A 144,179-nucleotide genomic window follows, 5' to 3' on the forward strand; every position below is an offset into this window, starting at 1 on the left:
ATAGCAATGTCCTCTTGAAGGGGTGTGAGGGTAGTGGAGAGGCTGGAGAGAAGAGGTGATGGACTGAATGAATCAGCAGCAAAGAATGAGGGACAGAGGCAGCCTATAAATAGGCAAGAGATTGTCTAGGGTGGCACCTGGAGAGAGGACATTGGCTATCTAGGGTGGTGCCCCACTGTGGGCGCCCAACCTCTTTTTGGGGCTGTCCATTGTGAAACCCTAAATGCAAAACGCAACCCTAAACGCAAAACGTAGAACACAAAACTGCGGGTGAAGGGTTTCTCAACAAGTGCATAGAGTAATATTGGTTTCGTCAGCTTATTGCAAGCTCCTCAATTTGTTGTTTCTTGGATTAAGCAAGGCCAAGAGCATGGATATTGTCAATGAGAACGATCCATTGCTTCTTACATTGTACCGATATATAATACATTACTATCCACTTGCCATGGGAGATTAATTATAGGTGAGCATAGAAGTAATTGCTTTGCTTCTTTCCAATACTCATCTTCTTGCATAGTACAATTGGCCCAAAGTTGATTTTGAGGCAGACTAAGATGTCTAGGATGAAGCAACAACCATTTGCTTTCCCTTACGTTTTACATGCGATGAAGCATTAGGAAATTGTAAGGAAACATGGTTTTTGAATACTTAAATAGTTGCTTTGTAGATAATTGTTTGTATAAGGCTAGAGAAAAGTGACGATCAGTGGCAAAAGAGATTATTTTCTTATATGTTACAATAGTACTCTTGGATTCCATGTGATTTGGGGATATTGTTGTGGCTCTAGTAAAGCACATATATCCTTGTTTGCTACTTTTTCATTAGAGATGAATTGAATCACATTTTGGTTGATCATACTTGGCAATCTCAATTCACATCTCAAATAAGATAAGAGTTGTGTTTCATCAAGCACCACACTTCGTGGATCTTATATAGAGAGCATTGCAATAAGAGACAATAAGGACATCTCCTAAGGAGTAATAGTGTATACTAGAGCAACCATTTCTTATGAGACCCACCCTATAGGTATTCTATGTTGTTTGATTGGTATGATGATGATCTTTATGCTCGTCACTTTATTTTGTAAATTTTTCTCACATAGTAGATCTTTCAAGAGGCTGGTTAGAAGGGCTAAACTAGGTAATTTTGGAAACTTTTCTTGAAGAAAGGAGATCACACCATATTAAATGGAATATTGCATGAGTAAAAGAATCATGCAATAGTTACATCTACTTGAGACTTGCTTTTGAGCAATACTTTGTTTTCCTTGAGGAATGTCTCCACTTTTAGGGAGCAACTTGCACTAGTAGCAGTTGTAGCTGAAGCCATTGGTGCTTAGAAGATATGAGGGTTCTTTGGAGTTCCAGTTTTCAAATACATGTTCACGTCTCTCTCCATGCAAGTATGATCCTCTAGTGGTATCTTCTTGCAACTTTTGGTGACCATATCCAAGGATATTATTAAGGAGATGTGCAATCACTTGATTAACCCTTCTAAATTCAGCTTTTCTTCTTGACTAGGGCGATAGCTGACTTGATTTAACTCAAAGTACAACAAGCATAAAATATACAATTAGTGTTGTTTGTGGCGTTTCTTTAGCTCCTATTGCACTAAATTGAAGTACATTGAGATACAGGTTGATCTTCTTCAATCTTCAATACAAATGGCTATCATGAATGACCAATATCACTAAGAATCAATTACTCCTTGATTAGATTACAATTTGGGCACAAATTGCCCTTCAAGATCTTGCATGTGGATCAAAACAAATTGCAATTGGGTCATGCCTCAGATTAGTTGTAAATTCTCAATACGCAGCATTTTGAGTAAGAGGTCTTCAACTAGTGGGGATAGATCTTGAGGCGGTTAACAAATCCTAATGGCTATTGCAAATTAGGATTTTAGTAGCAATTTTTTCAATTGCTCTTCACTAATGGTTCGAATATGCTTAAAATTATTGAGGTAATGTTATAGGATGAGAGAGAGAGAAAATCAATTAAAAGGAGCATCTTTTGAATAATAGCTTTGATGACAATTTTGATGGGGTCAATAGTTTTGAAAACCCTAGTGTCTTTGAATGGTTGCTTTCACACTCAACCAGCCCTAAACAACCTTCTTATAGCTTGCATAGGCAAGTTTGCCAAGTGTTGGTCTTCCCAAAAGGAAATTTCAATTTATAAAAATTAGTTAATTATCCATTTGGCTAGTGCCCAATCTCATCAACTTCATTTAATGTTTACTGCCATGGAACATTTACTCGTTCCAACATTAATGGGCCTAGGATTTGCATTAACTAATTAATGAATGCCTAGTCCTAATGTCACTATCTAACATTTTAACAGTGCAATTGATGGCCTAGGCTGAAATTGACACTAGGTACCCACAAGTACTTGTCCAATATAACTTTACACAACTTTTGCCAATGTCACCCACTACTCGCTTGGGTTACTTAAGACGTCATTGTGACTTAATTGACTTGCACTTTACATTGTATCTGATATATGCACAACCCAATAACACCAAAGCTAAGCATTAAAAATATACTTCCTCGCGACAATTTCCACCTTAGTTGATGTTGTAAAAGCGACGCTCAAAATGCTTTCCTATTGTATGACCTAATTATGCTAACTTGCTACCACTAATAGTTAGCTTGAATCATCTCTTTCTCTCTTGGGTTTTTATTTACTTAACTTTTATGGTTTGATGCTTCATTGAGAGAGAGAGAGAGAGAGAGAGAGAGAGAGAGAGAGAGAGAGAGAGAGAGAGAGAGAGAGAGAGAGAGAGAGAGAGAGAGAGAGAGAGAGAGAGAGAGAGAGAGAGAGAGAGAGCAAATGGATGTAGCTTAGTTGATTAAGTTGAATGCATGGTGACCAGAAGGTCTTTGGTTCAACTCCTACATTCTGCATGTTCATTTAGTATAGGCATAGAAAAAGGGGAATTTGGACCATATTAGTGACTAAATAAATAAGTGGCTTACCACTAGGGTAGCCACTAGAGAGAGAGAGAGAGAGAGAGAGAGAGAGAGAGAGAGAGAGAGAGAGAGAGAGAGCAAATGGATGTAGCTTAGTTGATTAAGTTGAATGCATGGTGACCTGAAGGTCTTTGGTTCAACTCCTACATTCTGTATGTTCATTTAGTATAGGCATAGAAAAAGGGAGATTTGGACCATATTAGTGACTAAATAAATAAGTGGCTTACCACTAGGGTAGCCACGAGAGAGAGAGAGAGAGAGAGAGAGAGAGAGAGAGAGAGAGAGAGAGAGAGAGAGAGAGAGATGAGTGGTTAAGTTGGTTGTTGAATCGAAGTGGCTTGAAGTTTGAATTGAAAGGCTTGAGGCTTGAGGTGAGTCTTATTAATGCTTCATGTACATATATATAGGATTAGGACGAGGTTTAAGATAAAGGTTTGAATCCCTCTCTTCCCTCTTGAAACAATTCAAGGTAAAGATTGTATCATTTTTGTAAAATTTTTTCCAATATTTTTTTAGCAAAAGAAAGAAAGAAAGAAATAAAGAATCAAAGAAAGAAATATCTATTTACGTCCTTTGGAGACCAAAGTTGGTATAAAGGATAGATCATGCTCAGAAAGCTATGTACTGGCTTTCCATTAGTGTTTCAGACAATATGATTGGGTATATATAGGATGTAGACAGTCTTGCAGAAGCATGATAACTTGGTCAAACTTTTTGGCACAAATCTTGAAGCTAGGAAGTTGCAATTGAAGTTTAAGTTAAATAATGTCAAGCATGGAAATTTGTCCATTAATGACTGTGTCGAAGTTTGAAGATTAAGAGCATTGTTGAAGCTCTTGGATCTATTAAAGTAAAGGTTGATGATGATATAGTGGTTGCATGTTTGGATGGCTTGGGTGAGGAGTACAAGCAGTTTCAAATCTCTATCAACATAAGAGACACCATTTGTGATTTTGCAATTCTAATAACTATGTTGATATTAACAGATAAATTTGGGTTTTATTGCATCTTTGTCACAAAGCAAGAACAATTGAGAACATGTGCTCTAGACCAACACAAGTATAGGTAGAGGTCGTAGTGATAGAGGCCGCAGTTGGTGGAAGTTATGGGCAAATAAAGGGCAATCTCATGACTCACAAGAGTAGTCACATAGACTACATACAAGCGCTAGAGAGAATCTCGAGGCAAGGGAGGTCATAGAGGATGTGAAAGACAAAATGCAAGTTATGGTAACAAAGAATGGTATATTTTCAAATAATCGAGCATAACGTAGTAGTTGACACTTAAATTCATAGAATGTGGGTATAGTGGGCTATGCAATGACTTATTGCACAAAATGAAAGTATTTTCTAGGTAGCTATTTAGGAATAAAGTGACTTGTTTGTTAGAGGACTTAGGAGTCCCTATGGTAGAGAATTTAGTACAAGAAGTTGTTGATATTCAACCAACTTGACCTTAAGGTTATCCTAGTTAGTCTTCCCAACCTGGGGGAAATTTCGAAAGTGTGGGAAAGAGATGATGAGCCTCTATTATAGGTGTATCTACACCATCCGAAAAGAAGAGGCCCTAATGGTTGTGTCTGTGATAGTGTGCAACGGAAAGAGGAAAGTGAACACGCAAAGGAGACAAAGAGAGAATGTTGGAGAGAGAAGGAACATTGTGATTACAATGGTTGAAGGTACAAGGCCGGGGATGGTTGATCACAAAAGATTAATGATGGAAGTGGGAGGGCAAGCGGCCTATACATAGGCAAAACGGTGGAAAAACTCCAAATAGGGTCAAAAGTGCCCAAAAAGAAATGCACTAATGAGCCCTTTATCTAAAGTGTCTAAAACATATAAAATGACAGACAAATACAATGTTAGAGCTTCTAATGTCCTTGTCTTACTCAGATTGAGGCTCACATGTAGGAGATGACTTACAAGACACACGAGTGCTAACTACTAGCAAATATGTCAGCTCATGTGTGAGTCTGAGTTGCAGAGGCTTGGGTGCATTATTTAGATTGTTTAGGCATTTTTTATTGTGTCATTTTATGGTATTGTTGGGCATTTATTGCTGGCCGACCAGCATTAAATGCTGGCCGACTTGACATATTTTATGGCATTATTTGTGCCTATTTATTTTGGGCTCCTCCTCCTCAATTGGTTAGTTTACCACTTGGAGGTCCCATGGAGAGAGGAGCCAGTGCCAGTGCCCATGTAGCCAGTGACTCACTGTTGTATGTGACAGTCTCGTGTTTGATATATGGATTCCATTTCTTGAGCATACATCTAAGTTCTCATGTGTATTGTGTTCTTTCTTTCCCCTTCTCTCGTCTTGTGTTTCAGCAGTTTATTACAGCTTATGTTTATGCTTCCATTGCTGCACCACTTTTGACATGGTATTAGGTTTTAGGATTTGTGCTCTTGCTGTGTTTTCTTGCTGATTTCAAGACTGGTTTCACCCTTGCTAATCAGGTGCCTGTTGCTTCATATAGGCGACCTGTTTTACCTGCGTTTTCTACAACTTTGCCATCGCCTGCTGTCTATAGCCCCTATGCTGCCTGCGTTTTCAGTTTTCAGGTTGTTGCGACAGTTATCCAACGAAAGCCACCCGCTCTCTATCAAAGAACCAGCCCATCATGAACCTAGATGTCAATCCTAGCTCTAGGATTTGTACTTGCCAGACTTCGGTCGATGCATCAGAGACGTCTCTCTCTGGGTCCTGTGCATCTGTATAGAAATATAGATGAGGCATGGCCGCCCCATCTCACCACCCTCTCACACTTTCTCTCTAGCACTGGAGAGTCCTGAGGGATGACCTCATCACCACCACTAGAAAGCAGTTGAGGAAGGGGCCACCAAGCCCTTCCCATGATGCAAAGAAGAGGATCCCTTCTGTGCCTTGGACTTCGCCTTGGTTGGAGGATCTGAGTTGGAATTTGAGGCAGATGATGACTCGTCGGAGAAGTCCGCATCCCGTTTTGTCTTCTGCTCCTTTTTCTTTCTGGAAGCCACTAACTCTTGCAGGTTCTTTCGCAAGTGGCCCTTCTTGCCACAGTGATAACACTGGGCCTTCGACTTCTTCATCTTCAAACCCCTCTCTGAAGTTGTGAGAGCCTCACCTAGACCTCCATAATGTGACGGAAGCCGCCCCTGTAGTCACAAAGTCGCCTCATGCTCAAGTAGCATCGAGGACATATGAAGAAAACTGACATGAGTCGTAGATGTCTGCACCTATAAAGCATTCTCCACTCCATCAAACTCCCGAGGAAGGTTGTAGAGTATCGTACCAACAAGATGTGTCTTTGATAGGGCAGACTACATAGTACGAAGCTGGTCTTGGATTTAGGTAACTCGAAGTAGGAATGATCGGATCGTATCTTTGGTTTCAAACTTCAGTTGGTTGGAGTTGGCCATAGAGAGTAACGGCCCTCATGGTGAAAGGAGCCTCGTACATCAAGTGCAACTTCAACCATATGTCTGAAGTTGTCCTGTAGGAGGTGATGGTCGGTAGGACTTCTTTGGAAATACACTGAAGTCAGACCGAATAAGCACGGGCATCATTCGAATCCCATGTAAGCACTGCTTCCTCATGGTTGTCTTCATCAAAATCAGCTGGAACAGGAAAAGGTTGTTGAGGACGTGTAATAGCTCCGCCAACCATGTACCATAACTGCTTCTGGATAAACCAGGCCTTCATCACCGCACTCCACATGTAATAATCAAGGCCATGGAGCTTGTCATTAGTGGATGTGCATGGAGGAGCCATCTGTAGAGGATTTAGAAAAGAAGTAGAGAAGAGAAGGTATTTGGAGAGGGGATACAGCCAAAACATGAGCACAGACCGCAAAAAACAAGAGCTCACATACAGTATAACCCAAAATCTGACCTAAAGAAGACAAAGGGTGCCGCAAAAAATCAAAAAATCAGTCAAAAATTGCCAAAAACAGCAAAAACGGCCTAAAGGTACAATTGCCCAACTAGGAAGAAGTCAAGAACACCAAAACGCAAGCTGAGTACTGCACAAATGGAGCTCACATGAGGGGACACTTTGACAGTTTGGCCAAAGGAGGGGATCCATGGTCATTTGTATGCTGTGGCGTTGATGACAGGATGGTTACGTGTGCTACATCAGTGGCATTGTTAATAGACATTGAGAGCTACTATGATCTTCTCTATTTTCCGGAGCTGGTATCGACATCAACATTAGGTTCTCTCAGAGGCACCTTGGTGGTGGCTTGATCACCCACAGCTTGGGTATCCATGGTTCTACTTGGTGGTTCTATGTTGTATGGTTTATGATTCATTCTTATTGTACCATTGTATTGCATCAGATCACCCATGATTTGAGAGAGGGTGTTAGCAGATATGTCAGCTCATGTGTGAGTTTGAGCTATATAGGCTTGGGCACATTATTTAGGTTATTTAGGCATTTTTGATTGTGTCATTTTATGGTCATATTGGGCATTTATTGCTGGCCGACCAGCATTAAATGCTGGCCGACCTGACATATTTTATGGCATTATTTGTGCCTATTTATTCTGGGCTCCTCCTCCTCAGTTGGTTAGTTCACCACTTGGAGGTCCCTTGGAGAGAGGAGCCGGTGGCAGTGCCCATGTAGCCAGTGACTCATTGTTGTATGCGATAGTCTCGTGTCTGATATATGGATTCCATTTCCCGAGCATACATCTGAGTTCTCATCTGTATTGTGTTCTTTCTTTCCCTTTCTCTCTTGTCTTGTGTTTCAACAATAAATTACAGCTTATATTTATGCTTCCATTGCTGCACCACTTTTGACACTAACACCTTCTCTTAGAGTCTTGGATGTGGCAGAAGGCCAAAGGAGATGCGGGCTTGAATGTGGTAGGAAGAGTGCCAATGCTGATGAAGTCTGTCGACTAAGAAAGCTAGCCAAGGAGCAAGACCCCTTCTCCATATAAAAATTCGATCAAATGGAAGGCTACCAAAGGGCAAGGAAAACGGAGAGGCCTCAAACAGATCACTCCTGAAAACTATAGTCATGGATGGATAGGCCAAGCCTTGAACCCAACTAGGAGATGATAGTGAGAAACTAATGAAGGTGCCATAAGTTGCGTAGAAATGGTAGGGACCATAGGCCAAGCGGGTGGGGATAGTGGCTCGATGGTGAAGAAAAGATTGTCGCATAAAGGAAAGGCCCAAAGTAGTTGGAAACCTTGAAGAAACTCCTTACGATATCGAGAAGCTCCCTCTAAAACATGAAGGGCTAGGAAATCCATAGCTACATCACCAATATCATCCCCCTTTGAAAGGAATGGGAGGTACGAGGTAACCACCAGGGGAGATGGTGGGGAATGGGAACTTGTGGGATAAATGGTGCACAATTGAGAATGGGTGTGGGAATAGAAAGTTGTCTCGAAGACCCTTGCACAATGGAGGGGTAATTGAGCATAAATGGCTCCCTCTCTTGCCAACCTATCACAAAAATGGCTCCTATATAAGAATCCTCAACAAAAACAGCCAGCTTGGGAAGACAATGTGGGTCTTGAGTTTAGGAAGGCTAGAAACTGAGAGGCGAGGAAAGCCCAAGTCCGGAACATGCAGGATCCTTGGAATGAAGCTTGATGGACAGCCAAATAATAGAAGCAAGGTGCCAACACCACAAATAGGCATCGAAGAGAGGTCACCTATAGTGACCATACGCTCTAATGGATGGAGATCTTGCAACAAATCACCTTAGAGAGTTGCGACTTGATGCACCATTGTCATTGAGCCAAGGCTCCTTAGAAGATGAGACAATCGAAGAAGGCTCTTCCACGTGATAAATGTGTAGAAACATGGACTTAGTGATAATAGCGGGTGATGAAGTAGAGGTAGATGAAGGCTTCAATGTAGATTCACTCTTCATCCCGAGATGAAGGTGAGGGTATTTCCTCTAGCACTTCTGCTTCGGGTGCAAGGTCTTCTCTCAATGTGGATACGTGGGATATCCTCTACGCTTCCTTGTAAAATTTGTATCAGAGTTGGAAGATGACTCAACCTTATTTCTTTTTCCTATCTTTTGCTTGGCTTGTCTTGTATGTGAAGAGAAAGCCACATAAGCATGGCCATGTGCATGGGCTCTGCAAGAATCTGTCTCATTGAGACGCGCATCTTGCTCAACCACCAACGGGACTAGCTCCTCCCAAGGGAGAGTCTCTCGGCTGCGAGAAGTGACAAGATTGGTGTAGAACACATCATATATCAGTTGACGGAAGATGTGAAAGAAGTGTCACATCTAGGTCCTTCAAAAAAATGTCCATACCAAGGGATCCAAGCTCATCCCAAAGCTCCTGGATTCTGTGGATGTGATCCCTCATCGCATGGGAATGTGCTACGGAAAGTGGTTGTAGCTTCAACTGAAGAGATAATCGATGCTCAAATGTCTGGATCTAGAAGAGAGATGCCAATCTCCTCCAAACCTCTACAGTGGTGCAGATATGTCTAACATGCACGAGCGTAGAATCTATACAACTCAAAAGGAGAAAAGAGCGAGCTTCAACATTTAATTGGCCCCATAAAGCTGCCAAATCAGCGATCACACCATCATGAGGATCCATGGTAAGTTGGGGATAGAGTCTATAACAACATCTCAAAGGTCATAGTCCTCAAGGAGACACTTCATGTGCCACGACCATAGAGGGTAGTTTGTCCCATCCAGCTTGTCGGATGCGGGAAGAGAGAGTAGGATTGGCACTTGCTCAAGAGATGCCATCAATGGCAATTAGGGAGTGGAAGCTCCAGAAGAATGATGGTGGTCGCTCTAAATCATCTTGAATCACATGATCACCCAAAGGATACATGTCGGCCATAGATGTCCTTCAATAGAGTACTTGTAAGAAAACAAAGAAGATGTCATTGGGATGTCCTCCACTTGTACGGACCCATCAAATTGTGGGTCAACCAAAGACATGGCCGCAGTAGGGTAGATAGGGTGTATGTGAGGTGAGAGAGATGTTTCGATGCTAATCAAAGAGGGCGTAGATCTGCAAAACACAGATATGACTGCAATAGATGCAGTCAAAACATGTCAAAAACTTGTTGCCCAGGTAGGAAAAGGGTTTGCTTGGTAGAGTGAGTGTCCGGTAGAAAACATAGCAAAAGAAAGTCGGTCCGTTTGAAAAACAGGCCATCCAGCACAGAAAGGTGCCACCCAGCCTGAATAAGGCCGCTCGGGTGTAGTAGATGTTGTTGCCTAGGATTGTGAGAGGCCGCCCAGCGCTGGAAAGTGCCATGCAGTAAAAATGCAGATTGGAGGATGGGTCACTTGCTTGAAACACAGGTCAGAACCTGCATAAAGGGTGCCGCTCAGACTGGTTAAGGCTGCCCATATTCAAAACGCAAGGGTCAGATGTCCTATTTGGTCGCCTAGCTTGATATGGTGTCGCCTAGCTGAGGATGATGGTTTGCCCAACCAAACACAGATCAATGATAGGCAGCCTAGGTTTCTTCATACTATGTAAAGAAATGCTCTAACACAGAAAACACAACACAATTCCACGACAAACTCACAGATTGATAAAGGAACATAGTTAGGGTTAGGGTAATTCAGAGACAATAAACACATTGAATGATAATGAATGAATACTGAATATAATACAATGCTTAGTGCAGAAAATACACTTTGTAGTGAAGAATACTGAACCTCAAACTCTCGTGTCTCAAGGATTGGGGCAGAGGTGATGAATTGGAGAGTGTGTTGAACTTCGATGCAGGATGAATCCCGAAACACAGTAAGCACCCTCTAGATGTGTTTGGCAGTAGCAAACATGATTGTGTGAAGCTGGGCCGGTATAGTACTGTGCGGAAACTGCAAATGCAGCAGCAGGATGATGACGCGGTAGCTGGCAATGACTTCTAACAGCAATACGTAGCACCAGCAGGTGAAGATTAGGTAGGATGGCGGCTGACAAGACAAACTATAGTAATAGGAGGGGCTGCCAGCTGTAGGCGACAGCAGCTGAGGTCAAAACACAGGCTGTTAGGTGATGTGCAGCAGTAAACGCAGCCTCTAGAGCTGGCATACAGCAGATGGCAGCTGGAACAGATGTGGAGAGTAGTCGCCTTGCTGGACAGCAGTGAGAAGACGGTTGGAAACAGTTGAGATCTGCAATAGAAGGTTGGGCAGTAGGTGCATGATGGTAGCCAGCAATGATGGTTAGCTTTGATTTAGATATCTTCCTTGAATGGCGTGTGGACAACAAAGCTCTAGCACATGCAAATTGCATAAATGAGATTAAAAGTTTGGGTCCTCCCAATAGGGCTTGTGCTTATGGGACATAGACACTCTCTAGGAATGCATTTCTTTTTAATAAAAAGGTTTACTTCTTTAATTAAGAATGTTTTGGGTTTGTTTTAAAGAAGGTAATGTATTTTTAGCTCAACAACTTAGTAGGTATAAGATCCTACATCAACTTGACAATGGCTATGGCATTCCTGCTCTTCCAAGCGTGGACTATCTCATATGAGAACCATTGGGGGTCAAGTTTGGGTTCTTGCCCTTGAAAGAGTTTCCACTAGCCTTGAGAATCCAAGACATGCCGCATCAAATTTGACCAAGTGATAAAGTTCGACCCATTGATTGAGACAAGCTTAAAGTGTGTCGCCACCTATGAGATGGGAGGGATGTGCAGAGCTTGATATGCACCCTTGCGTGTAGGTCCCCATTGGTACATGGTTTGAGAGTGGAACTCCCTCCACCATTGCATTGAGACTACTTGGTTGTGGGATAGAAATGTGACCTATGGGATACATGATTAGTTGTGTAAGTACCCTTCAGTGTGTTGCTTTGTGGAACAGATGAGTGTGTCTATGTAGCGGAAGAATTTCGTGAAATGGGTGGATAGGTGGGAGTTGAAATTGTGAATTTTGAGTTTGATTTAGAGATGATAAAGTACAAAGAGCAAATTCATTAGAGTAAGCATGAGATGCAGAGTATTACTTGACGTCTTTCTATAATGACCCCTTCTTGCGTTTACATATTGGTATGGGTTTGGGTCTTTATAATAACTTTCTTTGTTAGGAGGAGGAATAAGAGAAGAACCTGGAAAGTTTGAACCATACATACCTTGTGTTGCGTTTGCTGAAACGGATGGCATTGGATAGCTCATGTTTCCCAACTTAGCTTGTCCTCTTTTTGTAGGGGTTTTGTGAGTTGCACCGACATGGATTTTTGATTCACGTGAACATCCTTCAGGTTGTAGACTTGGTTGGTGGACTCGTATGCTGAAGGTGTTGTGTGAGGTGGATAAAGAACCCCCTAGCTCACTCCAACTTGTTCTTTCCCAATTCTATGTACTAAAACCATCTCATATTCCTCACGAGTGATTCTATACATTTTGGATTGAGAATACCAATCCATCAAATTTGGTGTGGACTCTGGTCATAGGTTGTGAGATAGAATTCTTTGGTGACAACGTGGAAGACATCAGAAGGTGTCCTTGCCATTTGGAAGGCCAAACTTTGTTCTTCACAACAGGAGAGGATCTTTAGCTCTTAGAGCAACTCTGCTTGAATACCATGTGAAGGACTGGTATGGTAAACATAGAAATGCAAAAGTGTATGACAACATAGAGAACACATTTTGTAGAATGCTGAATCCTAATAATGAATGTGTATGGAGTTGATAGAATCAGTGGGCCTCAAACATCCGTGTTATTGGGACCAGGACAGAGCTGGCTAAAGGAGTGGGTGTTGGAGTGTGTCATACTCAAATGGATCTTGGAAACACAGCAACAGTTGGAAATCTGTTTGATGAAGAAGGCTGCAGCAGTGTAGTCCACCCAGAAGACTGAAAATGCAGATCGGGTTGGAGAGATGATGGTGTTAGCTGTCTAGATCAGCTCTGAAGGACCAGGTGGCAGCAGGGCGGCTTGTCTGAGAGCAAAATGCAGGTACAGCAGCAATTATAGACCTCCAATCAGAAAAATGTAGGGTGCTGAAACAGAAAGTAACAGCCTGCTGATAAAGGTGACAGGTGTAGCAAAACTCTGATCCGCTAAGCAGCAGCAGGAAGCAGAAAATGCAACCCTCTCAGGGTGGAAACAGGCCACCAGGCTGATGATGGTATGTATGCAGCTGAGTGGAGTCCTGAACCAGCAGGGTGGCAGGCTGAAGACTGAAAATGCAGCTATAGATGGCTGGAAATCAGGTCGCCCTTCTGTTTAGGTGCTGTGATAAGCAGGGGCAGGATTTGAACAGGCTTCATGAAATAGCGATGTCGTTTGGAAGAGTACTGAAGGTATGGCAGCATTTGAACAGGCTCCACAAAATAGCGATGTCCTTTGGAAGAGTACTGCAGGTATGGCTAGCTGGAATGAGGGAATAAGGACACACAATCACAAGACTCCTATTTATGAAGGATTGGGAGTGCATTTGTCCTATTGTCAAAGATAAAGCCATTTATTTCTCATAATTTAGCATTAATTGCTTTTTGGGACTGTTTTAAGGAGAGTAAATTAGTGGTTAATGTACCATAATTATGATTGTGTGCAAAACTTAATATTAGTGGCTCAACTGTATGAGCCTGAAGGTAGTGAGTGTTCTTTATGAGGCTGTTTTAAAATTTTTAAAAAACAGAGCTTTTAATTCTACTTTTTCAGTACCTGTATCAAACGTATGTTACAGTGCAAAACAGCACATCATTTTCAGTTTTTGTATGGAATGTATGGTAAGGCACGGTTCATTTGGTATGAAACCCTTCTGTACGTGTACAGAATGTAACCCTGGTTTAGATTGGCCGTTCTGCCTTGAGGAGAGAGAAAACATGATAGGTTAAGGACTATTTTGATTGATGCTTGGGAGTTGAGGCTGCTGACATTTAGGTGTCTGTTTTCACCCTTGAAACCCTTGTACTCAGCCTAATGTTTTAGCATACATATCATCTGCTATTTGAACTTTTAATTTTAACTGTGGGTACAGACTCACCGTTCCAGCTTTCATGCTTTTTTGCAATTGACTGTACTCTTGGAATGAGGAGTTGCTGTTTTGTTTACACTATGTTGCTGGTATTGAAGGGTATAAGGTAAATGATAAACTTGTTTTTCTCTAACTTTACCACAGGACAATTCTAGGACTGTCATTTTGTTTTGCGGGCATTCTATTTTAATCACTGTACTTTGGGCACATCTTGAATGGTAAACTTTTGGCTATTCCAGGTAGTTGCAATTGGTGAGTGTGGATTGGACTATGATCGTCTCCAGTTTTGTCCAGGAGATGTTCAGCAAAGGTCTGTATGCATATCGATTTTTAAATGATGAGAGAACTCCTATGCGAAACATTCATGTGTGCATGCATGCGTGTTTTGAACTTTCTACCTTTAAGTTACGTGTTTTATGTATTCTGTAATGTGTTTTATTCGTAAAGTTGATTTTATGTATAATTTTGTATGTAATTTTTAATGAACGTACAATATAATATATTTTATCGGCAAAATATTTGCGAACTGAACATATTGTATGAATTGTACCTGATTACCTTGATTATGACCATTTTGTGTATAGCATTTCTGAACATACTTGTGACATGGCCTGTAAACAGCTACAAACAGATGATAGTTCTCTGCAAAACTTTTATTCTGCTATTTTGCCTCCTGTTATGAATTTGTTTTGAGCAGAGGATCTTGAAATTGAAAGTACGTGAAGACCATACTTGAGACCATTTCTAGCGTTTTGCTGAAGACACGAGACATCACATATTTCCTGCTATTTTGCAGGTATTTTGAAAAACAGTTTTATCTTTCTGAAGCTTTGGGTTTACCCATGTTCCTTCACTTGCGTGCAGCTGCCAAGGACTTCTGTGACATAATTGAGCGTAACAAACATAGGTCAGTTTTGGTGCAAGCTGATTGTTCTCCATATTTGGGCAAGGTCAGTTTCTAGATATTTTTGGTCATATGGCCCCACAGATTTGTTGCAGGTGTTGCACATTCTTTTACAGGAACTGCGGAAGAAAGAGATCGGCTTCTTGCATTCGATAAACTCTACATTGGTAGGCTATATGGAGTGTGTTCAATGTGCTGCAATGTCAGAAATGAGGCATACTATAGATAAGTATTCCATCTGGATTGCGAACGAGTGCAGGTATCAATGGTTGTTCTTTGAAGACCAATGAGAACCTTGAGGTGATGTCTGGGATACCTGTGAGAAAGATGATGATTGAAACTGATTCACCATATTGTGAAATCAAGCCAGCACATGCAGGATACAAAAATGTGTTGACATCATGGCCTTCCAAAAAGAAAGAAAAGCATGAGGATACTAGCACAATCAAGGGCCGTAATGAACCATGCCATTTAAGGTAAATGTGTATCTTAAAAAAACTTTTGATATTGGGGGATTCTCTTGGGAAATAGGGATTCTTTAACAATTACAATGATCGATCAGGAACCAGTGGATAATTCAATTGATGTTGCATCATGAAAATTTCTATTGCTTTCAAGCATTTAACCTCGTGATTTTATTAGAAAATGGCTTTTGTACCAGACGGCACTTGAATATGGATGCTAAGAGTGTTTCCAAGTACCATGTTTTGAAGCTGTTTAGAATAAAGGCCTTTTCTGGATGCCATATATTATCTGTATTCTCTTGTGTTTTCACCAGGCAAGTACTAGAGGTTGTGGCAAGATATCGTGGCATAGAAGATGTGAGCGAGTTTTCAAGGACCTTGTATGAAAATACTTGCAGGTAATTCCAATCATGAGTCTTGGGTTAATAGTGACACTAGTTACATCCAATGTCTGTAGTCTAGACAATTATGTGATGGTTCTATTAACGTGAAGTCACCTTCTTATTCAGGGTCTTCTTTCCTAATGATTTGGATTCTTTAGCTGGCGCTGTTCTATCAGATCAATATTCTGATCCGTCAAAGAACTGAGGCTTAATGTCAAGTTTTTCTCTTAGATGATCCATGGGCTCAGTTCAACTGTCAATATTTTATTCTGAAATAGAAGATTTGAGGTTTCTTTACATCATTAATGTGCTTGTTATTATCCATTTTGAAACCTCCTCTCCTGTTTTTGCAATTCAATCACTTTTTTTTTTTGGTTTGGGGGGGGGGGGTTTGGTTTGCTTTTTCCATTCCATGAATATGGTCTTTTCTACTGCCCAAATAAGCAGGGCTGCATTGTATCCCAAAATATAGACTTTGGAGTCACATTTGTGATACCACCAGCAAAGTTATATACAAGCAAATAACTGCGTGTGATAATGTCAAAATCATGATGTTTCTCTTAAGTATACTAGGGTCCACAGCATATCAGGATTTCAGATGCAGCTTTATCTTGGTTTGCATTGTACGATAAGCTTATTCATTGGTGTTCTCAAAGTTTTTTACAATAGCCCTGTGATACTGATATTGGTCGTATCAGTTGGATCATGTCCAGTGTTTTTCATTGTAGCAGATACATATTGAAATTTGAGGCCCTCTTTGGAGTATCTCAATTTCTCTTAACAAAGTGAACATTACTTCAGTACTCACCAAAGGTTAACTTTGCCTCTCTTTTTTGCTATTCAAAGAATGAATTGTTCGGTATGCATGTGAGTGTATGTGTTATTTTTCCCTCTGTTTTCCTATTCAAGATGCAAAGAGTGATTTGTTTCTTATGCTGAGCATATGTGCAGATGTATATCAGTTACAGTTTTATTTATGTGTATATATTTTTATTTTTGGGGGGAGGGGGCACAAGGAAAAGGGCAGTGGTGCTGATTTTTCTACAACCGAAACCACTTCTACTGGTAGCTAGAAGTTAATTCTTCAATTTGTTACGGAAGTTGAGCATAATCTAGATGTCATTTTTAGAATGTGGTATAGTATATTAATGAAAGTAAGATAGATACATCGTAGAATTGTCACACGTGGACAGAGCTAGTAAGCTTGATAACATCAGCCATGGCAGGGTCTTCTCTCCCTAAGCAGGACATCTTTAATCTCCATGTGATCATCTTGTCAAAATGGTCAGTTGGGTTAATGACCACCCAAGCAGCACCTTTAGACACCTTTCTGTTTCCGGGATCCCAAATGACATCAGAGTTGCCTCTCTAGTAACATTCCAAAAGGGAAGAAATCTCGGGGTCATTTTACCCTAGTGCCTAGAAGCGCTTGTTTCCAAGTAATAACATCGTGAAAACCTCCAGAAACAATCCATTTTTGGAGTTTATGTCAGATGGCCTTAACATTCCTAGAGATGACAAAGAGGACACTGTCAGGATAGGCGCCCATTTTGCATAGCATGTTCAGTTGAGGAAGCTTCTTCATAGCAACTTTCTGCAAGAGCTGCGTCTAGGCAAATAGAGTTGGATTCACACCTTTTTGATTGCCTTCCCCATAGCTTAAGTTGATGAATGGGGGTCCTTTTACTTCCAAAACTCATGCACAGCAAGGAACCATCTTTCATTCTTGTTTGCCACTATGAACTTGACCTTATGAAGTGGCATCTCATTGTATCTATACAAATTTAAGCTAAATTTCATATTAATCTTGGGAGAAGAGGGCCAACAATCCAAGATCAACACAAATTCTAGCTAACCAATCATGCTTTGCACTGCCAAGGTGAAATTTTTTAGCAGTGCCATCCAAAGGCAACCAATCCACCTCTCTTGCATCCCACAGATATTCCTAAACCTTTGTATATTTACAGATTGTGGAGTATAAGCCCCTTACATTCCATGAGAAACAGGTCAACTTGTATATGCAGATAATTTCAACAACTTGAGCCCAAGATCTCTGAGCATCATATGTGAAGGCCAAAGACTTTCTAGTCAATTTCATTAGGGAGACCTTGTTATTGTCTTCATAAATACCCATTTGATACTTTCAAGGCATCGATAGCTTGAGAGGTGATACCTTACTTTCGTTTACTTTTGTCGAGCATTCCCTAGCAAAATGGCCAACCTCTTGACATAGTTAGCACCATCACTGAATGGGGAGAACAAAACTTCACATAGAAGCTCAACTCCACTTGGGTCTTGTAGGTGTAGCATTTCCAATGGCTCAACACATGGGTCCCAAAGGATACAAGCCATGCAATCTCCCTTTGAATTGACTATGAATGGTGGTACATAGGGCAATTTGCCTAAGGAGCTTGCAATCTCTTTACTATAAGCATCAAAGCTTGAGTGGAGACTCGAGAAAGACACTCAAGTTGCATGCGCAAATAAGAGCACCTCTAATGGAGAGAAGTTGGTAGACCAAGATATTGTGTGTACCATGTTACCTTTGAACATGGCCAAACAAGAGAGTACCCAGTTGCCCTACTTGCAAGCCAACAACCATGTGATAGAAATCTCTCCCCATGAAGATGAACTACACCATGGAGCATTATGCTTCGAACAAAGATTCAAACATTGTGGGAACTCTTCCTTCATTGAAAGCCTCCCGAACCATTAAGAGCATGAATAAGCCAAAAGTAGCAAAATGGAAACACTTGGCACATTGGGACCCCATGGGAAGAGCCACTATTGCCTTATGGGCTTTCCTCTACATGAACAACATGGTGCCCTTCTTTGCCTCCTTAAGCGTGTGCATTTAAAGATTGCATGAGAATCGACTTGCACTTTCTTCACTTTTGCGACATGTCTTTCTACCTCCATGCCTATCCCCTCAGGTCTTGGAGTTCTTTTTGACATTGTCCTCTTGCATCCTCTTCCCCTATCCTTTTGGAGAGCTCCCCAAAACTTATATTTGTTTTTTGTTCAATTCTAGACCTGTTTTAGAAGTGAAGTAGAAGACCCGAAAGGAAGACCATGTTCATGTTATTGCATCTAAATTCTATATCTATATATGTATATCTATATTCTATATTCTATACTCAATGCGTTTGTTGCCATCGGGCATGCCTATGCGTTTGTTGCAACCCTCAAGGTTGACATGGAGGCGTACGTGGGCTACAACATCGGCGACTTGTGCCCGGACAACTAGGTGCTTGGGCAGCGCCTCATTGGCCATGGCTGCAACGCATTGCTACAGCAGCGTTGCTTGCGCACACCCCGCCCCTGCACCCGTGCCCGAGTCGCTGTGGGACTTGGTTAAAGTACACGTGTCGCAATTTGCCTGGCTGCAAAATGGGACACGGTGGGGTTTCTACGAGTTCGCGGGTTGCTTCCAGCTCGGCTCGGTGGCTAGGCCGTCGGATAACGCCAGGTGAACAACCACGGATTTTCTGATTAAGGATGTGATTAGCATTACCCTTGGAGAGGTTAAAGTCGGGAGGAGAGGGGGGTTTGCACGTGTGGTCCATGGTGTTTTGGGGAATAGGGAGGAGAAAACCCACAGTACGACAAGAACTACGAGGTTAAATTACACTCCACATCTTCAGCCCAAACGATGCTTCGGTTTTGACATCACTGCACTTAGACTGCACTTAAGCCTTTACATCTACCGAAAGCAAGGGCTGGGCATTTTAGGGAACATGGAAGATGCAACCCTCACTACGACAAATCTTCGTAGTAGTATACTACTCAAACTTGGACGATGGTGTGGGAGATATGGTGATCTTCGTAGTAGTATAGTACTCAAACTTGCTCATATTTTTTAATAACGGGAAAATCTATATTTAGATCTTTTGTTTTAGCATGCTTCAATGCTGTATAAAACATGGAATATTGTAGCCTCATTGCAATATAGGGCACCTCTTTTGTGAAAAAGCAAATATTGAATTTTTCCAATGGAGATGCTCATTTATCAGCTTCATGGATATCATACCATAGCAAATATCCTCTACCTCATTCCCCCTACTCCCATCAAGTGCAAAGAAGTTGGTTGTGTCAAGGAAGGGCAATGGGAATACTTTGGACATTTTGGTAATTTGAGCCTCCCAAGTAGCAATTTGATGATTTGGGAATGAAAGTAAATTATATTTTCATTGTAGGATATAAATCTTATAGGACTCTCACAAGCACTTTGATATCTAAACTTCAATTACCATCTAGATAAAATTTAAGGAGCAAAAAGTAGCACATTATACAAAGCACATCTTGGCTATGCCTAGCATGATGATGGGAATGATCCTTGCAAACTTTATAATTACTATTCGGTTGGAGTATGCATAGACAAAGTTGAAGAAAGCGTAGCAAGTAAGTTAGTGAAGAGATTGGGGATGGAAGAATAGATGGTATTTTCTTTTAATGCTTGTGGATTACAATCTTGATGTGTTTTGTGTATCGCTAAAGTAAAATTTTGGAGCCTCACCCCCCCCCCCCCCCCCCCATCTATTGTGATAAACCTGCACTCGTTACGCACTCAACATGGCACAGAAAGGTAACACGATATGAGCTCAAGGTATACTATTGTATTATTCAATCCAAAAGCGGGACAACATAGACACATCCCAGGACTACACCCTCGTGACGCCGCACATAAGAGGGTTCACCACTGGGCAAAGGGAATCACACGTAGAGTGGAAACAAGGCAGGGCTTTGAGTCACTACTACTCCCTGTATAGGTGCAATCGGTAGCAACGGCATGGTATAGCTACAAAGCCCTTACACTCACCCCCGCTTACTGGATTGCTGACCTCAGCAATCTAAGGGTAGCGTTTGTTATTTGACTCATCCGGGGTCTTAACACAGCTTTTCCTAGCAAGCTGGTCAGTGTCTGCCGGTCTAAAGGAACTGCGGGGTCTTAACACAATCTATACTATCAGACTGGCCAGTGTCTGCCGCACTAAGACATTGGGGCTTTTTCTTTTGATGGAGTTATTTGTGATGATTGCTGCCATGTGAGTCCATCCACGACTCGATTACATTTGAGGAGTGGAGGCACATTTGAGGTCTATGATTGAGAACCACATTATTTGTTGGAGTGTTGGGGCGGCTCAAGGGTCGGTAGAAGGAGCAGGGGGGGTTCTCCTCGAGCCAAAGGGCGAAGGCATCCTTTCCGCGTTCACGAGCCTCTGCTTCTGAGATCCAAGTGGCCTCCTTGAGTGGACGCCCGTGCCACTTGGTGAGCTATTCAGGGAAGCCTCTTTGTTCCCGGCGTCGGAGGAATGCTTCTACTTCGAAGGGACCATTGGAATGGAGCATTGATACGCGCCGTCCCCATTGGTTGTCGGGATAGAACCTGCGCAGAAGATGAGCATGAAATGCATTATGAACACAAACACTGTCTGGCAGGTCCAGCTTGTAAGTGACTTCGTTCAGCACTTGAGTAATTCGAAGCACGGGCGACAAGGTAGGACAATGCAAAAGAGACTGCCAGTTTCCTACTTGAGCAAATTATCTACCGTTTTGGTCCGCCAAAGGAAATAGTATCGGGCTGTGAAACTCACTTTTTAAATAAAGTGATTAAAAGTCTGACTGAAGCTTGGAAAATTATGCATAACAAGATGACCCCCTATCATCTGCAAGAAAATGGACGTCGAAAGTACCAATAGGTAGTTTGTGGGTATCCTATCAAAGATAGTCTCCGAAAAGAAGCGGGACTGGGATACAAAATTATATGTGGCAGTTTGGGCGTATAATACGACATTTAAACAAGCCAGTTACCACACCCCATTCAAATTGGTTTATGGGGAGGAGTGTGTCTTGCCCTTAGAAATTGAGTTGCCGACCATTAGATTCGCAATCAATGATTCTCTGGGTGATGAAGATGCCCTATTTGAGCGGTTTACGACTATAGCCCACTTAGACGAGCTCAAATTACAGAGTTTGTTGTACCAAGAGGTAGCTAAACGTCGGATGAAACGGTTGCATGATCTAAAAGTGAAGAAATATACTTTTAAAAAGGGGCAGTTAGTTCTATATTACGATGCATGTAGGGAGCTATTTCCAGGAAAGTTCGAACCTTGATGGGTTGTACGTGTCAATGATGCTGAACAAGAGGTCAAAAGATTAAAGAGGGGGACAAAGGAATTGTAAAACTTGTCGAGGGAAGCCCTAAGCAAGATGGTAGGGAGAAGTGAGTCCTGAATCCTGATATGGAAGGTGGACCATTAAGACATGTTTGGTAGTAAAGTCGATCCCGAGGAGGATAAAGGATTGCCAAGAAAGAAGGTAAAGGCTAAAAAAGAGGCACCAAAGCCAATTGAAAGACCAAAGGAGAGAATGGTTTTGCGCGAGAAGAGAACTTTGGCTAATTACCACGACTTTGATCTAGCAAGTTTCCTTTGCGAAGTCAAACCAGACGTGAATCTCTTGGAATTGATTAAACTTTCTTCAGGAGTATGCAAGGAATTCAAGAAAATCCTACGTACAGGGTATATAGTAGAACCTTTGGGCATAGCTAGAGTGGGGGAAGATTGGTTCGATCATGCTGAAAAGCATTGCCCTAGGGTTCCAGCATATGTGGATGAAATATTAGTGGAGCACACTATCGTGGACACTGGATCCTTCGTCAATATTATAAGTTCAGACTTGATGGAGAGGTTAGGTCTAGAGATCCAAAAAGATGGCTCCACACTTCTTAGGATGGCTGATGATAGTCTAAGACAACCAGAAGGTTGCATTACCAAGGTCCACGTTATAGTTGCGAGCGTGGAATGCTATCTGGACTTTCGGGTGATAAGGTTTGCAGGACGTCTTAGCTATCAAGTTTTGCTAGGTAGGCCATGGATTCTACGGACAGACTGTCAAGTTGATATACCTATTGGTCGAGTGATTCTAGGTCGAGGTGCCCATTGTGTAATAGTGGATGCTGACCTTGAGTCTCCTCAGAGTGAGAGAGCTCCACTATCCTCCACTGAACTAGAAACAGTAGATGATCCATCTGGTAGTGAGACATCATCAAACTATGGATCTAAGGAAGGGTCCACTACATAGGATATTTATCAGATAACCTTAATGAGCCGATAGAGCCTCATGATCGAATAAGAGACGCGGATGTTATTGAATTGGATCTTGGTACGCTAAATGATTCGTGGCCAATTAAATTAGGGTCCATGCTCAGTTTGGAAGAAAGAGAGGATTATGTGTCCTTAATTCGAGAGTTCCGCTATATCTTTGCTTGGAGCTATGATGAACTTTGGGGTATTCCTCCCAGTCTAGCTGTGCATACTATTCCTGTAAAGGAAGGTACCCACCCTGTACGTTAGAAAGTGAGGTGTATGCCTTTTGAATTAAGGGACGGGTTGTACGAGGAACTACAGAAGTTGCAGAAAGTGGGTTTGATCTTCCCTGTTATTCAGCATACTAAATGGTGCTCACGAGTTGTGATCAGGATGAAGAAGAATAATCAAATCCAGCTTTGTGTAGATTTTAGAGAGTTGAATAAGCAGATTGTTAAAGATTACTACCCGTTGCCGTTTATTGACCAAATTTTGGATCAACTAGCGGGTAGGAAATATATTCGTTCATGGACTGCTTTGCAGGGTATAACCAAATGGCGATTGCTGAGCAAGACAAGCTAAAAACGATGTTTATTACAGTCTTTGGTATCTTTGCATACCATGTGATGGCATTTGGGTTGTGTAATGCACTTGGTCCATGGCAAAGAACAGTCGACAAGACCTTTGGAGACATTTCCCTAGAGGAGCTGAAAGTATTCATTGATGATCTGGGGGCAGCCACTGTAAGGGATAGGCAGTTGATCATTTTGCGCAAGTGTTTTGAGCGTTGTAGACAATTTTGCATAGCTCTTAACCCATGGAAGTGCGTCTTCGGAGTCCCTTATGGGCTCTTATTGGGCCATGTGATCAGTTCCGTAGGGATTGCAACTGATCCTGAAAAGATCATGTCCATAGTAGCGGTGATTGAACTTTGGGGTCATGTTTTTGGGAAGTGACATATTCTTAGAGCTCACTAGGACCATGTCTCCTTTGGCGAATAGTACAGCCTTTCTCTTCTTGTTTGCTTGCTCTGTCATTGTTATCTTGCTCCACTCGAGACTTTGCTTAGCTGCTACATTGCGATCTCTCCATTTCTTCAAGAATTATTCTGCATCTTGATCCTCCGCTTTGGCCGCTTCGGATGCTAAGGCCAGTGGTGTGATGACTTCTTTTCCTGTGGCTAACTCAAAGGGAGTGTACCCTGTAGCCGAGTGGATGGAGCGATTATAGTGAAATTCCAAGACATCAAGGTACAAGGCCCAATCTTTCTGATCCACTCTAGCATAGCTGCGGAGGTAATCTTCGATGCCTTGGTTGACTCGTTCTGTCTGTCCATCTGTCTCCGGGTGGAAGGATGATGAGAATCTCAGTTGGGTTTCCAGAGTCTTGAAGATTTCCTTCCATATGTCACTCATGAATCTTCCATCTCTATCTGATACAATGGCCAGTGGTAAGCCATGCAGTTTGAATACATGTGTGAAGAAGAGGCGTGCTACCTCCTTGGCATTCAATGGTGGTTTGGCCGGGATGAAGTGGGCCTGTTTGGAAAAATAGTCCACCACTGCAAAGATGATTGTGTACCCATGGGACTCCGGTAGTTCCACAATGAAGTCCATGCTGATGACATCCCATGGGCGGTTAGGTACTGGTAATGGTTGTAGTAGTCCGGTTGGTCTTGATCTTGGTGCTTTGACCATTTGGCAAGTGGGGCAAGTTTTGATGTAGTCTATCACTTCTTCCTTCATGTTCGGCCAAAAGAACTGCTTCCTAAGGGCCTCCAAGGTTTTGCTTTGCCCTTTGTGGCCTCCAATCTTGCCGTCGTGTATCTCATGTAGGATGAGTTTCTTTAATTCCACATTGTTGGGGATATACAATCTTTTGCCTACAAATAGAATACCCTCTTCTAAAGTGTACATTCCATGGGGGGTCTTCTCTGCTTCCACATCTTTGATTATCTTGTGCATGTCTTGATCTTGTTCTAGGGCCTCTTTGACAAGTTCTATGAAGTTGCTGCTGACAACACTGACAGCTTTCAGGTCAGCTTTCCTGGGCTTGCTTTGCTGATAACTTGGGTTGGGATTGGAAGTATTTGAGGGAGATATTGTCGGTGAAGACTATTGTATGCTTGTCTTGAACATAGTGCTTCCATTTTCTAAGGCAGTGGATGACTGCCAACATTTCCTTCTCATGTGTGCTCCACCTTGTTTCAGCATCAGTAAATTTCTTTGACTCATACGCAATGGGGTGCCCCTCTTGGACCAGTACACCCCCTATGCCATAGTCAGATGCATCTGTAGAGATTTCAAAGGGTTTGGTGAAGTTCGGCACCCTTAGGATGGGAGTTTGGCTCATGCACTTATCTGCTGCAAGGCTTCCTGTTGCGCGTTTCCCCATGTAAACGAGTGGTCTTCTTTGGTGAGGTGGGAGAGGGGGGCAGTGATGAGGCTGTAATCTTTGATGAATCTTCGACAAAATACTGCGAAGCCTAGGAACTCCCGCACTTCTCTTACAGTTTTCAGTACAGGCCATTTTTGGACAGCTTCCACTTTCTTAGGGTCCACTTTGATTCCATCTGCTCCTACAATAAAGCCTAGGAACTCCAATTCTTTCACTGCGAATTCACATTTTTCCGGCTTGGCGTATAACTGGTGTTGCCGCAGTTTCTCAAAAACTTGGCGTAAGTGTTGCTTGTGCTCTTCTAAGGTTTTGCTGTAGACTAGGAGGTGATCTATGTAGATAATGACAAAGATATCTATCTCCGGTCTAAAAATTCCATCCATGAGGCCACAAAATGTGCCTGGCCCATTGCTTAGGCCGAACCCTAATACTAACCACTCAAAACTACCATATCGGGTGCGGAAGGCTGTCTTTGGGATATCTTCTTCGGCTATGCGGATTTGGTGGTATCCTGATCTAAGGTCAATCCGACTGAAGTGCTTGGCCCCATGCAGTCTATCTAAGAGGTCTTCCACTAGGGGCATAGGGTATTTGTTTTTTATGGTGATTTTGTTAAGAGCCCTATAATCTACACAGAGTCTAAGTCCCCCATCCTTCTTCTTTACAAACAACACTGGAGCACCAAAGGGGGATTTGCTAGGGCGGATGAATCCTTGTTCTTCTAGTTCATGTAGTTGCTTCTTCAATTCCATGAGCTCAGTGTGGTTCATGCGATAGGGAGCTCGGGCCGGTGGAGAACACCCTGGAATCAACTCAATCTTGTGATCCACATTTCGTCTGGGTGGTAGACCCTTGGGTAGTTCGGCTGGCATTACATCTTTGAATTCTTCAAGTATTTCTGCCACTTCTGTGTTCCTCTTCTGTTGTTTGGGTTTCTTGCTATCTTCTTCTTCTTCAATTGGTCGGATCATACACAGATAGACCATATCTCCTTGCTTGATTGATTTCTCGACTTGCTTTGCACTGCATGTCATGATACGTGGCCTGATGACGGTCCCTTGGACCGGTGCTTTTTGGATTTGGCCCTTTGGTTGGTTTGCAGCTGGTTTTACTGTTTGGCATGATAGTCCTGGCTTGTTCTCCTTCATTTGCACCTTGATTGGGGTCCTACCAGGTAGCTGCATTCTTTCGCATGGTACTCTGACACCTTCTCCTTGCATATCTAGCATCATTTCATTCATACCCTTACCAAACATTGCAATGACATACTTGTCATAGAATTCTAAGCCTAATATCACTTCAAAATCATCCATGGGGATTACTAAGAAGTTGAGTTTCGCTTTCCACTTGTCGGCTTCCACTTGGACTGCAAAGACTTGTTTTACTTCCTTGGCTTCTCCTTGTGCGAATGTTACTGTTAATCCTTATGGGGCTTTGGATAGTTTCAATCCATGCTTTGCTGCACACTGTGGTGTCATGAAGTTGTGGGTTGCTCATGTGTCCACCATGATAGGTTGGTTTCCTTCGCCCACTCGACCTTTGATGTATAGATAGTGGACTGCCGCTACTCTGGCTGCTATGCATTGGGGTCGGGCACTAAAGTACCCTACCCTTGGGTGGTCCATGCTCTCTTCACTCCCATTTGGAATTTCCTGGATACGCGGTGGTTGTGGTTCTTCTCCTCCATATGCACAAGCTGCATTCACCCTTGATCCACTCGATGAAGCTGTGTCTTCTATTGGGCATCTGTTTTGGTAGTGTGGACCCCCGCATTTGAAGCATCTGATGCCGGTGGATGGGCCTGGGGGTCTCCACCATGATGTGTTTGATCCTGCGGGCCCATATGATGTGCTAGAGGTTGGCCTGTAGTGATTGTTTCCCCATCTCCCTGCAGCTCCTCTTGGTACTAATGCGGTTTGGAATACGGCCGTGGTGTTAGTGGTGTTTTGACTCCTTGTATCTGTGAATGCCCCTCTAGGAGCATTAGGCCTCTGGTTCCAGGAGTTGCTGTTGTTGAAGGTGTTGTTGAACCTGTTTTGATTCCCTTGTGCTGTTCTTCTGCCTTCCATGTCCACCAGTCGTTCGGCCATTCTCATGGCTTCTGCTAAGCTTGTTGGCTCCTGTCTCTCCACATCTCTTCTAGCCCATTCTTGCATTCCAAACAAAAATCCATGTAGCTTAGTGTCGGTATCCATGTTTGGTAGCTGCAGCATGATTTGCCTATATTTGCTGACATACTCTTTCATCTTTCCTTGTGCTTGCTTGAGGTTCCTCCATTCATCTCTCACTTTGAATTTCTCGAGCTTTGGAATAAAGTAGTCCTTCAGTTCTTCCTGGAGTTCTTCCCACGAACAGATTGTGTGGCCCTGCTCTTGTTCTAACAGGTACCAACTGGCAGTGTCCACCTCCAAGTAAATGGCTGCCACTTCTGCCTTCCTGTTTTCGGTGATTCTTGAATATTTTAAGTACCTATCCACCTCTGCGATCCATTTCTTCAAAACCAACCCATCTCTCTCTCCCTTGTACTTGGCGGGTTGGGGCATCTTGAATTTTCCATATTCATCTTCTGAACTACTGCTATCTTCCTCTTCTTTGCGATGGTGCTTCTCCTCCTTCTTCTTGTCTTTCTTTTTGCTTCCTAATTCTACTACTTTCTCCTTCTCCTTCCTTGTATCTTGCGCCCTCCTAGATGACTCCTCTTTACCCGTTCTATCCATCTCCTCTTGCATTCGGTGTCTCCTCTCCTCTTCTTGTTGTTGACTCACCCATTCTCTATAGCCCTGCTCTACTTCTAGTTTTTTCCTCCTTTCTTCCTCTTCCTCTTTCATCTGCATGTTCCTCCATATTGATTCTAGCATGCCTGACATACCATCTAATTGTCTTTCTAGTCCGGCCACCTTCTCCTCTTGGGCCACTCTCCATTCTTGTCCCCTACTCTTCTTCCTCTCCTCCAATGTCGGGAGGGTGATGTTCTCCCTTTCTTCCTCCATGTGGTTGGTGGTGGTGTCGATGCGGGGAAGCCGCGTTTCGCTTGTGGTGGTGTGGGTCATGCCGCGGGGAAGCCGCATCACGTCTTCAGACGGTGGGACGTCGAGGTTGGGGCGTCACGCCGGGGCGACGCGTCGGGGGGGCGATGCGACGTGGGGCGTCGCGACGTGGGACGACATGACGTGGGGCGTCACGCTGTGGTTCGTTACGACTTCGATCTCTTCGGGGCACTGGATCTTTCCTCCTGCTTCCGTGAGCACTCCTTCACTCCGAGCAAGAGTTGCTCTGATACCAAGTGTGATAAACCTGCACTCGTTACGCACTCAACACGGCACAGAAAGGTAACACGATATGAGCTCAAGGTATACTCTTGTATTATTCAATCCAAAAGCGGGACAACATAGACACATCCCAGGACTACACCCTCGTGACGCCGCACATAAGAGGGTTCACCACTGGGCATAGGGAATCACACGTAGAGTGGAAACAAGGCATGGCTTTGAGTCACTACTACTCCCTATATAGGTGCAATCGGTAGCAACGGCATGGTATAGCTACAAAGCCCTTACATCTATAAGGTGACTTTGGCTACAAGACACAATTAGGCAAATTGCTCGTGTGGACATGAAATTTTATTATGAACCCATCTTTGCATGGTACATAAGAGATAATGTGTGCATTGTACCATATCAACATATGTAGTTAATTTCCACATGTATCGTATATCATCTAGCTATTTTTACAAGTAAACCACATTTTCCAATTCTATTGTGTCTAGTGTATGAGCTTCGTAATGAGATGTAAGTAAAGCAAGTCTACATTGTAATGCTACTACTCAATTATTGACCAATTGATATACATCATTACGTATAGAACTTTGCAATTCATTCTCTCCTTCTTTATAAGCAAAGGTAAGCAATTGCATGTGAGTGCTTCCTTTTGTTCTCACAATAATGTGAAGCTTGCGAGGTGCTTTGCAATGATGCCAATTGCAGTGTTGGTGGGTCTTGTTGACAATGGCTAGACCACCTAGTTTCATTTATGGAGGAAAGATGCACATCACAATGACACACATGCGAGCTTCTTTCTCACCATAATGTTGCTCACCACATTTTCCAATTGTATTCTATTGTGTCCAGTGTATGAACTTCATAATGAGATGCAAGTAAAGCAAGTCTACATTGTAATGCTACTACTCAATTATTGACCAATTAGATATACATCATTACATATAGGACACTGCAATTCATTCTCTCCTTCTTTATAAACAAAGGTAAGCAATTGCATGCGAGTGCTTCCTTTTGCTCTCACAATAATGTGAAGCTTGCTAGGTGCTTTGCAATGATGCCAATGGCGGTGTTGGTGGGTCTTGTTGACAATGGACAAGCCACCTAGTTTCATTTATGGAGGAAAGATGCACATCACAATGACACACATGCGAGCTTCTATCTCACCATAATGTTGCTCACTAGTATAAGGATTAATGTTTCAAGCTTTTAAATGTAGTCTCAATTTCATAGTAGAAATGTTTAGGCCAACTTGTTGGCATTAGTGTGTGAGTCCTATTCATTTCTAAGATTAGTTAAGCCTTCTAAACTAGATTACAAAAGATATGTTGGGATCAAACAACTTTGCAATCAAAAGCTAAGGCATTCAAAATATCCTAATCGATGCATTGGAGGGTGTTATTCATGTGAGCAAGGTTATTTGAGCGTGGGAAAAATGGAAAGAAACCCACCCAAACATGGCATATAACTTGATATTTGTAAAGAACTCATGACAAATGTATAATTCAAGTCTATGGATTGTAATGTATTCTTGTTGAAATTTGTATGGTTTTGAAAATACAAAGTTTTAATACCACCTACATGTTGCTACTCTTGTTGTTCTCTAAGCACTGCTTCCCATGTGAAGAGAGGGAATTCCCAATGTACTCATCCATTCATTATGTGTGTATGTTATTGCACAAATCTGTGTGCATCTTTGAACATATGAATCTACATTGTATATGTGTTCCTATCTCACCATACATATGTGTGTATAAATATGTAAATATGGTTGTATAATTGATGTGTCAAGATGCATGTATATGTGTTCACTAATTTGTACCCAAGTGTATCCACATGCACATGAGGGTCCACAAAGATGCGCATGTGTACATGTGCCTTTATTAATGGCACTTAAGCATTTAAGAGTGCATTCATTACTTCACTATACTCTCAAGGAGAGAGAGAGAGAGAGAGAGAGAGAGAGAGAGAGAGAGAGAGAGAGAGAGAGAGAGAGAGAGAGAGAGAGAGAGAGAGAGTTTTGTTACATATGCATACACGTATATCTTCGCAAGCACATCCATCCCTCTTTTTCTCTCTCCTTATTCCTTATTCCCTCTCTCTTCAATGCCACATCATCACTACAAAATCTCTCTCCTCTCTCCATGCCTTTGGCCCCACTTTGCATCCTCACCCCAACACCCTTCCTTGCTAGTAGCACTCACCACCACCCAATCTTAGCATCCGCCTTGTCCTACAACAACCTGCCTTGCCCTCCTCTGCTTTGTTCCCGTCTCACCTCGCTCTACATCCCCTGCCTAACTCTCTTACCCCTAAGCCTGCCCCTCATCTCATCCTTCACCTAACCTCTATCCTATAATAGCCTATGCCCTCTGTTAGTAGCCTTCAATTGTTCCCAATCCTACATCTATTGGGGTGGTTAAAGGCACATGTGTCTATGCTGCTCTGTATCCACCATGACTACACATATGTATACTGCAGGTGGTGGGCACCCATTGCTGTCACTTTATTCTTTATTCTGTTAAGGACTATTGAATAAAAGGGAAGGTTGGTTACAGATTGTGATAGTTGGAGTTTCCACATACAATGTCTCTCTCTCTTGCTTTCTTGCTCTGTTCTCCATAGCTCTTGCTTTGCTCTTACTTTCGCTTGTGTGCTTTTAATCGGACTCTACCTTTTTGGTATCAAAGCTAACCACTCGAGGAGCTTCTTCATCCTTTGCTTTAGCTCGAATTCAAAGCTTTAGCTCAAGGCTTTATAACAACCATTATTTCTTCCTCCTAAGGTATGCATTGAGTCTTCCTTTCTTTTGATTTGTTTTAACTTGCTCTCGGCTTTCGGCTTATTGATGAGCTTGCAAGGGCTTAGTTGAGCCTTGTCAAGTGCTTATTAAGCTAAGGGACAATCATTCTATCTATTTTGAGTGGATATAGAGCATATTATAGAAGTCGTAAATAGTTATGACAACTTGATAGCACTGTTACATTTTGGCTATAACTTTTGTATATAGTATTGAATTTAAGTGTTCTATAGCTAAAAACTCTATATAGAAACAAAGAGTACAATGAGAGCTATAGATTTGGAGACTCATAAAGTTGATTTTGTGTAGTTTTATGTTCTCTTTTTCACGCATAATAGAGTAGTTTTAGTTTGGATAGTAAACAATAAATTTCATAATGCATATTTGATACTTTGGGAATGCTATGTTGGTGGTCGGATGGTATGGTTATTCTTTTTAAATGCTAGTTGGATTGCTTAGAGCTTGAATAGCTCAATTTTGTAGAGATTTATTGCTATCATAATAGTTTATATTGCAAGTATATAACAATGAGCTTTATGCTTTTAATGCCTATTGCTAGCATTGATGTATAAGTCCAAATATGGTTATGACATGCTTTGACACTTGGAGTTGAGCTACATTTGATGTATTTGGATTTTGGTTAGTTGTTTTGAGCTTTTGTACTTACTCACTTACATATATTAAAGCTTCATTTGACACTTATGCTTCTAGATGTATTTGTGATGTGCTTAGGCTTCCTAGATGCTTTGATATATATGTCTAGCATTTGCATTTTGGATTCACTCCAATTAGAGACATTTGCAATAGTTACCTTTGCTTATGAGCTATTTTGATTTTGTATGCTTTGGAAGCTAGCACTTTCCTCTGTAAGAAGTTTATTAGTGATGTATATGCTTATGGGATGTATGTTATATTAACAACAATTTGGGTTTATGACAATCTTTGGTACTGATGGTCTATGCTTAGTTGCTCGTAGTTTTATTTTGTATCTTGGTTGCTACTAATATATCCTTGGGAGTGGGAGCTTGCTTTCTTAGCTATTTGTCAATAGTTGGATTGATATATACTATTGTATTTATTTGAATATTACTGTAATTACCATTTTCAACATTCTTTTGGAGAGTAAACATGGTAGTTTTGTAGTCTATTGCTTGCAATTGGTGGATAACTCTATACTTTTGACATCCCCTCTTGTTTTACCCTTGTTTGACTGAGTTTTAGGGGCTAATTTGCAATCATTTATACTAGCCCTTTCTCTTGGATTTTACATTGGCATATTATCATTATCCCATTTTTAATATTGAAAAGCTTATGGCACAAACTTCACCTATTGAAAGATACAAATATGGTATGTACTAGTTTAAAAGAAGCAAGTCAAGTCTTTGAAAATCAAGGGTGTAAAGTTTGAGGCATTAATTAGGATACTTGGGATGAGCTATGTAAATCTACAATTATATTGTCATCGTCAAAATAAATTTATTTCAATGTTGTGGCACCTGAGGATAATGCTTGGTAATTATGGAAGAAGATATGAAATCTTTATGCTAAGCAAAGCCCTGATTCATAGATGCATTGATTGAAATAACTCATAGACTTTTGCATGAAGGAAGGGACTAGTGTGTTTGCGCATATGAATGGGTCGTAGTCGATTTTCAGCCAATTGACTTCACATGCCATTGAGTTTAAGGATAATCTTTCTCCCTTGTTCTTGATTGTGACACTTCTAGAGTCATGGGATAGTTCTTCTACTGCCATGTATGCTAATATTTCTAAGGATGGCTTAAAACTCTAGGATATTTAGAGTACCTTACTCACAGAGGAGATAAATAGAAAGAATGTGAATACAACCCATACTTCTCATGCATTGACTATTAAGGGTAGACATGATGGTAAGAATGGTAATGACCATCATGATAGAGACTTACAGAGGTCTCAATGACGCAAACAATCATGCAGTAAGTCTTGTGGTTGTAAGGTCTCTCTTACATGTCATTATTGTGGAAAGCAAGGTCATATTAGATCATAGTGCCATAAGATGCGCGATGATAAGTGTAAGAAGAAATGAAAGGGTAAAGTGTAAGAAGTTTGATGATTATAACATTGTTTCTAGTAAGTCCAATATGAAAATTGAGGGGATAAATGCCTTGGAGCTTAAGTCTAATGATAATTACATCTTGGTAGATTCTTCTCTTGATGGTAGTCAATTGATTGATATCTCAATTGCTTTTTCTCTGTATTGGGTACTTGATACGGGGGCTTCTTTTCATGTTACCTTACATAAGGATTGGTTTTGTTCCTATCATAGCCTGATAGATTTTGTGAGATTAGAAAATGACTTGGCATTGATGATGTTAGATTGTAGTTTGCTTTATGTAGCACTTTTATTGTGCATGATGTACATCGTATTTCGGCCTTGACCAAAAGCTTATGGATCGTTGGATTATGTAGGATATAATGTATCTTTTGGTGATTCCTCGTGGAAGATTATCCATGGGAATCTTATCTTTGCTCAAGGTACCAAAGCTGACAGCCTTCTCTATCCCTTGCTTATATCTAGGTTTATTGACCATATTTTGGTGGTGGCTAATATACCACATATATCTTTATGGCATCGTTCCCTTGGGCACATGTCCTTAAAAGGAATGAAAATGCTTTCTCATTTGCAGTATCTTCTATTCCTTGATTATAAATGTTTGATTCATGTGATCATTGTCTTTATGATAGGCAAACATATAATTCTAATAAGAATTTTGACATTATGCACACATATGAGGCTCTAGGAGATGACTTGGCATTGGATATTATTGGTATTGATGATGTTAGACTGTAGTTTGCTTTAGATACCACTTTTGTATTGCATGATATACACCATGTTTCGGCTTTGACCAAAAGCCTACTCTTTGCTGGTGGACAATTGGATGATGTAGGATATCATGTATATTTTGGCGATTCTACATGGATGATTATCCATGGAAATATTATCTTTGCTCGAGGTGCCAAGGTTGGCAACCTCTATCCCTTGCTTATATCTAGGTCTATTGTCCATGTTTTGGCTATGTGACTAATATACTATATAGATCTTTATGGCATTGTTGCCTTGGGCACATGTCCTTAAAAGGAATGAAATGCTTTCTCATTTGCAGTATCTTCCATCCCTTGACTAAAAATGTTTGATTCATGCGATCATTGTCTTTATGGCAGGTAGACGCATAATTTTAATAAGAAGTTTGGCATTATGCACATGGGTGAGTCTCTAGCTCATTCATTTTGGTGTATGTGGTCCCATGCCCTATCAATCACTAGGTGGCATAAAATACTTTGTGACTTTCATTGATGATTATTCGCATAAGGTTTGGGCATATCCCATAAAACAGATATTGGATGTATTGGCTACATTTTAGTGTTTGCTTGCTCTTATTGAGAATTGTTTTGGATATAGGCTAAAATCCCTAAGATCAGATAATGAGGTGAATATGTCTCTAAAGCATTTTAGTTTTTGCGATGAGCGGGGTATTAAGTATCAATTAACCACTGCTTACACCCACCTTAGAACGGTATTGCAAAGTGCACAGTATATGATAATTCAAGAGAGAGTTCATAGTATGCTTAGCCATGCAAGCTTACCGCAACATTTTTGGATTGAGACAGTTACTAGTGCTATACACTTGATAAATAGATCCCCATGCATTGTCCTTGGTTATTAGGGTTGGAAATGAGGTATGGTCTAGAAAAATTTAATATATACTCATTTGCATATCTTTGGTGGTTGAGAGGCTTTTTACTATGTTTCCAAGGACAAATGTAATAAGCTAGATTCTAAATTAGTAAAATGCATCTTTCTTGGATATGGGGATGCAGGGGTGAGATGGGCTATCGCCTATGGGATCCATAGGTTAAGAAGTTCATCTGTAGCCACATGATCTTGTTTTCCATGAGGAGAAGATACATAAGCAACCTGAGCAAGTAGTTGAGGTACGTAGAGTGATAATTTAGGAGGAGCCTCTTATTATCATACAACCAACTAGATAGCTTGCAACTGATGTTCTACTTGCCTATCATCATGATGTTAGATAGATGTATAGGGTCCACAACCTGTTTTGCGATGGTCTACTAGAGATAGATGTCAGTCGGCGATCCATCTGCACCCTCCATGGACTATGTTATGGTGGCAGATGCTAGTGGTGAACCTTTTACCTATGATGAGGCCATGTACAAAGGTGATAGCCCCTCTTGGGAGAGAGCCATGTAGTTAGAGGATGACTCATTGTTGCAGCTAAATCATGCATGGAATTTGGATCCTTTGCCTAGTGGAAGCATACTTTGCCATGCAAGTGGGTATATAAGTTGAAGAGTACCATTGGACACCCCAAGTTGGTATGTAAGACCAAATTGGTTGCAAAGGGTTTTAAATAGGAGCATGGTGTTGATTTTAATGAGGTGTTTTCTCCTATGGTTAAGATAACTACTCTACATTTAGTACTAGCTTTGGTTGCATAGTTAGATCTAGATCTTTATTAGATGGATGTAAGGACAACCTGCTTACATGAGGACTTGTATGATAATATTTATAAGCAGCAGCCTACGGACTTTAAGAAAAAAGGTAGGGAACACCTAGTGTGCAAGTTGAGAAAGAGCCTTTATGGCCTTAAGTCGGTACCTAGGGAATGGTACCACAAACTTGATGCTTTCATGCATTCATAGGGATATACACATAGTGATATGCATTTGTGTCTTTACATGAAAAAGGATTGTGATTGTAGCCTTATTGTCTTGGTACTTTATGTGGATAATATGTTGATTGCTAGAAGAGCTCATGATGCCTTGAAAAGCTCAAGAAGAGCTTTGAGATAAAGGATATGGGACAAGCCTCATATATTCTTGGCATGCACATCATGTGCAATCTCTCTAAGGGGCTCCTTTACTTGTCATAGAAGATTTCATGCATTCATAAGGATATACATGTAGTGATATACATCTGCGTCTTTATATGAAGAAGGCTTGTGACGATAGTCTTATTATCTTGATACTTTATGTGGATGATATGTTGATTGCTAGGAGAGCTCGTGACGATGAACTAGATGCCTTGAAAAATTAACTCAAGAAGAGCTTTGAGATGAAGGACATGGGATATATCTCATATATTCTTGGTATGCACATCATGCACAATCGCTTTAAGGGGCTCATTTACTTATCATACAAGGATTATATATAGAAGGTCCTTAAGCCTATCCATATGCAAGATGTTAAGTCTATTGGTTGTCCTTTACCTTCCCATGTAAAGGTCAGTCAGGCAGTTTGTCTCCCTAGTGAGCAAAAGGCTAAGATGGCCAAGATCCCTTATGTATCCGTAGTGGGCAATTTGATGTATGCATGATAGCTACTCATCTATAGCATTTGCATTGGGAGTTGTGGCATGCTATATGGCTACACCTTGCTAGTAACATAATGATTACGTAAAGGGTATCATGAGGTACTTGAAAGGCACTGCAAATATGAGTATTTGCTATGCTAGTCAAGATATTACAGTTGTGGGCTACACTAACTCTGATTATGTGGAACATGTAGATAGTAAGAAGTTCACCTCTAGGTACATCTTCACTTTTGCTAGAGGTGTTGTTTCTTAGATATCTAGGGTGCAAAAATGCATAGCCTTATTTACTACCCAGGCAAAGTATGTTGCAGCCACTAAGGCTTGCAAAGGAGGTCCTATAATTAGGTCATTTGGTAACATGCATTGGTATTACTATTACTCCTATACTACGTTCGGATTCTACGAGTGCATTTCAATTGGCCAAGTATCTAGTTTTTCGTGTGAAGACAAAGCACATTGAGGTGCACTATCACTTCATTAGGGAGATACGTCTATTGAGCTTGTCAAGATTTTGATTGACGAGAATCCTATAGATCTGCTTACTAAAAGTTTCTTAATAGAATGTTTTTCCTTTCTTAAGAAGATGATGGGCGTAGGATGAGATGACGTCTATTCCTAATTCAGTTTTACTTTATGTACATTTACATTGTCACTTTTTCTTGTCCTCTTCTCACTAGAGATATATTCATTTTTAAGTGGAAAGTTGTTGGGGATAAAGACACTTGTGCCTATGCCACAATGTATTTACTCCACATACAATGACTGCACACTTGTGCACTATAGGTGGAGGGTACTTATCACTGTCACTTTATTCTTTATTCTTTTAGTGACTGTTGAATAAGGGAAGGTAGTCACAGATTGTGACTGTTGGAGTTCTCATATACAATGTTTCTCTCTCTCTCTCTCTCTCTCTCTCTCTCTCCATCCACCACATCTCTTGCTTCTGCTTATGTGCTTCCATTCAGGCTCTATCTTTCAACATCTTGTCGTGCCCTTGCCTTGCAACCCCCATGTGCCTCTTGCCCTTGCTCTCTACTCTACTCTCCACTTTTCCCTCTGCTATCCCACTCTACCCTTGCCTTTAGCTCTCTCTCTCTCTCTCTCTCTCTCTCTCTCTCTCTCTCTCTCTCTCTCTCTCTCTCTCTCTCTCTCTCTCTCTCTCTCTCTCTCTCTCTCTCTTGCCCCTAGCACCTCACATCTTACCCTCTGCTAGCCTTTAATCCTACTACCTTTCCCTCACCTTCAGCATTGCCACCTCACACCACCTTCCTTGAACCACTTGGACCCGAAAAAATATCTCTGCACACTTGAACTAGAGTAAAATGGAGGTTGAGACTAGTAAATAGACAGCGAGTGTGGATGCCAAGCTTGGACACGCTAGAGAAAATGATGAAAGCGCTAATCACCAATACCAAAAAAAATCTAGACAGCCACTATAGGAGAGATTAGGCATATAGATGGCCTAATTGCCCCCCCCCCCCCCCCCCCCCTTTTGAGCACTCCTTTCCAACTATAAAGTAAGCATTGCTTATACAAATTGAGTCCACTAAAAATAAAGTAAAAGCAAGAATGTAGCATGACACATGGAAATATATAATGTGAATATAAAACAAAAAAGAGCAAATGTATGCTCCAAGTACACAAGAACTATTGAGAATGTTTAATGATATTCATAAAATACAAGGGTGTACATAAATATGTATATACAAGCCAAAATTTACCTTGAATCATAAGATAAGAGGATTTGAAGCTTCCAAAGAATGTTTTTTATTGTATTATAAGTACATTGAGTACATCAATTTGATAACCAAGTTTTTGGCTTGCATTACAATATAAAAAACCTACTCTCAAAGATGGTGCGCTTGATGTATGGGTGAACCCGCCTCAGATCCACTGTCATTAGCCTCATAATCCTTCTTGAATGTGCATATAGCAAAGAGCAAAAGATTACGATAAGAAAATGATTGCAATGCCTCATTTAACAAACTACATAACAAATTGTAAACTATTTATAAATGCCTCTTATTGCATTGAAGTTTCTATGGCACAACAATACTATTGCTCATTGATGTTTCCTTTTGTAAAGAGGTGATCCCATGTATCTCGGCTAGTATAAATATCTCTTATTGTATTGAAGTTTCTATGGCACGACAAGTTATACTATTGCACATTAATTGCTCCCTTTGTAAAGAGGTGATCCCATGTATCTCGCCTATTATGTTGTTAGTGATATATTGTCTTTAACTTTGTTGGAAGTCAACCCACAATATCCATCTACTTGATAATAGAGACATGAATTAGAATATATATAAGTGAAAAGTGGAACAAGAGTGGAAGCATAAGCAAAAGCGAGAGAGAAGCAATACCTATGGAGGTTCAAGCAAGATATAGCAAGACAATGTGTGGGAATTCCAACAATTACAATGTGTGACTTGGCTTCCTCCCTTATTCCTATTGTCATAGAAAGAATAAAGAATAAAGTGATAGTGATGGGAGCTATGCATTTCTGCATCCTTGGCATTTCAGCCTTGAGACTATGTATTTTTGTATCCTAGACATCCAAGAAACATTACCTCTAGAAAAAGTGAAGATATAGCCAAAGTTGGACTTCCTACTATGTACATTGCTTGCATAATCAGAGTTTGTGTAGCCCATGACTCTAGTATCCTAGCATCATAACAAATGCACACATCTACAGTGCCCTTAAGATATCTCATGATATCCTTCATGATGTCCCAATGTCACCTGCAAAAGTGTTGCCATATAATGAGCCACAACTCCCTTTGCAAATACTATGTTAGGTCTAGTGGCTATCATGGCATATATGCATCAAGCTGTCTAGGGTGGATGCATATAGGTTCTTGGCCATCTTTTCCCTCTCATCATATGATTGGGGATAATCAACTTGACTAACTTTCACATGAGAAGGTAATGGGTAGCCAATAGGCTTACTATCTTTTATATGGAACGCTTAAGGACTTTATGAATGTACTTCTTCTATGACAAGTAGAGGAGTCCCTTAGAGCTAATGTGAAAATTGTACATACCAAGTATATGAGAGGCATAGTCCATGTCCTTCATCTCAAAGCTCTTCTTGAACCGAGTCTTTAAAGTATCCGGCTCATCATGAAGCACTCCCAACAATTAGTATGTCATCAACATAAAGTATTAAAATGATAAGGCTACCATCACAAGCCTTCTTCGTCTGAAGACATGGATTCATATCACTATGGGAGTAACCTTGGGAATGCATTAAGGTATCAAACTTATGATACCACTCCCTACATGTCTACTTAAGTCAATAAAGACTCTTCCCCAACTTGCACACTAGGTGTTGCCTACTTTTTTTCTCAAAGTCCTTAGATTGTTGCATATAGATATCCTCATGTAGATCCCCATGTAAGAAAGCCATCTTAACATCCATCTAGTACAAGTACAAATCCATCTATCCAACCAAGACCAATATCAAGTGTATAGAGATGGACAAGTCATCATTGATGTCAAGGAAATTGATAGGGATGTGCGGCCTATGAGACAAACACATCAAAGATATAGATGACAGTATGAAACTATGATGACTCATATTGATAGACCTAGGTAGGATGGGGGAGGCGATGAGGAACCATGAGCTCATTCTAATCACAGACACGCCAGAGTCATGAAAGGGGATTGCCTAGAGTATAATGATATATTTGGAAGTCCACATATAGGAGCTAGACAAGACATCGGGGTACCACTTGAGAGTCCACACATAGAAGCTATATGAGACATAAGGGTATCGCTCGAGGATCATGATGAGTGGCAATGTTGATAGAGCTCCAAGATAGAGTCTAGCAAAGGTCAAGATATGCTACTTGGGAGCCCCAATAGCAGGAGAGAGAGGAAGATGGAGAAGAGGAGTCCCCTTTCACACACCTCTCAAATTAGATTGTACACTACTCTGAACTAGGAGGGATCTCTTGGTAGGAGACCTTAATGCCGAGATGTAGAGTAGATGTTAACCCCAATACAAAGAAAGCAAAAAAAGAAAATTAAAGACTTAGGGAAAAGTAGAAAAAGGCAACCCACCAAAGAAATAGGAAGAAAAAAGGCCAAGCACATGAGGAACCTTAAAAGTTCATGGCAAGTGCAGAAGAGGAAAGACACATTTTAAATATAAAAGCACACTCTGAATCTTTGTAAAAGAGATCTAGGCTCCCTCATGTGCAATTTGTAAATGTAGATGGGCATGGGTGAAGGAACAATGTAAATAGAAAGGGAATATGAAAAGATGACCTAGGCTAAAATGGCCGGTCATGTAAAAAAGAGATGGGTGCCCAAAAGGGATTAGGGCTTGTATAAAAGGCAAAAGGTGAATAAAGAAGCTCATTCTTGTGCGTGTGACCAAAACTAGCTCTCTTATTCTCTTCTTCTTTTTATTCTGCTTGCTTGAGCTTGTGCTTGAGAGAGGGAGTGAGTGTGTGAGGGTGAGGGGCCGTGGTGGAGAAGCTTTCCATCTTCTCCTCTCTTCTTCTTCTTCTCTTCTTTCTCTTGTCTCGCACGTGATGGAGCATGGAGCTTGGAGCTTGAGGATTGAGCTTGCTTGAGCTTACACCTTGGATCATGGAGCTATCAGAGTGCTTGAGGGAGGAGGAAACTTAATCAAGCATAGAGGTAAGCTCACTACACTCGTAGGTGTGAGAGTGCATACGGCTATGTAAGAGGTAGCCATTGCACTTGGCTTGAAACACTTGAAACAATAAGCGGTGCAAGGGTCTCGATGGTCAAGGAAAAAACTCCCACATTTTGGTTCCATTTTCTAGGACCAATGGATTCAAGTTTTGAGTGCTCACTCCAAATCGAGCATTGAAGTAGGGTTTGCCCCAAATGATGCTTGAGATAGGTAGGAAGCGAGGGAGTTGAAGAGGTATTCGATCTTCTTTGGAAGTAAGATTTTTTGGTTTTTTGGATTTAGGTAAGTGGATTGGATTAGTGTGAGTGATTTCTTGTGATTTGGATGCATTTAGGAAAGAAAAAAACAAGCAAAGTAGAGAAACACACAATAGGGTTTCTACTGTAATAGCAGGCCCAAAACAGGGAAAAGAGAGCTTCAAGGAATTAGGACAGCAAAGAGAGAGAGGGGGGAAGTAACATGGCAAGAAAGAAAGGGTTTAAGAAGCCAAGAGGACAGAGAAAGAGCTCATTTGTATGCATTTAGTTAAGAGAGAGCTTGAGAGAGAGAGAGAGAGAGAGAGAGAGAGAGAGAGAGAGAGAGAGAGAGAGAGAGAGAGAGAGAGAGAGAGAGAGAGAGAGAGAGAGAGAGAGAGAGAGAGAGCGTATGTGTGTGTGTGTGTGTGTGTGTAGATACATTCATCGATTCACATTCCCACATCCTCGAGCCCTATAGTTATGCTCTAAGTGTAGCCGATGCTTGTTGATCCTAGTCACAAGACCCTAGTTGCAATGTTAGGATAGAAGCTAGGAATATCTAAGTGATTTTTCATCATTTTGGACCCCTAACCATTGCCACATTCAGACATATTCCATAGTTGTCTGAGGCTCACTACCACTCGGATAGTTTGAGTCACAAGGCCACTCGGACAATCACAAAACCATCCGAGTTTGAGACTTAGACTCAGACCCTAGACCTAATTCATTTTGCCTCAAATGGCCATCCACACAAACTCAAATGGTTGAGAGTGCAAGACCACTCAAACTCAAACAAGTTAGACTCGGAGGAGTACTTGATTCAGATGTCTGAGTAGGCTATAACTTGGACATTGCAACTCGGACACTGTCACTCGGCGATCTATACAGAACCTAGATTCTAGCAAATTGAACCCACCCCAGGGCAAGCAGAGGCTAGGTAGACGACACCCTCGTAGGCCTCCAAATGCATAGAATGACTCATAGAGCCACAGACTTACAAATTGCGATCTAACGGCCAAGAGAACGATCACGACCACTGACCCTCAGTCACATGTCATCCTGATGGAGACCCAGACTAATTGACTAAACCTGCTACCCCTTAAACCACACGTCTAGGAAGTTGTAGAGAACAAAACAAACCAACTAGAGTGGCTGTCACACCTACATGAAAGGATCAAGACAAGAGTGTGCTGCACTGTATTGTTTCTATTGAATTTGCACAGTTGTATCAATTAAACATTTGACGTGCACCAGAAAAGCTAAAAGCCTAATTTTGCACAGTGTACTTTGAGGAGCACACCGCTGGCATCTAAGTATTTGTAACATTGAGGATTGTTTTTAATAACAAGGAATTCATGCAAGATGAGATACGCTGAACAAACCCACTAGTAGGAGAAGACCCCCAGGCATCGAATAGCTTCCAAGGACACCAAATCACTAAATACTTGGAGACTCAAATTGTTGAGCCACCAGGGAGCAACAACAACAAGCACAATTAGGGACATAGCTCTACCCGACTTGATCAATCAGATCGACACCCTAGTTGCTCAAGAAATCAGCAACATGTCAGGAGCCAGCACCAACCCTGAAAATGACGAGCTTGACTAAGAGAATTCCAAGCTGATATCCGAAAAATGATGACCCAATGTTGCAACGCGTAGGGTTGAAGGTCACCACAAGGGTTTAGCAAGAGAAGAATGTATGGGGGTTCAAGAGCTTTTACTCCGGATATGGTAGAGATAAGAGAAGGGTTGAAGGTTTCAAGCCAAATTCTTGAAGATAAGAGACAGTAGGGTGAAGGTAGATTTAGGGAGAGGAGTAGACAGAAGAGAAGGGGTTCGAAGAGATTGAAGACGTAGAAGAATGCTCCCAAAAAGAATTAAAAAATATAGAAGAATATTAACAGAGATGAAGCCTGTCAGTTTCTTTCAACATTATGAGAAAATATAACTCTAATAGACAAAAATGTGTACAAAATAATACATTCCTCTATGCTGCTCAGATCGCCAATCTGATGCCTCCATTCGCTCCCAAAGGGGGGTTAAATACCAGGACACATGGCCAAAATTCAGCTAGATCACTCCTTCAACTCCCACTTCGGAGTGCTGTTTTCACTACCTGAAAACAGCGATCGCACATCGCACGATTTCGTTAATCTCTCTTTTTACATAAAATCCTCTCAAATTGGTTGAAAGCTACATGCTTCCTTTTACATGTCATCCTAATCTAAAAGTTGTCTATAGTTTTATGGATTTTTACAAGAGATAATATCTAGAATATCAAAAATTGACTAAAAACTTGTCCAAAAAAATCTAATATTTTGAACCATGGACACTAACACTAATGCTTAAAGTGGCATTGGCTCTCTGAATCTAAAAGGAAGCCACACTCTAGATTTTTTTACGCGGTGTGTGTGTAGCAGCACGACTCTAGTAATACGACTTGCAAACTAAAATGGAGCATCACGGTAGACCAGTTGAAGATATCATAGCCGATCTCGAGGAAGAGCATAAGTTGGCAAGGAGAGCATTGCAAAGCATAGCCACCTATATCACCAAGAGCAACAAAAGCTGAGGTAAGATATAGAAATGTATGAAGTCCAATGCATCTTAGCGCTCGTCAACTGCAATAGGATAATACCAAACGCTGAGAGGGAGAGAGCACTAGAAGCCGATCTTACGTGAGCAAGCTTCCCACCAAGTGATTCTTAGACAACATAACTACAAAACAGAGTGGAGAAACCTTGGCAACTTCATTTACTAATAGGTAGTAAGGCTAATTGTATGGTTGTGGGTATACTAACCGCCTTGGTAATCGGCAATGAATTGTATCATGGAAAAACCTACCTCAATTGGGCATGTGGTCTAGATCTAGGATCCATGCACTCGGCCAGAAGGTGCATGCATTGTATCTAAGGTCATGCATGCCTTCTCATAATCTTTTACACACCTAGCCAACTCTAGCTTCACGTTTGCCAACTCCTGGCTCTGGTCAACACACTATTTCCCTTGTCTTGGGTGCTCCACTTAGATCTTTTACCAATGATTGTAGCCCTTTCTTAAGATTCTAGAGACAGTGTTGTCTCGGGTTGTGGGTCTCGAGCTCCTCTCCTTGAGTAGGTCATCCACTCATATGGCTTCTTCGAAGACCCTATCTAGCACATCCCTTTGCAGGGTTGAGTTGCTCACCAAGGCCTTGTAAAGCTCTTTACTTCGGATCCCACTTATGAACATAGTGGAGAGAGACAGCTCATTCGTTAGGTCACTTTGTGGTGGTTGGGATTCTCTTAAAGAGACTCTGCACATGTGTGACATAGTCTCGGATATCCTCCTTATCCTTTTGACTGATGTTCATCAACCGAATGATGAGGTTGTCAAAGTATCCCTCAGAGAATATCTTGATGAAGAGACTCTTGAGGTCATTGAAGTTATTGTGTTCTAGACTAGTATACCACATCTGTCCTTTGTCTCCTAGGCAAAGTCTGAAATCTTGTGCACATCGAGTGGGAATAGACTGCCACATTATGGAAGGGGAGCTCCATTAGCTCTCCCAGCACCCAATGATTTAAAGCTAGTTGTCCCTAGGATGGACATCAACCCCACAGGGATACCTATACCACTTGGACCCATCATGACCCACCCATCGAGTGACACTACGATACATTACATAGAGGAGTCGAACGAGGATGAAGCATACATGAACCCTTATATCTCATACAATGAAGAGAAAAATCCCATCTTGATGGATTTCAGACTAGTGTCGATGATGGTGTTGATGGATAGGGAAAAAGGTAGAGGTCTAGGAGGACAAAACCAAGGACCCATGCTGGACTTGCACGGCCACCCAGGACACATCTAATCTCGATGCCCCGAAAGGGAGCAAGCCAATCAATACAAGGTTGACCTGAAATGCCCTGAGTGTAGGATCCCACGCTTGTACGCCAAGTGCCCTAGGTGAAAACCTTCCACTTGTTTGACTATTGTGGCGTCCGTACCATTGGGACTATTCGGAGTTGAAACACTTGATGGCAAAGCCATACCAATTTTGCTGAATGTCATGACCCAAGCATAGGAAAGGCATGCCGGTATTTCATTACCAGGATGACCTAGTAACCTCAACGCAGCTTCAATAGGGAAGAAAAGCCGTAGAAGAAGGAAAAAGAGGACTAAGATGAAGATTATGCTTAAGATGGATAGTGCCACCACATTACCAAAGGGGAAGTAAGTCACAGATGCAAAAGCAGAGACAACTGCTCCTAAGATAAAAGAAAAGGGAAGCGCCAAGATTGGAGAATATCCCCATCCAATGCACCAATTAGATGTGGTTGATAAGGTCAAGGAGTGGGTGAGAGAAGCCCAAGCGCACCTAAAGGATGCATAACCCATCATGGAAGACGAGATTAATGGGCTCTCTAGCACGAGCACACTAGGCTTGTCTACTCAGTTAAGATCAAGAGACCCATCAGCACCCCACGTAGCACCACATAGAGAGAGCCTAGATCCCACAAGTGGGCAGACTGCCCAAGATCATCGGCAAAAGAGTGTAGAGCCTAACAAAAATTAGGCGGTTGGCAACTTGCTCATGACATTGATATCAACCCCTGTGACTTTACCTTTGGTAGAACTACTTAGGCAGAATCCAACTTTATGGCAAGTGTTGAAGCAGTGAGTAGAAAGATCAAATGAGCTTGGAGTGGTTGACTAGCCTGGCCATGATGTAGTAAAGCAAATACCAAGCTTAACCTTGAACTCGATGCCTAAGTCTTTGCATGTAAATGCCTTTTGGAAAGGTATTGAGATGCACATAATCTTTCCTCTCAATGCATTAGGAGATGTTGCAAGAAAGGGGATCATAGATGTAGGAGCAAGAGTCAGTGTACTCAGCCATGCAGTCCTACAAGCTTGGGGGTAACCCACCTATGGAGACATCAAGGTTTAATATCACACAGGTCAATGGAATGAAAGTTAGGCCATTTGGGGTATTGAAAGACTAGCCCTTGAAGATAGCAGGAGTCCAGTTCTCACTGAATTTCATACATGAAGGAAGTGGACTATAACATCCTGTTAGGCTAGTCCTAGATGTGAAATGCACAAATGATAGAAGACTGGGGCAATGGTCTAATGTTCTTAGGCAATAGATCAAAAACCATGAGAGTCAAGATGAATACTTGGAAGACCACTTCGGTTGACCTAAATGCCATCTCCGCTATGTTAAAAGGAGACTCATAAGTCAACAATTTCTATGGGCCACTAACAAAGTATATCTCTTACCTCAAGGATGAGCAGGATTGGATGCATGTGCTAGCCACCATTGATTTCCCGTTCTCAAATGAAGAGGAGGATTATAAACACGCTACTAGGATAGCCAGTGAGTCCCACAAAGTCACACCATCTTAGTTGCTGAAGAGTAGGTCCCACCATTAGTACCAGTCTACATGATGGCTAGGAGCTCTAGCAATCAACCAACACCAGCATACCCACCACACGAGCCTCCAATGCTAAATCTACCTATAAATGTGAGAGTAACCACCATCACTGAGATTGAGGAAGAGGATGAGGAAGAAGTGGCACTTGCATACCTATGCATATCAATCATTAGTCACACGACATATGCCTTTGATGCACTCATTGATAAGGGAACTGACTGTAATATCCTTACACACAATCATTGGACCCTCATTGGCCAACCCCAGTTGCAACCTACTAACGCAAAACTTAGCTTGTTTGGGGGGCAGTCCTACACTCACTACTGGGAAAGTGCAAAATGGCAATCCCTATCAAGATAGAAAGCCTTCCTATGAGCTTCTACATTATGCCTATCATTAAGGCCGTTGGTAAGCAATCGCTGCTAAGACGCGCATTCAAGAAACAAGCACACTGCAATGTCAAATATCACCACTCGCAACACATTCGAGAATCACCAAAAGGGCTACATGCAAAGCCATGCTTTCCTTGGTAAATCTTTTAGGCCCCCTAAAAATGTAAGTATTGAGGAGCATGATGAGGAGGTTTAGTGTATCCCCCAATGTAGCTCCAAAAAAAAGGGGGGGGAAGAAAACAAAGAAAAAATCCACACAAAGCAATAGGAAAGGAGCAAAGAGCTTTCTCATGTAACATCAAAGTGCCACAAACACCCCAATGTTGCTATCTAGGTGTAGGCATATAGTGTGCCACAACTCCCACTGCAAATGCTATGTTTGAAGAGTGGCTATGGCTATATCATTGCATACCTCAAACTACCCACTATGGATGCATAAGGAATCTTGGCCATCTAGGTCTTCTGCTCATCTAACTAGGGATAATCTGCTTAATTGACCTTCACATGGGAAGGTAAAGGCCATCCAATAGGCTTAACATATTGCATATGTCAAGGACCTTTTGTATGTAGTCTCTTTGTAATAAATAAAGGAGTCCCTTGGAGCGATTGTACCTAATATGCATACAATAATATGTTAGGCACGTCTCATGTCCTTCATCTCAAAGCTTTTCTTGAGTTGAATTTTCAAGGCATTTAGCTCATCGTGAGCTTTCCCAGTAATCAACATATCATCCACATAAAGTACCAAGATAATAAGGTTGCCAATCATGAGCCTTCTTCGTGTAGAGACATGGATCCCTGTCACTATGTGTATATCCATGTGAATGCATGAAAGTATCAAACTTGTGGTTCCATTCCCTTGGTGCCTACCTACTTAAGACCATAAAGGCTCTTCATCAACTTGCACACTAGGTGTTGCATGCCTTTTTCCTCAAAGCCGTTAGGTTACTATATATAAATCTCATCACATAAAGGTCCCCATGTAAGAAAGTTGTCTTTACATCCATGTAATAAAGGTCCAAATCTAGGCACACAATGAAATCCAATACCAAGCATAGGATTGTCATCTTGACTGTAGGAGAGAAGATCTCATCAAAGTTAACACCATGCTCCTGCTTAAAAACCTTTGCAACCAATTTGGCTGTATATGCTGCTGGCTTGGGGTATCTAGGGGTACTCTTCAACTTGTACCCCTACTTGCATGGCAAAGCATGCTTTCCACAAGGCAAAGAAACCAAATCCTACATATGGTTTTTCTACAATGAGTCATACTCTAATTGTATGGCCCTCTCCCAAGAGTGACTATCACCTCTATGCATGGCCTTCTCATCATAAAGAGGCTCATTAGAATCTATCACACCATAATATAGTCCATGGAGGGCTCAAACTAATCAGGTTAACATCTATTTCCAATAGATCGAGGCTGTGGGGCCTATACATCTAGTTCAACATCATGATCATGGGCCATTGGAACATCAGCTACAAGTTGTCTTATATGTTATATGGTAATAGGAGGTTCCTCCTGAAATATCACTCTACGTATCTCAACTACTTGCTTAGGCTACTTGTGCATCTTCTCCTCTTGGAAAACAATATCATGGCTACAGATAACCATCCTATCTTGTGAATCCCATTGGTGATAGCCCGTTTCACGTGCATTCCTACAACCAAGAAAGATGCATTTCATTGATTTAGAATCCAACTTATTGCATTTGTCCTTGGGAACATGGAAAAAAGCCTCACATATAAAGACACTTAAATTAGCATATGATGGAGATTTTTGAGATCATATCTCCTCTTCAACCTAATAATCAATAGTAGTGTATAGGGATCCATTTATTACGTATACATTAATACTTACTATCTCAGCCCAAAAGTGTTGCGGTAAGCCTACCTGACTAAGCATACTATATGGACTCTCTCTTAAATTATCATATTCATGTGCTCTACACCACCATTCTAGGGTGGGGTGTAAGATGTGGTCAACTTGATGCCGCTTAATATCCCACTAATTACAAAACTACTCAAATGCTTTTGATATATATTCACCCCCATTATTTAACCTTAGGCATTTCAACCTATACCCAAGCTAGTTCTCAACAAAAGCACCAATAATACTGAAAGGTAGCCAATACATCTGATTTTTGCTTTATGGGATATGCACAAACCTTATGCGAATAATCATCCATGAAAGTCACATAGTACTTCATGCCTACCACCTAGTGATTGACATGAAAACACATACATCGGAATGAACAAGAGCCAAAGGCTTGCCCGTGCACATAATACTAGACTTCTTATAAGAACTATATGTCTCCTTGCCATTAAGTCAATGATCACATGAATCAAAACATTTGTAGTCAAGGGACAGAAGATACTACAAATAAGAAAGCATTTTCATTCCTTTTAAGAACATGTGCCCAAGGTGATGATGCCATAAAGATACATATGATATATTGACCATAGCCAAAACATGGTCAATAGACTTAGATACAAGCAAGGGATAGAGGCTGCTAGCCTTGGCACCTTGAGCAAAGACAAGTTTCCCATGGGTAGTCTTCCATACAAAATCACCAAAAGATATATTACATCTTGCATCATCCAAGTACTCAACAAAGAATAGGCTTTTGGTAAAAGCCAAAACACAGTGTACATAATGCAAAACAAAAGTGCTTCCTAAAGCAAAATGCAATCTAATATCACCAATGCCAATAATATCCAATGCCAAGTCATTTCCTAGTCTCACAGAACATGTCATGTTGCAATAGGATTGGAATCAATCCTTATGAGGATACCATAAAAAGGAAGCCCCTTAATCAAATAGCTAATACTAAGAAAAAGGGGACAAGGCATCAACCAATTGACTAGCATCAAGAGAAGAAGCTATCAAGATGTAATCATCATGTGACTCAAGCTACACTACATTTATCTAATAATCAAACTTATCCTACACTTTTCCCTTACCTTTCTCCTTATGCTTATCATCACATGTCTTATAGCACTGTGGCCTAATATGACCTTGCTTTCCATAGTAATGACATGTAAGAGAGACCTTATAACCATGAGACTTATGGTGAGATTGCCTGTGAGACTGAGACTTATGTGAGTCTCTACTACCATGGTGGTCATTATCGCTCTTACCATCATGTTTGCCCCTAACAATCAATGCATGAGAAGTACGGGCTGCATCCACATTCTTTTTATTTATCTCCTTTGTGAGTAAGGTACTCTTAATATCCTAAAGTTTCAAACCATCCTTAGGCATATTAGCACAAATGGCAGTATGGAAGTGTCTCATGACTTTGTAAGGTCACAAATAAGAACAAGGGAGAAAGATTATTCAGATAACTCAATGCTCTGTGAAGTCAATTGGCTCAAAATTGAGTGAAACTCATTCAAATATGCGGATATACTAGTCTCTTCCTTCATACACAAAGGTCCATGACCTGTTTCAACCAATACATGTGTGAAGCAAGACTTTATTTATCATGAAGATTACATAATTTCTCCCATAACTAGCAAGTATTATTGTAAGGTACCACAACATTGAAATAAACCTATTTTGATAGTGACAATCTAATAGTGGATTTACATAGCTCATCCGACTCATCCCAAGTATCTTGATCAATACCTTTGAGCTTTATACTCTTAGTTTTTAAAGGCCTAACCTAATTCTTTTGAATCGATACCTACCATATCTATGTCTTCCAATAGGTGAAGTTTGTGCCATCAAGTTTTTTGATATTAAAAAAGTATTATCATTCAAAGAATAAACCGTAATGATAGTATACCAACGTAAAATCCAAGACAATGGACTACATCATCATCCGGCATTGCATCAATCACTGCTAAAGCACGTGCAATGCTCCTCACCTTCAACACATACTCATTGACATGTATTTTTTCTTTTTTCAAGGCATTCAACTCTTGCTTGAGTTGAATCTTTCGTACCTTTGTATTTACTGAAAACATGCTCTCAAAAATTATCCAAGCTGTGTGTGAAGTTTCTGCATTCCTGAGATGTCCCAGCATAGTATTATCAATGACTGTAGATAGCCAGTACATCACCTTTTTGTCTTTCGCATTCTACTCTTTCCATGCTTTTAACTCATCTGCAGTCAGAGGGATATCCCAGCTCTGGCTCCTTTTCTTCACCTGAGACAAACTCATAAAGGCCCTTTCCAATGAGGAAGTTCGTCACACGGAACTTCCATGAAGGGTAGTTGTTCTTGTCGAGCTTCTCAATAATGGGATTTCCACTGTTCTCTGCCATTATCACAAACAAGGATACAACACAACAAGCTAGTCTTCTGCAATCTTTCACAACACGTGCACAGCAATACACCAAGCAATCTTTTTCACTGATTGCTCAATAGTATATGTAATCTGCAACCTGTTTGCAGAAAAACCTTATGTTTGCTTCCTGCAAACACCTCAAAAATTACAGATTTGCAATCTATAACCTGTGCACCCACTTTCGGTCAATATAGCCGAAATCACAGTGTATCCTGAAACTGATGTTCGCAACCTTGCGGCTTTAAAATAGGGTCTGAAACGGCCTCAGATGCCCAAAATAACTGCGGGTAAGTCCTAAAAAGATTTTTTGCAAAATATATAGTGATCTATTCACACACTAAATCTCACAGCAATGTGAGATTTTTGCTCGACCCTGCTTCCAGTGCCTCCGCAAGCACTATCTAAGAGAGAGAGTGGAAGAATGGAAGAGCTTCTTACCCGTCGCTTGCTTGCTTGAACCTTGCTTCTTCTCCTTCACTTTAGCCTTCGAAATCAACCCTCTCAGTGGTGCGGCTCTGATATCATGTCAAAAATCGTGTGGTGGGGGAACTTGCTTCAGGTGCTATGCCAAACACACTATATACATAAGAGGAAGCTCGCTCAAGAACTCAAGAAGAGAGATGGAAGCCAAATTGTTTTCTTACTGATTTTTTCTTCTTCTTCCACACACTATACAATGTACACAAAGTATAGATAAGATATAACATAAAGGAAAGTGGCCTTCTAAGTCAAACAGTGCATAACCGACTACACTAATCAACTAACGTTATATTTTTGCCAGTTGTAGGTAGGTGTAACAAACTAAATATAATAAGTAATAAGTCAGTGGCCATGTGAGTATCATAATGACCACCAACGTGCTAAGTGTAGACGTGCGGACTCATCTAGCTAGGCGGTCCATCATCAATGTCCGCACGTGTTGAGCTTGCCATCTCAACAATCCCTAGCAGTGGAAGCTTGCTTTCTTGACTATTTGTCCAAAGTTGGGTTGACATATACTCATCTTTATTTCAATATTGTTGTAATGACAATTTTTAACATTGTTTTGGAGAGCACACATTGTACTTTGATAGCCTATTGCTCATAGTTAGTGGATAACTTGATGCTTTGGTATTCCCTCCTATTTTACCTTTGTTTTGACTAAGTTTTAGGAAGGTTAAAGAAGGCGCTCTATGGGCTGAAGCAAGCACCTAGAGCATGGTCTGACAAGATTGGAGAATATCTTGTCAGTATTGGATTTTGTATTTCTGATGATGATCACTCACTTTATGTGAGAAAGGGAGATGCAGGTTTGGTCATCATAGTCATCTATGTGGATGACTTGATTATTACAAGTGACAGTGACAATGGGATTGCTGAAGTTAAGGACTTCTTGAAGAAGAAGTTTGAGATGAAGGATTTGGGTGAGCTGAGATACTTTCTTGGTATTAAGGTGATCAGATGTGATGAGGGTATATGGCTATCCCAAAGGCAGTATGGCTTGGATATGTTATCCAAGTATGGTATGACAGCATGTAAGCCTCTTTCAGTACCATTGGAGCAAAATGTGAAGCTGAGTGTTGATGTTGGAAATGAGATAGAAGACCCTACTATGTTCATGAGGATAGGAGGGAGTTTGATTTACATGACTATCACAAGGCCAGACTTGAGCTATGTTGTTGGCCTTGTCAGTCAGTTTATGCAAATGCCTAGAAAGCCTCATTTGGATGCAATTAGACGTATATTGAGGTATGCGAAGTCCACTTTACATTATGGACTTTTTTATGACGCACATAAGGACGTACAGGTCTTTGGATACACAGATGCTGATTGGGTTGGTAGCATGTCAGACAAAAGATCTACAAGTGGATTCATGTTTTCCCTTGGTAGTGCAACAATTACATGGAGCAGCAAAAAGCAACCTACAGTTGCTTTATCAAGTACAGAGGCTGAGTATAGAGGTGCTGCTATGGCAGTATGTGAGGTGGTATGGCTACAAAAGTTATTATGTGATTTGGACATGCAGGGAGATGGTCCAGTTGTCATTCATTGTGAAAACATGAGCAGCATACATCTAGCTAGGAATCTAGTGTTCCATGCTAAGACAAAACACATTGAGGTGCACTACCACTTTGTGAGAGAGAATGTACTTGCAGGAGAGATTGACTTGGTATATGTTAGCACACAGGATCAGATAGCTGACATTTTCACAAAGTCATTAGGTGCAGAGAAGTTTCAAATGTGCCGAAGCTTACTTGGAGTTGTAGAGATAGAATTGAGCTTCAGGGGGAGCGTTGAGATGACAAGCTCAACACGTGCGGACATTGATGATGGACCGCCTGGCTAGATGAGTCCGCACGTCTACACTTAGCACCTTGGTGGTCATTATGATACTCACATGGCCATTAACTTATCACGTATTATATTTAGTTTGTTACACCTACCTACAGCTGGCAAAAATATAACATCAGTTGATTAGTGTAGTCAGTTATGCACTCTTTGACTTAGAAGGTCACTTTTATTTATGTTATATCTTATCTATACTTTGTGTACATTGTATAGTGTGTGGAAGAAGAAAAAAAAATCAGCAAGAAAATGTTTTGGCCTCCATCTCTCTTCTCGAGTTCTTGAGTGAGCTTCCTCTTGTGTATACAGTGTGTGTTTGGCGCAGCACCTCAAGCAAGTCCCCCCACCACGTGATTTTTGACAGGGATATCCAAGAAGCAACTAGGATATAAAGAATGTAACTAGTAGTGACTAAGCATAGACCACCGATACCAAAGACTGTCACAAACTCAAATTTTTTGTAAGCCTTACATCCATAAGCATATACATCATTGACAAACTATTGACAAATGTAAGTACGAATGTCCAAAGCATACAAAATCAAATCAGTCCACAAGAAGAGGTAACTATGTCCAATAGCATAGAAGAGAGCATATACATGAACAAAGAGTCCCATTGTCTCAAAGAACCAAGCTTTGCCAACAAGTACAAGCATCTTCCACTAGAAGCAAATTCGAAATTCAAAGTGAGCAAGCAAGGCTCAAGAAATATACATCAAAGCATCCATGAAGCCCAAGAGCATCACAAATACATTTGGGAGTGTAAGTATCAAATGAAGATTCAATACCCGTAAAAGATCAAAGCAACTAACCAAATCTCACTGACCAAAGCCCAAGGATATGAAATGTAACTCAAATCCAAGTTCCACATCATGTCGTCATAACCATATCTGGGATCATACATCAATGCTAGATATTAATATAGACATGTAACATACCCGTAATAAAATGTAGGTACAATAGGCATTCAAAGCATGAAGCCTATCCAAAATATTATGACAACAATAACCCTCTATAAAATTTAGCAAATCAAGCTCTAAACAATCCAAATAATATCCCAAAAGCATAACAGTACTATTGGACAACAAAATAGCATGAAGCATCAAACATGCATTATGAAATTTATTGTTTGCTTTCCAAATCAAAACTATTTTGTTTGTGTGAAATAGAGAGCAAAAAATTGTGTAGAATCAAGTCTATGAGTACTTAGCTTTGTAGCTCTTGTCACACTCTTTGTCTTTAGCTATAGAACGCTTGAATCTGATAACGGTACATAAAAGTTATGGCTAAAATACGACAGTGTTGTCATGCTATTATAGCTATCTATGATTTCTATAGCATGCTCTATATCCACTCAAAATGGAAAGAATGGTTGCTCCTCAACTCAATAAACACTCAACAAGGCTTAGCTAAGCCATGGGAAGCTTGTCAACAAGCTAGGAGCAAGCTGGAACAAGCTAGGAAAGGGAAGACTCAATGCATACCTCAAGAGGAAGAAACAATGGCTGCTATGAAACCTTGAGTTGAAGCTTTGAATCTAGGCTAAAGCAAAGGATGAAGAAGCTCCTCAAATGGTTGACTCTGATACTAGCTAAAAGGTAAAGCCCAAGTGGAAGCACACAACAGGAGCAAGAGCAAAGCACGAGCATCACAGATATATGCCTCCTTTAAAAATTCAATTAAGAAATCCTATATAGCCTCCTACGTTTGAAGCTTCCCCCAAGTTACAGAGAGCAAGAGTTTTTGAAATGTAGAGGCTTTATTGAGTGGAATGAAGTCAAAGATTCGTCTACAATAGAAACAAACTAAAGAACCTTAAAGAGTCAAGGGTTTCTTAAAACCCATCTTTTGTCTTCTCTTTGCTTAATTTATACCCATTCTGAAAATGAGCTTAGATTTCTTTCTTTCTTTTTTTTTGGGTAACCATTTGTATGGTTTTTGCCAAAGATGGTGTATTACATGATGTGGTTGTATCTTTAATCTTAAATTTATACCAAATATGTTGGTAAAACCATCGAAAGTCCTCTAATAAACTATTTGCTTTGGCCCTTCCTCATTCATGTCTTGTGTGCTTGAAGTATTTTATTTTTGTCTAATAATGTGATTTTTTCATGTCTTGGATTGCCCAGATAGAGGCTTCCACATTTTTTAATAAAATATGGAGCATGTTTGTATAAAATATGTTGCACAATTAGAAAATAAAGAGAGGTAACTAAAAATCTTATATGATTTGGATAATAAAGAAAAATAACACATTACCATATAGTGAGTGAAGTGTTGATTACCCTAAGCTTTTGTCATTATCTTTTTGAAAAGGTTTAATTAGTCTTTGAAGTTTTTGAGATCATCTTTCTAATTAATTTTTCATATATCGAATCATTGTAATGAATTGATGAAAGTACTCTATTCATCAAGGTAATGGAGAACCTTTCTAATTTTATACACTCTAAAATCTCACTTTCATCAAGTTTAATTGCACAAACCTGGCTACTCCTTGTGTCTCTTCTAAAGACAAATCATAGAATCTGAGCATCAAACATTGTAGGGTAGGCAGATCAAGGAAAATATTATTAAATTTATTGTAAAGAACATATTTCTTCTTGCTTTTGAAGCTAGCATCAATATGAAAAGGCTCACCCAAAATCTCCATCACTTTACCACTAACACTTTGTCTAATAGTCTTTCCCCCACATATGGCCTTGGAACTAAACAATTGTGTAGATGACCTTGCTTTATATTTGATTGCATTAGCTAGAAAATTTGTGTATATACATCTTTACTAATATAAATATTATCCAAAGTCTTCTATACTAGCTCTCAGAATCCGAGGAATGATACTTAATAAAAGAATCCAAGCATTGTTTCTTTTTTTTTTGTGTTTTTTCTTCTCAAGAATATCCATTGGGATTGTTAAAAGCAAAAGGTGATCATAAAATTGAGATGCCTTTGAAGCATCTCTCTTACTTACATTTTGCTGAAGAAGAGACTTAAATAAGATCAACATTGTAACTCAAATACTATTATAAGCAAAGTTATAATTAACATTTCTTAAATAAAAAGATATATCTTACTTCTTGGATTCTTTTATTGTAGCCACCTCCTCATTTGAGATGCTCAATATTCTTTAGAGTTAGTTGTCGATTTTGAAGGCCTAAAATTGTTTGTTTTCGTTGGTATTCTTTGATGTGTTTCTCCATTGAACAATTCTCTTGTTGATAATCATATACTTGTTGCAACAGCTCATCTCTATGTTTTGTTAATAATTGATTCTCCAATCTAAGAACATCATTCTTTGCGATAAAATTAAGTATATAGCCTAAAATCCATTATAACTATCACCAATAAACCACATCAATAAAGAGCCATTATAAAAACAAGGAGTACTCTTTTTTATAAGATCTTTGGGATATAACCTTCTATCCAACCAAAGATCAAGATTTTTCTTTTCTTCAAATCGTGACACATATTTCATGGACTCTGAAATAGTGTTTTGTTTTGTTCTTTTCCTAATTGATTTATACTCACATTTTAGCTCAACACGATAGAGAGCTCTTTTACCAGTGTTACAAGAATCATTCAATGATTAATCTACAGCTAAAGATGTAATAAATAACTTTGAATAGGAATATTGTGTGAATTGTAAAAGAATAAGAATAAGTAATTAATAAGGAGAAGAAGAAGAAAAAGAGAGAATGAGGATGGAAGGAGGTAACCAAATGTTGAAAATTGAATATTCCCTTTCACTTCTATCAAAACAAGATAGAATCTTTATTAAGACAATTATAACCATCTTTATGGTAGCTTACATTTTTAGATTTGATGCAAGCCATGAGAATATTATGATAATGATCTTTTAATGATTTTAGATATGTTAATTTAACAAAATATTAAAAAATAAAAACTCAAAAAATATTTTTATTTTATGAAATATTCTCTCTCTAGGATCTCTTACAAGGCATCTTCGAGACCTCAAATCTCCCCTAATGTTAGAAGCCCCATCCCCTTTGTGCCAAGTATACTCACAATAATCCATGGTATCATTTTCCATCACATTTTGCTAACATTCTTGACTAGCATTACCTCATAAGGTATTATTATTAATACATTGAGATCCATTCATACTAATCCTATGTGAGATTTGCCAAGAATTGTGATATGTGCATTGAAGAATGTGTTACTCACAAAAATGTAGATACCTAGAAAGCTTATGAATGTCTACCTACAAATGCCCACGATGAAGTTTGTAAATGTTTGTTTATGTATTATGTTGCAAATAGATTTTATGGATGTAATGAGAAGCTTAAACACCTAGAATGGTATTTCCATTCTATCAGAAGGCACGCTTTTATTAAATTTTTATACATCTACTTAGCTAAAATACATTTGATGATGGATGCAAATAGTGAACAAAAATTCTCACCAAACTCTAAATGTTTTCTCCCTTTGGAACACGAAAATACACTTTAAAGAAAAGCACATATCAGACCAATTCATGGACAAAGCTCGTCCATTAAAATTTCATTCTATTTGAAAATTGACCTTAATTTCAAGTAGACAATTGTGTAAATCCTTTGGTTTAAAAAAGAATGAGTATTGAATATACGTATTTTACACTCTTAAACCCATCCATTGTGTGGTTATATTTTAGATGCATATTTGGCCATTAGATATGGAATTGTTGATTATTTGTACCAATCCTTGGTTGTATTATTCAAAGAACCTTGTAATGGTAAGCTTGGGGCATGATCACAAAGTCTTATCTTCTCCCTATGCCTTTTCCATGTACTCTCTTTTTGTTTGACATCCATGCATTTTCAATGGCTTGCCTTGTCACCTTTGCACTGTGCCCCTAGTCCCCTTCTAAGCCTTTTTAGTTTTTCAAATATGTTTAACCTAGCATGAGTTCCTTGCCTTGTGCTCAAGTTAAAGAGACACAAAATAAGAAATAAGGGAATTGCTAGGAGGAAGCTTGGGACAGCATCTCTTTTGCTTGCAAATTTTTAGCTATGAATCTTCACAAATAGAGGACGTGTGGAAAAAAAAGAAAGAAAGAAAGAAAGAGAATTATATTAACATCCTTTAAGATGTTTTGAAGGTATATAGGACTAATGGCACGTGCCAAGTTTTTAGTCACAATCCACTTCAAGATATCATTGACACAATTTTTAAAAATCTAATTACTAAATTGACTAAGTGTTACTAAATGCATCATGATCCTAAAGTAACTTAATACATAGCCAATCTAAACTCCTCTACAATGGCTTTGCCACCTTGATAAATTGGTTATTCCCCCCTCTTTCCTAGCCACCTTCATCATGATGATTCCACCTAGTCATGCTTTCAGTTACGCTTGTGTAATGTTTTAGTTCCTTTGAAATGTTCAAAGGGCTTCAAAGTTTCAACTTTATTTTACATGTCTTCAAAATCCAAAGTTGCTTGGTTATTCATTTGCTTCTTGATACACAATGTTGATTGTCTTGATTAGAATTAACTTACGAGAAAAACAAGAAAAGCAACTGGAAGGCAATTAATAACAAGAAAAATGATGAGCTTTTCCTTCCACTTCGAGAGGGAACGCCCATCTTCTCTTCAAGGTAACTTGCTTTTATTACGCTTTGATTCTAACATTGTGTATTTATTGTATACTTTGTATCATCATCTACATTATTAAGACAACTACGATTGTAAAAGGATACTTGGGCAAGTACACAATTCTCTTAGAGGACATTGTCCAATTGACATTGTTGCATTGCATTTTGCATGGGCATGATGATTTGCATTGCCTGTTGCGTAACTCCATTGCATTAGCATTCTATTCATGTAAACATGCATTTATATCCATTTATTCATTTTTTGTCTTTGGAGTGGTTACATCTAAATCCACCATATTTTGCAATATCTCACATGACAATCTCCAAGGGTAGTCTCCCTTGCTTGCTTCCACCTTACTACATTTACCTACCACTATAAATTATGCTACAATTGGAAGTCATTTGAACCAAATTCTATCATGTACCATGGTGAGACAGAGCCTATACTATAGTAAATAAAATGAACTACAATATCCTTTCGTGGCGTGTTTTGTTTTTTTTTTGTTGGGGGGGGGGGGGGGGGGGGGGGGGGGGGGGGGGATGCAACTTGGAAAACCCCACCTCACAAAGTGTCGATCTCCAATTCCCAATCTTGAAATGCCATGTGTAAAGGAATTCAAAAACTATACATTAAATCCAAAGTGAGAACCCCACCTCACAAAGTGTCGATCTCCAATCCCAATCTTGAAATGCCATGTGTAAAGGAATTCAAAAACTATACATTAAATCCAAAGTGAGAATTACAAGACAATGGAGAGGTGCTCACTTCACTATCACTAGTAATTGCACAAAACAAGAAGATTCCAAAAAGTCACAATTCCATTAAAGATTGCCCCAAAAGCCAATGATAATAAATGAGTTTAGATGAGTATTAGATGGCAGAACATAAATAAACTAAATTCCAAAAAGTCACCATTCACTTGAGCATTGCCTCCAAGCTCATAAATGAGCAAAGACAGCTCCAAACAAAAAACAAGGACCTCTATGAGCTAACCATGCAAAACTGGGACATAAAGCTTAATTGTGAAATGAATATTTCCTAGCAATGTTGGAAAGATAGTTGCTAACAAAACTTGTATGAAGGAAAGAGTTTCATATGATATATCTATCCACCAAACATCAAACTAGATCACAAGCAGCAATTTTTTGATCATTTTATACTGATGATCATCAATTGACCACCACTAGCAACATGCGTTCAATATGCTAAGATTAACTTTCACAAATGTTTGATTACAAAAAAAAAGACCTTGCTATACTTTGATGGCGGTGTTGTTACATATAACTGGGGGCCTGTTTAAAATCCTTCGAAGGAATCCGCCAGTTTACTAGTGAAAGCAATCAAACAGTTAAACAAAATGCAGAGTCTAGGTTCTATCACTTTAAAGGTCAGCAACAAAAACTCAAAGATCCATTTTAACTTGGCCAATAAAAATTATTTTGAGTGACAGCCCACCTGAATTCTCTGTTAACTTGGGTAAGCACTTTACTCTTAAATACAAACAAATGCAATACAAGTGATCTCTATATTCCAGGACCAAAGCTCATTTGACAAATATCCGGTCCGTGCTAATATTGCGTCAGGCCAATATCCCTATCAGATCTTACAATATTAGACTGTAACATGCTGATCAACACTGACATGAAAGAGTTCGCTGCCATATTCAAATATTAGACGTCATGACGATAGAAAATATCATTAATTATCTGCCACTTTGTAAATGAATCACTAATATTACAGATTGCAATGTCGATCTACGAACTACTCTATACGTACACAATCTCAAGCCGCAAGGAACACAACATTGTTGTAGTTCAAGTCTACTGTTTAACCGCCCACAAGCTGGAGCCATCCAAAACAGAATCCCAGACAAAAATGGGCAGATTATTTTGTTCCACTAGATATTACCATCCTTAGCAGCTTCCTCAAAAGTCTCACCCTCAACAAGCTCTGGCACATCATCATCATCATCTGCCTGAGCAGTTCCCTGTTGCTGATATTGCTCAGCAATCTTCTTCAAATTGGCAAGATTGTCTGGTCCTGTATGTCATGCCGGCACAACATAACTCCTCTGGCACTCAACTAAACATGGCTAAAAAAGTTCTTAAAATTTTTAACATGGTAAGAAAGTAGCCCAAAATTTACCGAGTTGATTGATAATTCCAGGTAGTAGATCTTGTAGCCCTAGAACAATTAACAAAAAGATGGTCATTTTCTTTTCAATTTCAGAACCATAAACAAAACTGGGAAAAGCAGCTCTGTAGGACACTCACTCTTTGTTTGGGGAGACCCACTCACAACCCATGTGTTAGCAGCAATAGAAGCTTGCACTATCAAACCAAAAAACAGAACTTTCAGTATTGAACATATCAAAGAGCCAAGACATTTCCAAAGGGGAGCTTTTGAACTAAATAAAACAAAAAGACCACCCAAACAGGTTCTCATGGCCCATACAAGAGCCAAATAGTTTATTCAGGCACAAGGTGTGGCAGTTGAAGCTCTTCCTTACCCTTGGGGTTAGTGAAATGAATGACAGAATCATCTTTGAATATGTTCACTTCCTCTATTGCAGGAATTGTGTTTACACCCAATCTCTTCAAGGTATTTTGCAATCTCTTATCGTCTGTTGTTGCAGTTTTATGGACAGCTTTCTTTTTCCTGGAACCAGATACAAGATGCTTAGAAACATGATATGAGAACTGAAATTGAAACTGAAGTCAACCTCACGCCAAAACATTTTGACAGAAGGAACAACAAAACTGCTGACAAATTGATAACATGTGCTTAATTATGACCTCCCATAATGTATGGATACTAGTGCTAGCTACAGACTTACAGTTCACAGCAAGCACTATAACACAGACCATCAAGAATTAGAGTTAAATCAGGAAAGTTGCGGCTGCAACAAAACAACAGACCTGATCCAGACTGTCTGAAACTAGATTCAAATGCAATCACCCCAACAAATGAATCCCCACCATTGTTTGGCCTGTTCAGCTACAAGAAGTTAGGCCTCACATTACTTCTCAAATCACAACTCTCATACAACCCCAGAATGTAACCCTAGTATGACAAGCAGTCTCTAAATGTTCTATGAATAGGGATCATGAGCATGGCCGTTCTCTTTCCCAGATCTCTGCACCTTGGCAGCACCAGCCTGCTGCTGCAAGCTACCCAAGTCCAGAATGTTGTTGTATACTGCCAGTGCAAAGCCCCTGCTGTCCTGGTGACCTTCCACAGCTGTCATGCCTGCTGCCTCAACACTATAAATACTGCCCAGCATTCCCAGCACAAGATCACAATCTACTACAGCCCCAAAACTACTCCAGATAACTACCAAGGTCCAGCATGTCTATTGCCATTGCGCGGCCTCTGCTGTTCTGGTGACCTTCCAACAGCTGCCATGCCTGCTCCCTTGACATCTCCCATGCTGTCTGGAGTTCCCAGCATCAGGCCGCAAGCTGCTACAGCCCTGACACCACTCCAGACAGCTGTATTAAGCTGTCTAGTACAGCCCTGCTGCTAATCAGGTCTACTACACAGAGTTTGCTGCCTGTGACTGTAAAACTACACAGTGCAGTGAACAGTATCTAAGCAAACAATAGAGAATACACAGCTAGTTAGACAACAACAGAGATTTCTTTATTTACAAAAAGTGATATAACAATTGCTCAATCCACCTGTGTGCTTCAACAATGAAGGTTAGATGGAGATCTACAAAGTTTCTAGATGAAGAACTTAAAGCTTGTTAAATGAACTCCGACCATGCGAATGAATGGATCATGCATTTGGGAGGGTCTCCTTACAAGCCCGCCAAGATCAAAGGTCAGCATAACTGACATCAGTTTTTTCATACATCAATTAAGCGTCAAATGCAAACAGATATGAATGTATGATTCAAGTATGGTTCAAACCCTTGGGCTGCATAATACATGGCCCTAATTTTTAAATGCAAACAGATATGAATGTATGATTCAAACCCTTGAGCTGAATAATACATGACCCTAATTTTAAAACATATTTTTACCCATTTACGACCAAACAAATATTGAAATTTGAACACTAAACTAGTAAGCATCTCCAAAACAACTATCAGATTCCATGTGCAAAACAAAAGGACACGTGCAGAGAACAAAAGTGCACGATGTACAATATTGAAGTTAGTACAAAGCAATTAATATCTTGTAATAAAGCAATTTTCATGTTGCTTTAATTAGGAAATTAGCTTGGTTTGGACTGGAGTATAAAAGGCGAGGGTGCCAATGTAAATCATCTTTTTAATCATTTTACACATCTCCACTTCTTGGAGCTTGAAGGTACTTCCTTCCCCACCATTGTAAGGGGTGAGTTCCTTGCAGCAGCCATCATCAATTGATTCTCAAGCTTCCATGGTTTCAACATCTCTTGTAATTCTTGGTTGTAAGACATCTTGAATTAAGAAATGGCAAGCTATGGTTTCCAACATTTCTTGTTAGTCATGTGTTAATTCCCATTGAAGTGGCAACCTTCATTACATTGGTATCAGAGTATGGACTTTGATCCATGTGAAGAGTCATTTTCATGGAGAATTTAGTCACAGGGACAGGTACCAGGTAACTGGAGTACCAAGATTTGGTCACAGTGTTTACATAGTTTAAACAGTGACTAGTGGAAGTGTTCTTCAGTAAGTCAGGACCAAGTTGGTGGAATTTGAAGAAGTCTGGAAGGAAAAATGGCGGACTCAAGGCCATTTTAGCAGGTCGTGGTCCATTTGGAAGTCATTTTGGAGTCTTCTTGGACAAAAGGATAACCTACAGTGACTAAATGAGGTAAAAGAAGAGATACTTTTGAGAAGTAGACTTTCTCTCTCCTCTTCTAAGCTTTTCTCCAAGAATCCATGGCTTCCACTGCTTCAATCTTCTTCCAATGATCTTTACTTTCTCATGAGACACCAAAGCTTGACTCTCTGTGCCATAAGCTTCATGTAGAGTAGCCTTATGCCTTGACTAAGGCAACTCCCAATTCGTAGGACATGAAGGGCTGTTTGCGCTGATCAGATCCTCCCCTCCACGAATATTTCCAGCTAAGGTGCTACTTGCAATGGATTACTCCAAGCTTCTATCAAGATTACTTAATCTCAGGAAGTGATCAGTGACATCTTTCACTTTCTTGATCATTCTTGAGCTTTCCAAACCCTGGCTATGGCAGATTTATGACAGCAGTGAGTTTTTTCTGAAATTTCTTCAAAGTACCACAGGGCTTTTGTTCTATCAAGCATCCTTGAGCTTCTTCAACACTCATTGAACCGACATTAAAGATTCCTTGCAAGATTAGAGCACTTCTCTTGAAATGAGTCAAAACAAGGCAGCCACTTGATTTTTCAGAATTTTTGGACTTTGAAGGATGGTATCATGGGGCTTTTGGTTCGTGATGCATCTTGAAGCTTCTATGCACGGGATTATGTCAAGAATTCATGGTCTTGCTTCAATATTGCAAGAATAGAGCTTCTTCTTGGCATTGCAAGTGTATGGGCAGCATATGCAAGCTTATGTGCTTCAATGGAAGAGTTCTCTATCAAGGATTGAAGTGTTCTACCCTTGTGAATGCTCATCATTGATTCCCTTTCAAATTTCCAGCTGGGCTACAAGGATCATGTCCATCAAGCTTTTGGATATTGGAGCTTTCTTGAAGGAGAAATTGGAGTTTATGAGTTACATATTCATCATGGGGATTGCAATTTGAGGATATTCTTGGCTACATCAAGTGAGAGATCAAGAACATTAAGTATCATATGGTAATTGGAGCTTCCATAATCATCTACTCCAACAATGAAGAGGTATTTCTAAATATCCAATTGCTTAAACCATCCAATTGTTGAAAAGGGAGAATTAAGAGTAATACCATTTAAGAAACTACCATTTGATTGCATTTAGACTCAACTTAGGGCTGAATGATGTTATGCTGGATTCTTTTCATCCTTCTCAATAAAAATCAGAAGCCAATTGTTAATAATCTCTTCCATTATATCATTCGATAGCTCCTACCAACGCGCCGTTTCTCCATCGCCCCTGACATCTCCAATGCACCCCCCCGCTGTCCCGTGGCGTGCGCCACCAACTCCCCACCATCCCCCCCCCCCCGCCTTCTATGCTGCCTGTCCCCCATCTCCCCCCAGCGCAACCCCCCCGTCTCCCCCCAGCACGCAGCGCGACCCCCCTCCGTCTCCCCCCAGCGCAACCCCTCCGTCAGCTCCTGCTCGACACCACGCCTTCTGCCCCTCCCCTCCCCCTTGCACGCCTCACCTCCCCTGCCGCAAACACGCCATTGCCGCCCCCATCTGGAAACCTGCCCCCCCCCCCCCGGCCTAAACCCACGACGTGTCCTCCTGCCTAAGGATCTGGTTCCCCGCCCCCTCCGCACTCCCCCCCACCCACCTTTTCCCGTACTGTGGCCCGCGGCACTATCTGATAGGCCTAACACAATCATTCGCCTCGCTACAAGCTGGACTACAGCAATGTCCAACACCTCCCCCACCGTGTAAACAAGCATTCCCCACCCCCCCCCCCCCGCCATCGGCCCTCTTCCCCTCCAATTGCTCCCTTCCTTTGCAACAACATCCCCCCCCCCCCCCCCCGGACAGCGCAGCAATGTGAGTGGTAGGTCTTTAGCTAGGATGCGCAATGGAAACCTCTAGTCAGACGCCAACGCATTCTACGAGTACCTCCCAGTCAAACACCTTGCGCATCATCCTCTTTGAGGAACAGCTCTTGACCATCCGAGCCATAGAGTTAGAGCTGAAAGAAACAACAATCTTTGGTCAGGTCGTTGGACATTCCCCATCGAGAACCCAGCTGGGGAATTGGCTCCACTCCACGCTGCGCATTGGTACAGCGCAGATCTTGGAGGCAGTGCTCATGGGCCGAGGGATCTTCATGGTTCGACTCACCTCCACGGACACAACCCGTGAGTTGGTGGAGAGCTCGCCCTATGCCTCCACGAAGGGGGTCATCTACATGGTTCCCTGGTATAGCGGCTTCACAGTGGAGTCATTTGCGCTCCACAACAGTTTTCTCATACACCCAGTCACCCTACTTTTTTCCAGACTTGTGGTAGAGTACCGCCAGTTAGTGGAGGACTTTGGACCGCTTTTTGGCACAGTTCTCCCTGCTTCCTTCGCGGATGAAGTGACAGCTGCAAGAGTCCCAAAGATACGAGTGGCCATGAAAGACACAAAAAGCATACCAAAGTTCTTGGAGATTGAGACTGGAGGTCACTCCTTTTGACAGCAGGTCATTGTGACTGGGCAACCAGGGCAGTGCCTGCGCTGCCACGACTTTGGACATCAAGCAACAGATTGTACGCATTTCGGGGCCAAGGCGGCTCCGGCAACGAGCCCACAGGTGGACGCCGACGGCTTCACATGGGTCCAAAGATGATAGAGAGGGAGACGGCAGGAGGGGCCGCAGCTAGCGCCTCAGTCACAGCCTCGACAACAGGGCGCAGGAGGGCAAGCGATGCCCCCTCGGCAAAGCACTCCGCACCCCCCCATGCCCGTCCCACCCGGCAGGACCGCAATCCCCCACAGCCACCACTCGTGCCACAAACTACCCCACATGAGATCCCATAGCCCCCACACCCACCCTTCCCCACCTCCCAACCTCCCCCCACTGACCCTGGCCCACAACCCCCCCTTCCAAGCCACCAGCCCCCCGCCACATACTTCTAACCATCCCACCATCCCTCAACCCTCTTTTCCCCTCCACCATCTCCCCTGCCGAGCACCCCCCCTGATCCGCACCTGTTTCAGGTGATCCCTCCCAGACCCACTCCCGCTCCTCCCACAACAAGTGATGAGCCACACATGCCTACATCCTCCTCGCACCAGCAGTCTTCCCCCTCCCACACAGACACCAGCTCATCTGCCCCTACCACCCATCACACCTTCCCAAGATAGGCACAGCTGTTGCCACAGGAGTTCTTCCGCAATGGCCCATGGTCCTACCTAAGAGTTGTGGAGCGCGGAGAGTTCCCACTACCTCTAGAGGTGGGGATCTTTGTGGTTCGCATGTCAAGGAGGGGCAAGGTCCATCTACTAGCACCACCGGATGGACCAAACTGCTCTTTCTTCTTTCAATCCTCTCACTCAGGGGATTGGACGACGACACAGATAGAGGAGGAGTTGAAGAGTCAGGTGATGGACTGTCACGGAGACGTGAAATTTTGAGATGCTTTAATCTTGCTAGTAACATTTGATTAAGTTATTAATCAAATGTGCAAGGTTGTTTAGCACATGTGATGCACATGGCAGTTATTTCATGGGAACGGGCCAAGGACCCCGAGGATGCAGTGGGTGTTAAAGGCAAAAGTTGTGTTAAGTTATGCCAACTGGGTTTTGGTGGTAAGTTGGTGCCAGGTTGGACCCTAGGACAATTGTTTGGCCATAAAGTGTCAATGGTGACACTAGGGACTAGCATTAATTAATTAATAGTCTAAGGGTCAACAGAGGTTGGGAACCACTCCAAGTTGCAAATGGCCTAACCAATTTCATTACAAATGGGCGTGTTTAATTTTGGGCAGGGTCAAAAGGGCTGAAATTAATTTTCAGAATTAATTAATTATGAAAAATTAATTTAATGGCTGAAAATGCATTAGGAAGGCTGCCACTTGGCAAAACTTTCCCGTGCAACTAGGGAGAAGGCTGTTGGAGGGTGGTGGAAGCTGAATTGCAGCCATTCTGAGCTTGGTGGAGGGAGAGGAGGTGATCATATTTGGCTCTAAGAGGCGACGACCACTAATCGCGCGCCATGACAAGACAAGGGACAGCAGGTTTTCTCTTCTGCCTCAAGAGAGGCGGTGGTAGAAGAGGAAGGCTCACCAACCAAGCTAGAGTTTTACCCCCCTTTTGAAGCTATTGGTGCCATCAGATTTGTCATCAAAGCTACGAATCAAAAGATACATTTCAGCTGATTTTCTCTCTCTCTATAGCATTCTCTCATTTCCTCCAGTCTATGCTCAAGCATTCTCAGTAATTCTTAGTCATTGGTAACAGAGTACAATCAAATTTGGTGGACAACAGAGAGTTTATTGCTATAAACCCTAAATTACAGCAGCAATTAGGGTTTAGCAGCCACCTTGGGACCCGTGCCATCAGTCAAAGGCATTGTATACTGAAATCAGCACTGGAAATTCGTGGAATTGTGCGAATTTCAGATGGCAGCCCATCTATTGTGAATTTGGGGCAGCATTTGACCAATTGGGGTTCCATCAGAGCAAGTCCTGGGTGAAAATCAAGGGGCAATTTGCCTGAATGCTTTGCTGACTATTGGAACAACAAGGGGCTTTTGAATCAGCCAAGGAGATCGTGAAATCTCAGCTTGTAATTTATCCATTAGCAATCGAAATTAAAGAAATACCGAAAGGGGCACCAGTTTTGGGGCCAATAGGGTGTCCACTGTCCAAGTTTATGAAGGTAAAGTGAGCACTTCAGTTTATGTTCATTTGCTGATTGCTGTAATTAAGTGCTTAATCAGGTTAAACCACCCTATCAGAGAAGATATGCTGGTTACACAAACCACATCTCCTAGTGGATGGGAGAAGAAGGACTAGCATTGTTTGCACAGCAGTGGCCTGGTTGCATGATGGACATTAACTGGTGGGCTGGTGCCAAGGTCCCACACTTGAGCATTATCTTTCGAGCCCCTCCACAGTGGAGGGCTCCGAGGGATGTGATCGAGTGGCCCCTAGCACAAGCGGCCCGTTTCTACCAGTGTATGGAGTCACAACTCTCAGCATGGCTGATAGATGCATTGATAGTACCACTTGGAGCATCTATCACCCCTATGGTCCGGCCGAGGGCCACCATGGGGGACTAGAGTTCGCCGTCCAGACCTGCGGCAAAGCGTACCTGCATGCCCCATAGTTTCTCATCCTCATTAGCAGCCTCCACACTAAACAGATGTCTATTCGGTCAATCGCAGGTTTCCCCATGAGCTTACACCTTGCATCCTAGAATGTGAATAGTCTCCACTACAATGGGGCACATGGTTCCAGGAAGTTGATTGTTCGGCAGGAGTTGCAGCCTGCCCTTGCCGGACGGATCAACATTTTACTTATACAGGAGCACACGCTCACTCCCTCCCAAACCTAGCGGGTAGGGAAGGTACTCCCGGGAAACTCGCACACGTACTGGGACCACGCCATAGGTGCCCACAGCAGGAGTTGAGACATATGCACCTCTATTGGCTCAAGTCTCACCACATGTGTACGAGACCACGGGACAATAGTGGCAGGGAGGGTTCTATGGATGAGACTGGATATTGGGGACTCGTGCCTTGGAGTCCTCAACATCTATACCCCTACGGAGGCTAGGGCATGCAACAGGTTCTGGGTGGAGATCACGGATGGACTCCCAGAGGTGGACTCTTGGATCGTTGGAGGAGACTTCAACAACCTAGAGCTTTGGAGGACCAGTAGGGCAGAGGTAAAAACTATCAGAGCATGACCGGGGAGAAGCAGGAGGCATGGGAGGTATTTCTATTGGTAGTAGGTGTACGTGATGCCTAGAGAGACCTTGCCTTCCACAGGAGGAAGAGGTCGCTGGACTTCTCTTGGGGATACAAGCGGCTAGGTGGACTCCTACTGGAGCTATTGGACAGGTTTTAAGTGGGAGAGTGGAGAGACTCTCGTGGAGGCCAAATTGGGCAGTTGGCGGGCACCACGTTGTTTGATCATTGCCCCGTTCTCCTGACACTAGATCCCCCAGCATCTGCCCTAGACACTCGATCTTGTAGGATCCCTGACTCGATCTATAGGAGGGAGGAGGTGACGAGACAGATAGAGCAGCTTTGGACTAGGGAGTGGGACAGGAGGAACCAGATCACAGAGGAGGTTGCAGAGGTCCTAGCCGAGTCGAGCAAAATCTGCCAAGAGATAGCCATATAGGCCAGGCAGCAGAGCTGGGAGGAGAAGAGAGCGCTCCGGCGGAACCTTGCAGCCACGCAAAGATTACTACAAGAGGCACCACGGGATCCCACCCTCCACACACAGGAGGTGCGAGTGTGAGCAGCCATTGCTGGCCTAGAGGACAGGCGCTATGAGTTCTCTTTCCGCACCTCAATAGCTTTTTGGGCGCAGGAGAACACGATGTGCAGGGAGTTTTTCCAGGTGCACCAGCCTCGCACCTCAGGAGAGCAAATACGCAGCCTTCGAGATCAGTATGGGAGGACTTGTTCTAGCCTCGACGAGATGGAGATTACCACTGATTACTACAGACACATTTTCCAGCAAGAGACAGCCTCAGCTAGAGGACAGTGATGTAGGCAATAGGTCTGGGATCACATCCCATCCCTTGTCACAGAGGAGATGGGATGCTCCCTCCTAGTCCCCCTTCACAGAGAAGGAACTAGAGGAGGCTTTCCATACACACACGACGGGTAAAAATGTCCGAGAGAGGATGGCCTCTCTAAGGCCTTCTTTACTACCTACTGGGAAGTGATGAAGAACCCCCTACCGATGGCCTTCCAGGAGATTTTCACTTCAGGACAGATGCCAGGAAGCCTTTCGACAGGCCTTATCAATCTTCTCCCCAAAGGGGGAGACTGATTGGAGCTTTCCCAAAGGGGCGACCGATCACCTTATTGTTAGTGGCCTATAAGGCACTGGCAAAGATGATTGGTAGGCAACTACGCCCCGTGCTGCCAAACATCATCCATGACACACAGATAGGCTTTGTCGAGGATAGGAGTATCCTAGACAATGTATTCACCTTCTTTGAGGCGACAGAGTGGGCTCATCACAATGGGTAGAGACTGGCCGTACTACTCTTGGATTTTGAGAAAGCTTATGACAAGGTGGACTAGGATTTCCTAGAGGGCACCATGGTGAGGTTGGGTTTTCCCCAGGCTTGGATTCGCGGGGTCGCCGCACTTTACAGATCGGCAACCAGCAGGGTTCTCATAGGTGGTAGGTGAGGGGAGGAGTTTTGGCTGGAGAGAACGGTCCAGCACGGCTGCCCCCTGGCCCTATACCTATTCCTACTCTTTGCAGAGGCGATGTCTCACTTCCTCGAGTCCCTGTGAGCGGATTACACGGCCTCCGACTTCCCGTGAGAGAGGAGACTGAGTTGCTAGACTCAGAGCATGCAAATGATACAGTACTCTACATAGAGGACGATGAGTTTATGCTGGAGAGAGCAAGGCTGGCTCTTGAGGCTTTCTGTTCTACAACGCAAGCAAGAATCAACTAGCGAAAGTCAGTTGGTTTCCTCACAAACCCGGACTCTAGCACGAAATGGGACATCCACCTAGGATTTAGATGGGTGAGCAGAGGGCAGACCGTCCGGTACCTAGGGTTCCAGGTGGGACTCGACATCACTCCCGCCCAGCAGTTTCTTCCAGTCCTCAATTCTATTCGGAGGAAGCTAACCTACTGGAGCACGGCTCACCTCTCACTAGCCGGCCGAGCCCTGGTGGTTAACCAAGTTCTCCTAGCGACGGCCTGGTACATCGCCTCGTATTGATGCTTCTCCTCATCCTACATAGTGTAGCTTCGCCACCTAGTGCGGAACTTCCTTTGGTCCGGGTCAGACAACTCCGGGGATTCCCGGGCCAAGGTGGCGTGGGCGACCATTATACGGCATCGGTCAGAGGGAGGGCTTGGGATCATAGACCCAAAGTTTCAGAGTATGGCCTTCTTGGGCAAGCTACTTATCCCCGGTCTCACACTGGGAGGGCAGACCTGAAAGGTCCTATTGCAGAAGGGCCTTCAGGATTGTAGACCGAGGCTTGGCGGTGAGTGGAGGCTGTCCCTGAGATGGATCTTCACATCAGCCCAGATCACCCCCCCCCCCCAAGATCACCTTTCCTACGCAGCTTACTCTGCATGTGGCAAGGCCTCCGTAAGGCCGTAATCTAGAGCCCCCCAAGCTGCCAAAAGGAGATAGACCGTCAGCCGGTGAACTGGAACCCCCAGGTCAAAGATTGGGAAGGGGCACAAATTGGCGAGTGGCCCCATATCCAGTGGGCTGGTTGGGAGGACGGCCCGGCTCCTACCATCAAGACATAGCGGGAGGTGTACGGGATGGCGGACAAGAAGGTGTTGCAGTGAGTATCACGCTGCCAGAGAGGAGTGGAGTTGAGGCGAAGGGAGATAGACACAGCAATATCTCCAGAGTGGCTTGCTCCCTCGATACGAGTGTCGATAGAGCCCGAGGAGGTATGGGCCGCCAAGTTTTCACCAGCAAGCATCCCCCTAAAGATAGCAGGTAGAGTGGGCCGCGCCTCGCAAGGGACTTTCTTCACCGTTCAGGAGAAGGGGCGTCTGGCCCTTGACAGAGGGCAGCAGGATAAGGGGATAGCTGCCCTTTCGTGGAGGAGGATTCGGATGGTGGGCCTTCAGGGGAAGACATGGTGACTGGACCCCTATGTTTTCTAGAAGGAGCTCAGGGAGTGGCGTTGAGAGTGGCTATGGCCAACCACTGCAATCGCCAAGAAGCCACCGAGGTTCCTGGAGTACATTGCCAGGATTGGCAGACACGTACTGATGCAAGAGGATATGGATTGAACACCGTCGCATAGCAGACACTGGGCGGAGCACAGCATCACAAAGCCGTTCCGACGGACCTTCTGGCAACGCCTATGGGATAGCTGGAGACCGAGGAGGGTATTGTATTTCTTATGGCTAGTGGCACATGGAGGCTTGGCGGTGGGAAGTTGGCTTGCCCAAATGCAGGAGAGAGGTTGTAAGCGTTGCACACAGCTACCTCTAGAAACCCCAAAGGACTGCCTTTGGTCGTGTAAGGAGGCACAGCTCGTGTGTAGAGGAGCATGCCGCATCCTTCACCGTACAGCACCCAGCCTTGGATGTATCTCATGGGGAGCTTTCTGCTGGCAGGCAGTCAACCAGGGCCGTCACCTTCTGTATGAGACTGGGATGCAGGACATGATATTCATCATTGAGGCAGGGTCGTGCGCAGTGATCAGTTTGGAGGCTCTACCCATCCGCAAGGTACTGGAGTCCACAGCAAACCGCTCTGAGGTATGGGAGGTCATAGGGAGTCTTACTAGATGGCATATATGGAAGGCGCGGTGTCAGAAGACTTTCGGCAGAGCAGGGTTGTCTCCGTACGGTACAATCTGTACAGTACGGTGCGTACGATTTAGTACGAAAAAATTGACACTTTTTCGCTACTCTACTTGTAAGTTTACAACTTTCTTTTTTTCTCTCTTTTCTTTTTTTTTTCTTTCTTTCTTATTTCTCCCCTCTCTCTCTCTCTCTCTCTCTCTCTCTCTCTCTCTCTCTCTAGTTGCACTAGTACCACGTACGAAAGGTTTGATACTATACCATACTTTAGGTACCGTACCTTACGTATTAGTAGCATAAGGTACCAACTTAATGGATGCATCTTTCCCATTCGAACTGCACTTTAGGACAATCTAAATACTCCTTACATTAATATGATTCTCCCATGAGATTAGGTTATTTGAGATTCAAACAATTTCTCTCAACCTTCTCTCTCTCAAGCCAATACTTCTTTTATTGGTATGATCATACATGTATGATGTATCCACTCCCATCTATATAGTTATAAGTTGTAGGTAGCCGTAGCGCATGTCGCACATTCGGTATTAGGTTTTGAGCCTTGGCATGTTACCCTCAAGTACTCATCTTATATACTCTAATAGCATTGCTATTTAGACTTGAAATATCTATCCTATTATCTTTTGTCCAAAATAATCATGTTCTTTTTTTGTCGTTCTAATATCGTACCGTACCTTATAAAATCTTAAGGTACCATTTAGTACCGTATTTTATCGTACCGTACCGTATCGTACCTTTTGTACCTGACAACTATGCAGCGGAGAGAGACTTTCAGCACAGACGACCTTAGCAAAGCGCTAGACCTCCATCATCCACTCCCTCTGCAACCGTTAGATCAGGTGCAAGGTGAGTCCAAGGCTCATCCGGAGCTCCGTTATCATTTCATGCATACCTTGGGCGGCCAAGACCTGTTTTTTGTGATGCAGGCAGGCAGCCCCAAATGGCAATACACTCCCCCTCCATGGCTTCTTGACCCATCCCCCCCAGACCGCCTTGAGAGACTTGTATACATGATGTATTTGTGTTTTTGCATCAGCTCCAGCTAGTCTGTTGAGCATGAGCACTCCGTTGTAATCAGTTTTTTTGAGTAATATAATCAACCACATTTTATTTTCAATAATAATAATAATAATAATCTCTTCCATTTGTTGGAAACTTTATGCCTAATCCTAACCTTGATCGCTTAATGTGATTGACTGCAATTTCGGCTGAGAGTAAAATCAAGTGGTAAGTGGAATAAAATAGTAAAGCAGTGAGTCACTGTTGTAGGTATTCCTTACCTATCGCCATTTCAATTTCAGCCCTATTCTATTTCCGTTCTTGCATATCATGAAATGGCAAGATTTTAATTCAGCCATACATATCATGCATTGATTAATAGAAAACTAGCTTTGCCATGTATATTCCAACCAAGGAAAAAGGTCGAAGCCGGACGAGATAGCAAGACAATAGAGAGGTGACCCTCCCTTGCTATTTACGACTCCATAGGGGTGCACAACCTAGCTCAGAAGGAACTTTGCACACCTTCCGAAGTTTCAGACCCCATTTAGGTACCCATCCTACCGTTTTATCCCTCACCACAGGTGGTGGACTACAAAAGACCACTTGGGAAAGAGTGGATGAAGACTTGAAGACTTATGGTACCAAACAGAGCAAAACAAGGCAGCTAGTGACATTTTTTATCAGATATACAGGTCTGCAAGTACTTTGAAGTTGATTCCATATGGATGATTGAGCCTCTAGGTCATACTCCAATGCCCAAACGTGGTTCTTGATTATCTATGACCAAAGGATTTGAAACAAGGTCCAAACAGTGAATTTACATGTTATTACAGGTTCCTATCTAATCCTGGACAGTCATAAAGAATCAATTACAGAAATGGAATATTTCACTCTAAAAAATTGGTTCTTATACTCAATGCGTAGAGGACGAAGTTAGCTTTGACCCTAGCTATAAAGCACTTCATTTGGACCAACAGATCAAAAGTTTTGGCCATTTTAGTGACAAGTGGTTACTGTAGACAGCACTAGGACTCGTTGACAGGGCACACTGTTTTGATCTAAAGCAACCATATACTATTAGCAGAGTATTTGTCAGCTCATGTGTGAGTCTGAGCTTGATCTGGGCTAAGCATTTTTATTCGGTATTTTAGGTTTTTTCTAGTGTGGCATTTTATGCCATTGGGGCATTTTTATGCACCAGTCGGCCAGCATTAATGCTGTCCGACCAGCATTATTGCTCCCCACTTTTTCAGCCTATTTATACTCAGTGCTCCTCCTCAGTCATCATCATCATCTTCACCATCTGCAGACTCTGTGGAGAGAGGAGCTAGTGCCAGTGCCAGTGCCCACGCAGCCAGTGACTCACTGTTGTATGCGACTGTCTCGTGTTCAAATATATGGATTCCATTTCCCGTGCATACATCTGAGTTCTCATCTGTATCATGTTCTTTCTTTCTTTTCTTTTTGTCTTGTGTTTCAGCAGTTTATTTCAGCACATGTTTATGCTTCCACCGCTGCTCCACTTCTGACATGGTATCAATTTTCAGGATTTGTGTTTTTGCTGTGTTTTATTGCTGATTTCAAGACTGTTTTCTCCTTTTCTGCTCAGGCGGCTGCTGCTGCATACACGCGACCTGTTTGGCCTGCGTTTTCTGCAGTTTTACCATCGCCTGTTGCCTACGCACCCTCTACTGACTGCGTTTTTCATCTGCAGCTACTGGCGACAGTTTTCTACCTATTTTTCTGCAGTTTACAGCCTGCGTTTTGCTGATTCAGCATCTCTCATGGCTGGGTGACTGTTAATTCAGGCCGTTTTTGCTGTTTTTGGCAGTTTCTGACTGATTTTTTGACTTTCTGCAGCAGATTTTGTCTTCTCTTGATCAGATTTTGGGTTATATTGCATGTGAACTCTCATTTTCTGCCGTCTGTGCTTGTGTTTTGGCTGTGTTTCCTCTCTACATTCCATCTCTTCTCTACTTCTCTTCTTATCCTCTCCATATGGCTCCTCCGTGCACTTCCACTGATGATAAGTTACATGGACCTGATTATCTCACATGGAGTGTTGTCATGAAAGCTTGGTTTGTGCACAAGCGGTTATGATACATCGTCTGTGGAGCTATTCCTCGACCTCTCCGTCCTTTTCTTCTTCCTGCAAACTTTGATGAGGACAACCATGAGGAACTGGTGCTCACATGGGACTCCGACGATGCCCGTGCTTACTAGGCGTTGCTTCGGTGTATTTCTAAAGCGGTCTTACCGGCGGTTACCTCCTGTAGGACATCTGTTGAAGTATGGCAGAAGTTGCAGCAAATGTACGAGGCACCTTCCACCATGCGGGCAGTCACACTTTATGGCCAACTCCAGCAGATGAAGTTTGAGCCGAAAGATACTATTCAGTCTTTTCTTCTTTGTGTTACGCAGGTACAAGACCAGCTTCGGCACATGCAATCTGCTCTTCCCGAGGCGCATCTCGTCGGGACGGTCCTCTACAAGCTTCCCCCGGAGTTTGATGGAGTGGCCAATGCTTTGAGGGCGCAGACATCATCGACTCCTGTCAGTTTTACACATATGACCTCGATGCTTCTTGAGCATGAGACATCCTTGAGATTACAGGGGCGGCTTCCGGCACATTATGGAGGCGAGGCTTATGTAGCTTCAAAGAGGGGTGACGGGAAGAAGAAGTCGAAGGCCCAGTGTTACCACTGTGGCAAGAAGGGACATTTGCGGAAGGACTGCAAGACGTTAGCGGCTTCCAGGAAGAAGGAGCAGAAAACGAAGCAGGATGTTGACTCTACCGATGAGTTCTCTCCTTCATCAAACTCCGACTCCGATCCTCCGACGAAGGAGAAGTCCAAGGTGCGGAAGGGATCCTCTTCTTCGGATCGCGAGAAGGGCTTGGTTGCCCCTTCCTCGGCTGCTTTCTAGTGGTGGTGATGAGGTCATCCCTCACGACTCTCCTGTGCCAGAGCGGGAGTGTGAGCGGGTGTTCAGATGGGGCAGCCGCACCTCATCTATACTTTTCTACAGGTGCACAGGTTCCAGAGAGAGACATCCCTGACACATCGACTTCCGTCTGGCGGAATCAAATCCTGGAGCTGTGATTGACATCCAAGTTCATGATGAGCTGGTTATCTGACAGAGAGCGGGAGGCTTTCGTCTGGAGCTCACATGAGGGGACACTTTGGCGGTCTGGCCAAAGGCGGGGAATTCATGGTCACCTATGTTCAGCGGCATTTTTGACAAGATGGTCTTGTATGCTACTGCGAGACATTGGTAATGGACATAGAGACATTTTATGATCTTCTCTATTTTCAGGTGTTTGGTACGATCAACATCGACATCAGGTTCTCTCCGAGGCACCTTGGTGGTGGCTTGATCACCCACTACTTGAGTATCCATGGTTCTACTTGGTGGTTCTATGTTGTCTAGTTTCTGATCCCTTTTCATTGTACTATTGTATTGTATCAGATCACTCATGATCTGAGAGAGGGTGTTACCAGAGTATTTGTCAGCTCATGTGTGAGTCTGAGCTTGATCTGGGCTGAGCATTTTTATTCGGTATTTTAGGTTTTTTCTGGTGTGGCATTTTATGCCATTGGGGCATTTTTATGCACCAGTCGGCCAGCATTAATGCTGTCCGACCAGCATTATTACTCCCCACTTTTTCAGCCTATTTATACTCAGTGCTCCTCCTCGGTCATCATCATCATCTTCACCATCTGCAGACTCTGTGGAGAGAGGAGCCAGTGCCAGTGCCAGTGCCCATGCAGCCAGTGACTAACTGTTGTATGCGACTGTCTCGTGTTCACATATATGGATTCCATTTCCCGTGCATACATCTGAGTTCTCATCTGTATCGTGTTCTTTCTTTCTTTTCTTTTTGTCTTGTGTTTCAGCAGTTTATTTCAGCACATGTTTATGCTTCCACCGCTTCTCCACTTCTGACATATACCTCTTTCAAACTTGTTATTTCAGTAAATCTGGTATATCTACGTGTTATTAGCTTCGTTTGGAGCTATCAAACACTTAGATTGGAGGAGTATAGCTTTGGATAATTACCATTCTTTGTCAGGCAGTCCTGAATTATCACAGTTTCCATGATGGCAAGGAACAAGAAGAAGGAGTAGGTATTGGAGCACATTAATGAGGGTTTAGAAGAATACCATGCTGAAGCTAATCCTACTATTGGAGCCACAAATCAAGGACAAGAATTTACGGGCAATAGTACAACAAATGAAGAGGCCCATTAGCCAAGGGTTCCCTATGACAATGAGCCTAGAACTGAAGCAAATGTTACCCATGATTCCAATGACTTCCAGCAGTTATCAAAGCAAATTGGTAACATGAATGAATGTTTGATCCAACTCACACATTCAATGGATGATAAATTGGGTAAGATGATTACACACATGGAACAGCAAAATTAGAGGATGGATGCCAAATTTGAAAAGCTAGTAACAATATTCAGCAACTTGGGTAACAAATTGCAAAGCAATTCACCTTTCCATGCTGAAGATGTACCTATTGTTCATGGTAATGTGAGGTTCACAACAGCCCATCAGCATATACCATCCACTTTTGAACATGGAGGACCTTCTCAGGTGAATGAAATAGTTCAACCTCATACCAATTCTTGGAATAGGAACAGGCTCAACTTTACTAGTTCAAGAGATAAAGGACAACAAGATTATTCCCTGCATGATGACAGAAATGAGTTTGTACATGGATGTCATCCCTTTTACAAAGAGTTTGGTTCTCAACATGCCCAAGTTCATCATACAATAGATGATCAAGGGCAGTATGCACATGATAAAGCAAGGAAAGAAGACAGTTTCCAACATACTGAAGATCATGAAGATAAGTTGCCACATGGGATATCCGCTCATAACCAACATTCGTATGGAAACTCATTGTTTGGTCATCAATCTTTTAAAAATAATGAAAATGGGCAGCATTCATCTACCCCTAATCATGGACAGCAAGCAATGAGTGATCATTTTAATAGACAACAATCTTTTGGATATACCAACCATCATGGGCAGCACTATCATTATGACAAGGAATACAAGGACAAGATCAATATATCCAATTTCAAAGGAGATAACCCTTCACCAACCGAACTTGAAGAATGGCTCAATAATTTGAAAATGTGTTTCACTCTCTACCCACGCAATGATCAAGCAAAGATTTGTTATGCAGCCCTACACCTAGGAGTTATGTGCATACGTGGTGGAGATACATGAGTAAGATTGGAGAGAATTTTCAGTCTTGGGAGGACTTCAAATCAGCCATGACTAAAGTGTTCATGTCACCAATGGAGAAGAAAAGGCTTGAAAGGAAATGGTATGATCTTAGGCAAAGGGGTTCCACCGTGAGGGATTATTCCAGCAAATTCTTAAACCTTTCCATGTATGTGGAAGGAATTTCTGATTCAGCCAAATTGAACAAATATATTTTTGGACTTGATCCAAACCTTTCAGCTGAAGTAGGGGCAGCCAACAAGCCTACAAATGTTCATGCAGCCATTCAATATGCTGAGAGGTACAGCCAAAAGTATAAAAGAGATTTGACTTCATTTCAGCCCAAAACAGAAATGAATTATCAATCAAATCAGCCTTTGATAAATCCAAGGGTCAATGTTATAAATGTGGGGAGAAATGGTCTTCTGAGCACAAGCAAAAGTGCAAGGGATTTATGGCAAAGTCTAATATGCTGAATATTGAAGACTCTGATGAAGAGGAGACACAAGAAGGACATCTTTTGCAAGTAGAGGCAGTTCCTACTTATGATGAGATGCATGAGCATGATGATCAAGACACACAGGAGGAATTAGAGCCGGTTAGTAATTTTCCTTATGATCCAAGTGGTCCATTTGATCCTGGTGGATTAGAGATCGATGATCCTTCTATGGTTTCTTGTCAACCCATGTTATGTTCCATATCTCAGGATGCATGGATGGGTTGTAAAGGTGAAAGTACACTTCGGCTTAAGGGTACTATAAATTCAAAGGTTGCACATATTCTCATTGATACGGGCAGCACACATAGTTTTGTCAATGCCAAATCATTATATGAGCTGAAGTTACTACCTCAAGAAATAGAAGCTCCACTGAAGGTACAAGTAGCTAATGGTGCCCACGAGTTGAGCAAAGAGATATGCCAGCAGACTCCTATTGAATTATCACAAACTTACACTGTTATGACGGACTTGATTGTCCTAGATATGGGTCCTATTGACATCATCATTGGCTGCGATTGGCTTAAACAACCTGGAAATTTTTCTTTGGATCTAAATCAAATGTTCATGGAGTTTACTTGGAATGGGCAGCAAGTAAAACTTAATGGCATGGAGAGAAAGCAAGTGGAAATAATCAGCACGAAGAAGATGAAGAAGGAAATTAATGCTATGTCTTGCATTTTCACACTTCTATCAAACACAGATGAAAATCGGCAATCTACTTTACCTAAGGAGCAAGATCCATGTCTATGTAAACTTTTGGAAGAGTCTAAGAACATATTCCAGGCACCTACAACATTGCCTCCTCAACGAGAAGTAGATCATCCTATTGATTTAATGCCTGACACTAAACCCATCAACAAACCTCCTTTCAGGTTATCCAAAGAGAAGAAGTAGAGAAACAGGTTAAAGACTTCCTGGAAATAGGGTTTATTCAGCCTAGTCAGTCACCTTTTGCTTCTCCTGTACTACTTGCCAAGAAGAAAGATGGGTCATTTAGGATATGTATTGACTATAGAGACTTAAACAAGAGCACCATAAAGAACAGGTACCCAATTCCCCACATTGATGATTTGTTGGATGAACTCAAAGATGCAAGAGTTTTCACAAAGATTGACTTAAGGTCAGGATATCATCAAATCAAGATGAAAGCAGGAGATGAGTACAAGACAGCTTTTAAAACAGAAAGAGGTCTCTACCACTTCCTAGTTACGCCATTTGGACTTTCAAATGCACCTGCAACTTTTCAGACTCTTATGAACAAGATTTTGCAGCCATTCTAGTATAGATCAGTCTTGGTATTCTTTGATGACATTCTCATCTATAGCAAGAGTAGAGATGAACATCTGAAGCATGTCAGAGAAGTCCTTACCCTGAGAAGACACAAGCTTTTTGCAAAGGAAAGCAAGTGTGCTTTTATGGCTGATGAAGTAGAACACTTGGGTCATATAGTTGGTGAGAAAGAGATTATGGTTGATCCAAAGAAGGTTCAGTGCATCAAAGATTGGCCCATACCACAGATTTCTACTTCACTACGAGGATTTCTTAGATTATCTTCTTTCTATAGGAGATTCATCAAGAATTATGCCCATGTAGTAGCTCCTCTTACTGATAGATTGAAAAAGGAAGCTTTCTTTTGGGATGCTACAGCCACTAAGAGTTTCAATGAGCTGAAGAGTCTACTCATTTCAGCACCTATTTTAGTGTGCCCAAACTTTTCCAAGGAGTTCACTATATTTGTTGATGCTAGTGGCAAAGGTATTGGGGCTGTTTTATGCCAAGACCATGATGTTATTGCTTATGAAAGCAGGAAGTTGGATGATAAAGAAAGAGAGCTCCACGTCTATGAGCAAGAAATGTTAGCCATTCTTCATGCAATCAAGAAGTGGCACCACTACGTTTATGGCAGCCATTTTAAGGTGAAGAGCGACCATCGTCTGCTCAAATATTTCCTCTCAGCCAAATCTTTTTCCCAAACAAAGACGATGGTTAGCTACACTTCAAGGATATGATTTTGAGATTTCTTATATGGCAGGCAAAGGATAATGTAGTGGCACATGCTTTATCCAAGATGTGGGCATGTTCTATTTCTAGCATCTCTACCATACATAAGGATTGGATCCAAGACATTCAAGAAAAATATATTTTAGATGAGCACACTGCCAATATTATGAAGAAATTACAGCAAGATGATCGATCTGAATTTCCCAATTTCAAATGGCAAAATGGACTTCTTAGGTTAAAAGGGAGAGTATATTTGACCCCTCAATCATCATTTAGATATCGAATCTTACAGGAGATGCATTCTTCTCCTTTGGCAGGACATATTGGATTGCTTAAAACCTTTGACAAGATCCATAAATGCTTCTATTGCAAGGGACTTTGGAAAGATGTCAAGGAATATGTGATGCAGTGCTTACTATGCCAATAGAATAAAGACTCAAATCTATTGCCTAGTGGTCTACTTCAGCCCTTGCCTATTCCATATAGCAAATGGACTGATATCAGCATGGATTTTATTACACGACTTCCTACCACTAAGCAAGGCTGGAATAGCATTTTTGTTGTGGTTGATCGTCTTACAAATCAGCCCACTTCATACCTACGAAAGTCCAATATTTATTTAGCCAAACAGATGGCAGATCAGCTCATGGAATAAATTTTCAGACTTCATGGATTACCTATGAAGATTGTTTCTGATAGAGATTCCAAGTTCATGGGAAATTTTTGGAAAAGTCTTTTTACTTCCATAGGTACCAAACTAACTCCAAGTACTGCCTATCATCCACAAACACATGGCCAAACTGAAAGGGTTAATAAATGGTTAGAAATCTACCTCATACACTTTTGTCATGATACACAGATTGCATGGGATCATGGATTTATCTTGCAGAGTTCTGTTACAATAATACTCATCACATGAGTATTGGTATATCACCATTTAAGGCATTATATGGATATAAAGTCCAAGTACCTTCAGCATTGTTTCATGATGAAGTGAATCCTCTTGCTCGAGAAGAGTTGGAAAAGATGGAAGCCTTAATGAAGCAATGCAAAGAAAATATCAGAAAGGCACAAGAGACAATGAAATCATATGCGGATGATAAAAGAAGGCATGTAAATTTTGAAGAAGAAGAATGGGTATTTTTGAAAGTACCTAAGTCTCGTTTGTAAAGATTACACGGCGCAGTGAACAGAATCTGAGAAAGAGAGAGAGATAGAGAGTACAGAACAGATAAGAGGAGAATTAGAAAATTTCTTTAGCTCCAAACACTAATACAGAGATGGCTCTGTCCACCCGTGCGCTTCCACAGTGAAGAAGCTTAGATGGCAATCTAGACAGAAGATAGGTGAAGAGCTTAAGGCTAGTTGGAACAACTCTGATTGGGTGAAAGATAGATAATCGATGGCTGTGGAGGGGTTTAGCTTTTATAGCCCGTGAGGGCGGTTAGGTCGGCATGACCGACCTACCATATGAGCCTCCACTAGTCGGCCAAGGATTATTCCAGGGAATATTCCCTTTACCGTCGAACCGGGGGCGCTGCTGTTGGCCCCCCTAGGACCCCCCCAACCAGGGGCCGCTTCCAAGGCCCCCGCACCCCAAAATAGGGGCCCCTTTTAACTCCCTTACCCCACAACTCGATGCAATGTGCCTCGAGTTGCTACCAGCTTAACTACTCAGTCCAACCCAAAGATTAGACCCACAATGGTCACCTTTTTACCATCCGGTCACATAGACCTCATCTGATATACAAGTCAGGACTCAATCAATATCCGGGCTCACATTTGGCTTCTCCTCATAATGGGGGCCTTATAACTTTGAGCACCATGGATCATTGGTCGCACCTTATGAGGGTGGGGCATTAAATATATCTAACACCCCCCCTCAATGTCCACCCATAGGTGAACTATCTCCTCAGCCCAATGCCAAGTTTCTGAAGATGAACTTGAAGTAGATCCTTCGTAAGTACCTTGGTGAAGATATCCCCTCCATTCTCCTCTGTTGGTGGACAGTAGACCAGTTCCACTATCCCATCCTCCATCAAATCACGCACATAGTGATACTGGATCTCTATATGTTTGGTGCGCGCATGAAACACTGGATTTTTGGCAATGGCGATGCAACTCTGATTGTCACATCTCAGCACAATTGGTTCTTCATCCTACACTCCCATATGCCATAGGATCCTTCTCAACCATACTGCTTCACATGCAGCAAACAAGCTGCCTTGTACTCTGCTTCGGTAGAAGATAATGCCACTGTTGGTTGCTTCTTACTAATCCAAGAGAAAATTCATGAACCCAAAGAGAAACAATTACCAGAAACTGACTTCCTGGAATCACTGTCTCCTGCCCAATCTGAGTCACAATTCCCCACAAGAGAAGTTCCGGAATTGTCTGTGATACCATAGTCAAGAGTTTCCTTTAAGTATCTGAGCACCCGCATCCCAGCCTTCCAATGACTCTCATAAGGTTTGTTTGAGAACCTGCTCAAAACACCAACAGCAAAACTGATATCTGGTCTAGTATTACACAAGTAGATCAGACTACCGACCATCCTCCTGTACCTCCCAATGTCTGTTAGTGTTGATGTATCCTCAACAGATAACTTTGCATTCACCTCCATAGGTGTAGCTATCTCCTTGCACTCGGTCATACCAAATGCCTTCAAGATCTCCCATGCATACTTCTTCTGAGAGATGAAGATCTTCCCTGACTCTTACCAGACTTCAATTCCCAAACAATAGTGCAGCAAGCCCAAGTCTGTCATTTCAAACTCAGAAGTAAAAGCCTTTCGAGTTTGGTTGATCATATCTTCATAGTCACCTGTAATAAGAAGGTCGTCCACATATAGGACAATCACTACAAACTTTTCACCATCCCTGTAAACATACAAGTTAGCATCTGAGGCACAATCTTTTGAAGTTTAAGCTTAAAAAGAACTTATCTATCCGCTAGTACCATGCTCTGGGGGCTTATTTCAGCCCATACAATGCCTTCTTCAGCTTACACACTTTGTTCTAAGAATGGGGGGCCTCAAATCCTGGTGGCTGAGCCATGTACACCTCCTCCTTGAGGTCACCATTTAAGAACGCTGACTTAACATCCATTTGGTAAACTGGCCACTGCTTATGGGCGGCCACTGCAAGTACTGTGCCAATAGTGGTCATTGCGGCAGTTGGGGCAAATGACTCTTGAAAATCAAACCCTATAACCTATGAAAAACCTTGTGCAACCAGTCTAGCTTTGTACTTTTCTAAAGTACCATCAGCCTTGTACTTTATCTTCCAAATCCACTTGGTGCCAATAACCTTCCGCTTTGCTGGCCAATCCACTAGCTCCCAAGTGTTATTCTTCATTATGCTGTCATACTCGGCTTGCATAGCTAACTTCCATGCTGGATCTGCAAGTGCTTATTCTAAGTCAGTTGGCTCCTTTACTTCTCTCATAATCTCAACCATCAAAGCCATATTGACTATATGAGCAAAAGCCCTCCTTTGCTCCTCTATTCTCTAAGACCTCCTTGGTCCGTCTGCCTTCTCCTCAACAGATGTGAGCATAGGATTATTATGGTCATAGAGCTGCTTCACTCAACGCGGCAATGGCTTTTCTGGTGGGGTGATGTTAGGTTGGTAAACTTTTTCCTCATCATCTAAAGATGATGCTTCCTCCTCCTTAAGGATAGAGACAACTCTTGGGACAGGTTCATAGTGGACTACTTCTTTGCTTGATGATAAAGTGGAAGAACTTGCCTTCTCCTCCTCCACTGTATGTAGCTACTCCTTGAACACCACATCACGGCTCACGATGATCTTTTTTACCTCTTCGTCATATAATTTATAAGCCTTCTACTCATCACTATAATCTAAGAAGATACATTTTCTGCTTTTTGTTTGCAACTTGTTTCTCTTCTCATCTGGAATATGTGCATAACATTTACATCCAAAAATTCTGAAGTGTGAGACAGATGGTTTCTTACAAGTGTAAGCCTCATGATGTGTTTTTCCCTTGAGAGCCTTTGTAGCTCCGATTTAAAATGTAGACTGCAGTATTAACAGCTTCAACCCAAAAATGGTTAGGCAAACCCTTGCCCTTTAGCATGCATCTTGCCATCTCCACAATGGTGCGATTCTTGCGTTCCAAAACACCGTTCTGCTGAGGTGTGTGAGGCGTCGTCAATTGACGCTTAATCCCTTTACTCTTGCAAAAGTCTTCAAACTCCTTTGAGTTGAACTCACCACCACCATCTATTCTAAATTTCTTCACACTTTTCCCTGTTTCATTCTCAACAAGTTTTAGCCATTCTTTAAACTTACCAAAATCTTGAGCCTTATCACGAAGGAAGTACACCCACATCTTCCTACTGTAGTCGTCGACAATCAACATAAAATAAGAAGATCCCCCTAAGGCCCGTGTAGGCATCTTTCCGCACAAGTCAGGATGCACCAACTCTAGAGAAGCCTATGCTCTATTCTTGCTTTCTTGTGGAAATGCCTTTCTCTATTGCTTGCCCATCATACAAGCTTCATAAGGTTCCTTCAATTCGGTCATTGCAGTTAGGTGAGCAACCATACCTTACTTATGCATCTCCTTCAACACTGCAAATCCGATGTGTCCAAACCTTTTATGCCAAAGCTTACTTGTGTCCACTCCAACGGTGGTTGTAAGAGCACTTAGCTCATATAGGTTGTTCCTTCTTTCTCCTTTGCCAACAACTTTGCCGTCATTGTCAAGAATTTGTGCACTTGTCTTCTTGAACCTCACTTCATGATCAAGATCAGTTATGGAAGCAACTGATAACAGATTTCTCCTAATTTCGGGAACATACAACACATTTGAAAGCTTTTTAACATCACCATTCGCAGCAACAAATGAAATAGTACCTATGCCCGCAGCAAAGCATTTTGTATCATTTCCAACCGTCACAGTGATGGATTCTTGTGGAGGCTGCATAGAACTGTATAGACCTTTCTTGTTGGTCATGTGACGGGAGGCCTCACTATCCAACACCCATGAGTCAGTGGTAGATTCTTCTTACGCCGAGGAGCACACCTCCTCAATGGTCGCCATGAATAACTCCAACTCTGCTTCAGCCGTATTGGCTGTCTCTTTCCCTTTACTTTTAAGGGTACCATTCTTTTCATCTACCTTCTTGACACGACAATCTGCGATTGCATGTCATTTCTTCTTGCAGTAGAAGCACTCTCCTTGAAACTTCTTCTTACCGCCCTTCTTTTTTTTATCAACATCATTTTTTGTGGAGAAACCATCTTTGCCTTTTGCATTCGCACAGAATGCAGCATCTCCATTGTTGCTTCCTTCTCGGGCTTTCAACCTCAACTCCTCCTCCAACAATAATGCACAAAACTCCTCAAAACTCAAAGCTTGAGGTCTCACATGAGTATTAAGGACAGTTGCTAGTCCATCAAACTTTTATGGACAAATCCGAAGACACCTCCGAGCTAGCTCCTCGATAGTCTTTTGTATCCCAGCACCAACCATCTAGTTGCGCAGATTCTTAATCCGAGTGATGAATGTTTCAACTCTCTCTTCTTCAGCAAACTTCTCCGCTACTAGTTGATTCTCCAAGTTTTGAATCCTTGTTTGGTTTCGCGTTTCATACTGACTCCTCAGTACGTTCCAAGCCTCTAATGCTTTGGTTAAATACTAAATCAAAGTCAGAACAGTGTCAGAACAGCTTGTAACTAAGGCACACAATGCATCTACATTCCTTCGTTTCCAAGCTCGTAGAAGATCTGCATTCGGAGGAATCATCACACTAGGATTTGATGGGTCGAATATAGGCTATGGTTCTACATAAGTCCCCAGCACAATCTCCAAAAGTTCATAAGAATCAAGGATAGTTGTAATTTTGAACTTCCACAAAGTTTAGTTTGTACCATCTAACTTGCCTTTACTGAAGGTTGGTGGACGAATCCTCAGTGTTTGAATAGTTAGTGCAGTACCACCACCTCCTGCACCGCTTCCTGATGCGCCAGAACCGCTTCCAGAAGACGACATTGTTCCTCTTTGCTGTTGAAGCCTTTGCCTCTTGCGCACTCTTCGATCCCTAGAGCCCCCTGGGCTCTGATACCATGTAAAAATTACACGGCGCAACGAACAGAATCTGAGAAAGAGATAGAGATAGAGAGTACACAACAGATAAGAGGAGAATTAGAAAATTTATTTAGCTCCAAACAACTGATACAAAGATGGCTCTATCCACCCGTGCGCTTCCACAATGAAGCTTAGATGGCGATCTAGACAGAAGATAGGTGAAGAGCTTAAGGCTAGCTGGAACAACTCTGACTGGGTGAAAGATAAATGATCGATGGATGTGAAGGGGTTTAGCTTTTATAGCCCGTGAAGGCGGTTAGGTCAGCATGACCAACCTACCATATGAGCCTCCACTAGTCGGCCAGGGAATATTCCATTTACCGTCGAACCGGGGGTGCTGCCGTTGGCCCCCCTGGGACCCCCCAGCCAAGGGCCGTTTCCACGGTCCCCCGAACCCCAAAATAGGAGCCCCTTTTAACTCTCTTACCACACAACTTGATGCAATGTGCCTCGAGTTGCTACCAACTTAACTACTTAGTCCAACCTAAAGATTAGACCCACAATGGTCACCTTTTTGCCATCCGGTCACATAGATCTCATCTGATATACAAGTCAGGACTCAACCAATATCCCGGCTCACATTTGGCTTCTCCTCATAATGGGGATCTTACAACTTTGAGCACCATGGATCATTGGTCGCACCTTATGAGGGTGGGGCATTGAGCATATCTAACATCGTTATGCTTCTCTCAAGGGTGGACATAATAAGCTTACTCATCGCTATTATGGTCCATATCAAATCATAAAGAAAGTTGGGGATCTTGCCCATCAACTTGATTTACCTCCTACAACACGCATTCATAATGTTTTTCATGTGTCTCAACTTAAGAAATACATTGGGCCTAACATACAAGTTCTTGAAGAACTACCTCCTCTTGATGAAGATAGCTTAATCATTTATGAGCCCGAAAGATTTGTTGTCAAGAGAGAGAAGGTTCTAAGGAACCGTATTGTTATGGAATATCTTGTTAAGTGGAAGGGATTGCCTATGGAAGAATCATCTTGACAACATGCTTCATATTTGGATCAGTTTCCATGGCTTCTTCAAGAAGATAATTAGTTCATTGCACAGTGGACAGCCTGCTGTATTAATTTTCTGTCATGAAAATAATTGACCTATCGACATGAAAATTGGATTTTGATGATATGGATGGATACATTATGAAGTATACTTCATTTCTATCACTCAAAATGCGACAATCCTACATTTCAGTCCAAAGTTATGGGTCATTTACTATCGCTACCCTGTTCAGAACAGCATTCCAGATTTCCACTGTTTTGAGCTTATTTTGGAGATTCTTTTCAATGGAAGATTATCTTCTTCAATAGAGAACTTCAACAAGGATATTCAATATTGGCCTCTCACTTCTTAACACTTACCATTCATTTGTCATTTCACTCTTCAAAGTTTTGAGGACAAAGCTTTTGGGCAAGGATGGATTGTAATAAAGCAATTTTCATGTTGCTTTAATTAGGAAATTAGCTTAGTTTGGATTGGAGTATAAAAGGCAAGAGGGTGTCAATGTAAATCATCTTTTTAATCATTTTACACATCTCCACTTCTTGGAGTTTGAAGGAATTTCCTTCCCCACCATTGTAAGGGGTGAGTTCCTTGCAGCAGCCATCATCAATTGATTCTCAAGCTTCCATGGCTTCAACATCTTTTGTAATTCTTGGTTGTAAGATGCATTAATTGCTTGACCTATGGGACTTGAGGATGAACTGCCACCTATGGTGACCTTGAGTCACTTGGGGAGAGAGGTTGTGCCTGATAGGTCTTTTATGTGCTTGGAGCATGCCCCCTCTACGTTCTAGTTTACATCCCAAAGAGCCAACTTCTCCCTTGAAGCTAACGCTTATGCTATTTTCTTGAGGTATTCCAACATCTTGGGTGTGTTTTTTAACAATGTGTGGCATAAATACAAATTCTTCTTGATGTTCCAAATACCCTCACCAACCAAGTGACTAAGGCTACATTACTACAATAGTAAGCACATGCTCACACATGCCTTGTGATGCAAAAGTTTATAAGTGTGACCTTTTGCTATTGCCAAGTCTAAAGCCCATATATCATACTCCAAGTTTGCAAATGTTTGCAAACATCTGTCCAATATATCCCAAGGGTCTAAAACCAACTATGACCCCGACATACCTTGTTATTAACCTTCCCTAGTAGCCAACCAAGGAATACTCCCTTTACTCTCGAATCAGGGTATTGCCTTTGAACACAAATATAAGCCCCCTAATAACCCATATCAAGCAACTCAATGAAATGTACCTTGACTTGCTACCAACTTAATTGCTCTAACTCATAGGCTAGACCCACATAGGTCGTCTTCTTTAAAACCAACTAGTCATATGGACCTCATTTAACAAAGGAGCCAACACACAACCAATGTCTAAGCTCACACGTGGCTTCTCCTCATAATGGGGCCCTCAAACTAGCACCATGGATCAGTGGTGACACCATACAAGGGTGGAGCATTGAGTATATCCAACTACAATATTTGATTTCCAGCTCCATACTATCACACCTAAAGGTTAGCAGGTTACAATCCAAATTAGCTCCAGATAAGCAGGTTAAGCTGGCTGGACATGTTCATGATCAATTCATGCCATCTGCAGACAGTTTGCAGCATTGTTTATGATTCATTAATGTTGTTCACAATCAATCCTTCTGCTATGGACAATCGGTGGCATCTGCACTCTAGTGCAATTTACAATTGCTCTTGCAGGGCTGAATACAGCTGTTTCGATTCAGGTATAAAGTGGAACATAATCAGATAGATGCATGATACCATGTAAACTGGCAGCTATAATGCATGGCTGGATAAACAGTAATGGGTGTGCTGATTTATGTGCACAGGCTGGAGGTGTTGACTAGGATGCACACAAGGTTGATGCTGAATGCAAACAAAAATCAAGAGAAAAGCTTCGTGAGGTCAAAAAGGTTTTCACAAGGATTACCTAAACCACATAGATTGAGCAACTGACTCTATTGCTTCTTGGATGGGTTCAAGCAGTGGTTACTCCAATTACATAAACAAATTTAAGGGCAGTCACATGTGTAACCTCTTCATTGATTACAAACATCTCAACAATAAACCTTATAACTTTCTTGATCACATTTAACAAAAATCAGAAAGTCCTTACACAATCATGAAGCCCATTCTACAGAGTTAATGTGGATCTCCACCTTGATCTTTGATCCTGCGCTCAGTCTATACAGTCTAAAAGATCTCTGTTAAGGCCTCCAATCTCCCCATTTATCTTTCCAATACCTTGACCATTCCTAAGTCTAGTTCTCTATTTATTTGAGAGCAGCAAGAATTAGGATTTGACCTTAAAAATGTTTATATCGCCCCTGTTAAACTTCATGAGACCGTCTCAGTTGATGACTAGTAACTGTTTTATTACTTTCTCCTAACCCTGCCTGCCATTTGAACTTGGAGATTAATCTTTACAAACATTCCTAGCTGTGGGTTTATTACAATGCCTTCACATACTGATCATAGAGGTGCTGAAGCTTTTCCTCTCGATGCAATAAAAAGAGAAGACTCTTGGAATCTTACTATTGGCCTTGTACTTGTGAAGGCTAAATCAGAGCATAATAGTACGCTGCATTTCTTCTGTTGTAATTGTCAATGCTTCACACACACACACACACAACAAATTTGGTTGGTAAGTGGAGTCTTCCAAGGATCATGTTCCTAAAGCAAGTAGCGAAAGCAAGATGAGCGACTAAAGAGGACATCACGTATAAGCTAGTGGTACTGGGTTCCGCCTTTAAGCCTAATTAAGCACCCGGCTGAAAAAACAAAAACAGAACACCCAAAACAAGTACAAAAACCAACCCACCAAATGCAAGCCAGGAAGAGCCAGATCCAAGTAGAGGTAAAACAGAAGCTGAGACACTTCAAAAATCATTTCTTCTCTCTCTGCCAGCTCCACTCCAGATCTCCACCATCTTGCTCAGCTCCTTGGCACAATACTGCAGCTGTTCCAACTGCAAAGCACACTACCACACTTTCGAATGTGCAGTAATGGAACCATCAACCAGCCACAACCATGACTCTTAAAGCTTTAAGACTAAGCAAGGTTTCCCAGGTTTTCAGAAGGAAGATGACATTGCAATATGTTGACATAGCCAGCTGCACCTATATTTCGGACTTCATTCACTTATATGTCAACAAGACATCTATCACAAAATCCTGAAGAAGTTTTTGAGACATATCGCCAATGTACACACTTCTAGCATTGACTGCTGTAATATGTTCTACCATCGCAAACTTAAAAAATAAAAAGGAAAAAGCAGCATCATCAGGAAACCAAGGTTATGATGGATACATGCATCCCTTTGACCATTTGTTTACCCCTAGGGGAACTAATAAAATGAGCCCATCAGCTCCACAATGACTCATAATCCAAAGAAATTTCCATTTACCACCACAACAGCTCCATGGATACTCAATATCCAAAGCAATTCCCGTTTACGCTTACAAGTGCTACCAAAAAAAAAAAGGGAGGAAAACATTAAAAGGTTGATACCTTCTGACAGTGCCTTTGCCACCAGTGCGGACTGCACTAGCCATCTTCATCAACTTCTCCCTGTCCATCTGCATCAACCAAAACAAAGTGAGAACTAATATGTGTGCTTAATTCAGATAGCGAAGAGGGATCTTCCTCAGGCATCACAAAATGTTATGATAGGCAGAATTTCGAGATTGTGTACCAAAGCCTATGAAAGGCCAAGACACATGAAATATCCAGAACCTCTCAGACAGCCATGGTCATGTAAGTGTCCACTCCACGAGACTGTAAAACTTTTCACGTGGCGGGACTGACAGACACATGCTGGTACGCAGATGAAAATGAAGCTATGGCATACTCTAGATGTCTTACAAGGGTACCTGTGAGGACGAAGCGAACCATGTGGCTTCACGATACATCCATTGCGGGGCACACACAGTCAAGGAAGGACGAAGATGGGCAGGAAAGAGGGAAGATTTGCGTACCTGGCTTGACTCGAAGCAGGGCTATACCTCTTCTGCTGCTGCTGCTGCTTCGTCTTCTCCTCCGTATAGGCTTTACTCTCTCAACACCAACCCGAAGCCTCAGCGCAGGTTGAGTGATCCGGTTCCATCGTGTGAACACTCAAAAGAAAGAGCCTTTTAAGTGTTTGGGAAATTTCCACACAAGAAGTCTTAGACAAATTTCCACACTAGTCCCCGCAAATAAGGACGAACGTCCGGATGGACACCTCAAACGGAAAGCCAATAAAGGCACATCAAACACGACTTGGGCACGGCACCCTTGCTTTCAAGATTGTCCGGATGATTGCATGCATTTGATGCGTGTTGATTGGGTGACGACTTCTTTCTCTGTGCTACAAAGAACTGTCCACTCTCACCTCCTGCTGGTCAAATTCAGCAACACTAGGATAGTCCTATTTCCCAATGGATGATTGCCACCTCAATTGACATCACATCTATCTACATGAATGTGAAATGGCCCTAATGGTAGGTTCAAATGAAGGTGGTAGCAATGTAACCATGACCAACCTTCCACTCCTCTATGTGAACTATGAAGCCAAAGGCAAAGTGTGCTCTAAAAATATAAGAGTGTCAATGGATCTTTTGAAAGAGGGTTTTGCACACTTTGCCATGGATCTTTTGAAAGGTCACGCGCCGAGGGAAGGGGGGGGGGGGGGGGGGCGGGGGGATTTGCACGGTGTCAATAGAAAGAGGGTGAGTCTGAAGGAAAGAGGACGAAGGTCTTAGCCACTTGGGGCACGCCATATCAAAAGCACACCCCTTTGATATATGTTTGTTGCCACTCGTATATGAACCTGGCCTAAGTTCTAGACAAATTCCCACTATAGTTCCCACATTGTGGATTACTATGACATTTTGAGCTTGTGTGAAGGAGGGACCATGTACCTAGCTAGTTGTAGGCTGGGTTCAAGGAGTTGCCAACTTGAGGTGGGGGACAGCAAGCCCCCATAGCTGCACCTAGCTAGGTATGATGTGCCTTCTCCTGAGCAAAAGCTCATGATGTTGAACACTTTAGAGAAAAAGAAGAGACAAGAGCACATTTTTTCTCATGGAAAAATGTCAAAAACTTCTTGTGTCTATTCTCATGTGAACAAGCCCTAGAAATATCTTTAAATTTCAAGAACATCACCAAAATGCCCTCATAGCTTTATGGGAATTCTCAAAATATCCCTCAAATATTAAAAAAAGCTCCCCAAATATCTTGTATAGGGTAACAAAAATGATATAATGAGTCGGCAAACTTCAATGTGAGCAAAACATTTCTCACACATTTATTTTGCTTTTTCATCATTCAAACAAAGCTTGTGGAGTTGGAGGGAAGTCAAGAAATTGCTCTCACCTTGATCCATTAGGGCTATGGCAAACACTTTAAAAAAAAAAATGAGTTACGCTGATGACAAGCCAAAAGGAGGACAAAATGAAGGTAAATCGCAACTAATGAGAAACTCTATTTACAAACAATAACCATTCACTTTGATGAAGTCTTTTCCCATGTGGTCAAGATGACCACCCTACACTTGGTTTTGGCCTTAGTCGCGCAACTTGACTTGGACATGTATCAGATGGATGTCAAGACTGCATTCTTGCATGGGGATTTGCATAATGAGATATACATGGAATAGCCTAAGGGCTTTGCAGAACCTGGCAGGGAGCACCTAGTATGCAAGTCGAAGAAAAGTCTTTATGGCTTGAAGCAGGCACCTAGGGAGTGGTATCATAAGTTTGATGCCTTTATGTAGTCACAAGGCTATAGCATGAGTGCTATGGATCCGTGTCTTTACAGAAGAAAGCCAGTGATGGATCATTGCTTATTTTAGTACTTTATGTGGATGATATGCTGATAGCAAGAAAAGCTCATGATGAGCTGGATGCTCTTAAATCTCAGTTGAAAAAGAGCTTTGAGATGAAGGATTTGGGATAGGCAGAATTGCATTGACGAGTGGAACCTCATTAGGGGAAAGTTGTCACATCTTGGGTGGGCACTACCATACGACAATTTGCCTAGTCCTTTCTTTTCTATACCAAGGTCCTACCTTTGAGTGTCTTAAACAATAGTCACCATTGGGGACAAGAGGTGGTGAACATTTGGCAAAAGTGGTCATTAATAACTATAAATGCATTCAATGTCTTCATAGGCAAGGGCAGTCATGTTAGACTCTTGTCGTGCCATTGGTCCTTCTCCCATGTAGACTGTGGGAGGTGGCAAGAGAGGCAAAGATGTGGTCAGGGGAGAGATGATTAGACTAATAGAAAGAGTCCCAGGAATGTTGAAGCCATGGAGATAGATTTTCTTTCTATTACTAAGCATGTGACTAACATGGAAGAAATTTAAAAGATCTCTATGTAAACACATCAAACAATTGAGTGAGAAGAAAAGGACCCTTGCTATGCAAAGTAAAGGCAAGAGTGTTTAGACCCTCATGGCATTTTCTCTTCAAAGAATCAAAAGGAGATAGGCTAGTTTTTCTTATGTGGATTGTTTTGTTTCTTCATTGGAAGAATCCTTGTGGAGGAGTAATTCGCCACACAATTCCTACAAACATATCATATAGACACAATGCTCAGCCAATTACAAAGCTATAGGTGAAGGCATCTATTTTGCATTATCAGCTCTCAGCATAAGAGAGATTGGATATTGACTTCTATAATGGATTTCAAAGGTAAATTTGTTCATGTTTTTCTTTGGTGTCCCCCTTTTTCGCTGAAGAAATTTTGTTGCATGATTGTGATGTTTAGATCACATTTTCTAGGTTGCTTAGTTAGTTTGATGCAAAAGTGTGTGTCCTAGCTAAATCTCTAAGAAAAATATTATGTATCCTAGCACCAACAAACAGGTTATTGTGAGTTGAGAAAAAAGTAAGTAGTTTGTGGGTTAGGCAAAATGTGATTTCTAACTATTTTGAGGTCTTTAACCCATATGGAATCAAAATGATGGTGGAAATCAAATTTTTACTAATCCTTCACTCATGTTATATATGCCATCAAATAGGTCACTTTGAAGGGATTGCCAAGCTAAAACAATGCAAAAAGGGGCACCTGGTGGTAGTAAACTTGTGAGATTGCAAGGCAAAGAAGAGGAGGCAAAGCAAGGGCCTACTCATAAGGTAGTTAACAAACTATTTAAAGCTAGCAACATTGATGGAAGAGAGTCAATGCTAGTTGAATCCAACAAGACCAAGGCTCAACTAGTCAAGGAAGTTGCAAAGAATTGGAGCATAACCCAATCAAAGAGCACCAAGGAGAATATTCCACCATCGAGAGAAGAGAGTAAAGGCAAAAATAGCAAATGAAAATATTATATCTCTCTCAAAAAACTTGCCATATTGCCTTTGGTGGATAGAGACATTTCTATATCATTGGCTAATTAGAATGATTAGTTGGATTTTGATCCTATCCATGGATAATATTGCCAAGAAATGTAACGGAATATCTTGAAATGTGAGAGGACTTACTTCAACAAGATTGTACCATCCTTACTAGAGAATGGAATATTACCACATGAGAAATGGTTAGGTAATGATAGTTGGGGCAATTTGTGTCACCTCCAAGATTTAATTGATGTTGCTCATATCATCAAAAGAGTCTAAGATTTTCACCCTAGCATAATAGGCGCAAGTGTGAGCATCATGATTGAAGAAGGATGCAAGTTAAAAGTGGAAGCATGCAAAACGGAGTGCCGAAAATAACTTCGGAGGGATTATTTTCTCAAATTGCATTAGAGTTATTAAAGCAACATCATCCACAAGGTACAACATTAATGTGTTCTAGTTATCTTATGATTACACTATTATCTTTGTAACATTATTTGAGAGCAATGCTTGCTTCCATGCAAATGGTAAAATATCCCAGAGTTAGATAGGAAGGCTCGTGGCTATATGAGATTGTGGGCACTGAGCTTTTATTCACCCTTGATAGGATTGGCCCAATTAACACAATATATATGTATAAATTAAAGAGAATTGGTCAAGAGTCTAAAAAGTGGATAGGATGTTGCATGTAACTTTGAGAGCAATGATTCTCCTTGATTTGATATTATCTTCTAGTGCACCTTATTAAGAGAAAGGGATGTGGTCATTACCAATGGACTGTTCTTCCCTTTGGTATTAAGACCGCTCTTACCTATTTCCAAGGTTGGACAGATATGGTGTTTTCAAAGTTCCTATTTTGCTTAGTGTATATAGATGATATCTTAGTGCTTTCTGAAACAATAAAGGAACACTTAGATCATCTCACTCTCATGCTTGCTGTTGAACAAGTTGGCATGGTGCCCTCCCCTACAAAATCTTTTTTTTTTGTAACAAAGGTTGAGTTTTTAGGTCTAAATATCCATCATGGAAGGGATGGTAGAACTCCAAGAACATGTATTAAAAAATATATTAAGTTTTCCCGATCAACTCGCGAATGTAAGAATGTTTCAACAGCTCTTAGGATGCTTGAATTGGATAAATTCCTCTACACCCAACCTAGCTTTGTATACTCAAGATCTCTACATACTTTATTTGGAAAAATCACTTTATTTGGAAAGATCTACATACTACTGTTGTGCAGCAAATCAACGCTATTATCTAGAAATTGCCACCTCTCCATTTACCCTTTGGGCATCCCTTGGTAGTTTACATTGATGCCTCTGGTCTTGGTTGGGTTGCTATCTTGTGTGAACATACTTCTCCATCAACTCCACCAACCCAAATTCAACACCTACAAATTTGCCACTATGCATCAGGAGTCTTCTCAACTACCCAAAAGAATTATTTGCCATATCAAAGAGAAATCTTAGCCATCATGAAAGATATCAAAGCCTTCCGTCTCTTTGTGGAGTTCGAATCTTTCACAGTCTAAAACAGATCTACAACATGTGCGGGGATACTTGACAAAAAAGGCACCTTCAGAAATCTGGAATAAAAGACTTCTTTGGTGGTCACTCTTTTTTGATGAGTTGGACATCCACTTTGAACATGTACTTGGAAAAGATAACGTCCTTGCGGACTTATTGTCCTGCTCATATCCACCTTGACACCTGGCACTTTACTCTGTAATCTATTGTATTGTACATCGTAGATTGTACATTGGCCCTTTTTTTTGGTGTGCATGCATCGATCCTGTAAATCTTGTACAAAAGAAACATTTGATACCCACTCAACACAAGTGGAAGCTAGCTCATACCGCACTTTGTAATCCCTATAAATATGGGCTTGGGGAAGTCCTCAACACCTTGTTCTACACATTGTGAGTCTTCGACATTCAACAATCTGCAATATAGAAAACATCCTTTATCCACTCTCAAGCACTTCTCTGCGTTCTGTTGTCTTCTTCTTGTTTGTCTATGTTCCTTCCATTGTTTCTATATAGCTACGTTGCATGACTCTAAACCTTATATATATATATATATATATATATATATATATATATATATATATATATATATAGTAACTTCTCTCTCCCCCCCCCTTTCTTCCCCCCTCTCTCTCAATTAGCAGCTTCTCTCTTTTGCCCCCTCTTAATTTTGCAAGGGCCATGCATCTGTTTTTCACAACCCTCTTAATTTTGTAAGGGTCAAGATTTTGCATGAGATCCATTGTCTTAGATGACACTTTTAGTAGTTAAGATTAGGACGAAAAGAATATCGCATTGTTACTCCCACATGCATATATACATTCACGTACCTCCCTCTTTTATGTGTGTGATTTGCTATTACATCTTGATATATCATCACTTCCAGTGTGCACACATAAGTGAAACTATATCCTACATGTTTTTGCTACATTCAATTGAGTATTATTGTGTGGCCTTACTATAAGAGGATGTAATATCAAATAATTTGTTACACTTACTACAATAACGTGTGATATTTGTTGTTTTTTAAATTGTTCAAATAGTTAACATTGGGACAACAATATTACCTCATTGTTATGCAATCCATTGTGCACATATACATGCACATGCGCGCATGTATCCACACTCCACCCTTCCCTAGATATTTTGCATGTGCTTTATTTCTACATCTTATAGTACTAGAATTGAGCGAATGCATGCACACAATCTCCTTCACTTGCACATTCCTTTCTCTTTCTCCTTTTCTCTCTCATTCTCATTTCATTGTGCTTGTAAATTAACATAATCAAATAATTCTGAAAGTACATATTCATCATGCACATCAAATATCAATTGAGTTCCATTGCTGGAGGGTGGAATAGGTGATCCCTAACAAATTCTAGGACTAAACCATGGAAGCATGCTAGCTCGGTCAAGTAGAGAAGCATGCCCTCCAAAGAACTGTATCCATGGGGTGTCCTTCAAATGGGGGTAGGCATATAAAGATGTTGGCTGGGTTCCTCTACATCTTCTCCATGCTATCATCTACAAATAGTGTCGTAGTTGGGCCAAAGTGCGACCAATCAATGTCATCAAAACATTTCAAGAAAAGGGGCTTTGTGTAACTCCTTTCGGAAGAAGTGGCTATGGGAGCTGCTTTGTACTTGCCTTATCCATATTGAAATACAAAGGTTGGCGCTTACTTTAACGACTTCACATATTCACCGGTTGAGTAGCTCGCTTAAGTTGTCTTCCTTCATTGAGCTCCAAATGGCAATGTCAAATAATGTGGATATTTCCTTCAAAAACTTTGCAAGCTCTAGCCACAAAATCACCTATTACTTGCCCACTTCTAGGGGCTTCATCAATAATGATCCCTTCTACATTGGCCACTTATGTAGAAGCACCCCATTCACATCGAATGTAATTAAGTTTCAAGTTGTGGGAGGTAGTTGTACATGCGCGTGTGGAAAGTGAGTACCCATATATTGGTATGATAAAAAAGAGCACTACATTACAATTAAATATTGTATAAGTTTATGTAAACATGTTACCTTTGCTCTTAGAAATCTTCCATCTTTGTCAAAGCGATATAGACATGCAATTTGTCTATTGGAATTTAGTGATATTCATGCAAGGTCACCACATCTTGCATTGCAATCTAAAATGGTGTCCCCCTCTTTTGTGTACGTTTGCAAGAATGAGCTCCAAAAAGCCTTACCACATTGCATGCCACCTACAATATGTGGTATTCATATAAGGGATTATGAATCTAATGAATGTCTACAAAACATCTTTGCTATAGTTTAACAACATTGGATCTCATACTAACCTCTCATTGGGGATCCTGATGTATATTAGAATGCATGTGTGCTAGAATATATGTATGCAGTGGGAGCTCACGCTCATGCGCCGAGACCCATGGACCGTTTATTGGTTCAAGCATTTCAAGCGAGCACAAATGGCTATCTCTCACCTAGCTGACACACCTTCGATGCTACAGGGGTGTAGTAAGCTTACCTTCATGCTCGAATGAGTACCCTCCTTCCACAAGCAAATTGGTAGCCCCATGATTCGATATGCAAGCTCAAGCAACCTCAAACCTCCATCTCCAAGCTCCATCCTCCATAGCTGTGCGCAAGAGAAAGAAGAGAAGAGAAGAGAAGAAGAATAGAGGAGATGATGGAGAGATTCTTCTCCAAGTTCCCTCACCCTCACACACTCACTCCCTCACTTCTTCACACTCCCTCTCTCAAGCACACACAAGCAAGTAAGAAGGAGAGAAGAAGGGAAGAAGAAGGGAAGAAGAAGAGACCACTTTTTCCACATACCAAAGGATGCACTCTTCATTCACTTTTTAGGTTTATATAAAAGCCCTAAATCTCTTGGGCACCCATCCCCTTTTTTACATGACCGGGCATCTTGCCAAGGTTCTCTTTCCCTATTCCTTTCCAATTGCCATATCCCTTCACCTATGTCCATTTAGACTTTACAACTTACACAGGAGGGAGCTTGGTGCTCTTATAAAATGAATTACATTATGCCATGCACTTTCCTTGCTATAGCTTTCAGAGGCTCTCCTTCATCCTTGAGAGAGCACCTTGCTAGAATCTTCAGTGCTTTTCTTCATCCTTGAGAGCACCTCACTAGAATCTTCAGGGATTTCCTTCATCCTTGAGAGCACCTCACTAGAATCTTCGGAGCTCTCCCACATTTTTTCTAAGCTTGCATTCTCCTCCACTTTTCTTGACTGGGCAGAATGAGCTTCTCCATTCACCTTTTAACTTGGGCTTCCTTGGTCTTCCTCTACTTCTTTTTGGTTGCATGGTCCGTGTCCGTGACTCCTAGATGAGTGCCAGTTCCATGGCACTTGTGGGTTTGAGCTAATGAAGATTCGGTGATTTGAAAGGCAGTCATGTGAGTCGATGATGATGGGGCCTCCGAAGTTGGTGGCTTGCATTGTTTGGAGTTACCTGTAAAGAAAAGAAGGTGCACTTCCTAGGGATGTGTCTACCTTACCATGTGATGCATTGTGCTCATGCTAGTGGAAATGGGAGTTGGTTCCACAGGCCAGGCTCGAGTGTTGTCCCACACTTGAGGACCCAGCTCTTTCCTAAGGGGGTGTGGTGAGTGTGGCTTAGGGAGACAAGTCTAACCATAGGCGACAAGGCGCGGGTGACCTCCCTAGGTGTGTCCTGCCCCTTGATGTGTCCTAAATGTGATATGGGGAATCAAAATGGGCTAGGGGGTTAGGGATGGAGTCAGTTGACCGAAGCCACCAGACGTTCCTAACTTGAGGACCCTTAGGTGCAATGACTGTGGCCTACATTTAATGAGATTATTCGATTACTTTCCCTATGATTTCCTTCTAGTGATCTCTTATTCTTTCTCTATTCTTTTCTCTTTTCTTTGTCTTTTCTCTTCTCTTCTTTTCTTTATCTATTTTTTTAATGTCAAAAATCTAGTCTTCATCATTAAACTCATGAGAGGGAGGAGTTGGGGTCTTAAGAGATTTGTTAAGGAATCTCCAGCTTTGCATGTAACCTTTGAGGTTCATTCGTGCCTGGAGAGTAGTGGTGGAAAGAAATGGATGGTTACAAAACGAGTGAAGTGACTATCATTCATATCTTCTAAGAGAGCTAAGCAAAAAGAGGGGAGAAGGGTAGCCTACATCATTAACCTAGTCATAACGTAGCTATCTATGCCATTTGGATCAAAAAAGAGTGGTGACAGGCGGTACTCTTGTGATGTAGGCTCTTGCTTCAATAGTACCCCAAGTAATATAAGATAATTACATGTAGTTAGGAAGGCTGGATTTGAGCATGAAGTGAATTCATTGAGGAAGTGGGCTATGGAGTTGTACATATCTTGTAGCATAAAAGTGAGGGCTTTCTCAAGCTTGGTGGCATTGACATTGTATACTCTGGGAAAGTCATATCGACCATAGATGTCGGGGTTATAATCCACTCCTACCCTTCTTGGATCTGGCATGAAAGTGGGGTTATTTCTTTTGAAGGGTAGGGTATTGTAAAATGACATCTAGGTGTCAGTGTTACCTTCCCAAATGCGCCTCCTCCACTTCGGTTTTAGGTACTTCATAGACTTTGTTTTCCAAGTAGTCTGGAGCCTCTGTTTCCCATTGGGTAGGATTTCTCTCTCTCTCTCTCTCTCAGGTCCACCTCCAGCCTCCTTTTGACGTTGATCACCTCTTCCAACACCTTGGTTGATAATACCCTACTCAATGCAGTGGGAAATTGGAAATTGAATTCAAATGGCTCACAATTATTCTCTCTCTGCTCCCGGAATATGAGTTCAGTATGATAGTTTATTGGTAAGCAGTCTTCTCTCGGCAGAATGGGCTCTGTGCTGGCATTACTTGCCAGTTGAGCATTCAGCCTTCTCCAAGCTTGCTCAAGCATTTGCTTCATCTTATTTTTTAGCTTGGCTTTTTTGGCAATAGGGATGTCCATCTGCTGTTGCTCTTCTGGTCGTGGGGAAGGAGGTTGTGGGACTAGCTCCTCCTCTTGTTGTCCCATTTCCAGGCTTGTCCCTATCTCTTCAGTTGGCCTTTGCATTTCCTCTCTTTTGTGCTCCTGTCGCTCTGCTTCCTTGGGCCGCCCTGCTGCCTATGCTTAGATGTGCAGTCCATGTCTTAGAGCCCTACAGGCGACGGTTTCGAGTTTTTCCCTTAATGATTCAATGGCCTCCTCTTCAAATTGTGTGACATCTAAGAGAGTGTTGAGAAAGGTGCATTGTTGGGCTTCCAAACTTATTTGTGTGGTCTCTGCCCTGCTTTCTGCCAACACCTTGTCACCTTCTGCAAGGGCTAGCTAGCTTGCCAAGTCTCTCACCCTTCCTTTGCTCCCGTCCACCCATTCATCTACTCTTTTCTTCTTTTCCTCCAAGCTCTCATTATACCTTTGGGCTAATGCCCTTAGCCTCCTCTCATGTTTCTCAATTTCTCTTTCCAAGCGTTTCTGCTCTTCTAGCTCCGAGGCTATCCTCTTTTCCAAATCTTCTATGTGCTTTTGGTGCCTTTGGCTTCTCTCTTCTTCTGATGCTGCTAGTTCCTTGGCGACATCCTGGACCTTTTCATTCTCCTTTTGCAGGTCTTTATACAACACTACTGGCTCGTCATAATGGCATTGTAGGCTCATGAGGTTTTGTGTTTCTGCAACAGCGAGCTTTGCTTGCCACCTTTCTTATTCTCCACTCTTGGCCTTGAGCCCCTCCTTTAACTCATTTATTTCTCTTTGATACTGTGGGAGCTTTCGCTCAACCGCCAAGACCCTCGGACTGCTTATTGTTTCAAGCATTCCAAGCCGAGCACTAATGGCTACCTCTCACATAGGCGACGCGCCATCCATATCTACGGGTGTAGTGAGCTTACCTCCATGCCATTCGAGTTACCTCCTCTCCCGTGCACTCCGGTACCTCCACGATCCAAGTGCAAGCTTCAAGCAAGCTCCATCCTCAAGCTCCATGCTCTAAGCTCCATCACCGCGAGCAAGAGAAGAGAAGAGAAGAGAAAAGAAGAAGAGAGGAGAAGATGGAGAGCTTCTCCTCCTTGGTCCCTCACCCTCACACACTCACTCCCTTACACTCTCGCACTTCCTCTCTCAAGCACAAGCTCAAGCAAGCAAGAACAAGAAGAAGAAGGAGAAGAGGAGAGCCACTTTTTGCCACACACAAGAATGAGCTTCTCATTCACTTTTCAACTTTATATACAAAACCCTAAATCCCTTTTGGACGGTCATCCCCTTTTCCCCTTTCTTACATGGCCGACCGTAGCCTAGGCCCTTTTTCCCATTGTCCTTCTCTCTCTCTAGCTTCCTTTTCACCGCCCATCTACATTTACAAATTGCAAGGGTGAGAGCCCGACGCTCCTTGAATTAAACCATGATGCGCTTGCGCTATTTTACAATAGTTTTGACTTGCGCTTTTCCTTGTGCGCCTTTGTCTTCCGTTTCTCTTTGCCTTGGCCTTTGTTTTTGTCTTCTGTTTTAGCTTTCCGGATTTTCCACCGCCTGGCACTCTTTTACAAGATTTCAGGGTGCGCCTTTGTATTTTAAAATGCACCTTTCCCCTTTTGCATTTGCCCTGGACTTTTTAAGGTTGTCCTTGCACTTTTGACCTTTTCTCCTCTTCTTTCTTCCGTCGGGCTACATTTTTTCCGCCTTTGCCCTGTGTCTTTTTCATTTCCTTTTGCTTTCTTCATGTTGGGGTTAACATTACCCCCCTCCTAGACGAGTACCAGTCCCATGGCACTCTGCGTCAAAGGTAGCATGCGGAGCTTGCACCGTAGATGTGGGTGGAAGGGTTGTTGTGGGTTGCCTTGGAGGAGCTCTTATGTTGGTGCGGAGGAAGGGCGTTGGTGGCACTGTGCTGTTCCGATTGGCTGGTGATAAGATTGTTGTAGGTGGCGAGAGGGCTACTCTTTGTTGGGAATGGCCACTCATGGCTGGCACGAGGTTTGGTGTGCATGGGATGCTCATGGTGGATCCTGCTCGTGATGATTTGCTGGTGGTTTGCATGATGAAGTAAAGGACAAGAGTTCAGAGTTGAGTGTTGATGTAGAGCTGACGGCGCTTTCGTTGGAGTCTTTAATACCTGCAATTGGAAAATCTCTTAGGTGGTCTCTCCCTAAGGGGTAGTGCTAGTTTTCGTAGTGTGCACAAGACATATTTGGATTAGTTTGGGAGACAAGTTGAACTCTAAGCAAGCCTGGAGTATTGTCGCGCACTTGAGGACCCAAACTGTGCATAGACTTTGGTGCAGTTATTATGTGAGTGCGCGTGCATACTTAGATATTACATAGTTAGAAGGCTGCGGGCTAGGTTCTCGTAACAATGTGTGGATGAAGCAAAGTTGTCCCTATTGAGAAGTTCTTGTGAAGGTGTATGAGACATCCTTTGCCTTGTGACCGCACAACGTAGCATAATTGAATATACCGGGACACCGCACTTTCGGTAGCTCGAAGCTATTGGACTTGCTTTGTGAAGGACGGTGTACTTTTCATGGCCAATCGTGCGGTGCTTACCACCATTGATCGCAATGGTATTAAAGCAGAGTGCCAGAGGGGACTGTGCAAGTGGGTCAGGGTGACAGGTCTAACCATAGGCGAGACAAGCTCACCTCGGTATGTCCTGCCCTTGATGTGCCCTGAACTATTGTGGGTGATGCTAGGGGGTTAGGGGGCTAGGGACGGAGCCAGCCAACCAAGGTCACTGGATGCACCTAACTTAAGGACCCCTAGGTGCGGTGCTATGATCGTGGGTGCTTCTCATTTCTTTGTTTTTTTTTTTTGGGCCAAAGTACAACCACTGCAATATGCTGAGGCTATGAGCCTTTTTGGCTGGGAAATGTCAAGCCTAGAAGGCTCAGGAAATGGATATGACAATGATGATTGTGCCCGAGCCTCGTTGTTAGGGGAGCCGTTGCAATATTGGTGCGATTGTGGGGACACCTATCGTGAGCTCACTATAGCGCTTGGCCTAAGAAGAGAGTGTAGCCCATGACTATGCTTTGGTGCGTGCGATGTGGGTACGCGCAAGGGTGATTTTTCGTGTTCTGCATCATGGTTGTGTTGCGGTTTATGTGCGGTTGGTGGTCTTGCAGTGGCCTGGCCGTTGGACGCGTTTGCGCGAAGACCTGTGTCATCCTGCATCCACTTGTCACTTCGTGAGAGTATATGCTCGCTTGCGTTAAGTACATCGAACAAATGCAATCATGTTAAGACATAATTTTTCAGAATTCTATGATGTCTATTGGGATGCCTATTTCATTGCTTGTTAAGGTCGCATGCATTAACGAGAGGTAACGAGAATGTGTACAAGTGGGGATCTTGCCCCTTTACTCATCAAAAAACAAAAAGTTATAGCATGCTGACTTGTCGAGCTACTTGTACATCATAGGGGTTTAATCGATAGGTACGAGGCGGGGTGAGTCCGGTTGGCTAGGCGACCAGGGCGGTGCTAGTGCGGGGCTCCCGTGAGACTGGGCAGGGAACATGTCGGCTGGGACATGAATGGTGTAGTCCCGGGACGCTATCGTTTCCAGAATGTCCTTAAACAATTCATTAAATTCTGTCCTATCTCTGACCGCCTTGTCACTTCGTGAGCACCTGGTGCCCGAGCGTGCATTGGGGGTCTGTGCAACTGGTGTTGCCACATACTGCGTGTTTCTTTGAGTCTCGACCTTCTTGGCCCGGGGATTCTTCGGCCTTCGTCCGGGACGGTGTCGCTTAGGGCCTCGCTTCTTCGCGTACCTTTTGAGGGTGGGCATGTAGTGCACTGGTGGAGGGGCACGTGCCACATGTTCCCGTCGCCCGCGGAGAGCGTCTCTGTAAGCCAGCTGACCGTGGTTCTCCATGTTTTTCTTCTGGAACCCTGCAAAATGCAATCCAAGAGTTAGGCTTTGATACGGGATAAGAGCGTTCCCATAGGAGGGACTTGGTGTCGGTTGTCAAACGTATGTGATTAAAAGAGGAGGTGCGGAACATGCTGGACTCTTGTAATGGTGTCCCTCTAGCTACTAACTACGAGCAGGTCTTGACTCATGCCGAGTTGGATCGGTTGGTGGTTCTGCGTTTGGAAGGCTCCTCCTCGGAAGGATAGGCCGGGGAGGGGGTCGTGTACAAAGAGAGAGAGATTGCGCCCTGCTTACGTCCTTAGGGATGTTGGACAGAGCTACCATGATGGTAATGCGGAGCACATGCTCTTTGCCCGGAGGCGGGCATGATCTAGTGAACGTGGAACCGGCCTAGCATAGCTTTGCAGCCCCGACTTGTCTGTCTGCGCTTGACTTGTTATGGCTTGTGTGTGTTAATAATGTCTATACACGGTGATACGAAAATCCTTGTATATATATGTGTACATACATTTGTCCGAACCCTTGTCGCTTCACTAGGATAGAAACCAATGGTAGAACTCGGGATTGTACTGAAGCGTGGCACACGCATCTAGCACACGTGGTAGCTTACTTAATACTAATAAATATTTCACCACATCGAGTAGCATGGAACCTTGTCCGAGTCTACTGGTGAGATGTAACTCCTCCTCATCCAGAACTTTATCAAACAGAGGGTTTTCTTGGCTTGGTTCGGCCAAGTCCTTGCCCTGAACGGCAGTCAGCACTCGAAGGGAAGTTGGTGTCACATAGGTTGGGTCTCTTTGGGATCGCCATTTGGCCAATGGCTCCTCAGAGACTGTCATGATCTGAGCCCCTAGTTCGGCCATTGCAACGCGATTTTCACACCAACGCTGCTCAAATCGACTCTGGCATGCTGACAGTCGCTTTAGTCGCTCTATGTCTACGAGATTTAGTTGGCAGAGCACTTCATTGAACGTGATGGTTAAGCGCAGTTCGTTAGCTTCCTCGCCCGAGATGAGTCGCAAGCGTTCGTGTAGGAGCCTGCTGTAGTGCTCGTCAAGGTGTTCCAGCTCTTCCCAAGATAAAGGGAAGGGCAAGTAATCTCCAAGCTGCTCCTTGGGGATTGTGCCCATGTCCGCAAGGGCGTAAACTCGTGCGAACACCTTGAGCTTAGCATCCAACTCAGTTAAGCATTCTGCGACACTTCTATGTTCAACGAGGGCTTGCTCGGTTGCTATCTCATGCAAGGTTCTAGGAGTTTGCCTAGGCTTTAGCATAGCTGGGGATTCAGGCCTATATGAGCAAGATTGGTCAATGTTAAGATTGCTTATGCTCTTGGGGTTTCCATGTTTCTCTTGAGGCTTTGCTATTGCGTCATGGTTTTCCTTGGGTGTGGCTGGTGTGAATTCGTCATCCCGTCGTGACAGTGTTGTATCCACTCTTGATTTGTCAATGCGAGTTCTATTGTCAGTGGATAGAGTGTTGCAAGCAGCCATTGATGGTAATGACTGCTTTGATTTGTCGGAGCACACGGATGTGTCTGAGGTTTCACCGCTATTAGGAGAGGCATCAGTGGGCTCATTGGTGGGGACGGACTCGATGCTTTATTCATCAGCTCTCCAGCACTCTTCGTCCCAATGTTCTTGGGGTCCACAACCACCTGCAACTGTTGTTGTTTTCGCTGTTTTCTTCTCTTTTTTTTGGTCAGTGCAGGTGCATCTAACGGCTCAGAACCTTGGGCTAGGTCGATCGCTAATGTGCTTGGTTGGGCCTCAACATTTCCCTTCTCTAATGTGTCCTCATGGGAGTTAGTCGTGGCCTGCGAAATAGCCTTGCCAGGTTACGTGAGTACAACTGTCTCCCTTTTGGGGGAGTCTAGCTCTTCAGCCAATTCCCATGTGTTTGACTCCTCCAGCTCAGGCTTTAGGCTCTTTGGAAGTGCTGGAGTTATTAATGAAGTTGGTTGCGACACCTCCTTCACATGTAAACTACTAAGGATACGTTCCGCAAGGGGCATTGTCACGGCCAAGGGCTGTGACGGTTGTGATCCCTGATTTGAAGTACTAGCAGCTAGTTCGGTGGACTTGCTATTATTGGTGGATTGCGGTATCCGGTCCTTAGGGCGATCGGAGGTGGTTGCATCTTTTGTTGCCTTTTGAGCATTCATTTGTATAGATCGAGCATGAGTTGATCTGGTCACATTGGGTTGCACAGGCATATCCTTGGGCCGAGAGACACGGCTAGTGTCATGTCCCCCCTCTTGGATATTTGGAAGCCTCAATGGAGATAGAGATTGGGAGTGAGTAGCCGCCATTGACGACCGCTATTGTGCTTCCTGTGTCCGTTTGGAAAAGGAGGATGTAGGAGATTTGGGACTCCTATGTGGGCTTGGCACTGACTGGAGAATTTGCTCGTGATTGTTAGATGATTCTGTCACTAGCTTTGTTGAGCAATCAACCTTATCTTGAGCAATGTTGTGCCTGTGGTGCTCATTATCCTCTTGGGAAGTCAAAGGCTCCTTGGGCACTAGTGGACCTTGTGCATGCTCGACAATTACCTCTGATATCTGCTTGCTATGCATGCCAGGCTGGGAATCTACTTTTTGATAGGTCATGTTTGGTTCCTTGATTTCAATAGTGAGGGGTTCAATCACTCCAATATTTTTGGTTCGAGACTTGGATTTTCGTTTAGGTTTCCTCCTTCGCCTCTTTGCTTTTGACATAATTTGGGCTTCTGAAAGAGGTGGTTTAGCAGGGGGTTTTGGTACCCAAATCCGTTGATTGCCTGCATAATACCCTTGAGCACGAAGCAACGCCTTGGATATCCATTGTGGCATTGTGCTAGCTCTCCATTGATGCCTTCGTCTATAAGGCTTGGGCTTCTTTCTTGGTCTTCTATGACATTTGTATGAAATCCTATCCTTGGCCTTGTCTCCTAACCTTTTTGTTTCAAGTATGGCCTCACTCACTGGTTCTCTTTGTTCAACCTGCGCTTGTATTAACTCTTTCAACAACTCCTTGCTCTCATTACTAGGCTTGCTTGGTATGTCAGAATGCTCCTTGCCCTTCCCTCGAGGTTTGCTGAGGTCACCCTTGCTAAAGATTGTGATTATCCTCACACCTGGTAGTGTTAGGTGTATCCTCTGTTCTACATAGTCAGCCTCAAATTTGATCGCCCTTTTGAAGGGTCTTCCCAGGAGGGTTTCCTTACCATATTCAGTACCATTTGGAGGAACATGAAATAGGATAGGCAAGCTTTCAGTTTCAATTGTTGCAAGGATATTACACTTCCCTATGAGTGCTTGTGGAGGTCCCCCATAAGGGCTAAGAGTTGCATTAGTCGGTGTCAGCTCGTGTTGGCCTAGTAGGGTCCATGCCTCATAGGTCAAGACATTAAAATCTGCTCCTTCATCAATCAGAGCATCGATAGTATGCTCTCTTTTCGCGGTGAGTTTGACCCTAAGATAAGCAAGTGGTACTATGTCTTCATCTTCCGGGTCTTGGCTTGTAAATTTAAGCCTTCTGACAAATGCCCTTGAGTCCCCAACTACACGACCAGATGTGGATTCTCCACTGATGTCTTGGCTCGTCATCAGTGCAAAGCTATTCAAGGAGCATCTATTGTCAGGACTGTCATATCTAGTCATCTCTGCATTGGTAGCTTGACGATGTTGCATTCCGCTTTGACTAAACATAGTTTGAACACAATGTACGTGTGTCCTTGTAGTGCGGCCTTTTTGCCCTTGATGGCTAGATCAGCCCGTTAAGGTTCTAGGGTCTCTGTTTGCCTCTATTCGAGTGCGGGCTTCTGGTTGCCCCTTTACAAGGGAGCCTCCATGCTCGCGTAGGGCCATTACTGCCCAAGGGTCTAAGTTGAAGGGCCCGTCACGGTGCGTGTTCTCTCTCCAACCTACTTGGGGTTAAAAAAGAGCGGGTAGGGCCCCCTTTGTGGGGGTCCTGGAGGCGGTCCCCTCCTCGACCCGCAGGGTCGTTACGGTAGGCACCATGCACAGCTTGGAGGATCGTTCTGCCAAATCTTGAACCACTTACTCGAGGGTTCGGCCTAGTCATGGGCCTGCCGTTCGCCTTTTGTTCTATGTAGCCTGTGGGGTCAATTTCAGGGCTCGGTGCTCTTTTTCCACTTCATTGCCTTGTTCGTTTTTGGGTCTAATCAGGCTTTCCCCCTCGGCAGATTGCACCGAAGTCCCTGGTCTTGTAATTGCCTGCCTCTAGCTCCTAAGCGGTTGCGCCCTACGATTTTGCCTATTCCATGAGCCAGAATAGCGTTCTGGGTGTCCTACGGGCTTTCGACAGTTCGCGCTGCTGCGTTTTAGCCGGGGTCAGGTCAAATTTTTGAAAATTTGATAAAAAATTACACTCGGACCAATTGGTTCGAATTGCAGGGTCCGAGTGGGTCACTCGAATGGGCCGAGGCACATGGCCGAGGCCCGACTTTCAGGGTTTGACTCGGACGGTTTTGATTCGAACGACCGAATGGCAAATTCAGACAAGGTGATTCGAATGGGCCGAAGCACTTGGGCCGAGGGCCGAATGTGGGACATGGCCGAGGGCTGAATTTGAGGCTCGGACGGGTCATTCGGACATGCCGAGGCCAAATGTGCCAGATGGCAAAAATTTTTGACTCGGACGACTGAATGGGTTGACTTGGGCGGTTTGCCGGGTCGTCCAAGGGCCGAGTCTGGGCCTCGGACCAGAGTCGACATGACTCGGACGTGCCGAACGCCGCGCGTGTTTTCGCCAAAGCTTGCAAAATTCATCGTGTAGGGCGCTGGAGGCCTTCCCCCTTGTTGAGCAACTCCAGATTGGTCCTACTGTTGTAGGGGGAGATGTAGAATTACCTGGGCTAGCCGAAGATCTCTCTGACGCCAAGATTGAAGCGGATTTCCCCGCCAAGCTTTCCTCTTCTCTCCTGCTCTCCTGAAACCCTGCAATGCACAATGTGGCCTTTCTTGCCACTTTTGGCCCTTATACCCTCTTTCGGGTATGGTATTGGCACTCCCAATAACTCACTTACCGACCTTAGGCATCACAAGTAAGTTTGTTACCACTTTTGCACGATTCTTGCCCTATTTCTACCCTATTTTGCAACAGTAACCCTAATGCTTATTTTCTTTGTTTTTCGTTGTTTTCTCCTACTCTAATGCATACAACTCACAAAGTAAATACCTACTCTACTCCATCTCACTACATAACTCTCAAAAAGCAAAAAACCTACTTCCCAAGGAGATCGAATACCATCTTCAACCCCCTCACTACCTACTTATCTCAAGCACCGGTTCGGGGAAACCCTTACTTTGATGCTCGATTCGAAGCACGCAAGCGCTCAAGGCTTGAATCCGTAGTCCTGGCAACGGAACCAAAATGTGGGAGCTTTCGCTCAACTGCCAAGACCCTCGGACCACTTATTGTTTCAAGCGTTCCAAGCCGAGCACTAATGGCTACCTCTCACATAGCCAATGCGCCATCCATATCTACGGGTGTAGTGAGCTTATCTCCATGCCGTTCGAGTTACCTCCTCTCCCGCGCACTCAGGTAGCTCCACGATCCAAGTGCAAGCTTCAAGCAAGCTCCATCCTCAAGCTCCATGCTCTAAGCTCCATCACCGCGAGCAAGAGAAGAGAAGAGAAGAGAAAAGAAGAAGAGAGGAGAAGATGGAGAGCTTCTCCTCCTCGGTCCCTCACCCTCACACACTCACTCCCTTACACTCTCACACTCCCTCTCTCAAGCACAAGCTCAAGCAAGCAAGAAGAAGAAGAAGAAGAAGGAGAAGAGGAGAGCCACTTTTTGCCACACACAAGAATGAGCTTCCTAGGCTACGGCCGGCCATATAAGAAAGGGGAAAAGGGGATGACCGCCCAAAAGGGATTTAGGGTTTTGTATATAAAGTTGAAAAGTACTCACGAATGTCTTGACTTATTTTACCCACTTAAGCATCTGACCTGTCGACATGGACCATTATGCTCAAATGGAGTACGGCCCGAACTTCTACTCTTGGTGTTGGGATAAAGGGCAGTGCCCATGTTCGCCCTTAAGGGCCAGGTTGTACATGATACATATACCTATCTAAAATCATTATTGAGATACACTCTTCAGTACCACAAATCATATGTCTCTGTCTCTTCTCTCTCTCTCAACCTGCATCTCTACACATAAGCTCCATTAAAGTTAACTCAACAAAGTGGTATCAGAGCTTGGTTCAGGTAATCAAGAGCTTGGCATTTCTTCAGGTGCAGGAGCATGAAGTTGAAGAAGAGTTCAATGTGAAAAGTCTGTATAGGCAGGGTAGCAAGGTTTGAAGCTTCTTTTCTTAAAACTTGAAGCTTCCCTCTTCATTTGAGCTTGTTGGCAGTCATCATTGGCCACTTAGGGACCCTCCCCATCATCTCCAACAATTGGACCAACATTCCAATCTCTTCAAGGCTGAAGACACCATCAGTGTGTGTATGCAGATCTAGTTTTCAACATGCTCAGGACCTATAGAGATGCTCCTCTTCATTTGGCATCATGGTTGTGCTCCAGACTTTGCATCTAATGCTTAGCATCGATCATTGAAGTGTAGTAATACACTTGGAACCGATATACATTCAGCTTCAGGTCTGAAATACACAGTATTCAAATATGTAATAAATAGGGTAGCACATGCTCTCTTGAGATTGATGCTCATATGATAGCCATTTGGATGTATCTTGATGTTGGATGCTTTGGGAACCATTTGGCATTGTCTTGAGGCCATTTCGAGCTAATCTTGGCAAGGATTTGGCTCATTTTGTAAACACATTTGACTACTGGAATAATAGGGCTGAATGACATTTTGATTACATATGCATTATGTCTTGCTTCTAAACTTGGTCTCAAGCATTCTAAACCAAGTATTCATGCTTATGGTTGATGTTACATGCTTGGATTTGATTCTGGAATACATTTGAATAGTGATTAAAACTCATTTTTGGGTTAGCTTTACCTACAGGTCTATTGCTATACATTCATGACAGTTTCTTGCATACTCAAGACAACATACCTCACTGTCAGAAAATTTAATATGTTTCTATGCAAGAACATTATGGTGATGTTTTGAGCAGCTTTGCATGATCTTTAGAGCTCAATCTCAATCAGTCTAAGAGGTTATTTTAGTTTTGAACTTTTAGGATATATTTTTCGTGAATTTTAAGACTACACTCCTGAATTGCAAGACATCCACCTATTTTGTCAAGAATTTCAGGACTGCACTCTGTTTTTGTCAAGAAATTGGTATGTTTATTGTCATTGAATGCTTTTGAGGCATTTTGGCAATGAACTAATGTATGTTCTTGATGTTGGTACATACTTGGGGATATTCCTAACATACTACTAAGTGGATTTTGGAGCTTCCATTGCTTCTCATTAGCTGACATTTACTGTCATACAGTTATTTGGCTATGAGTCATGGCTAGCAGTAGTGACAATCATCTTATGCATATCAAGAAGCTTGAAGGAGCACACAACTTTGCAATTTGGCAAATGCAGTGCTATAATATCTTGTTGCAGAAAAAGCAAGCAAAGTTGATTAAGTTCTATATGTCGATGGTATGTTGATTGCTGGCACAGGGATACTCATGCCTTGGATTCATTGAAGCAAAGTCTTCGTGGTGGCAGCTTTGACATGAAGGATCTTGGTGATGCCAATCACATTCTTGGGATGCGGATACTCAAAGATAGATAGAAGGGGTTACTCTATCTATCTTAATAGGAGTATGTATCCAAGATTTTGCATCGCTTCAATATGGAGGGGGGAAAGCAATCAGAGTTCCATTGCCTCCATATGTGAAACTCAATGCAGAGGACAGCCCTACATGTGATGATGAAAAGGCTGAAATGGCCAAGATTCCGTATGCTTCAGCCGTTGGCAATTTGATGTATGCTATGGTTGCTACATGTCCAAACATTGCCTTTGCAGTGGGAGTGGTTAATAGGTACATGGCAAAACCCTACCAAGAATCATTGGGAAGTAGTGAAAGGTATTATGAGATACCTCAAGGGCACAAATGATTTGTGCATCTGATTTGGTAAGCAGAAGACATCTATCGTTGGCTTTACGGATGCAGACTATGCTAGACATGCGGACTGCAGGAAGTCCACTTCAGGGTATGTGTTTATCTTCACAGGGAGATCTGTCTCTTGGATATCTAGGCTGTAGAACTATGTTGCATTGCCTACTATGGAGGCAGAGTATGTGGCTACCAACTGAGGCATGCAAAGAAGCCTTATGGCTGTCACATTGGGATAACTGAGGTTATGTTCTCTAATGTGATAGTTAGAGTGCTATCATGTTAGCATGGAACCCTATCTTTCATGCAAAGACAAAACACATACATGTGAGGTATCATTTCATCAGAGAGGTACTTGACAACAAGAGCATTGAGCTGGTCAAGGTGCACACTGATGATAACCATGCAGAACTTCTCACAAAAGGTCTTCCAGCAGAGAGGTTTGCCCATTGCCGGGGCGGAGATGATGGGTATTGTGGATAGGTATAGTCTCTTCAACATTGTACATACTTAGACTTAGCTAATTCTTTTCCTCTACCTTTGGGCACGTTGCCTTTAATGGGGAGGTTGTTGGGATAAAGGGCGGTGCTCCATGTCCACCCATAAGGGCCAGGCTGTACATAGTATATATACCTATCTAAAATCATTATTGAGGTACACTCTTTAGTACCACAAATCGAGCTCCATTGCAGCTAACTCAACACTTGGCTCATGCAAAGGTGAAACACAATGAGCATGCGTTGAATGGTCTCCACCCTTCAATCTCTAATCCTAGAAAGGATTCTTCTCATCTCTAAGAGGGAGGGTGTGAATGGTATGAAACATAATGGAACATAAAAGATAAGGAACATAAAAACAAACCCTAAAACCTCAATCAACGTTCAAAAATGGAAAAGAATGAGTAAAAATCAATTTATGATTGAGTAAAAGTGTTAGAATTTTTTGTTAAATCCATGGACTATTTAAAGAAAAATTCTCTTTCTATATTTAAGCATTTCAATTTCCATAAGCATTTATTCCATCTCCTACGCATCTTTTTCCAAAAAGCATCTGAAGAAGACTGATGGTGAGCTATGGCTTCATGACATGCAACTACAATGGCAGGACAGGAGAAAACCAGCAAGCTGTCATTCTCAGAGGAAGAGCAGGCAAAGTATGGCCTGGAGACAAGGGCCTACAACCAATTCAAATTCACGCACATCCTGAATTTGAAAGACATAGTCATGGAGGAGCCAATCATCAAGCAAATCATGAAGGAGTGCAAGCTACAGGTTTACATGCTTTCACATCATGAGTTTTTTGTATAAGCAAGGTTACCCTCTCAATGCGCTGTAATACACGTGTCAGTGGGATGCAATACCATGTCCTTGGTTATTGCCTCACCGCTTTCCGTCACACTATCGTGCGTCTCTCTATAGTAGTGTGTAAGGTAAGACTCTCCATCACAGGATCTAAAAGAGACTTGCTCTATCATTCTTTCCATGCTAATGACACAAATCTCCTCAGTGGTGCCTTTCACTATAAACCAAATCCATTGGAAACATATCAAGAGATGGAACAATACACATGATTTGGAACAATATTGATGAATATATAATAAATAACAAACTTGCAACTTTTAGTTGTCTTACCTCTATTGCTTGAGTTTGTTGTTTGTTGCATCGTTGGGATTGCGATCTGCTCTTCGATGGTATCAATCAAGGGACTTGCATAGTTTGGTTGTTACAATTCGTATTCAGTGAAATATTTTCACTATAGGAATACAAGATATGTCTAAGCTATAGTAATTTAAAACAACAAATATTTAAGGCGTGGAGAAACCAAATTAATTGGCAATGAGGGCCGATCTCTGCTTGTGGCCTTTCTTTGATGATATTGGGTGTGTGCTTGCTCTTCTATTTTCTTTTTTTGACAATCGCACTACTAGTATCAATTTCTTGTAAACTGATCATAGTCTCTTTATTAGGAGATAACAAAGTGCAATATACTCCTAAGAATGCAACTCATTTTACTTACCATGTCTTTGGAACCTTATATCTCTTGCATTTGTTTTTTCCTTGAGTATTTCTGGTACAAATCATTCTCATTGGAGGGGTATTCACCTTTTGTATAGTTGAGGAAGATAGGGTATATTTGATATACCTCCTCATCCTACTCTTGCTCTATTTGATAATCCTCACATATGCACTGATAATCTTGTAGGTCCACCCAGTCATTACATTCTCTTGGTAGATTTTGCATAGTCCCCCCTCTCCATTTGCTCATACATGAACTTGACAGGAAAAGTTACCATTACATTTCTCGAATGGATTGACAAGGTAATATCGCAAACATGCTATTAGAGAAGGATATTGTGAACTACCTATACTAAAGCCTCCATGCTACCAACTTTGATGACTTCTGTGACTCTATATCTTCATCTGGCTTAAAATCATGAAAGATTGTGTGAAACATTTTCTCTCTATGTTTTCTCTTTATCTCCTACATGTATTGAAAGAAAAAATTGTGTTCCACTCAAATGTTATAATAGTCATTTCAACTCAAGAGCAGTCTTTTTCCACCATCTTGCAACATGGCCCAAAAATTCTCTTATCTCACCCAATGTCGAAATGGTACATTTTCATCTGTCCAAATCAAAGTTATGTCATTTAATAGTAATTCATCGAGCTTATGATGCAGATAATATAGACGAATAAGAATAATCTACATTCAGGTATACCCATCAATGTTCAAATTTTCTTGTCAGCAGAACTTTCCATGACCTTCAATATCCTTACACAATTTGCCTTGTTTAGCTTTGAGGATGCCAATGTGTATACTCTCTCCTCATTTAATACACCTCTGGTCTTGGAGCCCCACTCCAACTATAAGATGGTTTTGTATTGATAAAAACATTGTTACTTCGGACCAATGTAGTTTGAGTACATATCAATGGCAAGTACAAAGAGGTAGCAACTTATTGATACCACTTTTCTCCAAGACTAGGGTTTGCAAATCTTAGCAAATGTCGAGTTTTCTTGACGTGGGAGCTTTTGCTCGACTACTAAGACCCATGGACCATTTATTACTCAAGCGCTTCAAGCCGAATACCAATGGCTACCTCTCACATAGCTGTACATGCTCTCAAGCCTATGAGTGTAGTGAGCTTACCTCAATACCCGATTGAGTATCCTTCTTTCTCAAGCACACCGATAGCTCCACGATCCAAGATGTGAGCTACTCAAGCAACCTCAATCCTCCACCTTCAAGCTCCAAGCTCCATAGCCACGTGCGGGAGATAAGAGAAGAGAAGAAAAGAGGAGAAGATGGAGAGTTTCTCCACCATGGTCCCTCACCCTCACACACTCACTTCCTCACACTCTCACACTCCCTTTCTCAAACATGAGCACAAGCAAGCAAGAAGAAGAAGAGAAGAGAAGAAGAAGAAGAGGAGAGCCACTTTTTCCACACACTAAGAATGAGCTTCTCTATTCACTTTTTGGCTTTTATACATGTCCTTATCCCTTTGGGCACCCATCCCCTTTTTTGCATGACTAGCCATCTTGCCAAGGTCCTCTTTTCTTTCCCTTCTATTTACATTATACCTTCGCCTATGCCTATCTACTATTTACAACTTACATAGGAGGGAGCTTGGTGCTCTTTTACAAAAAATTGGGGGCGCCTTTACAATTTAAAATGCGCCTTTGCCATTGCCTCGACTTTTAAGGTTGTCCTTGTGCTTTTGACATTTTCTCCTCTTATTCTTATGTTGGGCTGCCTTTTTTCACATTGCTCCATATTTTTAAATTTTCTTTTGCTTCCTTGTTCTCTATCTTGTACTAGGGTTAACATTACCCTCCTCCTAGATGAGTGCAGTCCCATGGCACTTTACAAGCATGACTTTGTTGATAAGGGCTCAGGTGATTGAAGGGTGGTCATGTGAGTCAATGATGGGGCTTTTGTGGGGATTGGACATGGGAGAGAAGCGTGCCAAAATGGTTGATGTTGTGGAGAGTGAGGGTATATTGAGTGGATGACGAGGCCTCTGAAGTCAATGGTAGGACGCGGGTTGTCGGATTCACCTGAGAAAGAAAAGAGAGTGGGAGGTGTGCCTACCAGACCATGCAGTGCATTGTATCTGTGCCAGTGGAACTGGGAGTTGGGTCCACAAGTCTAGAGTGTTGTCCCACACTTAAGAACCCAATTGTGCATAGGGAAGGGGCAATGGGTGTAGCTTAGGGATACATGTTTAACCATAGAAGAGTGTGACCTCCTTAGGTATGTTCTACCCTTGATGTGCCCTAAGCGTGAAGTGGGGAGCAAAAGGGGTAGGGGTTAGAGATGGAGCCGTCCGACCAAGGCTATTGGATGTGCCTAACTTGAGGACCCCTAGGTGTAGTGATTGGGGCACTTAGTAAGTGAGGTGCATTTTCTTGCTTTCTACTTGATTTTCTTTTCTTTCTTTGCTCTTGTCTTTTCTCATTTTTTTCGCTCTTTTCTTTCTCTTTCTCTTTCTTGTTTCCTTTTCTGTTCTTTTTTTCTCTCTTTTTTTTTGAATGTACACGAAAAACTAGTCCTCGTGGTCATGGTTGTGAGAGAAAGAGGCCGGGGGCTTAAGGGACTTACTAAGAAAGCTCTTACCTTGCATGGAACCTTTTAGGTTCATGCGCACGTTTAGATGGGTTGTTGACAAAAATGGATGACTACATCTAGTAAATCAGTTGTCATTCATGTACTCTAGTAGGGCCATGTAAAAGGATGGAAGGAGCGTGGCTCTCATCATGAGTCTCGACATTCAAATAAAAAGATAGGGGCGATAGGTGGTATTCATGATGGATAGGAACTTGCTTAAACAAAACTCTAAGTAGCCTAAGGTAGTTACAGGTTGTAATGAAAGCTAGATTGGGAAAGAAGAGAATTCACTAAGGAAATGCAAGATGGAGAGCCCTAGGTCATCTTCGGAGAAGGTAAGGGCTTCCTCTGGATTAGTAGCATTTACATTATATATCTTAGGGAAATCATAACGACCATGGATGTCAGAGTTAAAGTCCACTCCTACCCTTCTTGGATACGGCATGTATGTTGGGTGATCCCTCTCATAGGGTAGGGTGTTATAAAATGACATCCATGCATCCATATTCCCATCCCAAATTCTTCACCTCCACTTCGGCTGTGACTGTACACCTTCACGGTCTTGTGCACCTCCATAACTTTATCTTCTCAATAATCATGTGCTTCCATCCCCCCAATGTTATAAGATCCGAGATACATGCTCGACTTTCTTATATACTTAAAAAGATTTATGGTGAATATTATGCTAGCACAGAGAGAGAACAAATGAGAGAAGAGAAAGATGTAGAGAGAGAGAGAGAGAGAGAGAGAGAGAGAGAGAGAGAGAGAGAGAGAGAGAGAGAGAGAGAGAGAGAGAGAGAGAGAGAGAGATTGACAACACACTAGGGACTGGAAGATGGGCCAGTCCCCTCCCTTATGGAGTTATATTATTGACAAGGAGCAAGCTCCTCCGTTACACATAAATGAGTTCTTAACTTGTAGATCTTGGGAACAAGATCATGGTTCCTTGCACGGTATACAACCGGCTAACACTTACACAACTTGGAAGTTGGCACCTTTTGATCCTTCTTGAGTCTCTCCTTCTCTCTTACACAATATGTGTAGGGCTCTCCTCTTGGAGCTTGATTTCAGCAGAGCTTCCACAACACTTGCACCTTCTCTTCTCCTCTTGGAACTTGATTTCAGTAGAGCTTCCGCAGCACTTGCTCCTTCTCTTCTCCTCTTGGAACTTGATTTCAGTAGAGCTTCTGCAGCACTTGCTCCTTCTCTTCTCCTCTTGGATGCATGCAAAGTGATGCTTCCTTCACCTCTCCCACAGCCAATGAGAGCCTCCTCTTTTATAGGCTTCAAGAGCTTCTCTTCTTGGAGAGAGACTTGAGTGCCAAGATTGGAAAGGTTGATCTTCATGCAAGATGTGGTTGTTCCAAGACCTACTCTGCAACACCAATTTTGAAATATCTCTCTGTGTGTTGCTCGGATGGAAAAATGTCCAACACAAAAGTTGTAGATCTCGCCATTTTCAATAATCTAAGGTGGGCCGTTTTTAGAGATTGGATTTCTATCGCGAGATTTTAAAAATAGATTCACCATGTCTATTTTAAGAAAAGCAGCTTTTTAAAATCTACTATTAACTTATGGTCCATGCAACCACCTTGAGCTATAGATAAGAAGAATTCATTAGATTGCCTTGGGTCTCAACCTTAAGATTGACTTTCCACAAAATCTTGTGTCATCTTAGACCTTAGAAAGAGAAAATCACTTTTCTCCTCACTTCTAGACGATCACATCTCTTGTCTTTTCTAGTAAGAGAATTACCTCTCTCGTTTTTCTCAGTGAAAGAATTACTTCTCTTCTTATTTCATTAAGAGAGAAAATACCTTAAACCTTGACTTGTAAGGGAGAGGATGACCCCAAATGAATGCAATGCTCATTACACACAAGTAAACGTTCCCAGGCATCCTCGGATGCACATATAAATAAATAAATAAATAAAAATATATATAATAGTAATGCACTTCCTCTTATTAGAACTCAAACCATCTTCATTTATGTGTAACTCCTTGGTTCTTGTGTACACTCTTACACTTGGCAGATACTTCCTTCCCTCTTCATAACTTGTACTGCATGTACTAGATGTCCCTATCACGATGTTTTGATCACCCCATTAAGTGATGCACTAGGAATACTAGTCTATAATCAAAGTCATCCCCGAATGTCAATATAACATTGCATATATCCAAGACATAGCCTAAAACAAATAGGCATAACCAAAGGCAATCGGATGACGCACTTTAGCCCACTGTTGTACAACAACGATTTACTGTTTGAAACTGAGTATTTGCAAGTCCAAATCATCACCAAAATGATGGCAAAACATTAGCACAACATCCACCAAGCATAGGCATTAATGGTATAGCATATGGGTATGAGATAGTGTATGTAGATGAGCTCTAGGACTTGTATACTTCTGTTGCAGACCTGGACAGACTTGCTGCTATATATTACAACCAATGTGTGCTCAAATCAATGTCTCAAAGCTCAAGAGAAGCATCAACACATTGCAACCAACATTGCCAAGCATTACTTTAGTGCCCAATGCAGAGGGTAATGACTAGGGAGCCAAATCTTGTAGTGTGTAGATGTAGTCCAGGCTTGCAGAAAACATGCGCAACTAGCGTTGAAGGGTAGTAGCACATTTGTGCTTCAATATGGTTGATGGGGGCTTGGGTAAGTTGCTAAAGATGGCCTATATTAGGCCCAAGCTAGTCTCAAAGAGCTCCAAGTAAGGCAGTGGGCATAGAAGCTCCAATGAGCATGAGATATGACTGCCCCCTTCCTGTAAATACCACGTGTGACATGTAAACCAATGAAAACGCTGAACAAAGAGAAGCAGTACCTCTGATACAATGCCCTGAGGATGCCCAAAGGGGCCGGGTAGGTGCTCGGTAAGCCAGGGAGTGCCAAGAGAGTCCAATGTGTGTAGGTAATCAATAGAAAGCTGAAGATCCCATGAACCAAGCTCGAGTAGTCATGAATCCATGCTCTGATACCAGTTGAAAGGTGAGAAGGATCGAAGCTTGCTATGGCGGGAGAACAAGAGCAAGAAAGAGAGAGAGACCAAATGGAAACTCCAACAGTCACAATGTGTGACTGGGCCTTCCTTTATTCAAACTATCACTAAAAGAATAAATAATAAAGTGACGATGATGGGCGCTTGCCACCTGCAGTGTGTAGTGGCGGGTACTGTCAGTGTAGTAATACACAGACAGCTAGGCAGAGGTGCCTTTACCCCCAACATGTACCACGACCATAAGCTCTTTCTCATATACTGAAGCATGTAGCTCATGGTCCTTGAGGCGTCAACTCTCAAATGCTACTGCATGATGCTCTTGGTTAAGCACATCTCCAATGCAATCCCCAGAAGCATTGTTGTGAACTTCAAAAGGTTTTTGAAGATCCAGAACTATGAGAACCGATTCTTGAGTCACAAGAAACTTAATTCTTTCAAAGACTTGTAGTTGCCTTGATCCCTAGCGAAAAGGCGTTCGCTTCTTAGTAAGGTCATGTAGAGGAGATGAAACATACGGAAAACCTCATACGAACCTCCTGTAGTATGAACATAGGCCCAAGAAACTTCTAACTTCATGTATAGAAGTAGGTGTAGGCCCATTCAACATGGCTCAAATATTCTCAAGATCCATTCTCACCAAATTGTGAGAAACAATATGGCCAAGTAATGAGCTTTCGAAAGGAAAAATTCACTCTTTTTAGCATTGACCTATAGTCTATGCTTGCGAAGCTCTTGAAAAGCAATAGATAGATGTTTTTTATGCTCTTCTTTAGACCGTGAAAATATTAGAATGTCATCAAAGAAGACACCTGTGAACTTTGAGAGAAGTTTGTAAATTCTCTCTATCATTCGATTGAATGTGGAGGGTGCATTAGTCGAACCAAATGGCATGACTAAAAACTTGTATAGTCCAAACATTGTACAAAAAGCTGTCTTATGAACATCTTCAGGTGCTATTCGTATCTGGTGATAGCCCCTCTTGAGATCAATGTGACTAAAGATACTAGCCCCTTGCAACTTATCCAAGATATCATCTATCCTTGGGATAGGAAAATGATTCTTGATTGTGATCATGTTCAAAGATTTATAGTCTATGTACATACGGAAAGAACCGTCTTTCTTTTGAACAAGTAAAACTGGAGAGTAGTATGGAGAAGAGCTAGGTTGAACTAACCCTTTTTCCAACAATTCATTTACTTGTTTTAGGATCTCCTCTTGCTGACTTGCACTTACTCGGTAAGGCAGTTGGTTAGGTGGTGAACTGCTTGGGATAAGATCAATTATGTGATCTCTCAGGTGCTTAGGAGTTAACTCTCCTAGGAGTGAATCACCAAAACAATCTTCATATTGTTTAACAAAATCATGTCTAGCTTGATCAATTAAAGAGAGGGGTTCTTTTAAAGTCTGAGACTTAGAAGCATGAGTTGGTATTTTGTGTTCATTAGAGGCATGAAGTGCCCTTGAATCATTAGCTTCTTTTGACTCTCTCACAAAAATCATGTACGCAAAAATAGTTTTCTTCATTTCTTTAGAAATGCTAACATGACTAACCCTTGGCACAGGCCAATCTCCGACATTAGCAATGCATACTATGTTTCGATGCTTGAATTGAAATGTAAGGGTCTTCTTAACAAAATCGGGAAGAGGTCTAATCTTGTAATGCCAAGGCATAGCTAAGATAACATCACAGTTAAGAATGGGTGCAAGTAGAAAAGATTCTTGCTCATGATAATCCCCAAATCTAAGATTCAACTTCCCCTGGATGGGAGTAGAATTGGTTATAAGTCCTTCAAATGCCGAGCATGATCCAATTGGTGTTCCCAATAGATCTGGTGGAATTTGTAGCCTTTCAATAGTATTTGCTAACACAAAATTATATGTGGACCCTGGATCAAAAAGTATCAAAACTTGTTGATTGTTGAGTGTCCCCCAGCCCTTTAAGAGTTGTATTTTCTTCTCATTTTAATGAGTGTTAGCTTGCACATTTGGAATAGAATTTGAGGATGGTAGAGGAGGATCTTTAACCACATTTTCTTCCTTTCTTTTGTGAGTACAATCAGGCTTCATATGCCCTAATTCACCACAAAGAAAGCACCTTCCTTCCTCTTTGTACTTTTGTATCTCAGAGGGTGAGAGATACTTGCACTTCTACTTGTTACCCTTTGGCTTTGAATATTGGTTATGGGTAAAGATAGGACTTGTTTGATTAGTCATGTCTCTTGGTTGATCATAGAGCTACTCTTGTCTAGCTCTATAAGAACTCATCTCCAACTTTTGAGATGTACCAAGTGTATGAAAACTTTTAGCTATGATGGCAGACTCCATTATGCGAGATAAGGTTTCATGTGGATACACCTTCATGGTTCCATGTAAATGAGGGAGTAGGCTAGCTTCAAACTTTCTTTTTTTCTCTTCATTGCCGCTGATCTCCATGAAAGGAGTAACCTTGAGAAGACTAGACCAAAACTTGTCCATATAACTAGTGACCTTCTCATGCTCTTTTTCCCAAGTCTAGGTTTCCTTCCCTCCAAAATGAGAGTACAAAGGCTAATGCCTTAGCAGGATCTCTCTTACTAGAGTAAGAGTCAAACTTGATGTCCTTATCCCTAGACTTGAAAGTCCTAGTCTTCTTAAGCTTGCTCCTCTTATGTCCCTCTTTGTCCATTTGCAGATTGCATGAGACTTAGAACCAAGAGAGTAGGAACTAGAAGATGATGATGAGGAGGAGGAACTTGAGTAATTAGGGGAGTAGCTGGTTGCTAAGGGAGATGACTCCCTCCTTATCCGCCTCACTCAAGGTGAGGTCTTTTTACTCTTCTTAACCTGAGAGCCCTTCTTCCTTCTAGGAAGCTTCTTAGCAATTGGATGATTTGCACCTTCACCATCAATTGGTGCAATGGTGTTTCCTCCAGTATCACCATCTTTTGGAGGATTCGGTCCTTCATAAGTAGCTTCTTCCCTTGCCCTTAAGCTGCCAATCAATTGATGTACTTCAGGAATTTCCAACAAGCTATGATACTCTATCAATTGAGCCTGTAATTGCTCACTTGTAGGCACTTCATCAATTGCCATCTTTACCTTCTTCTTGCAAGGATCACCTTTACTTTGAGAAAAGCAAAGAGATATGCTTTGATACCAGTGTTATAAGATTCGAGATACACGCTTGACTTTCTTATATACTTAAAAGATATATGGTGAATATTATGCTAGCACAGAGAGAGAACAGATGAGAGAAAAGAGAGAGAGAGAGATTGACAACACACTAGGGACTGGAAGATGGGCCAGTCCCTCCCCTTGTGGAGTTATATTATTGACAAGTAGCAAGCTCCTCTGTTACATATAAACGAGTTCTTAACTTGTAGATCTTGGGAACAAGATCATAGTTCCTTGCACAGTATACAACTGGCTAACACTTGCACAACTTGGAAGTTGGTATCTTTTGATCCTTCTTAAGTCTCTCCTTCTCTCCTACACAATATGTGTAGGGCTCTCCTCTTGGAGCTTGATTTTAGCAGAGCTTCCATAGCACTTGCACTTTCTCTTCTCCTCTTGGAACTTGATTTCAGTAGAGCTTGCGTAGCACTTGCTCCTCTTCTCCTCTTGGATGCATGCAAAGTGTGGCTTCCTTCACCTCTCCCACACCCAAGGAGAGCATCCTCTTTTATAAGCTTCAAGAGCTTCTCTTATTGGAGAGAGACTTGAGTGCCAAGATTGAAAACTTTGATCTTCATGCAAGATGTGGATGTTCCAGGACCTACTATGCAGCACCAATTTCAAAATATCTCTTTGTGCATTGCTCGGATGGAAAAACATCAACACAAAAGTTGTAGATCTCACCGTTTTCGATAACCATCGTGGGCCGTTTTTAGAGATCGGCTTTCTATTGCGAGATATTTTAGAAATGGATTCACCATGTCTATTTTAAGAAAAGTAGCTTTTTAAACTCTACTATTAACTTACGGTCCATGCAACCACCTTGAGCCATAGATAAGGAGAGTTTAGTAGATTTCCTTCGGCCTCAACCTTAAGATTGACTTTCCATAAAACTTGTGTCGTCTTAGAACTTAGAAAGAGAAAATCACTTCTCTCTTCACTTCCGGAAGATCACGTCTCTCCTTCATCGATAAGCAAATCAAAGGTGTGTATTTTTTTAGCAGTGACTATTATTTGCAAGTAAGCAAGTGCTACTACTTCCTCATCTGTGTCCTCAATCTTTGTGATAGTGGCCCCTCTTACATTTACAAGGGATTGCAACATTGGTGGATCTTGCAACAAATGGGTTGGAGGGTGGTACTTCTTGAGGTGACTACCATTGAAGAAGCCTATTCCCTCGCCCTCTAAGGTCTCGAGCTCAACATTGCCGATTCTTTGACTAATGTTGCGGACTTTGAAGGGCTCTAATCCTCTAAACTTCATTTTCTACTTATGGCCCTTCACAGAGTATAGCAACACAAGGTCGCCTTGCTCAAAGTCACATTGTTTGACATGCTTGTCAAGCCAACTCTTGCATCATTCTTTTTCACAAATTAGTGCATGGATAGCTAAGAGTCTAGCTCTCCTAGGTGTTCCATGCATGCCTCCTTTACACTCCATATCTCTTGTACTACTACTCTCAAGCTTGGAAGGAAAAACTCTACTAGCAAGATCACTTTGGTCCCGTAGGTCAACTTGAAGGGTGTTTGCCCTACTACTACCTTGTAGGGTGTCCTATAGGCCCGTAGCATTGCCATAGCTTGTTATCCTAGTTGTTGGCACAAGGCAACAGAGACCACTTTAGTAAGGACATTCACAATGATTTTGTTCATGGATTCTACTTGACCGTTGGCTTGAGGGTGGTAAGGTGATGATTTCCTATGGATGATCAGGAATGTAGATAGCAAATGAGCAATCACTTCATTAATGAAGTGTGTGCCTTGGTCGCTAACTAGCTCGATAGGGCAGCCGAATTGTGAGATCACCTGCTCCTAAAGGAACTTAGCCGTAGTCCTAACGTCATTCTTCCTGATGGCTTGAGATTTGGGCCATTTTGTGAGATAGTCAATGGCTACTATGATGTATTTGGCCTAGGAATACTGTACCACGGGATTGATCAACTCTATGAAGTCAATTTTCCATTTTTCAAAGGGTTGTCGTACTACGATCGGGGTCAACTCCATCTTATCTTTATAAATAGGGACCTTGATCCTTTCACACTCATCATAATGCTTTATAAATTTGACAGCATCGTGGAATAGGATGGGCCACCACAGTTGAGATTGTAGCACCTTGTAGGCTATGATATCTCAATTGAAGTGCCCTCTAGTGATTCTAGCATGCGCTTTAGCCAGTGCATCATGCATTTCATGCTCACACATCTTTGTAACAAGCCATTCTATCTCAATCTATAGAGTGGTCAGTGATTGAATGATAGGGCTGAATCTTAAGGATAAGGCACTTTATCCTAGCCTTTCATGCATTTCATGCTCACACACACATCTTTGTAACAAGCCATTCTATCTCAATCTATAGAGTGGTCAGTGATTGACTGATAGGGCTAAATCTTAAGGATAAGGCCCTTTATCCTAGCCTTTTCGATAGGCCTCTCAAGTTAATCTGTGCTCTAAGATCTAGACTATGTCATCTACCCAATATGGTGTCAAGTCTACCTTGAACAAGTCTTTTTTGTTGGACATGCTAAATAAGTGTGCATCAGGTAGGTCATCTACAATCCCTTGTCCAACGACTTCTCCTATGGGTATGTGGGACATGTGATCGGACATGTAATGTTGCTTGCCCTTGCGTACAACGACAGAGAAGTCAAACTCTAAAAGCAGAAGCAGTCATCTCGCTATGCATCCTATAGTGCAAAGTTTATTTACAAGATAAAGCAAAGCTTGATGGTCCACAAAGAAGATGAAAGGCATAGCCAAAAGATAATGCTGAAACTTCTTTACAGCAAATACCATGGCTAGACCTTTCCTCTTCATCATGGAGTAGCTCATCTCTGTATTCCTGAGTTGTCTACTAGCAAAGCTCACAGGATAGTCAAGATTGTGTTTGCCAAGCTAGCACAAAACAGCTCCCATGGCAAACTTTGACGCATCAATATGCACATGGAATGTTATGCTCTGATTTTGGGCTCATAGAATTGGTGCGGTAGTGAGAGTTTTTTTCAATTCCTCAAAAGCATGTTGGCACTCCTCAATCTACTCGAATACGATCAACAACTTGTAAAGTGGTCTAGAAATCAATGCATAGTTCAAGACCAAGCACCAAGCTGCGATGGGTGCCTAAAGCCCTATTATATGCTCAAGACTATTATGAAGGCAACAATTGGATTTGGTTGCCTAAGATCATGAGTGGCATGCGCACCCCTTTACCACCAACTCCTAGCCCATCTCCAAAATGTTCCAAGCAACACCATATTGGGGAATATCGGAATTTTCCATAAGTTTGGGACACGTAGTAAAATCTTTCGATTTATCATAACTTGAACACTATAACTCCAAATCGAGCGCTCTATAGCTCAATAGATTCCATTTTTCAAGCGCTTTCCAATGATATGTCACATCATATGGTTTTGAGAAACTTATGGGTATGTTATCCGGGTGCCACCTTTTTAGTATTCAAAAAATGGGAATTGGGAGATTCCCAAACTCACTAATATTTTGTTAAGCTGCCTAGAACTGAGGAGCTGCCTGAACTAAAAGCCACCAAACCCATAGAGCCTTAACAGGTCTATTGGCCAAAACCATAGCATGCTACCCCTAAAGTAATGCAACTTGACACTTCCAATGTCCCTGCTATTCCACAAGTAGGGAGTAGTGCAACCTTGAAGCCCCAAGACAAGCCCCTCCTCACATAAGTCATTGATGAGCACTGTACTGACCAATCCATACACCAGGCATCAATTGCTGAGTTATCTAGCCCAATCAAACCCCAACCTCCCACATGCCTTGGACTCTCTTATGAGCATCATCCTATTCTCACTTTGGCCTCAGATTTAGCCAAGAACATGGGGGATGACTTGATCACTTGCATTAGATGTTTGGATGCCACCTTCACTATGCTTACTAAAAGCTACGAGCGGTTGGAGTTAGGTCTCCTAGAAGAGCCTTTAGCAATTGATGTACGTATACTGCCATGCACCTTGGAAGAGCAATGTCTCTACCACAAGCCAAGTGCTAGAATAACTTAAAAAGATGGTTGACAATGACTCTTCATTTCTATGTAAATGGCATGTTCTCCATCTCCAATAGGAACAAGAGCGCTATCCAATTATGATCAATGTCGAGCATAGATGCGCCATCAAAGCCTCTGAGTATGACCCCACTTATGTAGCTTCTACCTCCTTGAGAATATTGGTCATCACTCGCAATCGACCTGTAGTAGATCTTGTCATGGCCCATCCCTATTTAGATCGAATTCTTATCGAGAAAGAGCTACACATTGCCAATAGGATCAACTTTGGTGACTTCCTAATTGATGTCTTGACCTACATTACACACACATTCGACCTCGCAACATGGACCGACATGCTCACTTGGAGTATAACCCACACTTCTACGCTTAGCTCATGCAAAAGTGAAGCACTGCAACATGCAGTTAATGCCCTTAGCCCTTCATCCTCCAATCCTAGAAAGGATTCACATCATTCTCGGGGGGAGGGGGTAAGGTGGAAATGAAGACATGTCTTAAAATCTCAAACGAATTTTAAAAGCTAAAAATACTCAATGAAAAATTCAAGAACTTTTGTTGGAATGTATGGACAGCTTGAAGCAAATTTTTTTATTCTAGACTCAAGCATTTCACCTTTCCATAGCTTGCATTCATTATCTACTTATCTTGTCACAAAGAGTTGTCTCAAGAAAACTAATGGTGAACTGTGATGTGTGATAGGAATCTGACATGGCAAGTCACGACAAAGACAATAGGCTTTCATTTACTGAAAAGAAGAGCAAGCAAAGTACGGCCTAACAATAGAAATAAGGGCCTACAACCAGTTTAAGTTCAGGAACATCCTGAACTTGGAAGATGTGGCCATGGAAGAACAGGTTGTGAAGCAGATTGTTGACTGATGCAACTTTGGCAAGTATGTAGGGAAGGTCAGACAAGCTATGGATTACAACAAGTTCATGAAATTCCTATGAACTTTTGATGCTAACGAGAACCACGTCACTATACCGGTGAGACAAGGACAAGAAACCTGTAGGGTCAAAATTGAACTGAACCCTGAAATGGTGGAAAGAGCACTGGGCTTGGTCAACAAAGTTGAGAGGTGGCCTAAGAGAGATGTCTACAACATTTTAGGAAGGGACAAGGCCCTAGTTTGCACCAATGATAGAGTCAGCCTAGCCGACATTCCAAACCTTGAGGTCAGTAGGCTGCGAGCAAAGACAATCCATGCTCTATTCTCTAGTCAGAGGTACAACACTTTAATGAGCAGGATTGGAGTGCCATTGCTAGAGAGCCTTGCGGCTAAGTCCTTAGATGAAGTGAATTGGAATGGCTATGTGCAAAAAACCATTGAAGCTTCAACAAAGGCACTAGCCATAGATGCAAGACCAATAGGCCTCAAGCATAAGATTTGGAGGTGCTCATTGCAATTATCTAAGGAGGCCATTGGAGACCTGGAAAAACTTGAAGTAGTGGAAGAGAATCTAGAGTGCTCCCCTGCCCATGAATCACCAGCTCAAGCACCACATGCAGACTCTAGTGTCCGAAAACTAGGAGACGAAGAAGCAACAAGGTTGAAAGAGAAGAAGTTGAGCAAGTTGCAAGAAAGACGAAGTAGCTACAGGAGAAAGAGAGGTTGAAAAGAGAAGAGGATGAGCAACTGGCCCTAGTCATGAGGCTATCAATTGAGGAGGCCTCCTGCCCTTGAGAGCTAATAGAGAGAAGCCCAAGGGAAGAACCAAGGTCAAGCATCGCTACAAAAGAGAGGGCTCAAGAACTCGTTGTGATGGGGAAGGGAAAGGCCCCACTACACTCACCATCTCCAGCCTTGTTGATTGTCACACATGCCGCCACTCAAGAGACCTTAGAAGTCCAAGTGGACCAAACCAACGTGGTGGCACGGGTGCAGTACTTGTGTTGAGTTCAAAGCAACTAGGCCCAGTGCACAGTGGTGGAGCTCCTATGATAAGGACAAAGAGGCCAGCCGGGGGGACGCTGATTCTAGAAAGGACCCAAAGAAGACCAAAGTAGAAACATCAATGACATCCATGCCGCTAGCCTTACAACCAATGGCTAATTATGATGAATATATACAGGAGCTCCAAGGACAGCTGGAAAAGATGAAAGAGGAAAGAAATTCACTATGCCAGAGATGAAGGTTGAAAAAGAGGCATTTGCTGCCTATCAGCTCAAGAAGACAAAGCAGATGACTGTTTATAAGAGGCAATTGAACAAAATGAAGAAGGAGTTAGAAGCAAAGAAGGAGGCAGAGGTGAAAAAGGAAGAAGAAGGCACACAATAACTCCAGTTGCAAAGGACAAAATAGCACGTTGAGGAGCTCCAATTGGAGAAGGTGGAGGATGAAACAAACTTGAAATGGATTTTTCAAGTCTCATGTAGGGATAGAAGGACATAGAAGATGTCCTTGAGCAACTAAAGAAGGCCATGGATGAGCTCACAGAGGAGGTGAAAATAGTGGACTCAAGCTCATGAAGAATTCCATAAAGAGAGAATGCAAAAGGAACAATTGCTCAAGGAGTTGTAGGAAGCCAAGGCACAAAAGGACAAGAAGTCAACCAAAAAGCTACTAGAAGCAGAGAAGCGACTTCTCGAGACTCTCCAAGATCAGAAAATACTACAAGAAGAGTTGAACTACCATAAAAAAGACAAGGAAAAAATGCTAGACATTTGGAAAGAACAAGAAGAAGTGATGGTAACATTATCAAGGGAGCTAGTGGGCGACGGTTAAGGAAAGATGGAGGAGCAAGCCAAGGTGTGGGAAGAGAGAAATGTTGGAAGTGTCAAAGACTTGGCAAAATGCCTCACTCTAGTAGAAAGTGAAAGGATCATGGTAGGGGCAAGGGCTAGTGGAGGCAGGGCTTGAGGTCCAACAATAGGCCTTCCTAAATACAATGCTTCATGTAACTCAGGCAAGAGATGAGGACTACGTAGAAGGCCTAAAGAAAAAACTAGAAATCACAAGAAGAGCCAGAAAGTGTGGGCTCTAAGAACACACCCCTAGAACCAGCTCAAGCCCAAGTCTAAAGCAACAAATGAAAATTCTGTTGCAAGTAGGGCTCTCTAGAGAAGGCTTAGAGTAGGTGGAAATTGGAGGCCAAGGACGGCCAAGGACAATAGGAATAGTCGATCACAACCACCCAAGTAGAACCACCAATGGAGGAAGGCCCAGATTTTGAGTCGCTTGATGACCTCGAAGGGCAGTTTGCTAAACATAGCCCACCCTCGCCTCCATCAATAGAAGGAGAAGGCTAAGAAGAAGACTCGGCCACCATGGAAAGAATAATCAAGGCAAAAAGAAAATGCAAGGAATTGGTAGATATCACAAGGAGAAAGTTTAGGGCTAGGCCACAAGCAACATCCAATGTCCAAATGCTCCAAATTGAAGAACAATTTCCAATCAACTGGGCAAAGGAGTTAAATCACTAGGAGCAGTGGGAGAATAGGTGCACAATGTTCGAATTTAAATTCTTCTACCCCGATGCTCTGAATAAGGTGCTACCTTCACAAGTGGCTGAAGGGGCCATATAGCTCTCCAAGAGGCTAGGAAAGTGGTGGCAAGATGAGAAAGTAAAAAATCCCACATTATGGAGGAGAGAACCTGCCCAATACTGGAAGGATAAGGTTATGAAAAAGCCTAGAAAGGTCAAAGGCTATGAAGCCTAACCTAAATGACATCAAAGAATCTGGGACACTAATTTTGAAGCATGGATGGCTTTTTGCAATATGGTACCATATGAAAGGGATGATCCCACCTACATGGCTTACCCGAGGTGCCATAGTGTGGATTTTGACTAGGGGAAGCATGGCATGTATGACTTTCCTTTGCTCTATAATGTCAACACCTCCATCCTTGAAGAGTGCCTCATTTTTGGAGCTCAAGATCTCCAATCTTCCATCACTCACTTCGTAGATGAGTTCACAGCATGCCTTGACCCCGCCTTCCTTACCACCTGTAATTACCTCTGTCTCCTTGAATCCTATTAAAATAGAAGCCAAGATCATAGGAAGAGCACTTGCCACTGCTCTACTTTGACGTCAATGTTGTAATAGATAGCTGTGCAATGACTCACCTCACGCTGAGGGTCGCTCTCTTGCCAACATTTGGCATGAGTCTCTTAGAAGATATGAGTGATAGTAGGTTCTTGAAATGTAACCATCCTTTCCTCTCTACTACCCCACTCAATGTAATAATTAATTAGAAAGGCTACATGCACCATCACCATCTTCACAAATAGTTTGAGCACATTTGTAGTTTTATGGAACCCAATGTTCCATGATTGCAAGTATACATATATACATATATATATGTATATATATGTATATATATATATATATATATATATACATACATATATATATATATATATATATATATATATATATATATATATATATATGTGTATATATATATTGAAGGAGAGAGACCATTAACCTAAACAATAGTTGCAAAATTTTGCCCAAAAGACCAATAGTTGCAAAAAAACACCAACAAAGAGCAGCATCAACCAAAGCTGTAATTAAAAGCTCTCATTACTTGTCAAGGCTTAGCCTAAATATTCTGAAGATTTATCATACCAAGCCCGTCTTGCCACTATATGTACTAAGAATTTTATAGAGAAAAGGTTATATCTATTAGAAAGTATACTACAATTAGGAGTTTAAAGTATGATCCATATTTCAAAGGTTCAAGAAGTGGATATTTCATGTGCTATAGTTCTTGTATCTTAGCCATTAACCCAATCTAGAATCCCCATTGCAAGAGAGATAAATATATCTCATGCATAATAAAGAAAATAGTGTCTTGATATTTCATGTAGTTCTTGTATCTTAGCCATTAACCCAATCTAGAATCCCCATTGCAAGAGAGATAAATATATCTCATGCATAATAAAGAAAATAGTGGATATTTCATGTGCTATAGTTCTTGTATCTTAGCCATTAACCCAATCTAGAATCCCCATTGCAAGAGAGATAAATATATCTCATGCATAATAAAGAAAATAGTGTCTCGATATAAGGGGTGGAAAAAAGATGAGGAAGATGAAAATAACAAAAATAAAAGGCTATCTGATTGAATTCTCTACAAATAATGTGATTAAATTCCCATTTATTGTATACACTCTCATTATGCTAATGAGAAACTTCATATTGAGAAAAAATTGGACATTTTCTATGTTTCCATATTCTATTATATGATTTTATTAGCATGCTACCACATCTTTTGGTTTGTAAACTAAAACAACCTTGCTTAGTAGTGGATCTCTCTATGCCTTGGGTATCTCATGCTTGTAACGGTCCCTAATTATCAAGAAAGGATGTTCCATGCCTTAATAAAATGGTGTTGCACGAGAAAAGACCATGCTAGGAGCTATATAAGAGAAAATGTAAAATTTATGGGCTCAAGTCAAAAGTTAAATACTTATATAATAAAATGTGACGTCTTTTAACCCAAGCCTTTACTATTGTATTTGCCCTAAGAGGTTATTCATCATCTTTGATGTTTTTTCTCCATTTAAGATCCCAAATATATATTTTACCCCCCGCCCCCCCTTTTGAGCTTCTCTAATTACAGCTTCAATAATTGTAACTTTATCTCTACCACAATTGTACTACTTGTTTGTTGCTAAATAGTTTTCTCTCCCAAGAACCATGGTTTTTGGCTCACATCATGAACCTCAATTTCATATTAACAATATAAATAATTGCAATATCCTAGTAACTCACTATTTCCATATCCAACAAGGGCGCACTATGCCATACAAGAGCATTGTCCTTTTTTGTGGGGGGGGGGAGAGAGAGAGAGAGAGAGAGAGAGAGAGAGAGAGAGAGAGAGAGAGAGAGAGAGAGAGAGAGAGAGAGAGAGAGAGAGAGAGAGAGAGAGAGAGAGAGAGAGAGAGAGAGAGAGAGAGAGAGAGAGAGAGAGAGAGAGAGAGAGAGAGAGAGAGAGAGAGAGAGAGAGAGAGAGAGAGAGAGAGAGAGAGAGAGAGAGAGAGAGAGAGATCTATTAACGTCTCTAGAAGGCCAGCATGACCTATGAGACCATAACCAATACAACTGGTATCATCTCTCATTAGAGAAGGAAAACAAAATTATGTCTAGATCTACATGATAAACTGAAATGAGAAATAAAAAATAAGGAAAAGAGTATAGAGTATCTCCCTCTCAGACTATGAAATCCACCAAACTTTTCTAGCTTTCTCCAATTGAGTCAACATGGTGATCTTCATCTGTAGTGAGCAATCATGGAGCGAATGTGTCGCATATGAGCATGCCTACATTGTTGAGTAGGTACTCTAGGGAATCATGCTTTGCATAACTTTGTAGCTTTGTCTAATGTGATGCCATCTGATGATGTCCCCCCTCGATGATGGCGCCTATTTTGGCTTCGATCTTGTAACAATGCTACTCTGGACCATTGGAGCTCCAATAAGAAAAGACTTGGACATCTCTGGTCCTCACAGTCCATCACCCATCTCAATGGTCCAAAGCCCTCCTTAAAGAGAAAATGGTAGCAACCTTCGGATATCGTAGTATATAGTACATATACAAATGTAGTGCTCCTTCATCTCTACCCCCCATCTGCAAAGCTGGCATATCCTCTCATTTGCTGCAACATGACTCCATCAACTTGTCTCAATCATTAATTGATGTGAAAGGTGCAGATGTGTCCAATAGCCCATGAGAGAGTTGAGCATCCATATATCTCAGCCTCACTGTGAAACCATCATGGGAAACCTGCAAGAAGTGACACTGGTACTGTCCCATCTTCGTGCCTAATGGGAAAGGGGGTTTGGACCAAGTTCTCTCTGTCTCCACTTTAATGATGTCTACTTTGATCACTCTATTCAACTTTGAACATATGAGACTCAAAGTGAGATAATCAAGGCTATAATCTAACGATGGTAATCTATCTATATTCATGCCATGCAAGTTCAGCCATGTGCGCATATGTGCGTACCAACATTGTATATCTCCATCTGTGCAAGCTATCTTGAAGACCCCAAAGCTAGCCTAGGGTATCAATCTTTAGGTAGTTGCCATATCATTTAGAGGAAAGTGATTTCTTGGAATAGTGCCTCCACTACCATGGGTATTGCACCCAACTCCGCTTGGATGATCTCTTGTGGTATTGAGGCTTTTGCCCTTATCATGCGTGCTATCATCATGATTAGTTATCTCTCCATATATTCTCAGCCTAGGGTATCGGTATTTAGGTAGTTGCCATATCCCTCAGAGGAAAGTGATTGCCTGGAATAGTGCCTTTACTATATTGTGGGTGCTACAATGATCTCTTATGGTATTGAGGCTTTCACCCTTATTATCATATGTGCTATCATCATGACCAACAGTTGCTCCATATATTCCCATCCATCATAATGTTGTGCTTCAGGTCCTTTATAGTCCGGAGGCACCCATCTAGTATGATAAAGTCTTAGGCCCCAAATGGCTACTCCATAGAGTAGTGTGGGCATAACTAAGGTGTCAAAGAGCCACAATTTGGTATGGGGCTCTTGTAACTGTATGTTAGAGTGAGAGAGAGAGAGAGAGAGAGAGAGAGAGAGAGAGAGAGAGAGAGAGAGAGAGAGAGAGAGAGAGAGAGAGAGAGAGAGAGAGAGAGAGAGAACACCATTTTTCTTTAATTTTCTAAGATAAAATCGTATTTCTCAAAAGGTAAAATATTCACACATTTCAAGGCTAAGTGGACCACTTAATTGAAGTTAACAGCGGGTAAATATTTTGGGACATGCTTATCATTGCACCATTGTATAGGCATATGCCCTAAGAGCAATGGAAACAACTAATACAGATAAACTTCACCACTACCTCACATGGTGAGAGATTTGCAATGTTATGGATCAATGATCAAGAGTGGCATATGCATCTTGAGGCATCTAGTAACCTGCGCAAAACCAGTGACTTGAGATGTCGAGTCCCCTTGGTAACCCATGTGCCTTATATATGGAATCCATACTCTATGCCAAATACCTATATATTGAGCAATAGCTTTTTACAAAAATTTGTAGCCCCTTTTAAAGCTAAAAAATAATTTCACTCTTTTCATACATGTGCCATATCAAGGCATTAGACGATACAAGGGTTATTGCTTTTGCATGGTTTACTACTGTGCATGTGCTACTACAAGATACATGCCTCATACCGACGTTCAAAGTGACGAAAATGTTCACAAAAAAAATTGCCCCCGTCGTCACTAACACGTTGGTATTAGTATCTCCATAGAACCGTCGCTATTGGCGTCGCTATTTACATCACTATTTGCATCATTATTTGCGATGCAAATAATGATGCAAATAGCGACACCAATAGCAACGGTTTGTGATGCAAATTGCGACAGTAATAGCGATGCGTGTAGTAAATTTGCGACGCTAATAGCGACGGTTATAGAGGAAAAAAAATTGTGGTAGAGTAGCAAGTTGCCCTGCCACATGTAGCACTATGTGTTGTATTTACATTCTACAAATAGATTACATATAAAGTGTACAATGGTTGTCAAAATGAAGGCAATATGTACTTGAATCCACAAGACTGATACATAAAATAAATACAAGATCGCTTAATGAAAGTGCTCATGGAATCATGGCAAGATACAAAGGATAAATAATAACATAGTGCATAGAAAATACCTACATAAATCACAGGTTTAAAAAATAAGAGGATGTGCATGTAACGTGTCCCCTAGTATCATCCAGGACACGTCTTAGCAGTCTATCAAAAAGGATGTCTAGAAAACTCCGCCCGGCACTCCCATGGAATGTTACGGGTTTTGCGATCTAGGTCTTCACGCGTCTGCCACGTAGCGGAAGTATCCTGGCCGTTTCCCACTTAGGATCGACCGGAATTTAGGGTTTTCCTGTTTGATCATTAGCTAACAGCAACTAGCGTCAGACCTGAGCGAACTACTTTACGCAAAAACGCCATATCCGAAGCGGATTCACGCTGCACTTGGTTCAAGGAGAATGGGAAACGAGAGGGATGCAAAGCTCAACCTCTCTGCCATAAGGCATAGTCCCATTCCGTTCCCCTAAAACAGCGTAAATCGGGTAAAACATAACTCTAGGTTATTGCTTTCGATGATCCTCCCGCTGTTCTTTGAGATTTTTGAGAAAAGTTCCCGGCTAACCTGGACCACCCAGCAGTAGGACGGACCCATGGTCCATCCTCCGCACTTTCCTCGGTTTATTTTAGTTATGTAATTATCTAACACATTAATTTGACATATGACAATCAGCTTCTTTAATTAATCCTGTTAAGCATAGGTTCCTTCACGTAATCTTATCACGTGACATAGAAAAACAATATCAGACAAATTCTTTATTATCATTTCATCATTTTATCTTTGAAATACAAGGAGTTTCGCCCGTAGGCTTTTCCATAATCCGCCCGAAGGCTATCCAGTAATCCGCCAGGGATCACTATTCCAAGCTTCCGCCCGTAGACTAGTATGCGGGCCTCGAGATCCAATCCTGAGTCACGTTAGCCTCTTGTGCAGGACCCGAAAAGCGAGGGATTTACGGCCAGAGCCCCCCCTGGCACCCAAGCGTCCTCCTGCTCCAAGTAGAGCTCAACGGAGAGACCTCTCGCGGCGGGTTCGGTCCACATTCCCGGCGCGGTCAACAACCCTCTTGGTTAGGGTCAGGCAGGCAGTCGGGGGTAATTGAAGCTGCCTCTCCCTTCAGGCTTTCAACCTAAAGCATTAGATATCATTTCATCCTTTAGTTCTTTGAGCAAACAATGCAAACAGTGCTTCCTAAACTGCTACAAACACAATCAATTCCAGTGGTCATTTAATTGGCCCACTGTTAAGGAGTGAATCCTTCTCTCCGAATGCATCCAACATTCAATCCGGGATCAATTGCGACTTGGCAAGATCCCCAAGGGTTTCTTTGTTCACCCTTTTGTCCTTGGGTTAGGGCCATACCCTGTTAACCCAACTTAACCAATACCTTAGGTTTTATTAACAGTAAATCCTGGTGACCATGTCGCTTCAATTTATTGATTGATCATTTGCTTCCAAGCAAATACCTAACTTCCCTTTACTTGGCAATTTTTCCCCAAGAAAGGTGATGTAACAGGATGACTACTCATCCTCTTGCAAGTTAAACTTGCGCAAGAACTTGCCAACCTCATTTCAAGAAATGGCAAAACTCTCTTGTGAACAAACCACAAGTCTATGCGACGTTGCAACTTATTGCACAAGTGTCGCATCTATTCCATGGGATCATTTCACCCATTGAACGGTGTTTTCTGGTCACGGAATTATCTCCAGACAAGGAGCAGGGATTAGGGTGTCTTCTTACCCAACCCATTCCTAATTACACTAGGCCCACAACGTTCGGTCCTAGGAATTCCAACTCAATTCTAGTTTCATCATTTTGAACGAGTGATCCTTAGGGTAGAAATCCGATCGTTTCTTGCAAGCCCGTCCAATTTTCCCTACATTCCATGAATGTGGGTAGGACCTTTGGGTATGAGGGTTTCGACTTGGCAACAAGTGCGAAGCTAGGTCAAGTCCTTAACGTGCTAAACCCTAGTTAGCACTTGGAGTATTTATTGTATCGATTGAACCATCCTATGCGAATACTTTGCGGTTTAAGTGATTTAGGTATTCGAGTTTACTTGTCTTACGATAAGGACGAACCATTCCTAGAGATGTTTACTTGATCTAAAAAGGGAAAACTAGTTGCATTTTGTCACAATTCACGTAAGCACATGATTCATTGCTTCTACGTACGACTAGATTCACAATCCCCAACTTTTCTTGTTAAGGCCAAAAGGCATGTCAAATTTCGGCATAACTTCCATTGATCCTACTAGGACTTGCATTCACGAATCATGCTCACAATTCTTTTTCTAAGTTTTTTTAAAGATTTCATGCTTAAATGAACCATGCAACCTTTCCCTAACTACATCTCTTGATGAATGAAATTCTTACGTGCGATGAATGTGCAACATGCAATCCTTTCCTAACTACACGTAGTTAAATGAGATTTATGCCACTTGAAGCTAGTGTTAACCTATTTAATGCAGCCCTTAGAATTATTTCCATGCTTTGCTATTTCCTACGAGTGATAACGATTTCCTTAATGAACCATCACCAAGGAGATTTATCTAAAAATGTGACATGCCATTAATCTTTCCATGCCTAGTAAAAGGTGTACTTCAATAATTTCAACATTGTAATGAGGCAACAGTTGTCCTAGGCTCGTCACTTTTGAATGCACAAAAGGAAACTTACTGATAAGGTCCTAAAAATGCATAGACACCTTATGTTCTTTTCATTCATTCCATTGAATGTGCCAATGACCAATTTTCATATCTTGAGCTGATTTTAGTAAATGTTCAAATAGCCAATTCATTTTCCAATTGCATTTAACTTGACTAGGTGAATTTGAACATGCATGGGTGCTTCCTAATCCATGAAGTTATCATGACTAATTCAATACTTTTGTGTGGAATCCAAATAGATAAAACCTGGACTTGTGGACTCCAGGAAACATCCACGTAAATACTAGGAGAAGATCCTCTCGCAGGCGCGCCTTGTGCCTTTTTAGGGGCCATCGTGAATTCGACCTTCTTGCCTTGGCCGCAGTCTTATGATCTTGGCCCATCTCCCTCGTATGCGAAATTCCCTTTGCGGTATGGCTTCCTTGACTGAAGCACCGTCTTTCGGAATTGGGCTTTTAGAAATGGGAACTTATGAACTTCTCCTTCCTTTCATAGAAGTTCCAAGGATAAGGATCTTTGTGGAGAAGGAGTGTGGGGGAAAAATTAGGGATGGGTTTATGGGGAAATTCGAGTGGAAAGGGGCTTAGAGAAACCCCTCTTCTTCAAAGCCGTGAGGGCTTAATTGAGGATCTAATGGGGACTTATGGGAGTCGCAATGGGAAGGGGGATTAAGGGAAATCTCGGGGTAAGGTGGCCTTTATAGGGACTTGGGTGGAAACCCACGGGAAGGGTTAAAATGGCTTTAAAGGACTTGTGTGCTTGTGGGAATTGCAATGGAAAAGGGTTTTAAAGAGAACCGGGTGGTAAAGTGAACTTAAGGAGGTTTAGTGGAAAGAAAGGGGGTTTAAAAACCGGCTAGTGTGAGTCTACGAGAAAGGGGTTTAAAAACCCGAGCTAAGGTGGGATTTATGGGGGATGCAAGGGGGGAAAGGGGGCTTAAAGAGCCCCTTAGAAGCTTCCAAGAAGCTTCTTGGAAGCTTCTATAATGCTGTACGTGGCATGGAGGGAAGAGGATTCGATGACGGCTCTTGGCGACTGGATGTTGGTATACTCCAGCACGGTGGTGGCGATTCTATCAACGACACGCTCCACGAACAATAGTGGTTTTTCCCTCCTCCTCGCGGCACCACGACAGCATCCACAGTCAGGGCGTTGTTCTCCCTCTCTCACCCCTCATGCTCAGAATCTCCCACCCTCTCTCCAATCAGCCTCACGACTCCCTCCTTCCCTTCACACAATTTCGACAGCCTGTGGCGGCTGTTATTCGCGACTTTTCTCACGGCTCGGCGGTGATATGGCCATCTCCACGGCAGGGCCCTCCTCCACGGAAGCATTGTGGCTCTCTTCCCCCCATCACTCCCCCCCTCCCCACAAGATTTATATAGGTGAGGGGAGGGGATCCTCCCTCCCCCACACGGCATCCTGCATGGGTTCACCCCCCCCTCAGGCATCCAGCAAGGATGCTTAGTCATCCTTGCTATTCCCCTCCCCTCCAGCATGACAGTCGCTGGGGGAAAAAGGGGAAAATAATAAAAAAAAAATTGCCTTATTTTCAATTTATTATTCTCATGACCTCCTATTAAGAGGAGGTTCATGTGAGGAATGCGTGCCTAGAAATCGGGAATGTCACAGTGCACTCCACGAATCCAAGTGCGAGCTATAGATCCTTGCCGTCTGAAAGCTTGTCTCGATGCAAAGGAGCATCAAACGGACTCTGCAAGAAAAAAAACAACTACACATCAGTCCACCATACAATAATGAATTTTAATTAAAAATAGTAACTATGGACAAGAAATATGAGTGACTTCTTCTATTGATCAATGCAGTGAGACCATGTCTCTCTTCATATTGAGTTTCTAGGCCGGTGGGATTGCGGTTTTTGTAATGGAGTCCTGCAAAGAAAACAAAATATAACCATTAGAAACATGATTATTAGTACAGGCGATATTGCAAAAAAAAAAGCGAGAAGAACAGAAGAAAAACTTACAAAGTCCTCTAGATAAGTCTTGTGGCCACCACTCCCAAGATTATGGACCAGTCCTGCCTCCAATCGTGCCCTTGCTGCCTCATAATGCTGTCTCTAATGTCCTGAAGGATTTGTAGCCTCCTCCATGAGTCAACCAATCATCTGCATCTAGCTACTTGGGCTTTGAGACCCTACTCTTAAGTGCCTTGCGTGCATCTGATCGTCTGTGTGACATGTATGCATGTATGCACTCCATCATCTAGCCTATGGAAAATCTATCTGCTGCGGTGGGTACCAAAAACTCATCATGCAAGGATGCTACTATGTAGTCCTTGCTCCCCTCAGGTATGTTCTTCCTATGATCCAAGACATTGTGCCAAAAAACTTATTGACACAACTTTCTCATATGAGCCATCACCCTCCTCCCCTCATCATTCATGATGATGGTTCCCGTCCTATCTTCTACAAGGTATCCATACCCCTCTGCGGTCTAAGATGTGTCCTCTCCCACTTGTGACCACATTCCCGGGCATATCCAAGAGACCCCTATACATCTGTTGTACCCACGGGGGTGGTATCTCTTAGAGTAGCACCCATAGAGGTGCCACCTACAGATGGCTAAGCAAAAGCTAGAGTTACTGGAGTAGACATCCCTAGAGGTGTGACAAATCCTACAAGTGATGCAACTCCACCAGAATGACGAGATGGAGACATTGAATTGGTATCTCCACAACAATCACTTGAGCCACCCTCTCTTGAATCTGCATGAGAGTGAGGAGTAGCACTTGCATCTCAAGCCGACCATGGGCTCACTGTATCAATGTCTCTACAACATCCCCTAGAATCACTCCCTCTATTTGGCCCAAGTTTGGAGCGTCGATCTCGTCCATTGAAAACCGAGGCATCAGAGCGTGCAGAAGTGGATCTAAAAAAACAACCTGATAGTGTTC

The 144,179-nt window shown here is 42.1% G+C and overlaps 2 protein-coding genes across 5 annotated transcripts in view; one reads left to right on the forward strand and one right to left on the reverse strand.

Moving 5' to 3' along the window:
* LOC148032567 (TatD related DNase) overlaps positions 1–15,963 on the forward strand; it is a 22,190-nt gene extending 6,227 nt beyond the window's left edge. Inside the window, exons 7-12 of the mRNA XM_087683207.1 lie at positions 14,130–14,200; positions 14,687–14,797; positions 14,879–14,961; positions 15,054–15,270; positions 15,573–15,656; positions 15,768–15,963. Of these exons, the coding sequence (XP_087539333.1) occupies positions 14,130–14,200; positions 14,687–14,797; positions 14,879–14,961; positions 15,054–15,270; positions 15,573–15,656; positions 15,768–15,846 (645 nt within the window). The 3' untranslated portion in view covers positions 15,847–15,963. The remainder of the gene's footprint in view (positions 1–14,129; positions 14,201–14,686; positions 14,798–14,878; positions 14,962–15,053; positions 15,271–15,572; positions 15,657–15,767) is intronic.
* A 45,183-nt stretch (positions 15,964–61,146) lies between these two features.
* Positions 61,147–93,614, reverse strand: LOC148032568 (basic transcription factor 3-like). 4 transcript variants are annotated; one of them, XM_087683211.1, is made up of 7 exons: positions 93,457–93,604; positions 93,174–93,351; positions 92,990–93,057; positions 62,019–62,167; positions 61,783–61,839; positions 61,655–61,693; positions 61,147–61,549 (listed from the first exon to the last, which is right to left on the reverse strand). In XM_087683211.1, the coding sequence occupies exons 3-7, from the start codon at positions 93,055–93,057 to the stop codon at positions 61,407–61,409; spliced, it is 456 nt and encodes a 151-aa protein (XP_087539337.1). In that variant the 5' UTR covers positions 93,174–93,351; positions 93,457–93,604; the 3' UTR covers positions 61,147–61,406. The 4 variants fall into 4 exon arrangements, with proteins under 4 accessions (XP_087539337.1, XP_087539336.1, XP_087539334.1 ...); XM_087683210.1 differs by lacking the exon at positions 93,174–93,351 and having other exon boundaries at positions 93,457–93,614; XM_087683208.1 differs by lacking the exons at positions 93,174–93,351; positions 93,457–93,604 and adding an exon at positions 93,352–93,376.
* Positions 93,615–144,179: the final 50,565 nt, after the last annotated feature.

The sequence above is a fragment of the Lygodium microphyllum genome, chromosome 8 (genome assembly GCF_053477565.2).
Source record: "Lygodium microphyllum isolate KBCC chromosome 8, Lygodium_microphyllum_v1.1.10, whole genome shotgun sequence".
Lineage (NCBI taxonomy): Eukaryota > Viridiplantae > Streptophyta > Polypodiopsida > Schizaeales > Lygodiaceae > Lygodium > Lygodium microphyllum.

Bases quoted from the DNA above. Each gene is read 5' to 3' on its own strand.
- LOC148032568 (XM_087683209.1), bottom strand. From the start codon at position 93,063: ATGCAGATGGACAGGGAGAAGTTGATGAAGATGGCTAGTGCAGTCCGC. The intron at 62,168-92,989 runs GTATCAACCTTT...ATCTGGTTCCAG, and splicing joins GGCAAAGGCACTGTCAGAAG to GAAAAAGAAAGCTGTCCATA. The intron at 61,840-62,018 runs GTAAGGAAGAGC...TTGGTTTGATAG, and splicing joins TCATTTCACTAACCCCAAGG to TGCAAGCTTCTATTGCTGCT.